The sequence below is a fragment of the Columba livia genome, chromosome 1, assembly GCF_036013475.1.
Source record: "Columba livia isolate bColLiv1 breed racing homer chromosome 1, bColLiv1.pat.W.v2, whole genome shotgun sequence".
Lineage (NCBI taxonomy): Eukaryota > Metazoa > Chordata > Aves > Columbiformes > Columbidae > Columba > Columba livia.
In genome coordinates, this window is record NC_088602.1 from 16,178,898 (window position 1) to 16,305,414 (window position 126,517).

General features: G+C 40.9%; 4 protein-coding genes across 7 annotated transcripts; 1 reads left to right on the forward strand and 3 right to left on the reverse strand.

The window, feature by feature from the left end:
- Positions 1 to 6,975: 6,975 nt before the first annotated feature.
- Positions 6,976 to 17,498, forward strand: LOC102090342 (inhibitor of apoptosis protein). The gene is made up of 9 exons (XM_065046091.1): positions 6,976 to 7,119; positions 8,670 to 10,762; positions 10,871 to 10,970; positions 12,181 to 12,259; positions 12,849 to 12,897; positions 13,913 to 14,155; positions 15,355 to 15,609; positions 15,754 to 15,795; positions 16,638 to 17,498. Exons 2-9 carry the CDS (start codon positions 9,889 to 9,891, stop codon positions 16,829 to 16,831), a joined length of 1,836 nt encoding a protein of 611 aa, XP_064902163.1. The 5' UTR covers positions 6,976 to 7,119; positions 8,670 to 9,888; the 3' UTR covers positions 16,832 to 17,498.
- A 6,921-nt stretch (positions 17,499 to 24,419) lies between these two features.
- Positions 24,420 to 43,055, reverse strand: TMEM123 (transmembrane protein 123). 3 transcript variants are annotated; one of them, XM_065046438.1, is made up of 7 exons: positions 42,883 to 43,008; positions 41,874 to 42,016; positions 36,822 to 36,878; positions 34,693 to 34,758; positions 30,191 to 30,376; positions 28,594 to 28,747; positions 24,420 to 26,631 (listed from the first exon to the last, which is right to left on the reverse strand). In XM_065046438.1, exons 3-7 carry the CDS (start codon positions 36,841 to 36,843, stop codon positions 26,607 to 26,609), a joined length of 453 nt encoding a protein of 150 aa, XP_064902510.1. In that variant the 5' UTR covers positions 36,844 to 36,878; positions 41,874 to 42,016; positions 42,883 to 43,008; the 3' UTR covers positions 24,420 to 26,606. The 3 variants fall into 3 exon arrangements, with proteins under 3 accessions (XP_064902510.1, XP_064902440.1, XP_064902367.1); XM_065046368.1 differs by having other exon boundaries at positions 41,874 to 42,019; positions 42,883 to 43,003; XM_065046295.1 differs by lacking the exon at positions 41,874 to 42,016 and having other exon boundaries at positions 42,883 to 43,055.
- Positions 43,056 to 60,414: 17,359 nt separating this feature from the next.
- On the reverse strand, positions 60,415 to 65,576 carry MMP7 (matrix metallopeptidase 7). The gene is made up of 6 exons (XM_005501527.4): positions 65,332 to 65,576; positions 64,578 to 64,801; positions 64,323 to 64,471; positions 62,587 to 62,712; positions 61,899 to 62,060; positions 60,415 to 60,626 (listed from the first exon to the last, which is right to left on the reverse strand). The coding sequence occupies exons 1-6, from the start codon at positions 65,437 to 65,439 to the stop codon at positions 60,604 to 60,606; spliced, it is 792 nt and encodes a 263-aa protein (XP_005501584.2). The 5' UTR covers positions 65,440 to 65,576; the 3' UTR covers positions 60,415 to 60,603.
- A 48,545-nt stretch (positions 65,577 to 114,121) lies between these two features.
- Positions 114,122 to 122,838, reverse strand: LOC102089985 (matrix metalloproteinase-27). Of its 2 annotated transcripts, none has more exons than XM_005501487.4 (10): positions 122,570 to 122,838; positions 121,935 to 122,173; positions 121,219 to 121,367; positions 120,993 to 121,121; positions 118,523 to 118,684; positions 118,226 to 118,349; positions 117,387 to 117,517; positions 117,025 to 117,184; positions 115,387 to 115,490; positions 114,122 to 115,178 (listed from the first exon to the last, which is right to left on the reverse strand). In XM_005501487.4, the coding sequence occupies exons 1-10, from the start codon at positions 122,672 to 122,674 to the stop codon at positions 115,078 to 115,080; spliced, it is 1,404 nt and encodes a 467-aa protein (XP_005501544.3). In that variant the 5' UTR covers positions 122,675 to 122,838; the 3' UTR covers positions 114,122 to 115,077. The 2 variants fall into 2 exon arrangements, with proteins under 2 accessions (XP_005501544.3, XP_064902679.1); XM_065046607.1 differs by having other exon boundaries at positions 121,935 to 122,139; positions 122,570 to 122,787.
- Between the last annotated feature and the right edge of the window lie 3,679 nt (positions 122,839 to 126,517).

Below are 126,517 nucleotides of genomic sequence, written 5' to 3' on the forward strand. Positions count from 1 at the left end.
TCCACTAATTACCCAGGCCTGAAGAGGGTACAGCACCTTGAATCTCAGAACTGGTGGTCTTGTCCTTTTTAAATATGTGCCTTACTTTCAGAACAGGACAAAATCTGTCTCATGACTACTTATGACATTAGTGTCTTCTAAAGTGATGAATTCTTAAAGCCTAGGAGGTTGGGGCTTCATTTTCCAGATGCTGTACAAGCATATTTTACTAGGTTTTCCTTTCTGTTGAAAACATGCTCTCATTTCTTTTGTGCATTAGCAATGCGGTGTTTCTTTAATTTCACATAATGAAGGAACAAGAGAATCTTATTTTGTCCCTTCTGTTAATATTCTTTGATCCCAATGATCTTTAGGACAGTCAGTGCCTTTCCAGCTGAAGATGGTCTCTCTTTGAGGACATTACTCAACACAGTCACAAAGGAGCCTTTGCCCCTCCAAGGCCGCCATGTCCTCTATCTCATCAGCACCGTGATGAACTCAGTGTCCAGCTCCTGCTCCCAAGCCAGCTGTGCTCACTGGCACTCTCAGTTTCTGGCCCAAGAATGTTTCCATTTGGATGCAAACACCTTTTGGATTATCACTATTACTAACACTGAACTTCAGACAGATAATAGGCCCAGATTGTTGTGTTAGAGATCCAGGTGGCTTCCATTGCACAAACAGATTATCTTCTACCTGGGCTGGCTGGTACTGGGATAGATGGATTTCAGGCCAGTGCAGACACTGGCTGATGCTGAATTAAACCAGGTCAGTATATTCTTTGTTTTCCAAGTCTGAGGTAAAGGTCCCTCTGAATGAGTGTGCCAAGAAAGGAGCAATTTTCCTTCCTACTCAACTAAAAAAAAAAGGAGTATCCAGTATGACATCTAGTGTGTGTTTCTTAGCCTGATTTTGGCATCTCCTTTATGCAATAATTTTTTTTATAGGAAAGTATCGGTCTGTCCACTCTACCCCAATAACTTTTCAATTGTTTTACTGATTTAACAGCAAATTTGTCAAAATTTGACAGTAAACTCCAGCCGCTGGAACCCCAGTCTTCTAACCTTTTTACTAAATAGCAATTCATATTCACTCAGCACTTCTTGGCCCTTCCTCCAGACTCTCTCCCTCCGCCCCTTCATTATGTGTATCCAATGGGTATGGGTGAGTGGGTTAATATTCAATTTGTAGCTGTTAGCCAAAAAATACTAGCTTAACTCCTTATCAAAGGCTCGTCACACTTCTTCCTGTTCTCACCATGTTTTTTCTTCTAATATTCTCTCATGAAAATATTCCAAATTTAACATAAAGTCTAAAGGAAACTTTTTTTTCAGTAGTGCACATTAGATTACTTTTAATTTCTTTACTCCTGTAAGTGCTAAAAAGACAAAGGATTTTCAGTACAACTACAATTCTTCTTATTTCTCAAAATATTCTTAAGAAACACAGTATTGCACAGCAGAACACTAAAAGAAAAGCCCAGCTTCTCTCAGGCTGCAGTTTTACTACCATTTGGCAGCGGGATTAACCTCAGCAGCCCCCGCTCCTGTCACTGAATCCTGTGTCTGCTACAAATGTTTGTGCCATCATTGTTGAATCAGAGTTGAATTATGGCTTTTTCAGTTTTGCTGTAAACCACAGATCGGTTCCCCATGAGCTGCACTGGGAACTCGGGCACAGAGCTCAGATTACCGGTTTTGCTTCTGCAATTAGGGCCTTGTTTTGCATTTGGCAACGTAAGACTTACTCTCCTTTTCGCACGCGGGTTTTGAAACTTAGTGAATTCCCATGTGCTTACGTGCCGTTTGAAACTGTGTTGTAGGTACTTTGGGAAACTTCACCTCATATCTAAAACCTCTGAATGGGCGATTTAATTTCTGAAGTAGTTAGCATTTTAAATGAAACGCTTTATCACGGCAATGACCAGTTCCTCGGTAAAGTGCGATAACAGTCACGTGTAGCGTAATCCACAAACAGCTTCCTAATAGTAGTCTTAGTAGTAAACCCCCAGTATAATTAATTCTCAGGAAACCAAACAGTGTCACATCTGATTCTCTTCCAATGGAACAAGTACTGACATAGAAGATCCCTCAAGAATGGGTGTAGCAACAGCTAGTTCTACTCACACTAAACACCTTAGGAAGGATCTAAAATTTGCAGAGGGATGATGAGGAATAAATGAGGGAAAGAAGATCTAGAGAAATTTTCCTACTATGACAGCAGGAAGTAACTTGGAGTCAAAGCAGACAACCTGATACTTAGAAAGACAACTCCTTTGGAATAACCAGGAATGTGGAGCTTTCAATGTACAGAATTTGATGCAGCTGAATAGCAACCTTTTGATTTCCTTGATATGTAGGTGGTCCTCTTCAAACCTAAATATGGCTTATTTTAGTCCAATCATCTCTGCTTTGGCATTCTTCACATTCCTATCTCCTGCTGATATGTTTATTATACCATCAGCAGAACAAAATTGTCTTCCTAGAAGCAGATAATAAAAAATGGAAAAGTGAGCAAATTCTCAAATCTAAAAATGGAATTGCACTCAACATTTACCAAGATCTTCCTGCAACTCATTCCAACTCTTATTTATTCTCCAAGTAAATAACAATGAGTTTCTGATTGACTTGAAAACCTCAACTTACTTAGTGTGGTTTTGATATGTTCTTGAAACTATTTATGGCTATGGGAGAATTTATCTGAGCACTAAATGTGAGAAAAGAAAACCCGCAAGTGATCTAGGTAAACTTTAACATTTGTACTTGTGATCCTTTGTGTAGGAGGGTGTGGAAAACAAAACTCTGTCTGGGTGCACAGGGAATGGAAACTTTCCAGATTGTGAATGTACTGACCTTCAGTAAAGGAGCAGCAAGATGTATGCTATGGGTTTGGTGGTTTTTTTCTTTTTCCCTATTTATTTTATTATTTTCTGTTTTTTCTTGAACATTTTGGGTTATTACAACGAGTCATACATGCCTTTTATGCCTAGATGTGGTAGTTATCCCTTGTGAGCTTTTTATCCTCTTTTTTTTTTTTTTTTTCTATATGCCCAAATGCAATTTTAAAAGTTTAATTTAAAAAAATCAGAAGAAGTAATAGTTATTGCTGGTCTAGAGGTAGGTGCCCTGTTGCTGTGTTTAGTCAAAACAAAGTGGGCAGTTTGCATCCACCTAGATTATCAAAACATAGTTTGCCTGATCTCAAGTTTACAAGATGTCAGAACTACTCTTCTCTTGGACTCAACTTCATTTATAAATTAAATAGATAGTAAAAATTTGTCTACAGTTCATATTTTCTGTCTCGAGACGGCTTTTCCTACGTTTTCCTTAGTATCTTTTTTTTTTCCCCTATTTCTCTCATTATTATCCTCCTCTTATGTCCTGAAGGAGTCAATGAGCCATATTTTCCAAATAGAATTTGGTCAGTGTTTTTTTGTGGAATGCTAATTGCCATTTTAGATCAGTTTAACAGACAAACCCTACCCCTTTACTGCTGGAAAAGGGGTTGATGCTCTCAATGAAGCTAATGCTCCTAAGTTCCAAACAAGTAGATCGTGTTCCATGGAGGCATTTGATACCTTTGGGAAGCTGAAAAATGTGGGCACTAGCCAGTGATAACCATTTTTATTTTTGAATACAGGTTTTATAGGTGGGTTTAGATTTGTAGGAGAGAGGATACAGGATTTTCCTTCCATTTCTCAGTTCACTAGCCAAGTTGCGTCGCTCCCTCACTCCCAAAAGCAGCTTGGAACTAAGATAGTTTCTATTATTTCTATATATCAACAGCCAGACAAGCTATAGATACAGCTGAAGTAACACATTTCACGTTCTACGGAATACTTTTTCTTCATCTAACTTAATCTTTGTCCCTGAAATACAACTACAGGTTATGTTCTTGGCTAGGATTAAAGACAGAGCAGTACTACTGAAACTGCAGAATATGTTGTCTCTTTTCCTTGGTAGCACTGATGTGATTAATTTGCTACTTTGAGCTGGTTTTATCTCGAAAAAACATCTAAGATAAAAGTTATGGTTAATATTTGTGCATCTCAGGTTGTTAAAGTTCTATGCACGTAATTAGTGAGGTTGAAATAAAAAGTGAGATATTCTGACAGTCACTTATGGTGGTGAGTAACTAGGTAACAGTACATTTATGTCAGAGAAGTGCAGTACCAATGGAAAGGCAAGTAACAGTGCTTTGTCTCTACCTCTATGCTTCATGGATGTTTAGGGGTGTGTTACAGAGGCACTATTAAAGCCAGATGTTTTAATTCCATGGAAGACAGTAACTGAGAGAAGGCATCAAAGAGGGATGACAGCATGGAGAGACTGACATTCACCAGGCCTCTGGGAGAAGACTTCTGGGCACGCAGTCACATCAGGTACGTGCAGGGCTGTGGATGTTGGTGTTGTTGGACCCTCACACTACAGGGTCGCTCCACCTCCAGAAATCTTCTCTATTGCTTTTGCTGTTTCAGTCAACACTGCCATTAGGTTTATTTTTGTAAGCACTGGTAATGTGGCAGCCACACTTATGAGCACTTTGACCCCCATGATTAGATGGGACTCCTTAAGAAAGCAGTTTCCCTGGGTTGAGGACAGCTTTATCTGAATGCAGCCTCTTCCCCCCTCTCCAGAGCCAGAGTCCGCAAACTAGAGTGCCTTGTTTCAGTTTATCGGTCCTACTGTTTTTTAGGTCAAGACTGTGATCCTGGAAGCTTGCTGCAGCAGGTCAAAGGGCTGGAATAAGGATCAGTCCCACCGTGGTGTGACACAGCCTGAGAACTAAAGCCAAAGCCTGTATTTAGCTAGGGTAGGACTTAAGCACCACTGCTGTCCTCTCTGTCTCTGGTGAGTTACTTTGGTCCCAGGCAGAAGCCAGGCTCAGGATGCTGATGATAATGCCTGATTCCTCAGGAATTTCCATCCTCAGGAGAAACCTTTAGTTATGTTCTTACTTCATGTCCTTTGGGGAAATGACTATCCACCATTGCAGCTAAGTAGGTGGGGAAAGTTCCCCCTTATCTTTCTCTGAAAAACAAAGGAACTGCTGGGAATGGAGAACCGGAGGAGCTGTCACTATACTTGTAGAGACAAAGCAAGCAGAAAGAGCCTGGCAGCTCAGGGCAGCTACACCTCTTTTTCTGCTATTACAAATATTTTAGCCTGCTTTTTGTTCCGTCCCCTCCCTTCCTCCTCATTGCGACATGAGCTCTTGCCAAGCAGAAAGGGAGGGCCTGAAACTGCTGCCTTGAGGCCTGGGAGGGGAGGAAAGAGCAGTTTATACAGCCAGATTGGGAGGAGAAGGGTATGGAGGGGCAAAGGGCAGATCCACGGCTGGGGGTGGAATGGCACAAGGGAGGGAGCCATGCGGGCTGTGGAGAGTTAAGGAGGAACACTGGATTAATTAGCGCTGGGAGAACACATGGTAAAAAGTCAAGAATCTGTTACAATAGATTCAATGAAACTTCAATTTGGGGAGCCCTGCTTGAAGTTTGCAAACTGGGAGCATCCCCACCTTGCTCTGTGAAAGTAAATCTTTGAGCAGTTGCAATTAAAGCAACACAAATGTACACAGACAGAGCTCAGTTCCTTATGTGACATTAAACAGTTCCCTGTATTGAATAAAACTCTAAACGCCACATCCCATTACTCTTTTGATAAGGCATTTGGAGAGCCGACTCAATTTTTGAACTTGTAGCCTTGTCTTCTTCATGTCAGCAGCTTCCAGAGATGACACATCAGTGACATGATAAGCATTTTAAACTTTTAAAAGAAGCTTTTAACCTTTTTTTTTGTGCAACTGCCGAAACAGCAAACATTTCTGTATCTATGATTGTGCCAAGTTAAATATTGTTACAGTAGTAGCTATAGTATACTAGCTGTCACAGCAGCTAGATGCTTGAGATTTGTCAGATAGTATTGTTATATATGATAAATGTCATCCCATATGACAGGAAATTGGAAACAGTTTTAGAAAAGAATGAGTATATTGCAAATTCATCTTACTGGAACTCTGTTACAGAAAATTACCCACTAGTGTCATAATGCTCTGTTCAGTTACACTTCCTTTATTTTTACTCTTCAGTTCTCAGTTGTGCACACACTCTACCACCATTCTGTCATCACAAAACGGGGCTTTTTAGTAAATCTTGTATCTGCTGTTTCCTTATAGAAAATGCCAGACCATGACTGGGAGATTTTGAGCTTGGGTCACTGCTCTGGTATCTGCTGTGGAAGTTTTTTCAGGTTTCTGTATGCAGACATACTGTCTTAAGCCCCTCCGGTGGAAATTTATATTCTATTTTACCTCCCTCCTGTTCTTCCCCTGTGACTTTAATGACTTAAGTATTTCACCAGTTATGTTTCCCCTCTTGCAGTCTGCAGAGCTGCCTATATTAGGAGATGTGGCCAAGCAACCCTGTTTTACCCGGGTATCGAGGAGAAAAGGTAGAACCGTGGGGTTTGCAGCAAGTCCCCTGCTCGCCGCCCCTCAGAACAGGCGTGCAGGAGCGGCTGCGGCCGATGGCGGGGGCCGCGCCGCCGAGCTCACACCGCCAGAGAAGGGCCGTGCTGCGGCAGCCGTGCGGCTCCTGTCCGCGCCGGGTCCCGCAGGCCCCTCCGGCCCTTCCCCGTCCCGCCGGCGCGGAGCGGGGGCTGGAAATCCCCGCCGGGCCGTTCCCCGGAGAAGCGCGCTCATCTGGCGGGTTTCCCCGGCCGGCAGGAAAGTACCGAACGTCCCCGCTGCCGCCGGGGCCGCGGCCGCGCTCACCCCGCAGCGCAGCTACTGGAACGAGCGAGGGGGCGGCCAGACCGCGCGAAGGAGCCGCGGGGGCCGAGGGGCACAGGCAGCCCACGGGAACGCTCCTCCTGCCACACGAAGGCGCTGCCTCAGGAGGGGCCGGGGCGGCCCGGCCGGCAGCCCCCCCTCCCCGCGGGACAGGCGCAGCACGACAGGCCCCGCCTCCACCGCCAGGCCGCACATGCGCCCGGGGCGCCGGGGCTTTCCCGGTGCGGCGCCTCCCCTCGGAGTTTCCAGGGCAGGCGCCATACCTTTCCCCCGCCGCCCCCCTGCCAAACACCGTATATAGGCGGGGGTGCGCACCAGGCCCGCCCGCTGCGGGGGGCCCGACCGGAGGCCGTGAGTACGGGGGTGCGGCGGGGGCCGGGCCGCGGCCTGCTGGGGCCCTGTCGGGAGGTGCTCCTGCCAGAGCCGCGTCGGGGCTCGGCGCACGGCTGAGGGGCCGGCGGGCGGGGATGCGCAGTGTCAGGCGGTAGCTGCACCTGTCACCGGCCAGTGACTGATGGGCTCGGCCGGCCGCAGGGGAGACCTGGGGGGCTGAGGGGCCTGCCCCGCCCCGGGCCTTGCCGTCCGCGCTGGAGGGGTGCGGGGCGGCCCTGCTGGGTCACGGAGCGGGGCCGGACAGCCCGCGGTGCGGTGGGGTGGAGTGAGGCCCCGCCGAGCCGGGCGGGGAGCGCGGGCGCTGCGGGGGGACGCGGGGCGGTCGCCGGGGGTGCGGGACCCGCGCCTTTCGGTGCTCGAGATCTGTAAACTTAGCGACGGGTGCTCAGAAAGTAAATTTGTTCTGCCTGGGTTGTGACACGGGAGCTTTGAGTTTGCTATACTTCAAGTACCACTGTTCTGGACTTAAAAAAAACTTAATGTCGCTGTAGGATAATAGAAGAAAAACCCATGAGATTCAGAACAGTTAGGTGACTGGAAATCAAGGATACTCAGGGCTGTAGTGGAGGATAATATTAGAAGAAGAGTGGCAGAAAACGACCACAGGATCTGAGGTTTAACTGATCCTAAATGTTTTAGGATTATCAGGATCGCGGTTTGCTCTGATATTTCTAGCATTTGCTCTGACTTTCTCCAGTATGTCAGCTGGCTTAACTTCTCAGACTGGCATGGTTCATGTATGTTGATAGCTTAGTCCCACCGTCTGTGTTAAAGGAGTGGGTTGGTGTAAGGTGTTTGTAACTCATGTCTGCACTGATTAAACTAGCAGTAGCAATAGTGTGACCAGATCAAGAACAAATCTTCTAAGAGCTGTTGAGTAGGAAATGCTCTGCTGTTTTCCAGTAGCTGACTTTTCTAATGCTGTGTCATCATGACAAGGATATCTGTTTTGAGTCTCTCCTAGAGGGACTTTTTAGGAACTGATACTGTAAAATAGAATGCTATATATGCAAGTGTGAATAAATATAAGTGTATATATTTTAAAACTTTTGAACTTTGTCTTTTCCCTTACCTGGAATTTCTGATGAAGTTCAGTTTTGCTGGTGTCCTGTACTTCAAGTATTTAAGTCAGTGTAACAAAACAGGATCTTCCTTGTTTGAAAACCTGCAGGCTTAAATCAGTTTAAATGGATGTAACTTCTTTAGTACAAGATCTTACCTTTAGTTATACAGCTTGTGGTCAAGCAGCCTGATTGATCCATCTGCCAAAAAAAGTTCTGCTTGTAGATTAAACAGTTTTGGTATGTGTCAGTAACAGGGAAATTAAGTGTGTGAAATCCAGTCCATGTGACAGTATGTAAAGTTGACTCCCAGAACTTTCTAGCTAACGTTACAAAAAGCTTACATTGAGATTTTAGTGTTTCAGTTTGTGCAGTTTCTGTTTGTATAGCCATAACACGCACCTCATTTTGTATATTTTGAAACATTCCTGTCTTTCTTCCTTACAGGTTTTGTTCTGCCCAAAAGAATTAAGTGATTGAAACTGTAGATTCTTACAATTTCTTCTTGCGAACAGTCAGTATCAACATGGAGGCGTAGGCACCTTAAAAGGGACTTCAGTCTGAACTCTGGGAGGTAGTTCTGTGCACGAATAAAGAAACTAAGGCTTCAAATTTTCTCTTTTTTTTTTTTAATCTAAGGATTTTGTTTGCTTCTGTATGCCATAAACATGGCATACAGAAAAAACTTAATTCAACAGTATAAAACATTAGAATGTCCCGACAAAAGGAAATTAGTTTATGTTAAATTTAATAACTCTATACTTGTAACTAAGGCACCAGGTTAAAATCGAAATGCTCTGTTCAGTCTGTGCTGACAATGTTATAGACAGAAAAGCCTGGGGCTATTCCAGTCTTGTTGATTAAGACAGTTCCTCCTTGTCAGAGACAGTGTATTTGTTTATAGGTCAATACTCAATATGTGTGGAGTTGAGTAGACACTAACTTCTTTAGTCTTTACAATTATTACAACAATATGTAGAAGCTGAGGGTGGTTTTGGAAGTCTAGTGGTAGCAAGTAGATCAGATCAGTTCAGTAATGTTAGTTCAGAGGCTCTTTTTTTAAAATGCCCTTTGAGCTTGATAAACCATTATTTTCAGCCTCCTACTGAGGTTTGCAAACTAAAATCTTTACATGTGTATAAGCTGCATATTTGTCAGCTGTCCAGGGTGAAATAGTTCTTAAATCACTTAACATATATTCTGGTTAAAAATGATGTGGTTTTAGTTGCCCCCCATTTTAGTTTCTTTATTGACAAAGGATTTTGATAAGCCCATTTGAGATTTTTCCCCTCTGGATCCCACCTCCACTAGCCTGTCAAATTGATGTTGCTCTCCCAGATGTACAGTACAAGGAAAAGCATGCGATGCCAATATGATTCAAGGGAAAGTCCTTTTTTACATGCTTCCTTCAATTGTAAAACTGGGATGGGGCAGCTTTTGTCCTGAAAGCAGTTGCATAAACTTAAGTACAAGAACTTCTCAAATGTTTAAAGGCTGTTGATCCTGAGGCTGATTCTATTCACATATGAATTCAAAGTTGCACATTAAAGTATTTCATTTTCAGGTTCTTAATTTTGTACAGGCAGGGGTTATTCCAAATTGCCTTTAATGCACACAACTACCTCCCAGAGGAAGACTTGTCCCATTCATCCAAAAGCAGTCCATTATGAACATAATGGAGAACAGCCCTTTCTTGGCTAGCATCATGAAGCAGAGTGCTTTCTGTGGTGAGCTGAAGTATGATTTGTCTTGTGAACTCTACAGAATGTCGACATTTTCTACTTTCCCTGTTAACGTGCCAGTGTCAGAACGGAGTCTTGCCCGGGCTGGGTTTTATTACACTGGTGTGCAAGATAAAGTGAAGTGCTTCAGTTGTGGCTTAACATTGGACACCTGGCAACCAGGAGATAATGCTATGGAAAAACATAAACAGCTGTATCCTAGCTGCAGTTTTGTTCAAAACATGCTTTCAGTTAACAACCTTGGACTGTCCTCTCATTCGGCCTTTTCACCTCTGGTCGCAAACAGTCTCTCACCATCTCTGCATTCTGTAACACTTCCTCCAAGTTTAGATCAAGTTGGTTATTTCAGTGGCTCGTATTCCAGTTTTCCTCAAGACCTAGTAACTACTAGGGCAGCTGAAGACCTTTCGTTCTTGAGACCTAAACTTCACAATCCTTCTATGAGTACAGAAGATGCTAGACTACGCACTTTTCACTCATGGCCACTGACGTTTCTGTCACCCACTGATCTGGCAAAGGCTGGACTTTATTACTTGGGGACAGCAGACAAAGTTGCTTGTTTCACCTGTGGTGGTCGGCTGAGTAACTGGGAACCAAAAGACAATGCTGTGTCAGAGCATCGGAGACACTTTCCTAACTGCCCTTTTGTGGAAAACCTTACCCGTGACCAACCATGTTTCAATGTCTCAAATGTGAGCATGCAAACCCATGAAGCACGTGTTAAAACATTCATAAATTGGCCAACTAGAATTCCAGTTCAGCCTGAACAGCTTGCAGATGCTGGCTTTTACTATGTAGGTAAGAAAAACAGACATCTCCAGTTTTATTCATAGTGCTATGTCAGCATTTACTTCAAAGTAAATTGTGTGAGTGTTTGCTAAATATTTTGCCTTGTTTTTTTTAAAGGACGCAATGATGATGTCAAGTGTTTTTGCTGTGATGGTGGGTTGAGGTGCTGGGAATCTGGAGATGATCCGTGGATTGAGCACGCAAAGTGGTTTCCAAGGTAGCTTGCAAATCTTTATCATAATTGGTATACATCCTTAAATACTTCTAATTTTGACAGATATATATTGCACTTAATGGTTTTGTTTAACTTCACCATATGATGTACAGTCTTTCATTTAGATGTATTTCATGTACCTCTATTGAAAAGCTCTGAAGAGCTCAGGTGGCTTTAATTAAAATATTCCTTCATTAAGCATGATATTTAATGCCTTCTGTTTCATACTCGAAAGCTGTATGCATCCCTGAATTGCTATTAGCGAGTGAGGCTGCATTGTTAATGAGCATACTTCCCTGAGAGAAGCAGTCAGAAAGCAGACTGAGGAGAGAAGAATCTGCTGAGGAATTAAGTAGAAGGAATATCTGGCTGCCTTGGTCTAGTTCTGTGCCCACACTGAATGCTCTTGAACCAGTTTTTCAGCAGGTGTGGTTTAGTTTCTTAGGTATGGAAAGGCTTGTGAAGAAGGTTTCAGCGGTTGTTTAACATGTCTCTTGGAAAAATGACAGAAGTAACTTCTTTAAATGTCCCCCATAATCAAATGGCAATTGCATACCTCATTGCTATCTGTGTTGGTGGAAATCTCCATCAACAACAGAAATAGCTTCACTTAGTTTCAGGAAAGCTAATAGTCATTCTTCACATCATAGATCTCCAGCTAGTCTTTTTCATGGGCAATATATTAGGTACTGTTGGACTACATGATGTGTGTTGAGTTAAATGATACCTTTTTTCTCTTTTGGTGTTATGCTTTCCAGAAAATGTACTTAAGAGAGAAAACTCTGCATTAATGAAGCAGATCTGGCTTTGACAGTGGTGTTAAATTTTGTTAACTTATTTTGAATGATTTGAGTAGAAGATGAGAATGGTGAGATGCAAGATGGAAACAGTTTATCACTGCAGTTTGTAGTGATGCTGACAGGGTATCATTTCTCATGACATGCCATTTTCATTAGAAGCGCTAGTAGAAATTACAGCTGCAGCATTTATATGTGTAAACCTCCTGACTGCTGAACATCATGGCAAAGCTTTATCAAAGTGTCTAGGCCCCTGGGCTACATCAAACTTCCATTTAAGAGAACCTTCCCTTCTGAAGGAAGAGAAATATGTATTTAAATTATGGTGTGTTATTGTAAACTGTTTCATTCTTCTGTATTTTTTTTAATTTGACAAGTAGAAGGTATGATTTAGTACACTTTTGTCAATATTTCAGGTGTGAGTATCTGCTTCGTGTAAAAGGAGGAGAGTTTGTAAGTCAGATTCAGGCCAGGTTCCCCCATCTTCTTGAACAGGTAAACTTTAGTCTTCTATAACTTTGTTTTTCCCTTGTTGCAGAGTGCTGTGTTCTTTTTGGGAGTTCAGTCCATCCTTCCGCCTCATTTCTGCATGTATTTCTGCTGCGTTTCTAACACAATAAATGCTCTTCATGACATAGAAATGAAACCAGTGCTGAACCATGGCTAATGGACTTGGACTAGTAGAGTTTAACATATACCAGTTACTTATGGAAAGTGGTATGGGGCAGTAAAATAAGCTCCTTCATGTCAGGAGAGGGAAATTCTGATTATGTATATTTCAGTGAATAATGTAGATCAGTAATTGTTATTTCAGAAATGAGTAATGGACAGCCTGAATTATTTCTGTCCATAACTTTTCTGGCAAGAGTAAGCCAAATTTTTCTCCACGGAAGTGGTCAGCACTAACTGTATATTGGTTACAGAGTTGCACAAATTTGCAGACATGTAACTGCATGTAAAATATGTAATGGGTGCCATTCAGATAAAGAGCTTAACATGGTTGGTGAGGGAAGAGTGTGTTAGAGAGGCCTGCAGGGGGAAGTGCAATACTTTGAAACTAATGTAGTTCTCTTTTGTTCCACAGCTCTTGTCAACCTCTGATATGCCTGTTGACGAAAATATGGATCCCCCAAGTATGTATATTAAGCATGTTCTTAAACTTGTATTTTGCAAACTTAATGATTTGCTATCCAAAGCTAAGTTGTTTAATAAGTCTTAGATTTTTCTTGGAAACAACAATATTTTAAGGATTTCCTAACTAATGATAGAAGTTGTGTAGTTTTGGCATCATACGGACAAACTTCAAGGAAGCACCTTTAAGAGTTCTGCTCTTTCATTTTCCCAGTTTCCATATTAGCAGATTATAGGCAGATTTTTTGGTTTTGACTATTTGGCATCTGCCGCATTTCTGGTTTCTAGTTTTGTGGTTGGGTTAAACAAAACAAGTCGATTTGGCATTTGTTAAATTGACCTATGGTATTGAACTTGGCAGAACAGTTGCTAGAGGGTGTCATGACTACGCAGTGATGCGACTCCACTTTCAGGCACATAGCTAGGTGAATGCTCTGAGTTGAGCAGTGCTGCTCAGGGAGAGGGTAGGACGAGCTGATGAAGTGAAATTTTTCCGAGCTCAGAAAGACACTTGGGGTGAGTGGTTTACACTGTTATGGTCCCTGCTGGTTGAGGACAGTGAGTCAGAATCCCACGTGACTGGTGTTTAGTAAGTTGAATGGAAAATACTGATCAAGAGCTGGAACAGAGCAATTGTTTGTACTAGAAACTGTGAATTTTGATCTTCCCTCCCCAAGACATTTTTTCAAGGCTGAAGTTAGAAATTACTAAGTGTAAAAAAAAAGCTGCTAAGACATAATGGAATTCTCTGTGGTTTCTCTAGATTATTCTAGATTTTAGTGAAGGCCTGACATGGACTGAAGTTTTTAATGGATTCATTCCAATCGAATCTAAGTAACTGGCTTCTGTTTTTAAAACTAACTACTTTTTTGAAAAGGTCTATTTAACCATTGAAACTTTTTAATGCTAGGTATTCATGTATATATATGCATGTGTAGGTAATGTTGATGTGTCCAACTTCTGAGTAGTATAGGTATTTGACTTATATTATACATGGTGATTTTCCTCTTTGATTAGTTATCCGTTTTGAGCCTGGAGAGAGTCATTCAGAAGATGCAATCATGATGAACACGCCTGTGGTTAAAGCTGCCTTGGAGATGGGATTCAGTAGAAGGCTAATAAAGCAAACAGTGCAAAGTAAAATCTTAGCCACTGGAGAAAACTACAAGACTGTTAATGATCTTGTGGCTGATCTGCTCACTGCTGAAGATGAGAAGAGGGAAGAAGAGAAAGAGAGACAATTTGAAGAAGTGGCATCAGGTATGCATAAGGCGTGAATAAAAGCAGTGGTTTGTATTATGTGTAGGTTTTATAATTGCTTTTATACACTTAGTGATTTAGTTTAATTGCTATGAGGTTCAGCTTCTGTAAAAGCATTGTCAGGATATCTCTATAGAAGTAGCAGTCTGGGAATTGTTTAGTTCCCTTTCACAAACAGGTTCATACAGGTGTCAAGGGTTCGGAATCACCTGATTCTCCCCACAGGAACAAAGCCATATTTTAAAAATCTGTGTGCCTTCATATTGCTGTTAACAAAATAGACTGAATAAAAAGACTTTATTTGGAACACTCTGTATTTTTTTCCATATTTGCCTGCTCTTTTAGCTACTTGAATCAGTGAGCCACCATATCCACTTCCCAGAAGAGGCCATAAACTTTTACAAATTTAGATTCTGTAAGATGGCCAAAGACCTGCTTTTCTGTGTCTGACTCAACCATGTAGGTCAGCTATTTAACAGTGTTTATTTGATGTGTCTTTAACATTTCTTATTGTTTTAATACTGTGTAAAATTTGAAGCCTAAAACAACCCTAGTTTTGAGTCTGTGAAGCAGTAATGAAACTTCTTGATTATAAATTGAATTAAGACTGCTTCTTCCCTACTTGTATGTTCTGTCAAAACATGGATTCAGCCATTAAATTGTAATGCAAATGGCTTTTTGTTGTTGTTTGTGGTAGACTATTTAAAAGAAAGATCTCCCAAGTCTGGTTGTGTTCTACTTCTGTTTTTCTTGCACATATTGTAATTCTGTTGGACACTTCTTAGAAAAGCTTGATTCTGTCCACATTTCAGACGTGATTTTGACCCGCGCTGACTAAAGTTAACCTGCTGGTTGTCAGCATGGGTGTTGTGCAGAGTCTGTTTTTTCTTTGCAGTTCTGCAGAGAACGTGAGCCTTGCTAGTGTAAAGTTAGACAAGATCCCCTCAGAATATTTAACCTAGAGATGGGAGCAGGAGGTTTCATTGGTGAAAAGGCTTCAGTGCAGAAGCTGTTTATATTCTGGTTTTCTTGAGTCTGTTCTTTATGTGCATACCACTAAAACTTACTGAGGTCTTTATTAATGCTGTGTAGTAAGTGAACGTTTCAAGTAGAGTTTAAAGAATGAATCAATTGTTTTTAAGCACAAAAACTTGGAGTAGTGTATTCCTAACAAACATCTAATCCTCTTTGCATTCCAGATGATTTGTCCTTAATCCGAAAGAATCGAATGGCTTTATTCCAACGTTTAACATGTGTACTTCCAATCCTGGGGAGTTTACTATCTGCTAAAGTGATAACAGAACTGGAGCATGATGTTATTAAGCAGAAGACTCAGACACCATTGCAAGCAAGGGAGCTGATAGATACAGTTTTAGTGAAGGGAAATGAAGCAGCCAGCATATTCAGAAACTGTCTACGAGATTGTGACCCTGTCCTGTACAAAGACTTATTTGGTATGTCTTTTTTTTTTTTCTTAAAGGCTATAAATTTTTAGACGTTTAACCAGTGCTGTCATAGGAACCTAAAGATTAAAAAAACTCAGATGCTATTTGAATATAGAACAGTCAAATGACTAGGATTTTTTTCTCTTATTTTAGTGGAGAAGAACATGAAGTATGTTCCCACAGAAGATGTTTCAGGTACCATAAACTCTGCCTTCTTACTTTAAAGGGTATTGTGGGACAAAAGGCTAACAACATAAAAAAGAAAATTACTTTGGTTAAGAAATAGGTTTTATGCTTTACACTCTCCCTAATTCTGCTTTGGTAAGATGGACTTACCTGAAAAAGTGAAGTGCGTGTGCAGACTTGCGAGCAAGTCTGTCACCTGTAAACTATATCCTCACATGTGCTTCACCATATGAGGCAGAGCTTTCTGGAGCTTGACAATTCAAGCACACGCTGGATTTGATCTGGCCACAAGCTCTCACTCAGGCATTTGCTGAAGACTGGACAATAAATAGTAGTTTAGCATTCCACAGCATCATGTCTACTTTTTCAGAGTGGGTTATAAGTGTCCTAAGGTCTAGCCTGACCTCATCAACAGCTGGGTAGATAAAAACTTGTCAGACATGAGATTGAGGTTGCGCTGGTTCTCAGTTCTGTAGTTTAATATGTTAATAGACTGCAGAAAAGTATACAAGCCTGACTATAGCTTATTTCCAGCAGTCAGGCTGTGCTCTGTGCTTCCAATATCCAAGCAAGAAAAGTGCAGTATTTGCTAAAATGTAAACATTGGTTTGTCTTGAGGAACTGCAGTTGGCCTCCAATCTCTGGGCTGTTTGTCATCTCACAGAAGTGGAAAGTACAGACTAGTGCCTTGCATGCCACTTTCTGAGCTCTGGAAAATGTACTTATTTTCTCACTGCCGTCTATATTTAGTGAATACAGATAGGGACATACAGGGTGAAATGGAACATGCCTGTTTTCTAATTAGAGTGCATGCATTCAGGCATCTTTAAAAGTTAAATATTGTTTTCCAGGTTTACCTATGGAAGAACAATTAAGAAGACTGCAAGAGGAAAGAACATGTAAAGTTTGCATGGACAAAGAAGTTTCTATTGTTTTTATTCCGTGTGGTCACTTAGTGGTATGCAAAGAATGTGCACCCTCCCTCAGAAAGTGCCCGATTTGCAGGGGGACAATAAAGGGCACAGTTCGTACATTTCTTTCGTAAAGAGGGAAACTTGCAAAATGTCTTTGTTTCTGTCATCATCTGACTGCTGAGGCTTAAGCCGGCAGTGTCTTAAGAATGGAAAATTGTGATGCAGAAGATGATTAATCCACTACCTAACACCATATGATAGATTTTCCTTGCCAAAGACTATTTCTGTTGATAAAACTAACTCAATACTATGTTGAGGTTTTTGTAGCTTTCTAAGTAAGGAAAGCAGTTTCACTAGTATGCCCTTGTGTCACTTTGAATAAAAAACTTTCTGGCCAAGTTCCCAAAATGGAGCTTGGCATAACTCTTCTCATGAGTTTCCTCCATGTGGAAGTGAGGAAATACATTGAGATTGCTGTTTATTTATATTTAATATTAATTACCTTCAGCTACTATTTTGGTTTTGTTTTGGCTTTTTTGTGGAATTGAGAAGAGGCCAACTGTTGCAGGAACAGGAGGACTTTTTAAAAAGTTTTGTTTGTGTCTAGATACTTGTGTAGTGTGTATTAATAATAGTCTATATGAAGACTGAATTAAAATATTTCTGTTTCTCAAGTGAGTGCTTGTTTACTCTGTTGCCATTGTTGCCTTTTCTCTGCAGACTGCAGTGACTGGAATTCTGTCTTCTGACAAAAGTTTCAGGTTGGTTGGTTGCCTATAAAAGTACAATAAAACTTAATTCTGTGTTTCTCTCATTCATTTTTTTGAACAGGGAAGTGAGCTTCTGTGCTGGTTCATGATTGCCTCTGTTAAAGTAGGGAACATTAACATTATTTTAAAAACAAACCTCCAAAAAACCTCTAATAGCATCTGATGCTTCCTTCTGTTTTGATTTTCTCAAAGGATAGAAATCCTGGCCAGGAATGATCCTCATGACCTTAGATGGGGCAGAGGGAAGCCATACAGCAATACAGCTTTTATGCTAGGGTTTAAAATGTAAAAGCTACTTTTCTCTTTGGGACTTGTAGTGATTGGGCAATTGAATAGTAGGATCTTGCAGCTCCCTCTTGAGTCTTGTTTTGTAAACAGGTAGTCTAGAGACTCCTGTTTCCTTACTGGTTGACTCTCAGTTTATTCCTTTCAGCTCTGGATCCCTTGCATAGTAGATCCCTCTCAGTCTTAAGACCTGCCAACAAAAAGATGGTTTTGTGGTGAGAATACCATTTCTTGAAGTTTTAGGTTGCAAATATTTGCAAGTTGTGTGCATTTAACTGACTTTCATCACTTTACATGTGACTGTAGCTATACTACATGAGTTATCTCTTCTAAAAAGAGAGCACCCTATGTGTATTGGAGTGGTGAAGTGTATACATGAAAAAGAATAGCTTGTGACTTACCCTGTATAATGGTTGCCCAGTGTTTAGAGCAAAGCTTGTATTAAGTGAGGGAAATGTTCCTAGCAAGTAAATAGTCAGTTATACTTACAGGTGCTGTATGTTCCCTCTAAGTCTGTGAAGAAGCCTGTGGGTCTCCTGCTACAATCACCTGCCATCTTGGGAAATCTGTCCACTGAGTTTGGAATTTAGACGGTGTAGAATGAACAGCATGTTATACTTCCAGCAGAATTGCGGTTGCAACATTGGATCAAAGTTTTGACTAGCTAAAAAGGGCCAAAACATGTACTTTTATTTGTTATTTGTGTGATTGAGGTTGATTGGACATGGCACTTAGTGCCATGATCTAGTAAACGGACTAGAGTTGGACCAAGGGTTGGACTCGATGATCTCTGAGGTCTCTTCCAACCCAGTCGATTCTGTGATTCTGTGATTCTGTGATTTGTTTGCAGATTCAGGATGTTTCCAGTAGTAGTACTGATGGCTAAATTCAGTGAGCACAACTGTGCAAAAGAAGGTACATTCTAGTTAACCATCTGTTTCTCTTTGCCCTGTATCTGCGCAGCACCTCCTCGGCTGGAATCCCTTTTGAAATAACTCTGGATATACTAATTTGCAGAAGTCTTGCTTTGCTGTCGGGGGGGGTGGTGAGGGGGTCAAGGGAGGGGTGTCAGAATCTGGATTGGTTTGTCAGTAAACATTGATAGTGTGAATTCAGCAGCACTGATGTTTGGTTTCATCCATTCTTTCATAATTCCTGCAACACTGTTCAATCACGGCACCATAATTGCATTAATGCTTTGGTATACGTTCCTTGCAGTACATAGGATTATTTAACTGTAGATTGGCTTGCTGTAATTCTTTTAAATGTGGACTTTTGTCCACCTTTATTACATATACATCTATTCCCTTTAATTTTGTTTAAAATGTGGATGTTTCACACTTGGCATGTAGTTTTAACGGCTTTGATTAACATACTTCTGCTTTTATGGTTATGAAAGGCTCTTTTTTGTAACAACTCAAGAAGTTGTCAAAGATTATGAAAGCTGCTTAAGGAACAAAGTACATGACTTGAAATTTGATGTTCAGACCCAGAAATTAGCAGTATTAGAACCAAGTGTATTTTCTATAGATTAAGATCGATCTGCAGAGGAAGCTGGAGAGGTCAGGCTCACCTGTAAAGAATGGCAGGGTAATGTGTAAGCCCTATTTCAGAACAGGGAAGAGGAGAGGGAAAACACAGTAGTGGGCAGGCTTTTTAAGCAATTATGTATTTTTCTTTAGAACCATAGGGGGTTAGGGGTTTTTTAACATAGCAGTTAGATCGGATGACAGGTTATACGGGGCTTCAGTGTCATTTGTGATGCCTGGGGGTATCTTGAGACCTGCAACACACCTGTCAGCCCTGGTTGGTGTTTTGAATGTCCTGGGCAACTTCAGGCAACACTGGCTGCCTCCAGCTGGGCAACGCAACTCAGCTGCTTTCTGATCTTTCAGAGTCCTCTCCAATCCCTAACATTCTGTGATTCTGTGAATTGGAAGAACTTGGTCTAGAAGCTACTGGGTAGAATCTCTGACCTAGTTCTGGCAGGAAGTCTTGTCTCAGTTAGAGATTTCCACTATGCCCCACTATAGTGGTTGTGGTTGCCCTGATCTGTAATGCTGCACATGCGCGCAGTTACGCTCTCCTCAGTGCTAGTCCAAGAAAGCTGTAATATAACAAAACTAGTTGTCTGCAGCATGTGGCAAACAGAACCCTTGCAAAATGTTAAACCATGGACAACGTTGCCTGCAAAGTGTTGTATTTGGAGATCAAGTGACTTCTGTTACTTGTGAACCAGCTGACTGTGTTCACACTTTGTTCTGTGTCCACTTCCTTCTTTGAACGCATTTTCCAGAGCTTTGAGTGGGTTAAAGGGCATAAACAGCCTCCCCACCCCCAGCTTCCTGCGCAGCGCTGCTGATGCAGCAGCTCGGGTTCCCAGACGTCAGCGCTGCCCGGCTGCAGCTCGTCCAGACCCGGCACAGTGGGTGTGCGCGGCCTCGGGGCGTAGATCATGGCAGCTTTGGTATCACTGCAGTTCAGTGTCAGCCTTGCTGTAAGATGACAACAGGAGGCAATACTCCCAGCTTCTATAAATGAGCAATTTCTCCACTTGAAGGAAGTTTATCTCATCTGCAAAGGATCTCACCTGGAGCAGTTGCAGTTTCTGATACTGGTTTGAGATACTGCAAGATACTGATGGGTTCCCAAGTAGCAGCTGTATGTTTACTGCAGCAAGTGCCATGAAGCTTTATTGTAATTATTTAGCAGTTTCCTGCATGTTTTTTTTTAATGCGTATTCCTTTTTTAACTGAATGCATATCTTCTGTTTGCTTTTGAGCACTGACCAAGAACCCCAGTGCTCTTCAAACTGAAGACAGCATGCAGTCCTGGCATCCACAAGTGATCACACTGCCACCAGTCCTTGTAACAGAGCAGTGTTCTTCTGGGAGTGGCCACTCCATTAGCATGATATACAAGAAAAATCTTTATGTTACTGGTTTTTGTGACTGAGAGTTAGTGGTTGCTCAGTAACAGCATAGTGCCACCCTGTCAGAACTTGGTTCTTCACTGTAATCCTCACAAGACACCAGAAGAAGAGAAGCAAATGAAATTGTAAACCGTGAATTCATCTGCCTTTAATTCTGGGCTGTGGCAACCGTCATGTAGTGAGGCTGGGGTATGTGGTTTTGTGTTTAATGTTGCAGGTGGACTGAATTTGCAAATTTCAGCTTTCTTGCTGTTAGTTATTCCTAAGGTGACCTGCCTCAGGTGTGTGAGGCCAGGCAGGAGGTGAATTCAGAACACAAAAGGTATTCTCTGTTCTATTGAACTACTTAACATGCAACTGTTTGCTCTGGAGATTACTAGTGCAGGGAGTAAACTAAACTTAAACACTAAATCACCAGTCCTTTGTTTCTTTTATTTTAACTGAGAGAGTGTTCACAAGGATTACTGATGCCTCAGCCCAGCTTTCTCACTGATGGCTGCTGGCAGGGGGCCCTCTAAGCCTGAGAGTTTGGGGTCTCACATACACCCTGTGTAAGGAAGGGGAGAACTCCAGGCAGCGGATCCTGCTGTGCTATTTTCAAAAAACAAACAGGTGAGGGTTTTTTTTCCCTCTTTGAAGAGATCAAAATATGCTGGAACACAGCAGGAAATTGTTTGCACAATGAGCAATGTCCTAGCAGTGGCCTTCACGTTAGTGTTGGCCTGCTGAAACCTTTTAGGGAAAAGCTGGAGAACTTGCCAAAGGTTTCTAAGCTCACGTGTTAGAGGGTGTAGACTTGATCAGAACAAAAATATCTTTCGTTTGGATCCATATAGCTTGACTTACTGATGCCCTATTATTTTGGTAACTAGAGAAATTAAATATTCAATACTTAGGGATTATAGGATACTGAGTTGTGACTTGCCCAATGGAGAGCTTCAATTGTAAGGGAAGAATAAAGTCTGTGAAAAGATGGTCTTAAATGCAACAATCCAAAGAAGAGAGCACCCCATCTGCACAGACACTCGTTGCTTTTCTTTATGAACCCTGTCAAGGGAACAGTTACATGTTTTTTCTTCCAGCACTTTAAAGCACCCATCACCTCAGTGCTGGCCAGGTTTAACAACCGTGGTTTCCAAACTGCTTTAAACTTTTGGAGAAGGTCAGAACAACTAACAGACAAAATTTTGATTTTTTTCAGAGTGAAAATGTATCTCCTTGTGGTATTCTAAAAGGACACTTAAGAGTCTCCAGAATTTGAAGTCCCTTTTATTCTTTCTGTTTTCAGAGTTTCTAAAGTGGAGATTGTGAAGTATAGGGGTGAAAAAATTCATCATTCACCCTGTCTTCAAAGTGGTGTGTTTATAGTGAAGCCAACATGAAATTCTAATTCAAGCCAAAGCTTAGACACTGCAGGATCAACACTGGGAACTGGCAGTCTCTGTGTCTGTGTTGTGTGCGAGAGCTGTCAAAGGCAGATTCCTAAATTCATTTAACTTTCCTGTCAGTCATGCACCCATCAGGATTCCTTCAGCGTTGTCTAGAGAACATGTTTACATTCTGCACAGGTCTGTTCTCATTCTGTCTGCTTCCGTATCACAGCTAAATTCTTAACCCCTTGAGTTATCCAGGCAATTTGCAGTCTCTGATGCCATTCCACTTTGCTTTTGGCAATATTGTCTTTTTTTTTTTTTTTTTTTTAGTGGAACAGCAGCACTTCTGGACTGCTTTGAAGCCTTTGATGCAGGGCCCCATCAAACCAATTAAACTGGAAGGGCTGTACTTTTGTACTAGAATACAGGCTAAACGGCAGTTGCGTACAAGTCATGTGAGGAGCAGCTGAGGGAACTGGGGCTGTTCAGCCTGGAGAAAAGGAGGCTGAGGGGAGACCTTATCACTGTCTACAACTGCCTGAAAGGAGGTTGTAGCACGGAGGGTGTTGGTCACTTATCCCAAGTAACAAGTGATAGGATGAGAGGAAATGGCCTCAGGTTGTGCCAGAAGATGTTCAGATTGGATATTAGGAAACATTTCTTCACAGGAGAGGTTGTCAGGCATTGGAACAGGCTGCCCAGGGAAGTGGTGGAGTCACCATCCCTGGAGGTGTTTAAAAGATGCATAGATGAGGATCTTAAGGATGTGGTTTAGCACTAGATTTAGGTTATGGTCGGACTTGATGACCTTCAGGGTCTCTTCAAACCAAAATGACCCTATAAAAATGAAAGGCCTTTGAGGCGGGAGGAAGGCAGAGTGCTGCAGTCCTGATGTGTGGTCTTATGTTTGATCTTGATGTGTTTGAAGGGCAAAACTAACATTAATGGTATCTGACCTAAGGTACTGCTGTGCTGTAGCCACTGGGTGACGTCCCAGGCCTGCAGTACTAATGAAATAAATTTTAATATGAAGCACAAACCTATTTATTTTGTGGATTAATATTAAGTATAGGGGTTGTGTGAAAGAGCTGTAATAATCACTCAAATGCTGATGATGGGCTTAAAACATGATGCTATAAGTGCAGTTCTGTGATGTGTCACCAGAGGGGTTCCTAAGCAAGACAGAACTATGGACTGCATTGCTCAGCCAACAGTAAGAAAATATATGCAGTCCTGTTGAGTGGGTGCAAACAGTTGAATCATCTTTATAATGTTAATAAATTCAGTCAAGGAACAGCTGAATGACTGTCACATAAGCATACCTATAGAAGGGAAGGAGATATTTATGCTAAAAATTTATTGCATAAAATGAATATAAACAGATAATAAAATTATGACTGAATTTAGAATAACTAGTCACCAAATAAGTGAGTGGGAAGAGAAATTTGTAAGGAAAGGATTATGTTTAGGAAGCACTTCTTTACAGAGAGGGTGGTCAAATGCTGCAACAGGCTGCTTAGAGAGGTGGTCAGTGCGACAAGCCTGTTAACAGGCACTCGGACAATGCCTGTAACAACACGTTTTAGCTTTTGGTCAGCCCTGAATCAGTCAGGCAGTTGGACTAGATGAGCATTGTAGGTCCTTTCCAACTCCTCTAGTCTACATTCTATTCCCCAGAATTCAGTCTATGAGACAAAAGACCTGTTTCTGTCTTTTGCTCCTACTTCAGCTTTATACCTCATATTGGTATAAAATTGGGTAGATTCCTGTGGCAAACTCTCCAATACTCTTTCCTTACAGAAACTAGAAGTGCCAGTTGTTAGTTAACATAATTTTTGAACGCTAAATTACTACTTCAGTTATTAATATAGCCAACTCCTCTTCATGTGCAGAACATAGCTAAATTCAGGTTCACTGCTTGTTCCAATACTGTACAGTGACCTCCAGGAATGAAGCCTAAATATGTATTTAGTAGTGGTACGATACACTGAAAAGCTGTCATGTTCATCCCTCTTCATATATGTGTAACTTAAAGCTGGGATTTTCACTTACTGTTGGAAAGCAAATGTAAAGGTAAAGGTACAATTTATCAATTACACCTCACTTTTTCTAGTATCCAAACACCTGAAAGGAGGTCAGGTTTGCACTGACATCTCCAAAAACTTAAGCACATAATGTTGCTTTATGGTAGTAATGACATTAGAAAATACATTACAACTGATTACAAATGCACTAGGTCTGGTATTCTAGCATTGAAAAGTAGATATAGTGAACACTTTTTATTCAATGGTTATGAATGTGTAAAAGGGTTGAGGGAATTACAAAACCTAATAAAATAAAAATCCATCTGAAATTGATATAGTAACTCCAAAGATTGAATTTTATTTATTCATCTGTACAACAGAGGTGAGACAATCCCAATAACCGAGTTGCACTTAACTGTCTTAGAAATTAAGGAAGTAAGGAATTAACAAAGTAAGGAATTGCAATTCTATGAAAGTATCATTTCCAAAGTTTTCAAGTCAAAACCAGAAGTTTTCTACAAAACAATGCATTTAAGAAAAATCACAAAAGTTACTTCAAATCATTCCCCACCCTGTACCTCAGTCTTAGCAAAACCAAAACAGCCCTGCTACCGCATTTCAGGTGCATGGCTGGTACTATTAAGGACTGTGCATTTGCCATAGTTTGCTGGAGTTGGCTGTGCCTCAGACACAACAGTTTTACTACTCCATGTGAAAAAGGAAAAATCATCCACGTGGGCATTTTAACATTGCATGGCAGAACAAACTATTGCTCAACAAAACAATTAACCCATGCCAGAGCTGCAGTCATTACCCCGATGCGTTGTTTCCCAGCCCTGACAGACCTGCCCTACATGTAGTTCCCATTGTGACCTTCCTCAGCTGTCTCCACCTCCTGTGTGTGCCCTGAGTGACAGAATCGTGCCAGCAGCAACCAAGACAGTCAAGTCCCACCACCTTGACCCTCTTCACCATGGAGAGATCTACAAGTGGAGCCTGAGCAGGACTGAACGACTGTTCAGTGACATAAGAAGATATGGGCCTGTATTTCTTGACCTTGATCCTTGCTATAGTTTTCCTTGCACCAGTGTAAATCAGGAGCCCATCTACAGAAGTCAGCAGGTTTACCTCAATGTAAACGCAGAAGTGATATGGGACCAGCATCAACCATCTTGCATGAGACCCCCAGTGTATTTGGGCTTTAATCATGAACTTGTTTTTGTTGGATGGGACCTTAAAGTTCCAACCCGCCTGCCATGGGCAGGGACACCTTCCACTAGACCAGGTTGCCCAAAGCCCCATCCAGCCTGGCCTTGAACACTTCAGGGATGGGGCATCCACAACCTCTCTGGGCAGCCTGTTCCAGTGCCTCACCACCCTCATGGGGAAGAATTTCTTCCTTATATCTAATCTAAATCTACCCTCTTTCAGTTTAATCAAAAGGCCTTCTGAGAGATGCCCTTTTGCCTCCAGTGGGCTTTTGACCAGACCTCTGTATACATGTCCAGCAGTACCAATTCTGAAAATAGCTGCAAAAATGCAGATTGTGTTCTTCTAAATGCTGTCTTGCAAATTTTCCCCTTCTCTATGTAACTTTCAATGTTTATTAAATGCTGCTAAAACATTGCATACAGCTTCATAGTAATAAAAACTAAGAGTGAAGTGATTGCTACATTCAACTTTAAAAGCCAATTTTCAGAAGAAATGTTCCTATCTTATCACATTTATGATGACACATTCAATTCACATGCTTCATAAGGCATGCTAGAAAAAAGCAACTATGGATTGCATAGTCTGTTTTCTTCTAAGGACCCATTTATAGAAAAGGGTTGTGGATGGGTATCTCCTGTCTGTCCATGCAGCTCATCTTATGGTACAGCCTGTTTAGGGAAGTCTGTGCAGGTCACTGGTGAGCTAGTGACTGAAGTTAAAAGTACTCATTATCACCTTCTATACAGTTAGCAAACCATGTCTCTTTACAGCCTAAAAAAATTAACTGAACGGTTCAAAATCCAAAATTTCTAAACTAAAGTTCACAGCAAATTTCAAAATAAATACAATTTAATACAAAATATTAGGGAAAAAATTACTTGAAAAAACCTATGCCTGGTCTCAAAGACATCCTGTTTAACCTACTATATCCATTATGGAACACAATGGATTTATGCAATATGTGAGAAATAATTGAACTTAGACTTGCAATGATGCTACTCACCGTGCTAGTAATCAGTTATTTCAGAGACTTCTGTGTGTACCTTAAAATGACTCAATAGGTGTATTTCTTTAAATTTGATTACAAATACTGGAAAAAGAAAATACTGTCTCTGCAAAGTGCTGGGTTCCTCTTCTGATGAAAGCCAATGCAAAAAAACCCAGGCTGTTAAAAGAGCTTCTCAACATTTTGCAGCATCATACCCAAGACAGGTTTAGAGACTGTGATCATCTTTATGAAAGGAATTCTTTCAGAAGTTACAAAAGTTGCGATAGGATGGGTTTCCAACACTGTCTTCTCTGAAGTCTCTTTAAATGATAGCATCATGTTCATCGCTGTAACAGAAACACAGTCATTAATGTTCTGCAGTACAAGCAACAGTCAACATGACAAACCCAGCTGCTGCCAAGCAGGTTATTTTGTGAACCAAGTCCATCTTGGTGGGCAGGGTGAGGGCACATTGAACTGGGTATTGCAGTCTTCTCAGCTGAGCCTGAAGTTAGCAGAACAATTTCATTTTGTCAACACTCCTCCAGCCTCATCAGCCTTATTAACATTTTGGCTTTCACATTTTATTCAAGTACATATTTTTAGATTGGCTATTGCTTAGGCATTTTTATCCTATCTATCTTACCTATATCCAGTAGTTACAGTGAATCAAAGCCAGTTTACAAGCTCAGCAACAGATTTCCTTTGTTTTAAAGATACTGTTGACCAGAATTCTAGAATATCCATTCAGACACCACTGTGAGTAAACATGTGCAAGCAGGGACTGGTTGAATTTCATTAACAGCAAGCAGGAGTCAGAGAGAAAACATAATGCTAAACACTAACATTCCAGCAAGTTTAAGAACATCAGCTCACTTAAAACAAGCTTAGAATCATTCTATGATTCTATGAAGCTCCGCAACTGAGATGGATGATATGGAATGAAAGAAATGAATGCTGCAAAGGAGAGGAAAAGAGTAGCTCCACCAAGAAGAACCATACCCATGACAAGACTGGACTTACTACCTCCTGTCCCCCAGTCCAGTATCATAAAGGATGGAGATCAGTTGCCTGGAAAAAGCTGGTGGCAAAGAATCTGTTTCAATCAGTGGTTTTGAACTGGTAGTTTACAGACAGTCTGAAGTCCACAGAAAACTTCTAAAGGGTCTTAAAACGAAGAAAAGCAACTTTACTCTCAATAGGCTTGTATTTACTGTACAGCACCTACACTCCACAGGGAAAATATCAGCAGCCTGCAGCTCCAAGGTCACTGGTGTACACAGAGTAAACAAGTAACCTGAGGTGGGAACCAGCCTGTACCTTTCAATATCCACAGCACAGACTTCTTTATCTAGGATTCTTAGCTGCCCTCACAGTGAATATAAAAATGCATGGATAGGCTCATTCTTCTGACAGATTTACCCTACTTCAAGGTAATATGAATGAGATGAGTAGTTCAGATGCAGATGCCAGCATTTGGTTAAATGAATTCTACTTCTCATTTCCTGGACTTGTGAAAGGTACTTACAGCAGGTTAAGCACATACAATTTTATAGACACATTTCAGGAGTTGAGACAAGATAACGCGCAGAAAATTAAATATTAGAACTCAGCCAGTTGGCCTGCCCGTATTGCAAGGTAGGGCAAAAGTCTGAGTTCATAGATTGACACCAGTCAAACACTATGCTTTGAAAAATGTGAATCACGGCCATTTTGCCTTTGAATGTTTTCTCTGACAAGAAATAAACGAATCAATTCAATAGTGCTGACTTAAGAATGTGGAATATTAGATGTCTGGATTTAAAACTGGCTGCTCAAACTAGACTTGAAGGTACATAAAAGGTGATACAAAACAGACATGTTAACAGAGTTCCAGCAAGACATCATATAGGTAATGGAAAATAGAGCTACTACAAAAAGTTAATGGTAAAGGGGAGGAAAATGCCAAAGAGTGAATAACCAAATAGAGCCTAGGAGAAAGTGCCAGGAAAAAACAGAATTTTTGCAAATTGCAGCAAACATTTCAAGGAAATGTTTTCAAGGAAACATTAGCTATTCACAGAATAGCTAAAGGACAATGATCCTTTAAAAAAACCACAATAATTTTATATAATATATCAGAGAAAAGCCCACACAGAAGACAGCCATAATAAGGAATAGCTGAAGTGGTGAAAGACAAAATATCACAGTTAAATAATATTAATATAATGCACATTAAAAAAATCAGAGTTAATTTTCCTTGTTTTGTTTGTCCTTGCTTCCCTCAAGAAAATAATACACCGTCAAGAGACAATCCCTTGGGAACTTACATGGTTCTGTACTGAATGCCTCTTCTGGAGTGATAGGTTTTGCATCCGAAGTAGAGAATAACTAGGAGTCCAAGTGTCAGCACAATGCCACCTACAAAACTGCCCAGATCGAACCTGGAGGTTTTGGTTATGACAGCCTCAGATTTTGATGCGGCTGAAAAGAAAACAAAAGGCACTTCTTATAGAGCTCGCAAATTGTGTTCTGAGGGACCCCCCTTTATCCTGCCCTCCCCATCGACATGTCATCTAAAGACACAGCTGGACAAATTTAACATAGATCATCTCAGAAGATATCGGCCAAGCACACTGAAACCTAAAGCTCCACTCTTAGGTGCCAGATTCTGGCGGTGCAGGAGCAGCTGATCCAGCTGCTTGCTGCCTCTGAAAGACTGACTGTCCCTTCTCCTCCCCAGCTCCCTCTTTCCCCACCTTTTCCCCTGGCTCTCCCCTCCTTCCACACATGCAGCTCCTGCCCTTCTTAGGCCAGTTCTAGTGTTTTTCATACCCTCCATGATCCAATTTAACTCACTAAGCTGGCATGAAAGTAATCCAGCCAAAAAGGAGGTGGTTTTCGGCCAGATGAGCACAGAGTCATCCTGCACAGGAGTCCAACAACCACCAGATCACTCAGTATAGTTACGTGGCAGGAGTAAAATACTTTTGGTGATGAAGAGCTGGTAAATTGCTTTACTTTGTCTCATGGAATTGTATGCTCACCCTCCAAGCTGAGAACAGCTCTGCAGCCCAACACAAAGACCGTCAGAGATAACATGACCTCAAATAAGCCAGAGCAGTTTCCCTGTGAAAACTGGTTTTATCTGCTGTAAGCTCCCACCAAAAGACCCATCTCTGTGCCCATCTCTATTTGTACTTGCCACAGGGAGTATTATGTGGTCAACTAAAAGTTCTGCTGATGTCAGGTTCACCTACTTCACTGACATGTGAGCAACCCGGATACGTTTACAAGTGCAAGCATGAAGTGGTGTCAACAAGCAGCTAACCACAAAGACATAATGATTCTACACTTGCTGGTTTTGTATTAAAGGGTACTAAGGGTACTGTCAAACTGTATTTGACAACTGTTACATAAAGTGTGACTCATTCATAACCATATTCTATCCTTCATTAGTGATAAAATTCATTACATTGCTACAAATGTAGTTAACAGAACTCAGTCTTTCTGTGAAGCCAGTAGACATATTCTGAGCCACGGGTCAGCTGTCAAAAAGTAGGGATGAGCTCAAGTTCAGCTGCAGAAGGAGAGCTGAACAAATACAGAAGCTGTATTCAATAGTCTGGCTTTCTCCTAACATTGCTGATTTCCTTGCTGGTGGCTGCTGGTTCAGACCACTTGCTTTTTTTTTTTTGTCCTAAATATGCCAGGTCTCTCAGGTTAAGTGAAGTCAGCGGAGCGCTCAGAGCAACATTATTGTAGCCAACTTAATAATAAAGCCCCACCTTACTTTCGTTTCAGTACGCAGACATCTTCTTTCTTTGTTGTACTACCGTACTACAGTAAAACTAACAATTCTACAATCGTACGACACATATCACCACCTATACAAGCCTTTATAACCTTATTGAAAGGTGAACTCACCTGTAACGGAAGTGAAAGAAGTCTTGGAAGTGGTCACCACTGTAATATTGCGTTGTGATGATGTGACTGAGGAAGCTGTGGTGGATCTTGTTGTCTGGCTTGTTTTGGTGGGCTGAGTCGTGACACGCATAGTGGTGTTGGTGGGCTGGTTGGGACTGGTCAGATGAGTAGTACTGGTGGACACAGCTGGGAAATATTTATTTGTGATATCACACAGAAAAAGAACATAAAAATAATAAACTGTATACTCACTGAATGCGATAGCATTTATCATGGCCAAACAGAATGACAGATTAACAATGAAAATGCCACTTGCACACAGATCCTTCTCCTATGCATTTCCTTCGGAAAGGCTCAACTTCTGATGTCTGAGGCTCATAATCAGGAATGGTTTTAATAAAAGGCTATACAGAAAACCTGGATAATATCTAATAACTTTTAGAAAGAGCATAGAATCACGCCTAACTTACAGTATTTTAAAATGTGATAAAATTCTGGATCAAGAGTGACTTTCCATTTGAAGCACACAACTTGTCAGATAACCAAGCTTTTCTGATAATAACAGATTTTGCATGAAAATGCCCTCCCCATTTTAGTAATGATTTAATCTTTAATTTGCTTTTGAATGCTTTACTAAGGTTGCATGTATGTTAAACTTAACAGAGAGAATTCTGTATATATGTTAAAATTAAGGTTCAAAAAGTTTTCCACATGTAATAGAAGTTCAACTAAGTAAGTCTACTGGCTTGTATCATTTAGTGGTGAGCTGTCTTGCCAAGGTTAAAACAAAGACTGGAATGCTGTTTCACAAGTTTAATTGACACCTAATATCTTTAACTTTTACTCTGCTTTTACCTAACACTTCCCCTTCTCTCTTCAGAAAGCATTAATGAACTGTTTAGAATAAAAATACCATGAAGCAAAATTCAAGAATAATAGAGATTGATATTTATAGCAAAACCCTTAGAACCTTAGAAGGCAGCCAGCTAGAATGATCTTAAAAATAATTACTTATTTTTGCAAGAAGGAACTAAGAAGAAAGCAGCCTGTCATGCAGCTACACATTTCTCTAAGACAACGTGAGGCAAATATCTTTTATGTATGAAGGAATTTCAGGGAGAAAAATATCTCCCTTTGCAGCTGTCTACTTCTGTATTATTTCTAGAACCTCCCACAAGGTGGGTTCATATTAAACACGACAAAAGCTTTTCATTATGGACATTCCACTGTCTAATGTTTTCTTGAAAACTGTCTAAAACTAGAACAACTGAAGAATAGGTAGTTTCATTTTAATTCCACAGAAAACTTGATATTCAATTCCTGCTGCTTTTATACAGCATGTAAAATGCTTCTATAAAATAAACTTCCTGTAAGTGGGTTTAAAATGTGAGTAGCTACACAGAGAATGGTGTCTTTGCTAAGCCTTAAGTATCATTGCTTCCCGTACAAGTGTTAATAACAAAAACCTTAAAAACCCAACAGTACAACAATGTAAGCATCCCAAAAGGAACTGCCTTACACAATACTTTTAAGAGACATTTAAAACTACTGAAACAGCCCAATACAGTCCCCATAGTAAATGTTATTTAGTTTCCTGTTCTTTGATGTTATAATTGTATTGTGCTGTAACCCTCGGAAACACTTTGAAATGAGCATTCATCGAGATGGAACAGCTGGAGTACTATATTAATGTACTTACCTTGTTACAACTAGGAAATTCAGTTCCTCTATGAAGCATGTGTAAAATACATCAGATAAAATTCAGGGCACATTTTAATACTGACAGGTAAACTCCCCAAAGGCACAATGATCTATAAATATCAAATGGTTCCTCATTGTAGGAAATGTCTATATGAAAACCATCTACAGTTATGTGACATGAGACCACACCTGGTAACTGCATTCCTAATATAAAAGATACCAGAAGAAAGACAAATCTAATGCAAATGTCAACCAGTGAGTTTTCCATGTTTTTTTTTTTTGGTTTGGTTGGTTTTTAGCCATGATTTCTGAGCGTCAGACTGGCTTGTGTTTCTGAGCAAAATAATGGCTAATTGTTCCATGTGTAAAATTATTAAACAATGTTACACAAAGATGGCAGTTATTCCATGTGCATTACATTAACCTGCAGAAAACCTGAGTCAGCACAAAAAATATCTGAGCAGCCATCATGAGGAATTTCAGCAAACTTGTACATTAGTTTTCCCCCTCTCTTTCCTACTAGTGATCCTTTTTTCTTACTTTATCAAGATTACAGCACTTGGTGATGTAATATTAGGAGTAAAATCTGGTTAATCTCCTACACATTTATCTTTCATGATGTATTTAGCATCGGTCATTTCAAACCATCAGTGGGAGGCTGAGGCAGTTGGAGAATACGGGAAGCTGACAGCAAATGGGCACCAATCTGTTCTGCTGTGTCTGTGAAAAATCCTACCTGTACTATTTTACCAACAGAGTTAAGATGAAAGAACAGTTGCTAGCAACATCTGTCCTTTTATCTTTTATTTGCCTAATTACTTTCCCCCTAAAAGACCAGCTGGGCTTCTCAGACATTATGCTAAACAAACCCAAACTGTCTGAGTTAATTTTTATTATTTAAAAGGGATGCATGGCAGTAATACAGTTCAAATTCATGATGTTTTATTTTTAAAAGAAACATGAATTTTATTTTGTATGCTATGTGTGTTTAAACATTAAATAGCTATGCTATATCCACCAATCAAATTACAACAACTGAAATTGCGTAAGCACCCTACTAACATACAAAATAATTATTATTGAATGTTCTTCCTAAAATAAATAAATACTCTCCTTTGCATGGAAAATGGCTTAATGAAACAGACTTTTGCTTCTGCCATTAAAAGCTTCAAAGAAAAGAAAACAAAAAAAGGCAGAGACTTAAAGGAATATTAAGTACCTATACCCAGTAGTCACTATTCTGAAAAAGCTGAGACAGATAATCAAAATGGACAAATATTGTATTAAAATCTAAGAAGTTTCTAACAGGGGAATTAAAAAAAAAAAAAAAAGAGGAAAAAAAGAGAAGGATGTAAATAATAAACTGTGTGAAGCACGGCAGAGCTGCCTGTTAGGTTGGTGCTGTGCCTAACAGCAAAGGGCTCAGACCTCTGCAAGAAACCCATGGGCAGGGCTGGAGGAACACCTGTGCTTAAAACCCCGCAAAGGCCCTAAGGCAACACGGGGATTACAAAAACCTCTCCACTTTCCAGGCTAGACATGCTTAAACTGGTACACTGCAAGCAATGGAATGAGAAGCTGCACCAAAGGCAGCTTTACAGCCTCTTTACAATGATTTTTTTTTTTTCCTGCTGAGTATTTTATTCTTAAATGAATAACAAGCAACTTCTGAGCATGGTAGATTACAGAGACACAAAGTGAGAGTTGCACTGGAAATGGAACAACATAGCTGGGACCTTATGATCAGCACAAAACTCCACGAATATACAAAATATCTTAAGGTGGGAACAATCTCTCTGCCCTGCTTTCACTTGGCTCTCAGCACATAGGGGACACAGTTGATGGATGGAACCAGCTTTTCTTCTCTCAGATACAACCCCCTATCTGTCCATCGCAGACTGAACAACTGCATGACATTAATTCTTACCCAGTCTTTATGGATGTGGTGAAATATGGCTGCGCAAGTTCTTCCAGAAAATATTTTTTAAAATTTCTTTTTAAAAATTATCTCACATGGACATAGCCAATGGTTCAAGCACTGCAAATCCAAGCGGACAAACTGTTTGTTTCTGTCCCAGGTTAAATAGCTGCTTTCAAACTCTACCAGTTGGTCTAATACAGCTATTTCTTCTTTCTACAAAGCTGTGTTTTGTAAACATGTTACTTCTGTTGGAGCATCACAACTGCAACAGTGCTACCTTGGGAAATCATTCTTACCTACAGTTCTTCTTCCAAGTTGTGAAGGAAAGACAATAGTGCTAGAAAAATGCAAGAGTACCCGCAACAGATTGTCCCAGATCTGCCAGTCATGTCTTGCTTGAATGCCACTCTTTTGTGCTATAAGCTCTACAAGGACTATTTTCTATGGTATAAGGTGCCATGATTCTTATCTAAAAGGAAGTAGAGTCTCACTCTTGAAACTCAAGCACCCAGGACTTCATTATACCCTAAATCTGTTTACCATGAAATAACATTAAGGAGAGATGCATTGTTTGCACAACAACCTATAAACCTTTACTCCATGAAAATGGGATAAGTTTGCTTAGAGACAAAGAAAGAACACTAAAAACACCAGCTTATTTCAATTCTCCCTTCAAGTTTTATTCCTGCTTTTCAATGGCACAGCAAATGCTTCTACTGATGAAGCATGCTACTTACAAAAAAGTATAGCTTCATTTCAGAGTTGTTTTACATGTTGCCTCCTGGACTAATATTATAATGCCTCTCTCAAATATCCACTTTTGATGGATATTTATCTGGAATTTGGTATGATCTGGGGTAGGTTTGGAGCAGATACATACCTGCTGTAGATGTTGTCGTAGATTGTGTGGATGATGTAACAGTAGAAGCAGGCGAACTGCTATTTTCTTAGTGGAAAAAAGAAAACAGGAAAAGAAATATTATTCATTTTCATGTTAACATACTACAATTACAGTACCCACAACACAATACTCTCCTCAGAGTATCTATGTTTTCAGGCTAAAGGTGGGAATAGAGCAGAGAGTATTCCATCCCAAAGCAGATGGTTTTACCGCTCTGCAAAATGCTTCCAGATCTCAGTGCAGCAAGAACACAGACTGTAAGCACAGCAGTGCCCAAATGGTCTGAGTCTGAATTCTTTACATCTTTTTTTGCTATCTTCTACCTCTATGTCACCCTTATATTTCAGTTTCTGTATCAGCCATACTGTCACTGACCTTCTTGGCCGACTTAGCGCTGGGTGGGTTCTTTCTAGCTTTTATTTATCTATTTCAGTTCTATTTCCTATCCCTCAATCTTTAATTTTGCTGCTTGTGTTGCAAACTGGGCTCATGCCTGGAGCATACTGTAGTCATGTCAAGTAGACCAATACCCCATGAAACATCCTTCTGTGGGCTTATGCTCTCTTTACACAAAAAGGGTCCTAAGAATGCACCTGTTTCCAAAAACTTAAACTAGAAACTACGTTTCAGTCTTAATGTCCTTCCCTCCTTCCTTTCACTTCTCTTTTCCAGCTCTCTTGTTACTTTTAGCTTCTCAAGCACCCTCCTGCTCTCACTTCTGTCCTCACTGCTGCATCCCTCCTCAATGTTTCTTACAGGTTAATGGTCTTTTCCTCCTGTCAAAGATCTCCTGGGCTGTTCAGTAACTCCGGTTCCTGGAAACCAACATACTTCCCTCCCTTCATTCTGCACTGTTCTCTATGCCCATTCTGTGATCATTCTTTTCTCAGAAGTAACTGATCTTTCACAGCATCCTCCCACATTGCTAGGGCTATGCGCCTTGCAGCAGCTCTATCACTTTTCAGCATGGCTTGAAAACAAAGTGCACAACCTCAGAGATAACAAGAACAGCAACACAGCTACCAGAATCAAGGAGTAGGCTTATTTTCTTTGAACAGATCTGCTGTTCTTACCAGTGGAAAAGTCTAGTCTAGAACAGTTTTGCCAACCTTCTTTGCAATTGCCTACATGTTACAAGCGAGCCCTAATTTAAGAACAAAGGTAACAAATTTACACCTTCATATCATCTACCAAAAAGGGAGAAAAAAAATTACAAAGGGAATTACTTTGCCTTTTCCTTGGTATAATCATAGCAAACTAGCCCCACCACTGAGTACTGCACACACAACCCTTACACTGACATACCTGTGATATTAAGTGGCAGATTTAATTGCCTTTGAGAAACAGCCTGTGATTGTACAATTACAAACACATTCATTCTTGGATAAGTTGACTTTGATACCAGTGTAAGCCATAGATATGCCTGGGGCTAAACCTTTCCCACACTGGCCCAACACTGTAACCAGAACACAGCTCCGGGTTTCCCCCAAGTTCTGAGTGCTCGTATCTGCAGCCCTGGGAACACATCTGGGTATGGACTGCATGCTCATACAGGTGAGAAAAAGCCACGTACGCTGCCTGGAATTTGGGTGTGAGTCAGTGATGCAACCAACACAAGACAGAGTGAGCCAGTGAGGAGAGTACTAGCTATACATCCCACTTGTTGGACAACAGCAAATTATATGAGTGAAGTAGTACAGTTCAAAAAGGACTCCAGGCATGGCACATGCTTAAAGGTATATAGATTGACACAGTCAAAATGGGATTATATCATGAAATAAACATGTACTTTAGCAATGAGCTGAAGCGTGGTGGACCTAGAATCCATTTTGACATTAAAAATCAAATTAAAAAGTGCCTTGTCTTTTTCTCAAGAGCACTGAATTTTAGTCTAGCAGACTTATTGAGCTGGTGGTTCTCTTTGTAACTGTAAATGCATGTTGGCAGGAATTTCTAGATATTTCAGAGTACCTCCTGCCCTACAGCTGTTCATAATTCAATAAAATAAAACAAAGAGCAAACTATTAGAGATTTTAAGGCATACAATAATACATGTTACTCTTCTCGATGCTACTGAGGAACAGCAACAGAAATGCTGAGAGTATTACCTTGGTTTAGGCCTGGAGTCATAGTAAAGGGTGCAGGACTGCTGAAGTTGTTTGTCTCTTCATTTCCCACATAAAAAACAAGAAGAATAAGATAGTTTTAGGTGCTTGATTACTAAGAAGCAAAAAAAAAATAAATTAGTGCAGCATCCATCACTTGCTTTGGGCATCTAAATGACTGAACTACCATGGACAGGAGTTAGGTATAATGACGATATAAAAGCACGGTGCCACAACAGCCTGCTCTTAGCACATTAAAAATGACGTTTGCACTACCCAACTATCAAATGAACTGGAACTCCGTCCCCATCCTCAGTTTTATCTTCCCCATCATCACCTCCCCAAGTTCTCTTCTTCCTTGAGATGAAAGGAGACTGAAAAAAAAGAGGCAGAAAATCAGGCACCTTCCTTCAGTAGTAACATATGACCTACACCATGTACAGCAGAAAGAAAAGAACTTCTCACATAAATCTTTTCCTCTGAAGTCTGCAAGGCCCTTGAAGGCAGATGAACACTTATTCTGCCCCTGCATGGACAGCATGGTTAAGGCAATAAGCTGCACTGAGAAGATACATTGCTCAGTTTGGAACTATCAGCATGTTAATGCATCCAGTGAGCATTTGGTAGGTGGGGAGTGGGACAGAAAAGGATCACACCACTGCTAAATAATCATCACATCTTAAAGACTAATTGAGGCCTGAATACTCTGTCCTCAGGCCTGGCCTACAAAAAAGTAGTAAAATGGACAGATAAACCACACAGACTGAAAAGTCTGGCATTCACATACATGCAAAAGGGTCAGTTGTGGAATCTGCCTTTGCCAAGGACAGTTTAGTTTTGATCACTTGTAACAATATTCTGCTAAAGGCAAGTGAGTAACCTGAACTAAGTGTAACAGAAATAGGGTATTTCCCTAGTAGTTACAAAACCTTAGTGAAGATCTCTGAATGGTAAAGTTTCCAAATACAAATGACCAAACCACTCATTGTATCTTACCCCTGCAATATCAAGATTGAGGGCAGCAGGCAAGATATGTTAAGACTGTTTTATTAGGAAACTGAGGGAAAACAAACAAAAAATGGAGGATGGGACACAGCTAAACTAAGCTTCCCCAGGAAGGACCCAATCCTGCAGAGAGTGGTCAACACCAGAGCTAGTCCCCCCACATTTAACAATGATCCAGTTGTGGAAGCAAAGCCAACAGAAAACTTTCATTACCCACTTCCCCAACAGCACATGATGCTTTTGCTGCCTCAACCAGCAGAAAGGACTCCCTGTGGGATGAGAGGAAAGAAAGGGGCAGGAACCAGAGGTGGAAGGAAAGACAGGACTCTATTAGTCCTAGTTCAGATCAGCTTGGGCTGCACACCTTCGAAGATGTCAAGGACCTCATCCAGCTTAAAAGGTACAAGTTTATTTCCCCCCCCTCAAAAAAGACCCCCAAAACCCCAAATATTGATAAGTTTCTTAATTTAGATCACAAGCAATGGCTCCAAAATACAAATACATCCTAATATGGGGTACTTCATAAACGTAAGCCACATGGAAATGGGGCAGGTGAGAAAAAGAAAAGCTTAAAATGATACTATTCTCAATCTGTTCTGTCATCAGCCTGCAGCTCTGGATCTGAAGCCACGTGGATCACTGCAGGGACCGCAAGATACTTCAGTCAGGGAGGCAGGAGGGACTCCTGGCTTAAGCCAAAGGGAAAAGCAGCAGGTGTTTTTATGCAGCGATGAGACTCTCATTCGAGACCACGGACCACACAGAGAAACTGGCCCAAAGCAAACAGGGAGGGGTTCAGGGGTTCCCCAGGGAGCAGCTATGCAAGGGGCACACGTGCAGGCAGCAAGGTGGGGAGCAGCAGCCAGCTGCAGCGTGGAAGGGTCAGTGCAACAGCAGAAGTAAAGCAACTCGGGCCACGGGATTAGTTGCAGTGTTGGGCCTTAAAATTTTGAGTGGACAAACTCTGCCGATGCTTGTTCCCACCGTGACCCAGAGAAGGTGGTGTGGGGGGAAGTGTCTCCACCTTCATTTTTCACTACGATACAGAACTCAACCAAGGAAATACCCAACTCAAAACAATGCACTGAAGAACCAAATACTGGTAAAGGGCAAGGAAAGGGGATCAACAATATTTTTGTCAGCTGACTCTGTTTTCCCCTGCTTAAGGTCAGGTGCGGATGCAGCTAAAACCAGCGCTGCCTGTGGCTGGTGGGTGGCTGGAGGCAGCCGAGCATCCTGCGGAACACCACGGCGCCGCCCGGTACCCCCTGCGCTTCCGGGGCCTCTCGCGGTTTTGTTGCTACAGTGTGTAAGAAGTCATGAGTTGGAGACAATTTGGATAAGCAAACTTTCAAAACGGCAAAATCAGGCCAGTTCCTCCAGCTTTACAGCTGGAATTCTGCTTCCAGAAGTGCCGTTCAGCCACAGGAGGTGAGTATCAGTGTTTGTGCTAAATACAGAGGTAGATGCAGGGTAGGTGACGGGGGTAGCTCTGCTACTTGCTGAAAACGAACAGGACCAGATTTTTAAATGGACCTGATTTTGTCAGATGCTGCAAAAATCAACACAGTGGATAAGACCCATGAACCTTAACATTAGGAATCTGTAGTCTCCAGCTCAGGCATGCACCAAATTACTATTCTCTGTAGAAGAAGTCTGGTAGAAGAATGATATACGGGTGACTGGCACTGCTCATTCAGTTCCCTGCGTGTGACAAAGGTCAACCTGCCCACTCCCACAATCATGTATAAGATGAACTAAGGACTCAGAGGTTTTATGCCTAGTCTAACTAAACCTTATGCTGCAGAAAGATGTTGGTACATAAACTCACATTTACACATCCATTTTGGGGACATTTCAAAAGTTATATAAAAATTATGTCTGGCATCTTCTCCTTTCAAGTTTGAGGCATAGCAGGAAAGCAGGAGAGTTTTATGTCCCCATTCTACTTTTGCTGGTTTAAAAAGCAAAAAGTACAGATGCACTGACAATGCACAGTCCATCAAAATATCAAAATGACCTCTGACTTGCACAGTAACCTCTAAGCAACCCAACTGAGCTGACAGTTGAGGTGCTGGAATAGTTACAACAGAGATGTTAGAAAAGCAACATGAATACAACCATTCCCTAAATAGTCTCCACCATCAGGATACTTGTTCTTCTCAATTGAAATGCATGAAACTCAAATTCTGGAAAACTAAAACAAAAACCACATGATCCCAAATATTTTGTAATATTTGCCAGGCAATTTTGACAAACTATAAATTCAAACCCCTGCTATCTATAAACATTATATTTCTTCTCCCTTTGGTACAATGATTCATTTGGGGGCCTATTTTTCAAGTGACATTCTTGAGCTACCAAGAAGGCTATTGCTTCATCCTGACAGAGGTCAGGCAGGATTATCTCAGCAACCTTTTGGACAGGTCCTCATGCCTTAGTATTGTGAAATTACCTCACAATCTTGCAAAGGAAAGCATAACCACTGTTGCATATATGCTTAAGGAAATAACATGGACCCAAGTAACTGATTTTCACAGACTCACAGAATGTTAGGGATTGGAAGGGACCTCGAAAGATCATCCAGTCCAATCCCCCTGCCGGAGCAGGAACACCCAGATGAGGTTACACAGGAAGGCGTCCCGGCGGGTTTTGAATGTCTCCAGAGAAGGAGACTCCACAAACCCCCTGGGCAGCCTGTTCCAGTGCTCTGTCACCCTCACTGGGAAGAAGTTTCTTCTCAAATTTAAGTGGAACCTCTTGTGTTCCAGATTGAACCCATTAGCCCTTGTCCTACCATTGGTTGTCACCAAGAAGAGCCTGGCTCCATCCTCATGACACTCACCCTTTATATATCTGTAAACATTAATGAGGTCACCCCTCAGTCTCCTCTTCTCCAAACTAAAGAGCCCCAGCTCCCTCAGCCCTTCCTCATAAGGGAGATGCTCCACTCCCTTAATCATCTTCGTTGCCCAATCCTTGTCAGCTGGAGATTGAAAATACACTACACCTTTTGCCATCATCCAAGAATCTAAGAGAAGGAGATACACTGAAATCACAACACCATGCCCATTTTCAGGTCTGGAGGCTGCTGCTGCTCACTTTTTGTACTGTGAGTAGTTTACAGCCAGGTGAGCTCCTGGCAGATGCTGGTAGCTGTCTTAACAGAGCAGGAAGGGCTGGGAGCAGCATCCTGCCAGGGACCGTGGATTCTCCTTACTCGCTTGGGTATCAGGAAGGCAGATGGATTTTACACTGGAGTTTTCCTAAACAATAACATTTTGGTGATGTTTCTGCCACTGATTTGACCAACACATAGAAACTAATCCTCCAGCAGAGTAAAAGAACAGCATTATATTGAAATAACCAGCCTGCCCCAAAATCATGGCTGGAGTGAGGACAAAGCTACTGCCACTTTCTCTTTTTGCAAATCATTGTATTTGATGTGTTTCACACTTTCTCCTGTAGTGTACATTAGTGAACCACAAACTTTTGCTGAAACCAACACAAATCTCAATAGTAGTTTCTGGAATTTTCCGAGTTAGCGGGCAGAAAAAAAAAAGATACTTCAATAGATACATTAGACTGAGCCTTAAAAGGGCAGAACTGCTCTCAACATATTATAAATGGGGTCTAGACAATAAATTAATATATAAAGCAAGATCTATATTTGACTGTCAAAAGTTAGATGAGATCATGCCTGCCCCAGGAGGCAGCGCTGACTGGAGACTGAGTTAAACCAGCATGTACACTCAGGAAGTAGCACGATAAAAGACAGATCAGGCCAATCTTATATCAAATGAAATGGCAGCCTATCGTTGTAAAATGGAGGCCATAAAGCAGTAAACAGGTTATATGTAAACTTCTTCAGAAAAAGCTTGTGTTTTTTGGAAGGGCAATTATAAAGCTGTTTACATTCCTAATTTTACTTTTTTTTTTTTTTTTTGTATCAATGTATATATAGTTTTACCAGATTAAACAATAGCATATTAACACTGCTAGATTGACTGATATTCCTCAATGTTATTCATGACGGATTAATTTTGGTACCTGTCTTTTGGCTTCTTTATTTTGGAAAACTGCGGGATGTTGTATGGGTCAGTTCGCTCTTCTGAAAAGGCAACTCTGGCATCTGAGACTTTTGTATTTCTCATTTGAGTGCATGTTGATGACTATCCCCTCAATATGCTCTTCTACTATCAAGAGTTAAAGCACAAGAAAACAGGAGGCTGTGTATCAGTCACTAGAAAGAGACATTGCTGCAAATCCCTGACAGAACTGTGACAAAACACGCCATCTGTCCCAACAGCAAAACCACGATGACCCCAAAGCTATTAAAAGCCACACGCCACAATTACAGCACGCCTCGGAGAACGGCATCAAGAAAGGTAAGGAAAGCATTTCCATCCAGTCTGACCCTGTCTGGGGTCCCGTGGCTTCCCCGGCTTCTCCGTGACCTGCTCGTCCGGACACCGACGGGGTCGGTCCCCGCTCCGCGACACTCGGGGGGCTCGGGGCACATCTGCGGGCCCGCACCACTGGGACACGGCACAGGGGCCACGGGTGAACTTCGGGGTGTGCGGGGCGGCCACGGGGCATGTCTGTGCATCCCTCCGTTGTGTGCGAGCATTCACATGCACACTCCAAAACTTTTTTTTTTTTTTCACAAGTATTATTGTTTCTACGTCAAAAACATCCTGAATATTAAGCTTCTCACCGCGTTTCGGTCACAGGTCCGCTCTAGAGAAACCGGCCATGTGCACGGCGCAACCTCAGCTCTTGTTTCAAAGAGGGAAAGAAAGAAACCCAACGAACCTCCCAACTTCCTCGCAGCTGGAAACCCAAGCGAAGGGGCATCCGGCGGGGCAGCGAGGCCGCAGCCCGCACCCCCGACCCCGCTCCCAGACCCACGGCGAGTCCCAGGTCCGCCCGGCCGGGATGCCGCAGCAGCCAGCGGACCGACCGCCTGCGGTCCCCGTGCCGGCGGAGAGGAGCAGCGGCAGCGCCGCCGCCCGCTGTGCCCGTCCCGCCCGCCCGTCCCCCCGCGGCCGCTACTCACGGGAGCCGGGGACAAACAGCAGCAGCAGCAGCGCTGCCGCCTGCAGCGCGCAGGGAGCACCGGAGAGGAGCCGCATGGCCGCGGAGAAGCCGCCGGGCTCGGAGCACACGCTCGGCGCTGCTGCCCGGGCCGGCGCGGCGGGGCGGGACGGGGGCGCGTCCTGCACGGAGGCGGCCGCTGCCGGTCCCGCCTGCGGGCGCAGCCGTGATCCCCGCCCCGCGGTGCCGCCCCCTCAGCGCACGCCGGGGCCCGCCCGGGCACCCGCGATCGGGCCTCAGTGCGGTTGTCCGCGGCGTGTCCCTCCGGGGTCCCCTCTCTCGCGGCGGTGTTGCAGCAGGCCAGGCGGCACCGTGTCGCGGTGTCCGTGCGGAGGGACCGGTAAGCAGAGAAGTCCCCGCTTCACGACGCGCGGACGGGGGTGGTGCCCCAGTGGCGACCCGGTGGGTTCGTGAGCACCCGCGGAGACGGGACCGAGCCCCGGGAGCGCTGCCCGCAAACAACGCTCATGGTCATTAGTGTGAGACAGCACGTTTCCCGAAGAGCCTTTTGATATCTTCCACCAGAGCCTCAACAGCGCGGGATTATCCCCCTCGTTAACACCTGAACAACGCCGGGTTACCGGTGCGCTGCCTGTGGCTGCAGCTCGCCCTGCACGTCTGTGTTACATGATGCTGGAGGCTTTTGACTTTCTTGATGTTCACTTTCTGCTTAAGTGTTGCTGATTATCATACAGTCTGGTTGTGTTTTATGCTAAATCACCAGAGCTAACGCTGTAGAGGTATTCTGAAATTTTCCTGTGTGCTTAGAAGAGTTTTATATTTCGTTAATTGTGAAATAAACTACAAAGCTAGTAGGGAAAAGTGAAAGGTAACAACCATGTTCAAGTCTTTCAAATTTTTCTTGGGTACTTCTGGTATAAAGTTGATGTTCGAAATTTATTTTTCAAAGGGAATTTATTAATATTTTCTTAAGCATGAAAACAACTAGAAAATTATTTATCAAAGGAAGGGAAAATAAGCACTGCTTTCTAATAAGTTAGAAAAAAATACTTGTAATGTGGATAACTGTGGGATCCTCATCAAAGCCACAGCAGAATATTTAACATGTATCACTGCATTTAAGTTGCTGCAGGGCACTGATGTTTCCACATCAAGCGATGCGTCTGAGCCAGAGGGAACATGGTTGGCCCAGGCACGCATGGGCAGCCTGGGAAACTGTGCTTGGGTACTGTGTGAAACCTGGTTCCCTGCCCTCATGACAGAATTGTCCGTTTACATGCATTTGCTCTGTAAGTCTCAGCAAGCGAGTGATAAACTAAAATGCTGAATAAAGATTTTGTTGTTGTTGTTCTAGCCTAATTAGGCCCCATAGTTTGCATTTGCTGAAATTAGGTTATTGCGTTATACTTCTGACATTTTCTTATGCCTTTGTTCTGCGTTGTTTCTTGTGTAGTTCTTGTAACTAAGGTACCTGAAAACCAACGTGCATCTTTTTCCTGTGAATTTTCTGATATGATCCTTCAAAGCTTTTCTTTCTTGATGGCAGTGGGAGTAATATCTGCAGCAAGCCTAACTCCCGTGAAGCTTAGAAATACTAATAATCCATATGTTACTAAGTATAAGGGCCTCCATTTGGTTATAGAGGCAAAGCTTATAGGGAGAAAGAATATTTTTTATTAAGCTAACATGTATTTAGAAGATAAAGATATTAATTATGTAAGTCCTTCAGCTTTTGCACAACTTCAGTGGACATCAGGCTTAGAACAGACTGAAAGCAATTTATTTTGGAATAGCCTATTTAACATTGCTCAACTTGGGTGTCTGCCAGAAAAGAGTAGTTAAGTTACATGGAACAAGGAGAAGACCAAGACTTGTGGGCATTAGCTACGTCACTCCCGTAGAAGTAATGAGTTAGTAGGAATTGAGACGTGTTGCAAAATAGTACAGGCTCTTATACTGCATAAAGGGAACGGTGTTGTAAGGTCTTGTGTTGATTGCTTTGCCGTGATCTTGTTCCATTTGCTGTTTCTAGTTCTGTGGGAGGAGAATTTCTGGCAATGTGTCTGGAGGTCGCTGGGAGTTGTTTGTATGCTGAGAAGGAAACAATCTGGGAAAATTCAGTGAAAGTTATAATCTTCTTTTGATATATGATGTAATTAATTATTTCCTGTATGGATTTCTACATAAAAATAAATTTGGAGAGGTTTTTTTTTTTTTTTTTGTTCTTTTTTTACCTATTTTGTATGGGAGCAGCAAGAATGTAGCTGCTCCACAGTGCAGATGAGCTGGGTGCTGAGGGTGACCACAGGAGCTCGCCCACCGGGGCACAGTCCCACAGGACCTGAGCAGCATGGAGTGGTGATGGTGGCAGAGTCCACCAGCAGTCTCAGACAAGTCAAGGTGGTGAGCCTGATGCAGGGAGTCCAGCTGGGAACAGTGAGAAATGGCTCCGAAACAGCTCCAGAGCAGAGTTAATTCCCAAGGATGATCAATAAACAACAGAAACACCCAGTGGGAACAAGGAAATGTCTTATTCAACAGCTCCAGGGCAGGGTTAACTCACAAAGATGATCAACAAAAAACAGAAACACCCAACTGGAATAAGAAGACTTCTCTTTATTCACATGTGGAACCTGATCCTCAGGAAGGACCTGTAAAGGCAGCCCTGGGAAACAGAAATACCAGTTGCACTCTGTATTGAAAACAGACTCAGTATTTACTCAGTGAAAGTTCTATGACCGCTGTAGTTTTCCATACAGCTCATCAAATACTAACCCATTGTTCCACAGATGTTCACTTCTGTAAGCTGTGATCTCTTCTAGTGGACATACTTGGATCAGCTGTCTTCCTCTCTTAAGGCGTCTGAGGCACATTAATTTGGGTTACACCCAGAACAGTCATTCCTGCCTGTACCTAGCTTGTTGTCTGCCATGTATGGATCCAACTTGAAAAAAGTTTTTATTCCCCACCTCAGCATGTCTTATACCAAAAATTATAGATGACACCTTGCTTTACAAATCATGTCATTTTTATATTCTTAGACATCAGAGTTAAAGCAACACTGTTAGCTAAGAGCAAAGTATTTCTCATCAGAAAAAGACAGGAACATGCAATATGTTTTGCTGAAATACTGGCAAGGGTAGCTTTAATTCATGCTTCTTCACAATGCAAAGTTAACACTTGAGCTCTGTAGAAGGACAGATAAGAACCAAGGTTCACCAAACTGGCAATCTACTTCATCAGGCGCATTAGCAAATCTGCATTTGTTTGTATTTCTTCATGCATACTTTTTAAAGAGTAAGGAATTAAGTTTTAAATTATGTTGGCACTACCAGGATTAGCCGTATTTTTGTTAAGCAACAGCACCCTGTGAATGAATACTGGCATTTCTTTGGCCCAGAATGAAAATCCACCATAATTCAAGTATTTCAGTCAGAAAGATCTGTTGTTTGAAAAGCTTTTAACTCTATGAACTTTCTATTCCTGAACAGCTTTAAATTTTCCAATCCATGCACCATATTTTTAATCACTGTATTGTACTCTCTGTGTGAACATCCTGATGACTTTTCTGTTCTACAAGCTGTACGAGACTAGCTCCTATAGTGAATTCTATACTCTAACTCCATAGTGGTGTATTTCTGCGGCTGCTGTGCCTGGCACATGGTTTCGCATGCAGGTCCTGAGGAGAGCACGTGTTCAGCCAGGGACCTAGTGGAAGATCAGGCCTGCTATGGAGTGTGCTCAGGAGTCTGGGCTATGTATGGTCAGGAACATGGGAAGCGTACCTGCCTAGTCCTTAGCTGCCTTTCCCTGTTGCCTTGAGTACGAAACTGACTGCAACAACTACCTGCTTCTCACATAGTGTAGTGGTTATCAGAAGTAAAAAAAAACTTCCAGTCATAATTGACCTGATTTGAATGGGTAATTTTAATTGTAAACATAGAATGCTTTCCTTTTATACAGCAGTTTTTCCACATACATGAAGACACTTCATGAAAATTAAGTGAATTAAGTGTAGTGGACTTTTTGACTACTCAGTTTCCAGTGAAAGTGCACAGGTACTTTAGTGAGTGGGAGTTTAGGATGCTCAGCGAGACAGCTAATGTCTTGCTGTTGTGCTGTGACAAAAAGAGGAGGTTGTTGGCTTAGTGCCATACAGCTGCCTTACAGAAGTGACACTAAATTGTTCGTAATGGTGTAAACTAGGAAAAAATAAAATCAAGCAAACAAAACAAGCCAAAAAACAAAATAACCTAACTGGGACTTCAGGTGAATTTCAGTGATCCAGAAGTGATTTTGGAGCCTGGCCAGTTTGATGGGATAAAGAAACAACTCTTCTGACAAAATCCATTACAGGACCTTAATGGCAAAGCCCTTGGTGAAGTTGTCTGTCCGTTTTACACTGTCCTAGACAGGGATATTTATATATTTGGCATGGACAATGTTGCTTCCTCCAGCATTTGGCAGGTAGCACTTGGACACGTCTGTCCTAGTTTCAATGAAGGCTGACCCCAGCTGGCTCCTGTGATTTGATTCAGACTTGTATGTCTATGCAGAGAGAAAGAGAGGGAGCTCATAGCAATAGATATGAACCCCACCGCAGTCTGGTATATTAGAACTGTAGAATCATAGAATCATTTTGATTGGAAGAGACCCTTAAGATCATCAAGTCCAACCATAACCTAACTCTGGCACTAAACCATGTCCCTAAGAACATAATCTATACATCTTTTAAACATCTCCAGGGATGGTGACTCCACCACTTCCCTGGGCAGCCTGTTCCAATGCCTGACAACCCTTTCCATGCAGACTTTTTAAGTAAATCAAATCTAAACCTCCCCTGGCACAACTTGAGGACATTTCCTCTTGTCCTATCACTTGCTACTTGGAAGAAGAGACCAACCCTCTCCATGCTACAACCTCCTTTCAGGTAGGTGTAGACAGCGATAAGGTCTCCCCTCAGACTCCTTTTCTCCAGGCTGAACAGCCCCCGTTCCCTCAGCTGCTCCTCATCAGACTTGTGCTCGAGACCCCTCACCAGCTTCATCACCCTGCTCTGCACTCTTTCCAGCACCTCAATGTCCTTCTTGTGATGAGGGGCCCAAAACTGAACACAGGATTCAAGGTGGGGCCTCATCGGCACCGAGTACAGTGTGAATAATCACTGCCCTGGTCCTGCTGGCAACACTATTCCTGATACAAACCAGGATGCTGTTGGCCTTTTTGGCCACCTGGGCGCACTGCTGGCTCATGTTCAGCTGCTGTCAATCAACATCCCCAGATCGTTTTCCACCAGGCACTTTCCAGCCACTCTTCCCTGGGGTTGTTGTGACCCAAGTGCAGGACCTGGCACTTGGCCTTGTTAAACCTCAGACAGCTGGCCTCAGCCCAGTGATCCAGCTGGTTCAGATCCCTCTGTATGGCCTTCTTACCCTCCAGCAGATCAACACTCCCACCTGACTAGGTGTCATCTGCACACTTACTGAGGGTATAAAAAGCTCAAGGAGCTTCTTTCTGTTTTTTCCTAAGATGGCTTTGAAATGGAACTGAAATCAACATTGAAAGTGCTTATCGCTACATTTTCATGGAAGGAGGTTTGATCATCAACGACCCCAGTGACATGGAGGATTCTGGACAGTATCAGTGTTTAACCACCAACACATTTGTTGATACATTAAGCAGAGAGTGTTCTTCAGTGGTGGTGTTGTTCTTGCATGTGTGTAACATTTTTTTATAAGTGCAGATGAGACCATTTAATTGCTTGATAAGGCTCTGAGTTGTAATTTGAATATGTTACACAAAAGTGACACTGTCTACTGACTTTATTGTGTGAGGATCTCAGGATCAGAAATAAAATGCTTAGTGGGAAAGAGTGGTTTTCTGTGGACTTTGACTTTGAAAAGAAATTGAAGCAACTAATAGGGAAAGTGACTCCAGTATATGATCCCAGATGCTGTCCTTTAATTATGTACTTGGATACTCTTCAGTCATATATTCACTCATTGCTAGTTTCCTGTAACAGATACCATTTTGCCACATTGAGCAGGACACAAAGAATTTCAGACTTAGGCACAGAATGGGATAAACTGCTTCTATATCTGCAGGATGTTCTGCATCTGTTACACAACTAGGTGTGTGTAAGCAGGGTTCGGTATTTGTATATATGTTTTATGTCCATGTTTATGCATATCTGTGTTCATACATTATGAGACCGAGATGTTTTTGGTAGCTGTTAGTGGGCAGGATAGAAACTGAAAATCTAATAGCTTTTGAAATCCTTCACTACAACACACTCCCCAGAAGTTATCAACAGTTCATGATCCTGAGTAAATGTATGTGATCTACATGTCGAATGCTCTTTTCCAGACATACTAACATGAGAGACAGGCCCAGAATTTAAGATATTCTACCTCCAACCTTGACTTCCCTTCAGCACTGTACAGGAAGGCAATCAACCCGTTTTTAGTGCTTTATGTATGTAAACCTCACCATAAGGGAAGCAATACTGAGATTTATCAAAATTTCCTCATCCTGGGGTAGTATGTTTGACCTCTAAACGTTGCAGCAGTGGTCTTGTTGCTGCATGTTAGTGACACACTGAAAACAATTATTTAGCTCAGAGAAAATGATTTAGCTCTGACAAAATTCTGCTACAGACAAGACAAATACCCTGAGAGAAATACTTGGTTAGAGAATGTGACAACTGGTATCACAGATTGTTTTAGGGCTCTGAACATCAGATTTCTTTTCCCTTTTCAGCAGCGTGGCTAACAGGTGGCCACTTGACCTCCAGCTGAAAGAAATGACAAGAAAAGTGAGAGCCTGGGGTATATCATTGGCTTTACTCCATAATTTTCTAATAAAAATTAATTTGTAAATAGTTGATTAAATTACAGCCCTCTATACATGAGAAAAACCTTGATTTCTCATGTTAGTTCCAGAATATACAGTGTATCAAAACATGCAATCGCATTACAGTAGCCACGTTTCCTTCTAAACCACACAAAGCTAAACAGTGTTAAAAACTATAAAAGAAAGATTAGAACAAGCTGAAGTGGGAAAAAAAATCAGAATGAAACCAGTCATACTCTCATTTTAAAAAATGTCCCTGATAATCCTGTAAAACTGCGTAAATTGGGCTTTGCTTTGCTCTGAAACCATCACAGCTGTTACTACATTGGTCAAAAATAGCTACACTAGCAATTAGCACTGTAACAGTTTTGGATAATTTTCTGCATAATTCCAAGTTGCTGTTTGGGGGAAATACCTGCTTAAGATACACCCACAAGCCAAGTGTATATGGCAGGGAAAGTTCATTGTATATAGGACAGGTTGTATTTTATTCACAAATAGTTTATTAATTGAGGAATATAATTCAGTGAACCCGAGGTGAATATGGATTAGTGTCACACTCCATGAATAGTTTCAGGTAAATGAAGGTTGAGGCTGTTGTGTTATCTTACGTTTGGAAGGGATCTAACTTCTAGTGTGGATGTGGAGACTCTACCTCCCATCTCGTCGACTACATATTTGTGCAAGATGGGACAGTTCCACAAGGAAAGGTGGTGACATCTTTCTTAGCATTAGATCCTGTCTTTAGTGAATGTAGGACTTGGATTAAACCCCCGGGCCACAGTTTTCCACATAAAGTTTCCAACCACTTGCACATATCTATTTCTGCAAATCTAGTCCTTTCTTATATTAAGAGATTCAGGAAGATTTTTAAACTGCAAAATGTGCATTTTTAAACTTGAAAATGGTGAAAAAATGAAACTGTGAGACAAATTGTAACTTTTTGTTTAATTTTAGCTTTGAAAAAAACCAAGTTATTTAAATTTTAGCTGTTTTGATAATTATTTTGTTGTTTATGGAATCATTAATCTTATACAACTAAGTTCAATGATGCAAAATACTAAGAGCTTTGGCCCTAGTCTGACAAAACATTCCATCTTAAAATATTTGCATGATCCTTTTGAAGTTTTATAGGGATGATGTAAGTGCTTAAAATTAAGTACATGCTTGAACTCTTTTTGTTAGACATGAGAATATGTAAAGCGAGAGTTCAGACAGTGTTTGTGGATATCTTTCCATGGTATTATCATGACAGACACATAATAGGTTAAATTAAGCCTTGTGCCATGCACTTCTGAATCCTTTCTTTCTTAAAGTGAGTAAATAGAATAAAATAATGAGCTTTAAAGACCAACTGTCTTGCCCCTGTATTAGATCACTTAAATTGCAGAGAAAACCCAGTTCTTTCCTGTCTACAAAAGCAAATGTTTTCTTTCACTGAAGAGAAAACTTCCTGCTCTGCTATGACTCTCAGATTATTATCCCTATTGATTTTTCAGATAGGCAGCGATGAAGTTGTAGCAGGAAGCCCGAGGGTGATCGAGAGGGACTTCAGGGCCTTGGAAGGACTGGTTAAGGGATCAGGAGCACAAGCTGTGTTCTCCTCTATCCCTCAAATTGCAGGGTATGATGAGGGAAGATACAGGAAGACCCAGCAGGTCAATATCTGGCTCTGAGCCTGGTGTCACCATCAGAATGTTGGGTTTTTTGATCATGGGTCCATTTATACAACATCAGGCCTGCTGGTGATGAAGAGGGTACACCTTCAAAGGGGGAAAAGCATCTTTGTGCAGGAGCTAGCAGGGCTCATTCAAAGAGCTTCCAGGATATCCACAATGAACTTCATGCTAGATGATTTTTTAGGCTGTTAAATAAACTAGTGCCAAGGTACTACCTAGGACAGCTGCCTGGCTGACATCTGAGCTGCTAGTGATTGTTGCTCGTGGTGCTTTGATTAAGACATCTAAGGTCTGTAGCATTTGTATCTGAGATAAAAACAGAAATCTGATTACCACTTATATAAGTGTTCGCAAGTTCTAGCATGTGGTTAATTCGGGGAAAGGGGAGAATTTTATTTTATATTGCTGCCTCTTCTGTAGTAACCAATAGGCTGAACAAACAGAACTGAGGGCCAGTCATTTGAGATATTGTATAAGCATGATGAAAACACAGTTAACAACTGAAAGTTTTACAACAGAAATTAAAGCTAAGAGATAACAGGGCAATAAAAATCTGAAGAAGACAGCATGCAAAGGTTAGGATTAGTGCTTTAAGTGACAGGTATGCAGGATTCCTAAGCACTGCAGAGTGTTTTTGCCAAAATCCAACATTAGGCCAAAATATGAAGATGGGCAATGTAATGGGGGGTGGAATTTGTGGGGACTTTTTCTAATGCTTGAGGGTCAGAGAGGACATGGAAAAATGATTGAACTGACCTAGCAGGCAGCAAAGATGCACACAGTTGGCAGAGGCTTCTAAATAAGTGGCCACGTTCCTCAGCTTACATACACATATACAGAGGATGTGCAAGGTGTTCCACATGCAAAGTGTTTCTATGCTGTAGAAATTGTGCTGTGGGAGCAAATAGCCCAATTGAAATTACTGACCAACATTTACCTATCATCTTGAACATGTTTTGCAATGTGTGTGAACTCTGAGCTGTTTGAACTAGCCCAATAGTGATATGATAGCAGCATTTTGCTTTGTAGCCATAGCAAACACAAGTAAGAGAAGTGATTTTGTTCTTGATTATTCTGGCTTCTTATAAAAACTGGTATCTTCCTTATTATTATAAGATATTTTACTCACTGCTAAATAAAAGTGGGATCTTTTTACATCAGGACTAGATAATCATCTAATGGTTTGGAAAATTATTTCAAAGAGAAGTCTAGGTGGTTGAGTTTTATTTGCAAAGCTAAGGCATATTTAAAAGAGTATCGTGCTGATACTAGTGCTATTCCAGCATTTTGACTTCTGCTCAAATTATTACCTAAATTCTCATTCCCAGGAGGTAAAATCTTAAATCTTTTTATGCAAAGAAGCAATCCTGATTCCCATTTCTGGCCCTGAAAGTAGGATTGAAGAAAACAATATGACTTGAGAAAAAAAAGTTACACCATTTCTTTACCATGTTTCTTTCTCACCTCTTCTATTGCTCTTTCCATTCATATTCAGAGCCGTTTGGAGATATTAAAGGAAGCTTGAATCAAAAATGTTTCTGATAAGCCAAATTAACAATAAGGTACCATTCTAATATAGTTTTCCACTGTTGATTTTTTTAAGCACTGTCAGTTCATACCGCATTTTTCCACAAGTATTAAAAAATACAATCTCATTGGGAGTGTTAAAGCAACACCTGGCAGTGTTTTAATATATTTTGCCATAATTTTCCGTTTTGTCCTTAACTGCTCTGAGTTGTTGTTGTAACCATCATGCCAAAGAAAGGCTCTGCTAGATATAGATTATTATTATAATGAGAACATTCTTAATGTACGTTTTCAACAGCAGCTTATTTTCTTTTTTTCTGTCTAACTGTAGGATTTCCCATCTCACACTTAGCAGGACCAGGATTTCTGAGATTCCTTGTCTAATATGATGAAAGAGATCTTGTATTACTGGCACTCATTAGCTTTAGGATGTGGAGAAGGTTTCCTGGGGCGATGTTCTTTGTTGCTGCTTGGTGGCTCACATTCCCCTATGGATCAGCCCCAGGTGACAGTCTGTCTCTTCATGACACTTCTTATCTAAGGGAATGACTATTTTGAGTTATTCTAGGCTCCATTTTATTGGAGTGCTTGATTATAAATCTAGGTTATTCGTTCCGTACTGACAGTATGAAGATTCTTGATCTTCCTTTCTGCCCTGTCACTTCTCATCCCTACTTAGATTCCAGCAGTTTCTATCTCCATTTTTTGACCATTGGTAGCTCTATGGAAAAGGTTCTGGGGAGGCTGTGGAGTTGTTTCTATCATTTCCAAAGGGGAAGATGGAAATGTTACCATCTTACCGTGTTCTTATGTTACTATGCACTGATATATCCCAACTCAACTCAGCTGTAAATTATTTTCAGTTTACTGTATAAATGCTGAATATTGCAAATTTTGTAAAGGATGTGAGACTACACTTGGAGTAAGTCTAAGAGTGTTAGTTCAGTCAAGCAGACAAGGAGGACTGCAGTGCCACAGCAAAACAACTCAGTGTGAGAAACACTTAGGAACAACCTAAACCCAGTCTTTTTTTCAGTATAAGAAAGGAATTTTAGTGATGACCTGAAGATAACAATGCGGAGTGTGTTCAACTCAAGAATCCACCTAAAGTTATGGGACTGGAGGGGTAGAATTCATTTCAACTATTTCTAGACATTGGTAAACAGTGAATATATGATTTCTGCTGGAAGTCTGCATTAGGATGAAATTAACTTCTCCAGAAAGTACCAAATAGAGAAAGAGTGCATCCTTGGTTTCATTCTTTAAATGCACTCTTTATTTATTCTATTTATTATTTTTGTGTTAGAGTTTACCTCTACTGATTTCTAGCTTTTTGTGTCATTTGGCTGATTCCCTTCAAGGGAAGATGGAAAAGTCCTGGTTTGGGCTCTGACTCCACATCCAATCACAAATGACAAGAACATTGTGATTGATCTTTTGCAAAGCTCATTTTCGTAAAGAATAAATTGTTTTTTTGTCAGGTAACCATTGATTTCAGATTAATGGTTGAACTCTGAGTGATTATTTGTGAGAAGTAGTACGTAATCAGGAATGCCACCACAACACTGTCATGTAATTGAAAATAAAAGATACTTAACATTAGAGACTCCAATTTATCTTTAGAATTTTTGCACAAACAGCAGTTAATGAAATGGGCAAATGCTTTTAGCAATACGCTGTATTCTGTAATTCATGTCTGAACTGTCTAGATTGGCACTGAATGCAAAGTGTTTTTTTGGCACCATGTCACTTTGCTCCTGGATATCTCTGCTTTGAGTGCAAAGCTCCATCTAGAGAAAGCCCATCATAATACCACAGATCACTTTTGCCCTTTAGAGCAGGATGGTGTCCCTAGGTAGTGGGACAGTGATTCTGAAAAGGACTTAGAATTCTTGGTAGATAATTAGTTACACGTGATCTTGCAGTATGAGGTTTAGCGCAATCCGTATGTAAATATATAAGGATGTCTGAGAAAGGAGCAGGAGGGGTTGATGAGGGTTCTCTGTTTTTTTTTTCACCTTTTTATTTGACATTATAAATGACTGCTGGAATATATCTGTTCTACAAATTAAAAAGGTTGTTGATGAGCTCGTATATCAGCTTGTATATGAGCTTGTATATCAGCTTGGTCAGATCCATTCTTGTGGCCAAGCTGAAGGCCTCTGCTGTTTTCTGTTTTCTAATGTGGATGTGCTTCCCTGTCCTATATCCCTGAGCAGCCTGCTGCTTTTCTCTATTCTTCTTGTTTTATTGTCTGTGAACATCATTTTTAGGGCTGACAGAAAACAGTAACAATTTCTACCCCCAGATAATTTTCCTTAGTCTTTTCCAACAAACAGTGATTATCTGTGGTTCTCTGGCTTGTGGTGGTTCCTGCTGTAACAATAATCAAAACAGAAAATATTTTCTCTAGTCCTTTGCTAACATTTTTAGTCTTACAGATAAATCCAAAATAACTCCATTGACGTCAGTGGAGCTACTTCAGATTGACATTGCTGAAACTGAAAACATAATTATGATACTATTAAGAACATCCTGTTTGAGGTGGGTTTTGTTGAAGATATAATTTTATAAAAAACAGAAGAAAAAGCATCTTCAAATTGGATGAAATTTCCAGTTAACACCATCAAGGAGGAGCCAAGAGGAAGGTACCGTGACAGGCCATACTTCATACTTTTGCAGCTCATCAGCTCTTTCCCATGATATATCTGTGAGTTTTTTTCCTGTGACAGCTTTAATATACATTGCTAAGGCTGGAATTGCTGCTGATGTCATTAAATTTATTCGCCAGAGATCTTATTCCCCTGTTAACACCACGTATCGCTGGCTCTCCTCTAGACTATTAACAATTAAGCCCCATTATGGAATTAAAAGCTGAAACCACAGGAGCCTTTGTGTGCAGCCAAGTTGCTGTGCAGAGCTGGGGTGAGAGCTCAGCTGCCACATGGCTGAGTTTTCATTACAGGCCACAGGGTGCTAAGGGCAGTACCCTTGTTTCTCGTAGGAACAGCAGCCATTAAAGCCAAATACATGTTTTTATTATTCATCTGAGATGGAAAATGGGCCCTGGATGGAACTGTATACAAATGAGAAAGAGAAATATTCAGAAAGTGGTGAGATAGTCATTAAATAGCCAGGTGAAGATGTGGTTGGCAGAATAACCTTGTAAAAGAAGTGTAAGAGAGAGCACTTGGGCAGATTGCAAAGATTGTAAAAGTGGGTTGGATTTAAGAATATATCCAAAGAAGGGAAAAAAAAAAAGTCAAACATAAGGATGGCTATACTGGATCAAAAAAATGCATGTGTAGCTCAGTGTTTGGTCTCCCATAAGGACCACCTGGACAAGAACATGATAATAGGATAAACATGCGGTAGTAATTCCGAAGAAAAACGTGCTAGCTTTTAGTGATTTTTAGGTCAGGAAGTCCAAGAGGAACCATTCAATAGCTTTTATTTATTTTTTGCCATGAATTTGTCCGACAGTATTTGAACTATAGAAACTTTAAGTACCCAAACCGTAAAATAAAAGGAATTTCCTCAAGAGTGATGGCCCCTTTGGAAGTGAAAGGTTACAACTATTACAGCACCAGGAGTGGATTCTCACGTGGTGAAATCAAACATGCTCCACCAAATGTCACTGTTAACACAGAACGTGCAGAAATACCTCCTTGCAAAACAAAACAATTTCTAGGAGCATGTACTGTTCATGGCATGACCTCTATTTTTAATGCCTTTGATCTCAGACACGGAGATACAGAACATGAAGAGTTACAGGCTGCTGTATAAACTTCAGAGCAGACTTACTGTCTCTTCATGTGTTGAAGGACCATTTTCCTGTAGCTGAAAACTCAGAACGAAGGTGTATTTCTTACCTTGTCCATCCTTGCAGTGTCAAAATGGCCATCTCACTTCATTCCTGATGCACTGTCTTTGTATGCTTTTACTATTGTTTCTTTTTTTGGTGAGCTGTTTGTTGGGTAAATGAATAAATTAAAATATAAGTTAAAGCATCTTTATGCCCAGTATAACCTTCTTCTTGGCTTTATCTGTATAATTTAATGTTTTCATTTCCAGGATTCTAGAAGAAATTAATCCCAAAGACATCATGCCACGCATTTCACTGAGAAGCTCTGGATTAAAGATGGTTCTTCTGAGTTGGGCAGCAGAAATGGGAGACTGAAAAAAAGGACTGAGATCATGTTGGAATGTGCATTACCCCAGCATAGACAAATGCTGTTATAGTCACCAAGGAGAACAGGAGACAATGTGGACACAGTAATTTACAAAATATCAAAAAATATGGCCAAAGGACCCACCAGAAATGTTGATGCATTTGGGAGTTTGTTTGCTGCTTGCTGTACTATCTGGAACAGCAAAGTGGCATTTAAATATATTTTTGTTGAAAAGAGCAGTAGTACAAGCAAGCAAGAATTCAAAGCCCTACCAAAACAAAATACTATGTGATTACCAATTTCTTCTGGATGAAAGAGGAGAGAGCTGATGTTATTTAAGTGACATGATGCACTTAGATGTCCTCAGGTGTCTCCCAGAGACAGCATGTAAAAACTTACACAGAATGCAATAGAATAAAGTGAAGAAGGAAGAGGCAGCACCGCACTTGCTAGACTTGCTCATGTCCCTCCCTAATGATGGGAGGTACAGTAATAACTGCTGTGGGCTTGTGGACAGGTGAGATGTGCTTTACAACAGGGTGTAAAGCCAGCGCGGTTTGCCGAGCCGTACCACTAGGTGGAGGCAGATATTGCATAGTTCACATATATTATAGTAAGCAGGGGAGGTGTGCCACTGGCAAGCGGCTTTCCCCAAGCGAGCGGTCCTGTACGCGAGGGGGAGCCCAACAGGAGCTTGGCAGGATGTAAGATGCTGCTGACAGCCTGTCAGCGGTACCATTGCCCTGTCTGAGGACAAAAGGCCTGCTCCTACTTTATTTCATATGCTGTGGAGATGCCAGCTGAGTGCTGCTGCCTCTTGGAGATGCCTCTTTCAATACACGAGGCTGCCTCACTCCCTCCTTGTGCTGGCCTCGCTGCAGACCAGTCATCTCCTGTGCTCACTGAAAGCTGTCTCCTAGTTGTGCCCCATCGTCAGGACAGTCTTCCAAGGAATACACCTCTGCAGTTTTTATCCCATTTGTCCCAGTTCATCACTAGAAAATAGATCTGCTATTTCCAGTCATTTGTTCTCATGCTTTCCTCAGTTGTCCTCCAGCATGGTAAATGGATTGTCCCATGCATTCCTAGAAATGGTTCTTTTTGCACAGTCTTTCCTCTGATGATATTTTCTGTGTCTGTTTTCTCTTTAAGAAGTACCAGTGAGTGACTTGAGCTCCATAAAGAGTGTGATATGTCTCTCTTTTGTGCGGTGTTCCCTGTGGGGACTTTGGCCAAGAGCACAGGTGCTTTTTGTCAACACTGCATCTTTCCAGGATGCTCCAGGTTGACTCAAGCTGGTTGAGCATCCACATAGGCCATGGAGCTCAGTAATCCCATTCTTTGTAGTCTTCAATGCAGTCTGGGATCTGACCCTTTATTCTGGGACTTTCTGTTTTTCTTATACCTCAAGACACCTGTGCCATCAGAGCAATATCCGCTTGGCACTAGCTGCTTCATCTTTGAGCCTTATGTGGAAGAAATGGCTAGTAACTGATGGGAGTGTTTCAAACTTCTGTCTTACCAGAGGTGAGAAACCTTTCTGAGGGGGAAGCACTGGAAGGAACCATGCTTCATATCCTATCCCTATCTTTGGCACTCTGGGTGTCTCACTCAGGGACTTATTTCAGCCATCCAACCATCTGGTTGCTGCTTTTTGCAGCAGATATTAAGTTAGATGGACTGGACTAACAGGAATTCTTTATTATGGAATAAACTGCTGTCTGTCTGGGAGGTCAGAAGCTCTAATTCTCTCTCCTCCACCCTTCAGCTGGTTGCACCCTCTCTTTCTAGAGGAGGTAGCTGTAGGGTTGCTGTCAGCAATTCCAAGGCAGTCACAGAGCAGTGGCAATCCCATGGATGATGAAGATCCCTTTTCTGCTGCAGTACCTTGAAGATAGTGCCAGCTAGGAAGGAAGTGACCAGAAGAGACCAGAAGGAAAGCATGAAAAGGTAGTTTCCCAGCGTGACAGAGAGGGATTGACCTTCATTCCTTACAACTTGTTTCACATCCCTTCCAGCTCCAGGAAGCCAGGAGCAGCAAACCCCAGAGGTCAGCTGATGCCTAGAAACTTGACCAGAAATTAGGCCTGCCATGGGAAGGGTATTAGTGTTTAGACACTGTCCTAGGAAATGTGTCTATTTGGTGGCTGAGAGAACAGGACACAATTTTTCTGAGTACAGGTAGATTAAAATCTCCTCTGTTCCTTCCCAGCCCTTGAATTGCAGAAGATGCCACCAGTTCCTTTTGTCTCACATTAGCGATCATCAGATTTCCTTTTCTCAGATGTCCTGCACCAAACCTGGGACTGGGCAAAACTTTTCCCCAGTTGTCTGTAGACTCAGAGTCCTTGCATCACCAGGCAGCAGTTCTGGAACTGGAAAAGGCTTTTGGGTAAAGACTGGGAAATGCCGTCAAGCTTTTGAGAGACTAGACCTTTGTGTACATTTGGCAAATGTGTTGAGGTAGAAGAAGCCTTCTCTTCTCATCAGGCAACATAAAAACCTCCTAATGGAGAAATCACTGATCCCATAAGAGCTTATCCTGTTAAATATGCAAAAAAGCTCCACTGTTTGTAAACCACTGCCTGTGTGCAAAATAAGCTATGCTCATCACATCCTTCCCAGCCTCTCAAAGGTCTAAGCCCAGTGGAGGCTTTGAAATTTCTCAGGTGATGTTTTGCTCAGGGAGCCAGGGAGGCAAGGCCATTTTCTCCTGGAACCGAGTGACATGGATGTGTTTTCCTGTGTCAGCTCCTTGGTTATGGCAGGCAGACAGGCATCCTTCATCCCACACTGCAGCAGGGAGCAGCGCAGGCCCCCAGGACAACTGACCAGCTCCAGCAGCCCAGATGTCATCCTAGCTTTTCTGGGATTATGCCTGTCTGTGGTTGTTTTCTGGTAATGTGGGATAAGTCTTCCAAAGGAGGAATCCAAGTCTGCTACTTAAACCTGCCTCTCTGGCAAGCCAGGTAGGACACTAACTTGACAAGCTGTTCTCTTTGGGAAAACATCCCAGCCCGTGCTGAAGGAAGAACTGTCAGACTTTCTCCTCCACGTGTGAGCTGTGTGGGGAGCAGACTGATTCTGAGGAGGCAGCAGTAAGTACTGTGAAGGGCCAGGACATTCGCAGGAACTGATAATGAGACAGGAACAGAGTTTGTATCTCCAGTGGGAAATGCACATAGGTTCTTTAGGTACATATGCCTCTATTTGGAAAAATATTTGTCTGTCTGTCTATCACTCACGCAGGAGTTATTTAATCCCCCAGTGAAATACCAGAAGAAAAAAAGCACATTAGAGAAGTTTGGTGATTTTTTTTTTTTTTTTTTTAATTGTTTAGTGAAATTGTATAAAGTGCAAATAAATCAATATAAAATTTCAGGGAGAGAAAGTGCAGTTCAGGAGTTTACCACTATAGTTAGAGGATTAAAATTGTTTTGGAACACCAAAACAGCCAGATGTGAATTCTTTGGTCTTTCTCAAGGACTTCCTTCAAGAGTTTGATGGCTTTTTCCCTGTGGGAAAGAAGCACAAAACATAAGGGTCTGTACTGGAAATGGACAATGCAGATAACTGTGTTTTATTCCTAGCATTCCTCTAGCATGCCTGAAGAAAAGCAAACCTAGCAAAGTTTACCCCGTGGGGTCGGTTCTGGTTATGCTCCACTCCTCCTGCTGAGTAGTTTCTGTTTTTACTGACCTGTCCCATTGACTCGGTCAGTGGCAGAGTATCTCTCATGTCCCTGCCGGTAGCCCCACTCACTGAAACAGCTCAATTGCAGAGCAAGGTCCGTGGGTTTGGTTTGGCCCTATGTAGGTGTGCAGGAAGACCATGTGCCAGAGCACTGCACTGCTGCTCTGTCACCTCTTGGTTGCAGTGGGGACACGCTAGAGAAGGAATGTAGTGGACAAACTATGCAGGAATGTGTTTTTCCCAAGTTTGTCTCCCTTCTTTCTTTGCAGTAATATAGAATCATAGAATAGAATCATAGAATAATTTTGGTTTGAAGAAACCCTCAGGATCATCGAGTCCAACCATAATCTAACTCTAGCACTAAACCATGTCCCTAAGAACCTCATCTAAATGCCTTTTAAACACCTCCAGGGATGGTGACTCCACCACTTCCCTGGGCAGCCTGTTCCAATGCCTGTCAATCCTTTTTGTGAAGAAATTTTTCCTAATATCCAACCTAAACCTCCCCTGGCACAACTTGAGGCCATTTCCTCTTGTCCTGTCACTTGCTACTTGGGAGAAGACACCAACACCCTCCATGCTACACCCTCCTTTCAGGTAGTTGTAGACAGTGATAAGGTCTCCCCTCAGCCTCCTTTTCTCCAGGCTGAACAGCCCCAGTTCCCTCAGCTGCTCCTCATCACACTTGTGCTCCAGACCCCTCACCAGCTTCATCCCCTCCTCTGCACTCTCTCCAGCACCTCAATGTCCTTCTTGTGATGAGGGGCCCAAAACTGAACACAGGATTCAAGGTGGGGCCTCATTGGCACCTAGTACAGTGTGACTAATCACTGCCCTGATCCTGCTGGCCACACTATTCCTGATACAAGCCAGGATGCTGTTGGCCTTTTTGGCCACCTGGGCACACTGCTGGCTCATGTTCAGCTGCTGTCAATCAACACCCCATATCCTTTTCTGCTAGGCACTTTCCAGCCCCGAGCCTGTAGCGCTGCCTGGGGTTGTTGTGACCCAAGTGCCCTTGCAATCAGGGAGAGCAGTAAAACCTGTACCCCAGTAGGTTTTATCTTGAAAATCAAATCTCATAATGAATTTACCGTATAACTTCTGAATTCCTCGTTTATCATCCTCTGAAAGTTTGAAGGTTGCTGGGTTCACATATGAATAGATGGGGTACATCAGAGCTCCATGGACGTTTGAATGATCAAGTCCCAAGGAATGGCCAAATTCATGAGCAGCAACAAGGAACAAATTAACTTCTGCAGAACAGAAGTATCGAAATTTATGTTAAAGATGTAGCATTCATTTTTAGAAGCAAAGAATCAAAGTATCAGGAGAATTTATATCTTTCATTCCCTTAGAATAAACCTCAGAGTTTTGATTGGTTATTACTGAACTTTCTTATGTAACTATAATGTTTTAATAAAAACATTACTGAACCCTTGCATATGCATCCGGAGGTCCTGAGTCTTTCCAGCTTTGCCTTTAGTCAACTTTATTCCTGCAAGCAAGTCATTTTACCTTTTCACAATTTATGTAGAAAACTGAAGCTCATAATCCTTGTTTAGCTTCTGAAAAGTGCTTTAAAATATGGATAGAAAAGGCATCATGTAGCTGCTAATGATAATGAAGCACAACTACTTAGAAAGGTAGTTGAAAATAACAGAAATGTTGGTACTGAAATGGTACTGAAGCATGAAAAGTTATGGAAAGCATTTCCTATGGCTGTGATCTTCTCATGTACAATATTTGCGTTTCCCCTTCATACAAACATGTGGGTTTTACCTCGATTGGTCTCTGACCATATTTCATCATCATCAAAATGGGTATCTCCACCAAGCCCTTCTCCAGGTGCAAACGCATGAGCTAGTGTGTTACCTCTTCCATCAAAAGGATATCCATCACCATGTGCTGTATTTGGAAAGAAATAACTGTCATCAGATGGCATTAGTTTAATGTTTAAATTCAGCAAATTGAAGCATTTTGCTTGTTTGTGTTAATTTTGTTCATTAGCAGAAAAATCCACCTATGATAGCAGCAAGGCAGTAAAAACAAGGAGCGAGGTTTATGAAGCACTTTCCAAATTAATGACCTAAGTTCAAAACTTCTATTTGATAATTCAGGCTGCTGCATGGTTTAGAAAGAGCTGAACATTTTTTCTGGGCCTTTGTCAGAAATGTGTTTCTGAGGAAGTAATCAGGCATTATTTCAGAATCATTCGTGCTTGACAACATTATAAGCACCTGAATGTTTTCAGTGTTGGAAAGTGCTGGGCAACATTAGTTGTAGACAGTTTCATTTGTACTGATTTTGGTGAAAGACAGTGATTTGGGATGGATAACGATGTTCCTGAAGAGCTGAGTTCATTTGTCCCCAGCCTTGGGGTACAGTCTATTACCTACTTCTGTCACAGTGCACCTGGAATGTTAATGTTTCTTACCTCAAGTGCAAGAGCTGTAGGATGGTGTATTTGTACCACCTCTGAAAATTTCCCCGTACCCCTTAGTGAGCCTCTGACTTAATAGAGGAGTATTTGGGGACTCAGATGCCATTCTGTGTCCTTTCCTTCAGACCATGTGGAAGGACCTTGGGGCAGGACTAACAGAGGCAGAAGAGACCTAGTCCTGGTGCAAGATGGAGGATTAAAATCCATTCCAGCTTGCAGAATCCTCACTTTGGCCTGCACATTAGTCGACTCTTCATGGCAACATAATATGCTTCCCACCAGTGAAGCATGAGCTTGGAACATTTTGATTTTCATATGCAGTCATCTACTTGTAAGCCAGGTGTCTGATCTTCACTTAGAGTCAGTGGAGATCTAGCAAATATTGTAAATGGATCGAGAGAACAAGTCAGCTAACTTTGAAGCAGGCATTTAGTTTGGCCAAGTTGAATGAGTTTAGGTTCCAGGCACAAGGAAAAGCTATGTCTAACATTTATGTTATTAGTCTGGATCACAAGAGAGCTTCTAAAGTGACTCTACTGGTCGTCTGCATTTACCGTGCTGTGATTTCAACTTTGATGCAATCTTGGAGTGCACTACTGGGCCACCTTCTAGAAGAAAATCAACCAGAAGATGTTTTCTATGGCCAAACCTAATGCATCCCAGCTGCCAAAGACTGTTCAGTCCAGGGAACCAGACTAGACCTAGACCAAAGTAAACCTGCCTGAATCTGTGGATCTTCAGAACCAGCTGTGTTGCTCTACAGATCTGTTCCTATTAGTTTGTACTGTTTGTCAAGGCAGACGGAGCCCTGAACATCTAAATTTAGGTGTCTCATTCTGGAACTAAATTCTCCCTCCATTTCAGAGCTGTAACTCTGAAGGGATTTTCTTACAGTTTCACAGGAGTAAAACCGGATCATAATATATAAATCCGGTGTAATGATAAAGAGATGAAATTTATGCAGACTTCAGAATAATTCCAAATTCTGTGTTCTTTCTTAAACTGATGTCTATAAAAATGTGTGCTTTAAGTCAAATATGGAAAATTGCATTTTAAAAATGGCAGGTATTCTCACCACGACGTGCAAATCCAATCACAATGTCTGCGTGTCCATAGAATACTTTTTTGAACCGCAATGGAGTCACATCACTCCAGACCATAAAAGCCCTTCTAATTGCATCATCCACTTTCTTTTGGGATAGATCAGGTGTATAATTGACAATCCTGACAGCAAAAGGAAACAGATTATTGTCATTTAGGTTGTGAAGGAAACCCACAAAGTTAAATACAAAGCAACCCCTTTCCCCGTAAAAGTTTAAATATCACTTACTTGTAAGTCAAAAGTGTCTTTTTCCATCTTGGACTTCCAGAAAATGTTGCATATTCTGCTATATCGGGCATTCCACATCTGGGCCGTTTTATTGTTGCTTCTGTTTCCGCATCTAATTTTCCAGTTACAGTCAGGTGGAAAAACCTCTGCATTTCTTTAATCCTCTCTTCTAAGCTGAGATGTTTTGTTTTTGTAAAAAGAGGAAAGAATTTGTCAAGGTATGCCTGGAAGAAGAAAAGGAAAATAAAAATTAATATGTATAACTGTGATGTTTAGTCGTTGCATTTTTCATTTGATTGAATTGTTTCATCATCCTGCAGTCATGGCTAGCTTTAGATGTATTTTTTCTTCCCATTTCAGTTTACCAAATGCTATTCTCTCTGTAGTATAGATTAGCATATATATAAAAAGAATTGCAATAGCAATGAAGCATTGTAAGCAAGCAATCCTTTTAAGTAAGCACAATTTAATGAGCCTTGGAATCCACAGTCTTCCAATGCAGTATAAATAATGTTTATGATGTTTTAAAAATGACATGCTCTCCTTTATTTACCACTTGTAACTTTGTCTCTTTTGTAAGAGGGTGTCTAAGCTAATCAGCAAGTTTAAATTGTTTTATGCCCCCTCTGCAAAAACTATTGTGCTAATGTAAGATAAGAAGATAATATAAACAGATGATAGAAAAGGAATGTGGCAGCCAAATAAAAAATCAGGTTATTCATAATGCAGTTATGCTGTCCACCTGGTAACATACCTTTACATTCTCGAAGCCTGTGCTGCTCGGTGTTTCTGACTTTCGTGGTGTTGGAAATGCAAGGCTCTCAGGTAGGAGGATGGCAGCACAAAGTAGGAGGTATTGCATAGTGCCCAGCTTGCCAAGGAGCTTTACTACAGCAGAAAGTGTTTGACCTTCTGTCTCCCAAGATCACAGCTTAGATGCTTTTATAGATCCTGATAGCTCCAGGCGGCAGTTACGTACGTGACTCACTTTTTGGTGGTGTTAATGTAATGTCATCATGATTCTAAGAAGTAAATGAAAGCACATTAAACAAATCTTTCCTTTGACTTCCCTGTTGATGTCATGTCACAGCTAGCAACCAGCTTTGGCTCTCTTTTTTTTTCATATTATTCCAGTAGAGAAACCACAGGGTCATAGGGAAGTTCACTTTCTGTAATTTCATCAGTACAGTTACTGTATAATCACTTCTTAGTGCAGTTCCCCCAGTTTCCTTATACACAAAGACATTTTGCAACAGCCTTTTGGTCAGCCAGCCTGCCTGTATTAGTTGACGTGGAGGCAGAGATGAGACGGATGGGAGCTCTGTCTCACTGAATCTACTGGCATTTCCCAGGAAGCATGCACAACACTGTCTAGGTAATATTTCTAATTCAAATTATCTTGTGAGGTACCCTATGCTGCAAGAAATCCAGTTCAATGAAGTTAGAGAGGTTTCTGCTGTTTTTACAGAGATCAGAAGAGAGCTCTTTCAATGTGCTCTCCACAAATAGGAGGCTGTGGGAAGACTTTGTACCTTCCCTCCCAAATGCGATGGCCTTTCAGGAGAGTCTCTGTACATTGGAGAACCAAATATAAAATATAATTTACAAGAATAGGTGGAAGCCTTCCAGAAAAAAGAGAGGAGCTTACCCTAACAAATGTGGAGGTATCTTCTACTTCTGTCTGTACCAGTGCAATGTAGTGGAGTCCCTGAAGCACTGGCAGAGAAAACCAGAGTTGAGCAGGGCAACCACAGCCTCCCGTGTCCACTGAGACCAACATTGGTTTCAGGTCACTCCACCAAATCCCACTGGAAGTTGAAGACTGGAAACACCAGTCCACAGGCTGGCTTGTGTTTTTTTTCAGCTTTTGCAGTTTTGTGACTGTGTTGCCTCCAATCCAAAAGGAAAGGCACATAATAGGAAATGACCACTACTGTTTCTCACAGTAGGACAGCTGGTATGGGTACAGATGAGTATGTATGGAAGAATTTGTGGGTTACTGGCTGAAGTCCAGTGTACTTCTGACTGATGTGAGGAGAAAGACTTTCATTTCAGAAAAAGACAATGTATACCAAAACACTGCTGAATTATTCAGGAGAGGACTACATTACACAATGATGCCTGAAATGGTTGCTAAAGGAATGAGGCTTCCACCTGATACTGAAAACAGCCCAGGTACCCCTCATGTGATAATTTCTGTACATTTTGGCAGGCTTACAGGAAATCTACCCATTTACAAAGCTGTTTTATTATTAGGAGCAGGTTCATCTTTTTCTTCCTCAAGAACTGACTTAATGTCTGACTGTGTCAGTCAAGTAGGATCTGGAGCAGGGTCTGGGTAGCAGGAGATTAGGATATGTTTGAACCACTTTGAACTCCATGACTCTAGCATGTGGTACTGATTATTTCCTCATGCACACAAGAGGAATGTGAAAGCCTCCAGAGCCCCATTCCAGTTGACAAACTATTGAGCAATTCACATGTATGACCAGTCTATGGGCAAAACTGAAAAGGAGAATTTAAACATGAGAGCTTGCTGAGAAAGAGCAGGCATCCTTTTCCAAAAAAGACAGAGGGTTTTGAGAAATGTCGGGCTTGAATTGAAATAGAAAACTGTCAGTGAAAAGACTTTTCATTTCTTTGGGCTCAAAATCATCAGGAGTCAATCTAATGCTAGTAAGATCCATAGCAAAAAGAAACAGATGCTGATTTTTAGATTTAGCTGCGTGAATTTTGAAAACTTTGTCTTTTGATCTGGAGTGACAAAACTGTTCTGAGTCGGAATAAATAATTTCTTGATAGTCATATCATTTACATTCAGCAGAGAACCTGTGCTAAAGTATGGCCTGTATAGAGAATGTTCAAAGAGGTCAGAAGAAAGTGCTCCATGGTGTAAAATTCTGTTAAGAAGACTCACAATGCTGACACTGTGACATTTACTGAGGTAAGTAACCCTGTTGTGAACAAGGATGCTTCACGAAACTGTCCTATGTGGAATTCATTGATGGGCATCCGAACTTTTGTGGTCTAGAGGAAAATACATATATAGAAACTAAAACCTGAGCCTCTTTTGGACTTGAGTGGGATGAAAAAGTGAAGTAGAACTGAATGATTCAATGGTGAAAGATCACAGTTTCGTGGTCATTTAACTTAGACAGAAGGCTCAGCTGGATTCTGCTTAACCTGGATGCAGCCAACAGTGAAGCTGCTCAAATGTCTTTGTGAATGTACTGGGTCTAGCTGGGATGGGACTTAACTTTCTTCATAGCAACCCCTATGGTGCTGTGTTTGGATTTGTGACTGAACCAGTGCTGATAACACACCAGTGTTTTGGGTATTGATGAACAGTGTTTGCACAGCATCAAGGCTTTCTCTGTTTCACGCTCTGCTTCCACTGGGCATGGAAGCAGATGGGTGGGCAGGAGGCTGGGAGGAGACACAGCTGGGACAGGTGACCCAAATTCTCTAAAGGAATATTCCATATGATATAATGTCATGCCTGGCAATAAAACTGGGCTAGCAGCAGAAGAAGGTGGAGTGAGGGTTTTCTTCCAAGGTAGTCATTGCCTGGAGACTGGCTGGATATCAATCTGCTTGCAGGAGGTGGTGAGCTTTTGCATCACTTCCCTCCCGCCTGCCTCCTTTCACTCATCAAACTGTCTGTATCTCAGTCCATGAGTCTGTTTTGCGCTTCCTAATGTCTCAACCCATCCCACTGTGGATGGAGACTGTGCGAGCAGCTATGTGGGTGATTAGCTGCTGGCTGTGGTCTACTCACGACAGTAAATATCAAGCAAAAAGAACAGCCAAATATTCCTGTGAAATGTTTTGTTTGGGTCGCTTGTGAATTATGCAATATTGTATTTAAGGTCCTACAAAACCGGATAGACGTGGATTCTTATGGGCATGGAGGTCCTGCCAGGGCCCTGCGGTGCTGCATCTGCCCATCCCTGGAGAGATGCAGTGCAGTCCAGTCCCCCCTGTTCAGCTGGATCGTGGCTCATTGAGATATTTCCAAGCAGGATCTACCTCAGGTCCCACACCTTATTAGAGAAAAGGCCCGCGGAAGGAATTAGATATTCAGGTTCAGCACAAACAATGTGACAAGAACTAACACCTCTAAGTTACTAATAATTAAGCAATCAAACTTAACATATCTCAACTTGTGGATCTACCATCTTCTTATGGTATCTAAAGTTGCTTTGCATTTAATGACTTTATATTTGCAACAGTTTAATTGGGACATCATGGGGGAAAAGTATGTAAATATAGAGATAAGTTTTTACAATAATAATATTGAGCAATAAGCCACAAGGGAAATGGCATTCCTGTAAATGTTACCTACCTGTGTTAGTTCTGACATCATCCATTTTTTAATTTGTTTGCTCCTTTGGTCAATGATCAGGAGTCTCCTCCCACTAACAAACACATATGGATCTGTCAACTTTTTCCATATAATAATTTGCTTTATTCAGTTTAAGTTGAAGTAATAAGATATAACCTTCAGGTGCATGCAGTCTTTCCTCCCTCCAGAAGCTCCTTTACAGGAGGTGGCGAAGAGCACAGGAGGTCAGTCGGCTGCATGTCACTGCAGTGAGGATCCAAACCTTGCTGGGCAGGAGCATCACCTCCTATAGTCACTTTTCCTTTGTGAATTCCCTTTTTGCAGCTGGCTGTCCCCGTAATTTCTAAGTCTGACTCAATGCTGTCTTTAAAGGACTGAGTCAAGATGCAATCTAAAGCCCTGTGTACATCTTACCTTGACAAAACTGTATCCCTTTGTATAGGAAACCTTTAAATTAGTACTTGGACTAAGGCAACCTCAGACTGCCTGTTATCCTGCAGCAAAGCTCTGTGATAAGCAGCAGAGTCCCATCTAAACCAGACTGGTCGTGTCATGGTGCTGCCAGGGCAGGCAGGGTACACAGGTAGCATGGGAAGGCACGCTGCGCTTGATCTGTCCACACTAAATGTAGCCCAAACTAAGGAGCAGTCAATGTCTGAAGGTTTTCCTGACTCGTCCTGAGGATCGGCACATGTCTGTACATGCTGGAACAGCACAGTGAGTTTGGACTTCAGTGGTGATGGAGGGAGGGTTTGAAAGGCAGGGCAGACACAGCAAGGCTTTGCCTGGTACCTTTACCCATGCTGAGTCTCATGGGCTTGTATAGGTCTTTGGAAAAAGTGCTGGGAGTATAAATAACTTTCACCAAACTTTTGCATTTAGTCTGATTTGCAAAATCCCATTTCTGTCAAAAAAGTAAACAGCCCTGAAACACCAGAGAGCTGGTAGACATTGTAAACTGAGATGCAGTAAAGCAATTCCAGAGGAATTAAAAACTTACCACCAGGGTTTTATGCTCTAGTATAAAAGGTGTGAGGTTACATTTGAATGCAGTCAATGTAAGACCAGTGCAGAAGCTTGGTTTACCTCATGCGTATTAGAGAGATCTGAGATACAGCTAGGAAGACTGCAAAAAACTGAAATTAGTAATATGTGAAAACATAGGTAAATTGTTTTTTACACCATTATTTCCCTACAAGTTGTCAGATATGGTCATGTTCTTTTCTCTATTCAAATTATTCCTGATTCACAGCACTGATTCACGGCTGGAAGCTGATAGCCTGCTGGTCAGACAGGTCCTCTGGGTGTGGGATGGGTCATTTTCTACTCCTCTTTCTGATTTCCAGTAACTGAGTAGAAAGACAATTACATCACCTTGTTGGTAAACTTGGTTATACTACTGAGATGTTATTTCACCAAACGTTTCCCTCCTAGAGCAGAGTTGCAGCCCGTTTCACACGAAACAAGTTATGCTGAGTTTTCCAACATGGTGGGTTTTAACTTGGGCACCATTAAAAAGCAGCACAACCATTAAAAAGCTGCACAACCACAAAAAGACCATTTGCATTCGGGTGGCAGGGAGTGAGTCACAGAGCACCCTCACTGACTTTAGAACATTCATTCACTCAGCTGCTCACCAACCTGAGGGGTTGCTTAACCAAACCTTATGTGAGTAACTGTTTTTCACTCAGTTTCTCTGAAACCGAAGGATAGCACTGGGCTTTGTTGCATGTAACTAGGTTCCTAAAGTCACCTGGGTTAGTTGTGGCTTGTAACTGCCTATTGATCGCTCTCTGCCATGGGGAGCACTTAGCTGAGCAGTTCAGATGTTGGTATTTATGTGACAGACACCTGAAGTGTGCTATTTTCCACCCCACAGACCATCACCCTTAGTTATAAAGAAACATTGTTACCGCATGTTTTAATAGTACTCCTGACTCCCATCTGCGATGCATTTATGTCAGATTTTTCCACAAAACTGCAAAAAGAAATGCAATCGGATATAGCCACAAGGCCTCTTAACTGTTCCCTTTACTCTGTTATGATGAATATATAATTTAAAGATAGTAAATTTGCCATTAAAAATGTTCATGTCATGAAAACAATATAGAAATTCTTCCTTGAAGAGATTCATAAGAGCATGGGAACATCCTCTTACCTTTTTTTTTTATTTTTATTTTTCATTTTTTTAATGATCTAATATTTTACTTCTCCATCCTGTCTGCTTTTTTACATTTAAATTTGGCTTTTTTTTTTTTTCTCAGAAGGTCTCTTCTCTAAATTACATCCATTTTACCAAAGCATTATTCAAACTAAGTTCTGTCTTTGTTCCTCTCTCCTCCTTCTCATTTTCCTTTGTTCCAAGAAATTAATTTTCTTTTGTTCTTACCCTCCTGAGGAGGCCACAGGCCACAACCAGGAAGCATGCAAGACATCTAAACCAGGAGGGAGGCAGATGTTAGTGTATTGGGTTTATGTGGCAAGGTTTTGGTACTGGGGGAGCTGCAAAGGTGGCCTCTGTGAAAAGACACCAGGAGCTTCCCCCATGTCAGATGCAGCTGGTTCCAGCGGGCTCCAGTAGACCTGCCACTGCCCAAAGCTGAGCCCATCAGCAATGCTGGTGGCGCATATTTAGGAAAGGGTAAAGAACACTGCACAACATCTGGGAGAAAGGAGTGAGAAATTGTGAGAGAAACAGCTCTGCAGACACCAGGGTCAGTGAAGGAGGGCAGGAGCAGGTGCCGGAGCAGAGATTCCCCTGCAGCCTGTGGTGCGGACCATGATGATGAAGGTCCCTGCAGCCCATGGACCATGGTGGAGCACATATCCACTCTGCAACCCATGAAGGACCCCACACCGAAGCAGGTGGACATGCCCTGAATGAAGCTGTGTCCCCATGAAGAACCCATGCAGGAGCAGGCTCCTGGCAGAAGCTGCATCGTGGGGAGAGGAGCCCACACTGGAGCAGGTTTTCTGGCAGGACTTGTGACCCTGCAGGGGACCCACACTGGAGCAGTCTTTTCCTGGAGGACTGCACCCTGTGGAAAGGACCTATGCTGGAGCAGTTTGTGAAGAACTGCAGCCTGTGGGAAGGACCCACATTGGAGAAGTTCATGAAGGACTCTATCCCATGAGAGAGACCCCATGCTGCAGCAAGAGAAGTGCACAAGGAGGAAGGAGCGGCAGAGACGAAGTGTTGTGAACTCAGTCCAGCCTCCATCCCCTCAGTGCCACTTGGGGGCTGGCAGGAAGGGAGTAGAGGAGTTGGAAATGAGAGAGTGAAATTCAGCCTGAGAGGAAAAAGGAATAAGGAGAAGGTGGTTTTAGTTTTGTTCTTATTTCTTACTATCCTTACTATCCTACTCTGTTGTTAACTGGCAATATATATTATTAAGGAGTAAAGTGGATGTGGAGAGTGAAGGCCCATGTGGGAAAGGGCTCTCCAGACAAATCCAGGTCTGTCCCAGATGACTGAGCATCTTTCCATGAGGTGCTGTGCTTTTTGGCTATGTACTGCCTGAAAGGGACACAGTTTGCTCATGCCCAGCTGATCCCAGTGTGAACCCAAGTGCAATGAGTGCAGATAGTGGGGCGACTGGTTTTGGAAGCATGCACCTGGTCTGGAGTGAAACACTGCCCGAGGCGCACCCAGTGTCCTGGCCCTTCAAAACCAGCTTGATGTCATTACGTTTTCTCCAGAGGCAATTGTCACTGCCAGGTGATTATTACTGATCACAGGTCAGGAACAATAGGCTTTTGTATATTTTAATCCTTTATGATCCGTTACACTAATGTGTAACAAAAGAAGGTTACACATTAAAGAAAGACTCTCCCCAATCCTGGCTCTGTGTCTCATTTTTACATAATGCATGTTTAAATTTTTATGGAAACTACGGAGGGAACTAGCCTAGGGTGTTTTTTTGCTATAAATAGGCTGCCCTTTACAGATAGAATTAATTTGTCACAGCATCCTGTCTGAGCATGACCTGCCCCAGCCTGCTATTACTCTGACTTGCTCTGGAGGTAGTTGTCATTTATTGCTTTGCAAAGGCAAGAAGGAGTTTGACTTCATTGCACTAGTAACAGATCAGCAACCACACCATGACAAAGAGAAAAAAAAGTAAGCCCAGCATATCTTACATTACTCCAATCCAGCTGTTTTTCTGTAGTTTACAATTAGTTTAATTTCATCACTTGTGTACAGCAACACCAGAGGTGTTGCACCGGGGATGTGTTCTCTGTGTATGTCACAGCAGGACATTGGCCTGTATTGGCTGTTACAGCTGTTGCACTGTGGATTACAAGAGCTTCCCAAATCCTGAGGAAAAAAGTAGTTATTTCAATAATGTGAATGTTCTTATCAAGCAAGGATGGCTTTTCCTGAGGTTAATACAGACAATAGTGCCACATATTAAAAGAGCAAACACATCACGCTTTCATTGACACCAGTATTTGTAGAATAAGCAGTCTTCATTCCTTGCCTTATTATCATGGCTTCTTGTAAAGAAATAAAAACTTCATATTGCTCTACTTTCACTCAGGCCGTGAGCAGGAGGCAGCGTCTGGGAAATTCTGCCCTGGTTTGCCATACCCGTCCCCAGGTTTCAGAAAACCCAGCCCATACCTGGCCAATCAAAAACTTCAGCAGATCATAAAACAGCTCTATAGGTGTCCACCAAGCCAAATTTGTAGGTGTTGCATAAAAAGCAAAGTTTGCATGCTTGCACACTAAGAATGAGTATTTGGATGAATGTTTAATCAACTGTTTTTATGCTGATTGACAGCTTATAGTATCTTTTATACCTCTATAGAATTTGACTCTGTTGCAGTAAGAATTTCCCATGATTCTTTTACTTCTACATATTATTTTTATCAATTTATGTCGCCTAATTTCTTTGTAGCTTTGTCTTAAACTGGAGAGAAACAGATGTCAAATCAGAAGACATGATTATTGACTTATTTTTTATAGAGTGCATACATGCTAGCAGGCTGTTCACTCCATGTAGTATTTATAGTAGCATAACATTAACTTGCAAAGTAAGTATAAAGGAAGAACATAGAAGAATGTTCTATAATTAGGGACCCTATACATACAGATAAGTGAAATGGGTAAACTAATGCTATGAATGGAACAAAGTGTGACATGAATGTATTTCAGGATGGCAATGCACTTTTTCAGATGGTGAACAAGCAGTAAATGAATACACTAAGGAGCCAAGGGAATGCTGCATGAATAGCGACACTTTCATGGTTGGAGATACATAGGAGCAGAAATTGTTGAGAGAAAATATTTGAACATACCTGCACTTAATTTCATGGTTAATTGTGGAAAGAAAAACTTCCCTAATGATGATGAATCTGCTTGAAACATGCCAGTTTCCGTTTTAGGGATGCAATCTCATGCAACTTTACTGACTTAGCAATTTAATTGTGTGGAGGCCTCATGTGATGTTCAATCTCTTGCAGAGATTGGGAAGCTCTATGCCCACTTCCCCAGTGAAGTGAGAAGCCAACCCACTTGAATATGAGTGTATCTTTTTCAGCAATTTTCTAGCCAACATCATACAATGAGACTACAGTGTATCTTCTTCATGGGGGAGGAGAGGTTTGCTTACTTTATCTGTACCAGCCAAAGCCACATTGTGGCCAATAATGTCTTTTGAACAGTACCAAAGAAAATAAAATTCAGCTTTCATTTCACTGTTACAGATAGTTGAAATTTCAGACCAAGGTTAGTAACTAGTGTCAGATGAATCTCTCAGACAGCTAAAACTGCTCTCAAATGCATGACTGAGATAGCTGGATATTCAGAAAAAGTCTCTGGATTCATAGAAACAGGATTTGAGAGACCTGCTTTCTCAAAACCACATATCTACTTTAGTTTCACAAGGAGCACAACTGCTGTCTTGTGGTAAGGTGGTACCTGGTGCATTTTGCTAGAATTCTTAGGTTTATGTTTTTAAATACAACATTCTGAATATTTATAACTATTTATTCTCAATTTATGCTTACCTTGAAAACAGAGCACAGTTATAGCGTCATTACTATGCTCTAGAGTGGATGAGGATGGGCAAATGGTCCACATCACTCAGCTGGGCTAGATCTGCTAAATCTGCAGACTGTGGTGTACTGAGAGGTGATGTGGTGTGAAACTAGAACTTTAGTCAGCTACTTTACAGCTCCCAGCCTCTTCTCCCAACATCTGGATTTCTTTTATGTAACATGGAAAAAACAAGTGAAGTTATATTAGCTATTAATGATTAGAAAGTACAACCCTGTGAGACTGAAAAAAAAAAATCCTACATTAGCAGATAGCTGGTATGAAATCACTGTGACAGAAAATAAGAGATCCAAGGCATTACTGTTCTGACAAAAGTGGCATGCAAGAATTTTATAACAAGTAGAAGAGAGAGTGCAGTAGAAAGCAGGAGAGAAAGCAAACATGAGATAAGAATATATACATGTATAACCCAAACTCTAGCTTTGCCTAAGATGCTATCATATCTGGCCCTTTTCTGTGACCCCTTTTTCCAAAAGAAAGACACACTGGTCTGTGGCACTTCTCCTGAGCCTCCCTTGAACAGGAGAACTAGCACAAAGCATAGAGAACTAAACAAACCTAATATTTTTTATTAGCTGGTACTGATACACCACCCTTTGCCATAAACACCGCCCGTTCAGCTCAAGGTGGTATCAGATCTAGAGAGCACAATGGAATATGGCAATTTGGATTAGGACTTCTGCTGACAAAGTTGTCAAACTGCACTGGTCCCAATACCAACCCCTGAGGAACACCACTCACCTCTGGTTTCCACTTGGACATTGAGCTGTTGACCACAACTCTTCCAGTGCAACCATCCAGCCAATTCCTTATTCTCTGAGTGGTCCATCCATCAAATTTCTCCACATTTCTCCAATTGGGACATAAGGATGTCACGTGGGACATTGTCAAATGCTTTGTACAATTCCAGGTAGATGACACCAGTTGCTCTTTCGTTATCCACCAACCCCATAGCCCCTTTTGTAGCAGGCCACCAAATTTGTCACTGGATAATAAAATGTGTAATAAATAAAATCCTCCTCTGCGGGGATTACATTCTTCTGTAAAAGTCCAGCCCTGCTGTGTGCCTTCGTTGCCAATGACCAGAGCACAGGCACAGTTCCCAGCTGAGGAGCAGTTCAGCGTCTGGCCCAGGGGGTACGTGTGGCTCCATAGGAGGCTGGTGAAGAGATGCGGGATGACTGACCACCAGCAGCTTGTGCCCACAAAGTGCTGGGCTTGCAAACCTGCTGCTTCTCCAGACCTGAGCCTGGTCTTGAGGAGAACTCTCCAAAAGGCAACATTGATGTAGCTGATGGCTACTGCTGGTCTAGCTACTTCTGCAGATTCTGGTGGCTGCATGTGGGTTGTCTTCTCCTCCTGGGCTGTAAAAGACATGAACATCCCTCTGTAAAGATGTTCTGTGGTGTCTTGTGCTGACTTGAGCAAAGGAGACCCCTGAAAGTTTTCAAAGAAAATAAGCAGAGTTTATAATGAGTTTTGTTAAGGCTTATTAAGTCCAGCACCAGAAGGTATAATGTTTGGGCCAGCGCAACAAATAATAATTGTATTTAGGAGTAAGGAAAAGATACCACTCACAGGTGCCCTGCGTGAAGGCATTTGCCTGAATAGACATTGTCTTCTACCAGCAAAAGCACATTACTTTGTCTCTAGAAACCATTAATAGTTTAATTAGGGTTATGTTATGAGTTATGTTTAATTATTGTTATGTTTAATTATGATTATATTACTAGCTATTGTTAACAAGTAGTGCCATTCATTCCCTCTCGCAGTACTTTGGCTTAGTTTAATGTTGTGAATTTAAATGCTGCTCTTATCTGATGCTGATGTCCTGTTGTGAGAATTACGGAAAATGCTTAATATGAACAAATGTGATACTAGACCTACCTATACTATCAAATTTTAAGACAATAAACCTAGCCAAGTTCCATCTGGCCACATTTTAAAAATTGGAATGATTTATATTAGTATCTCATTCATTTTATTAGAAGAAAACTTGATGTCCCTAACTTCTATATTGAGTGGAGAACAGGGTTTTCATATGAGCATCCTGCACAGAATAATCCAAAGGAAGCTAGAAACTATGGAGGGCAGTAACTGGTTTGTAGAAGTTTTGCCTAGTAAGTTATTGTTTAGTAAGTCCTTATTTGGAATAAACACAAAGACATACATCTTCCAAAGGACTAGGAAAATTATTAATATTAAAAATAATGATTAACAGACACAAAAAATAATTAAATACTGTGAGTTAGGAAACTAAATCAACTATAGACTTTATTAACAAAGCATTTCATGTGAAGTACAGGTATCACAGAAAGAAACAGTGAGGCCTTCTGGAATTTGCAAGTGCACATTAAACCAGACTGTGATATACATTCAAGTTGGAAACATATCATTTGACCTCCAAGACACAGCAAAACAGGGTACAGTTTAAAAGGAATCAAAGTCATGTGCTGTGGTTGTGGCTGAACGTTGCACATTACCATGTAAGACAAGGAACTAGTTAATTGTTGGTCACAAGCTGAATGGGAGTGAAAAAAAATATGTTTTGTTCTTTTGAAAAAGTAAACGAAATGAAATTATCATTCAGTTCCAACAGGTGCTGATACATCCCTGAAGGGAGTTTCACATCCAGTTTCGTGAACCACGCTTCTGGGAAGGTGTGAACCAACTGAATGGAGCACAGAATTGAGCCACAGGATTTTTATTTAAAACATAAGTTCTGCAGAAGTTCAAGGCAATGTGGTTGCTGAGTCTGGAGAACAGAGGGTGGAAGAAAGATGTGATACCACCCCGCAGCTACATGGGTCATAGTGGCAAAGGGGAAGGAAGTGTCTGCTGTGAACAGATTTAGCTTTGCAGGTAGGAAAAACGCTCCAACACCAGGGTAGCTGAAGCTACAGAACATTGTTTGGTGAGGCTTCAGAATCTGCATTGCAGTAAACTTCTAAGAACAGGAGATTAAAAAGTCATCACTCATTTGTCTACCACCCTCCTCGGAGAACTGGAGCTGCATTTCGAAGTGTTGTGTGGTTTTTAAGAAGACAGGAGCAGAATTCCAGTATCTGAGTTTTAGACCTGTGGTACAAAAGCAAGTGAAGGTCTTTTCTGGTACTGTCTTGTTTGACCCAATACACATTATATTCATCATTTTTCTGCAGCGCAGCAGGTGCTAGTATACCAAAAATCCTAGATAAAATACACACATGCTCAAAGCAACATGCATGCAAAGGAGTGCTCAGTATTCAGATCAACAGCTGCAGGCTGACAGTGTACTTTTGATACCTCTGGACTTTAACATCCAGGCAGGACTTTTTCATATTTATAGTTATTTGCATGTTCTTGAGAGTCACAAAAAAGGTAAATGAAATGTAGAAAAAAACCCAATCTTTATTTAATTTTGTTCCCTTATAGTTCCTGTGAACTATGTGTAAGACTATGAACATTGTTGAGGTTAAGAACATAATGAGTGTGCTGGGCCATGGCCAGCATTGAATGTCTGGACCACAGACCAACATGAAGGCAATGGAAGTGGCTGAGGAACATCTGTTTTTCCTTGCTCTGTAGTAACGACTGCAGCACGTTAGTGGTCTCAGCAGGCTTTGCATGTCATTTTATGACTCTACAGCTGTTGTAAAGTAACCATGATTTTGGTTCAAGCATAATGGAAGTAATTTACAGGCAGTGTTGACAGCTGGCTCATAAAGTCAGTATATTGTGCAAAGTGAAGTGTATATGTGAAAAAATGCTACATTTAAACCTTTTCCTTTGGCTCAGCATTACATTCTCCACCTACCTCTTCTTTAAAATCCTGCATTTTCTGCATTTTTAATCACAGAGAAAACCTTTTGTATTTTTTTACTTTACAATACTTCGTGATTTTCATCAAAACTGAAATTAAATATGTATATCTATTTTTACTTGAAAGAACCAGACCAAAATCTCATGGAAACATCTGGTTCAAGCAAGCAATCTGTAACTATTCCCACACTATTACTTATTAGCAAATCACTAAAGGGATATTAATATAATTAATTTCATTTTTGTTTTAAAACTCCTGTCTAAAACTAAATGGACTCTTTAGTTTAGATACTTCATTCACGTATTGCTGAGAACTCTCCTGCTGTGTTAAAGAGAGCCCTGAAGTGCTGGGGGGTCCCAGGACAGGTGGCCTCCAGAGTCAGATCCCAGAGGTGTGAAAACCTTTGAAAGACGAATGAAAACCCACTGACAAAACACTGGTTTGTCTTAAAAATTAAAAAAGAATAGGCCAGAGCTCACGTATTTTTGTAAGCCTGAGGCACTTGGACCAAATGCAGAATATGGTTTTATTCTTGTAGATCTTTTTAAATTTCAGTACTTTCAGCTTGTAGAGAAGCCACATTGCTTATCATGCGGTTTATTGAACATACAGTTTATTGAACTATCCATTTCCAACAGTACATAGTAACCATTCTCAACTAAAGGGAAGGCAGCAGGAAGTATTATTATTATAAAGTTGAGTATGAACTTAACTGAAAGGATTTCAGTAAGGTCACTGTGCAAGCAGTCATAACAACAGGACTTTTTTTTTTTGGCTGGAGCAAAAATAGCTATATATAAGTTCTTCATTCTTCTGCATTATGGATTTTGGTTCAATATGTTAAATATATTCCAAAATACTTGGATTTCTTCCGGAATGTTATGCAATGAAAGATACTCTTCTTGAGCTAATTTTCCAAAGGACATATATGTTTTTCTCTCTAGTTAAGCATACTTCTATGTTTTGTTTTGTTTTGTTTTAAATGAGGACTAATATTGTTAAAGGACACTCATATATTCCATTTAACTATAATTATACTATTCCCTTCAGGGCTTAGCAAATAGTTCATCCAGTTTTAGACTAAAATTAATATTATTATGTTATAATATATTACAGGGGAGGACTGAAGTTTAGCCATTCACATGGGGACTGTTTCAGTGGAACCTGCACAAGGGCTAGATGGCTTTCAGGCATCACGGGGAAGGCAGAATTCTTTTGAGCTAAAAAGTGTCTATATTGTGAACATGCGAGAGTCTGCACCCTTGGAGTGCCATTGTCCAACAGAATGGTCAGATTCATGAGCCAGCCTACCCTGCTGAACAGATCACACCCTAATAAAAGAAAAATAAACTCATTAAGCCTAATGATAGATTTTAAAGTGTAGTTTGGTTTTCATAAGACATATTGTATGACAGCTGACTAATTTCTGCCTTCTGTGATAGCTTGTAACACACAGAATAAGTGGAACCTAGGAGTCTAAGACTATAAGGTATAGTTATATTAGCCTATTCTGAATTTCTTTATAGCACAAAGAATTTCTTTAACTTCTGTCCTTGAATTCTTTTATGTTTTTGACTGCAGTTTCCTGGGGTACCAGCCCTGCAGTAATTTCATTGGGGAAAGTCAGATTTGGCCTGAAATTTGGAACACGTCTGGAAAAGGATTTGAGAGGAAAATGTTTCCATGGCGAGCACTCCAAAGGAAATATATATTTTTTGGACAGATGTAGCAGCACTATAGATGGGGAGCTGAGAGGGACTAATGAATGACTAGGGAGAAAATGTGCAATAATCCTAAACCTTTAAACGTCCCATGCAGATAAATCTGTTCCTGGCCTGAGTATAAAATGGAAGGATGTGGTAAAAAAATCCTTCTTAAAAGGATTATTCTAAACTGATTGTTCTTCAACGCTTTGACATATATCAAAATACAAAATCCTTGGTGGAAAAAAATCAGTTTTGACTGAAGGTCAATGTGAACGTGCCTGCTGAGCGGCACGTTTGTAGCTACTGCACACAAGCAGGTTTGGATTTTCATGCTTCCTGGTTTGCCACATCATTGCTTTGGGCAGTATCCAAAACTCGTGGAAATCAGCAGAAAGATTTCACTGCTAGGAGGTAGAGGATGGAGCTGTGGAACATAGTCCATTGTCCAAAATTCCTCTTCATTTCTGTGAGCATCACCTCTTATTTCGTCTCCTCCACATCCTTATACATGACCTTGCACAAAATGACATCCATCAAATGGGAAAAAGTTCCTGTGTTGTAGCAAAATGCATATTGGATTTTAGCTTGTAGTTGTTGTGCTCAGGTAAACAGTTTGACCAGAAGCTACTGTATTTTGAACTCAGACGACAACAGCCTTTGGCCTTTGGATTTTCCTTCTCTGTTAAATTTTCTTTTTTCCAAATCCCTTGTATGTGTTAACATGTGCTATATTTCCAGCTGTGGTTTGAGCAACATCTAGCAACATCTAGAGAATTAAAATTATATGGGCTAATTAAAGACTTATTTCCCCCAACACAGAGAGTGAACAGGGGTTAATTTCTAAGGGCAGTGGCAAATAGATCCTCCTAAGGTGTCTGTCTCCTAGCAAATAGTGCAAGAATGCACCATGATTTAGCATGCTCATGTCATGTCCCTCTCTCATTCTCACCCCTTTATGCCAAATCATATTTGCAAAAGGAATTTCTTCTTTTTTTCCTTAATGTGCATTTTGATTACCTCATGCCATTCAAGCCAATGCAATTGGTTCAAGAGAAGGGAACCTACTGGAAGTGCCACAAACATGTAATTGAAATATCTTGGTCATTAGACTTCAGCCATCTGAAATCCATCATATCTCATTCATCAGGTTCTTTGTATGGTCAAATATAAATGGACAGTAATTTCCAAGAAACAAATAATCCTGTCACATGATAGGAGCCACAACAGGTGGGATAAAGGACCCTCTGAATCCAGTGGCCATTGATGAAGTCTAGACTAGACACCAAACTCTTACACAACTACAATGGAGTGAGATGACTAAGACTGAGGTTAGGTAAGAATTTAATCCTTTAAAAGGTTTTATTTCATAGGTATTGTGTGTATGTATTTCTAAATATTGAAAACCATCTGTGTGAGTTCCAAGACTTAGGTAACATATTTAAATGTCTTTCCATTAATCTACTCCTTTGTGTGAGGATTTCTTTCTATCCTAGTAGAATTGCACTTTTAAGGTCATGATATCACACAAAGGCTGAATTGTCCTCTTCCCCCGTTGTGGGTGGAAGATGAGCTGTGTATCTGAAGGACTTAGGGCAGAGCATCGCCTGCCTGGTTCTGCAGACCTCCCTGCTCTGCAGGACGCAGCAGGAGAGATGCCAGCAGCTGGAGGCAGAAGAGAGGCAGTGTCCAAGCTGGAGTGCTGGGGACACTGCTTGGGGAGTGGGAATTGCTTGGTTCAATGGAATGCCCATTTACTGTGCATTGAAGACTCACAGATGAAATTCGTGCTGAATGCCAGGCACCTTCAGGTACCTGTGTAATGGAAACATACCATGTACATTTAAGGGCTTTTGTGCACTGCTTTTTCTTAGATCACTTAGATTTGGGCTCTGGTATTTTGTTGCAGATGCCACTTAAACTTCTTTTGGAGTTTATGCCCTGTCTGACTGAAACAAAATGTCCTTCCTCAGCAGTGCTTGCATCAGAAGGTAACACAGCATGAAGATTCTTATCACTTAGAAGGAAACCTCTCACTTCAAAATGTCTTTTGAACAGTTGATTTACAAAAACACACAGGGAAAGTAAACACCTTTAGAAACAGTGGTTATTCTGATATCAGCCTCTCCACTTCGCAGTTGCGCAGAGTTCAGAGGTGCCTTGTCAGCTGCATTCCTTAGAGATGTTTTGGCTATTTGATTCCCCTCTTCCTGGTGCAGGTCTGCATCATTGCATATAAGGAAAGTTAAAATAAATCAGTATTGATATACAAATATTTTATTCTCTGGTCTAGCAAGTTCTACTTTGTTTATAACCTCATACCAATAGCACTGAGTACATCCAAACCAGTTAGAAATCAACACTGGAAATTCCCTTTTGGGGAGGAAATTGTCTGTAGACATAAGGAAGCTGCAAGTATTTTCCCTCCTTCATTAGATCCTGAAGAGAAACTGTAATCTATCTTGAGATATTGTTTAAATAGAATTACACAAAATGTCTTCTTTACCTTTTCCCTTAATATGAATTAATTGCAGTCTGAAGGTAACGGTGCATCTGTAGAAGCAAAAGAGGCAGATTTATTTCATTTACTTTGGATTATAATAATATTAATGCACTAACTGAGCAAAAGTGTCCTTGCCTTTGAATTGCAACCTATGCTGTTTTATTCTTCAGTTCATTCTGATAAAATAAAAGTCTAACTGCAACTTCTGTCACACCATGAATGTTTTAAATGATGTTTTCATGTTAAGTCTTCACAATGACAAAGTAAACAGAGACCTCATTAGAGCTTAATCATCTCTCTTCTGACCAGCACTTCTGAAAGTCAAAACATATATTCAAATATTATGTGTTAAAAGGAACTTGTGTGCCTTCACAGTACAGGACCAGGAAGTGATGCTCAGGTTGATTCCTGAGAAAATAGTTCAAGTAGAACCAAATGCACTGGGGAATGAGAGAGGCCTGAGCAGAGAGCTGTGCTGGCTGTACCAGCACGGTGGTGGCCCGACAGCATCAAACTGCTGTCAGGCTAGAATAGGTACACGCTATCTAGTGATCATCTGTATGCCATGGTTATTTCTTTTTTCACACTTCATTAATGTGCAGGTATATTTTGAACATGTATTTGTCAATGTTTCTTTAAGATTTTGAAAGATGTTAGGTTATGTGAATATGACTATGGCAAACATAGTAACAGTGCAGAAGTACAATACCATATTCAATTTGCTGAATAGATTCTCTATTTCTTAAATATTTTCTTCAGTGAAGTTAGGTACTCTAGGTATTATCAAAGAGAAGACACCTTTCTGTTGTGTCACCATTCTACATCTCTAAAGCAATGGAGTCAGTATTAGTTGTGCAGCCAGTGTGTAAGGACACCAAACAGCAAACCCTCACATTCATGTGAAACCAAGAGGAAAGAGAGAACTGCGATGTCTTTGCCTTAGGGATTCCACATTGAGACTGTTCATCTTCGTCACTTTCTGAGCATCCAGCCCCGTCCAGTACCACTCCAGCCCTTGCTGAAAGACACAGTGCTGCTTCTGGATATGAGTCCTTGCTCAATACGAGCGTTGGAGGGAGCTGGAGGACACTGCAAGTAGAGGAGGGAACCAGCAGGACTTGGCCTGCCCCTAAGCAGGCATGTATTGGTGTCAGAAGACACAGAAGCCAGTCTGGTAGAGATTAAGAGAATATTTTATCTCCAACCTGTGTTAATAAGGCCCAGCTACTTATAGGCTACTATAGTATCTAAGGTTAATCCTGAAAATAATGATTAAAAAGATTGCATACTATTTATCAATAGATATTCCAAAATCAGACCGTGGCATTTAAAAGGATGATTAGAAATACTCATCATACAGTCACAGTGGTTCAGACTGAAGCTGATACATTTGTTACTTGTTCTGCTTTTTCATTTCTGTAACCCAACCATAGCCTCTGGCTTATGTGGGTTTCAACTATATTTTTAGTCAAGCAAAGTGACCTGCTGGAGTCAGACTGATTCCTGGCAGCTAGTTCAGGCCCCTGCACCTGCTGTAGGCAAATTCTCCTTCCATCTCGTTTGTCTGAGTAAGGACTACAGGCATTGCTTCACAACTATGATAGACTCTTACCGATAATAAACAGCTTCTTACTCCACCCTTTCCCACTAACTTGACTTGGGCTATCTGGAGAGTCCTGCAGCTTAAACAAGGCACTGAGATCAGGATTTGGCCCACAAAATCTTCAGCATTTTTTGGAAATCCACATAACTCTTGTTGGACCTGGAGTTTCTGCCACTTTTACTTTGGTGCCTCCCAGGCTGTGAAAAGGTTTGCATCTACTTTCACTGAGGGAAAATCATGGTTTGTTTAGACTTGTGTTGCAACACTAAGCAAAATACAGTCCAGAGTTTAACAAAAAGAAGCAAAGTGACCTGCTAACTTTGTATCTTCTAAAAGAAATTCCCTCTTACAACCAGTTTCCCCCACTGCCTTTCTCTGGCTGTATGGATGTGACTCTCTCTTCCTCTAAGCAATTTATACCAACTTATATTTTGTATAAGCTTGAGTCTACTCCTGAGACCAAGATTATTAGGGAGATGACACCATGATAATGGATGGAACAAATATTTTAGGAAGAATATTATTGTGAATGTACTTTAAGGTTGATGAAAAAAGCACTTGCACATAACTGGCAGTACTTAAGTCATAAGACTGAGTCTGCCCAGTCAAATCTCCCCCTTTTGTCTCCTGCCACTCAAAACTGGTGATGTGTGAATACACCCTGTGCAAATGTATATGTAATGCAGAAACAGAAAAAAAGTGTGTTTTGCTAACACATTGCAAAAAGCTACAGAAATAGAGTGGAGTGAACTTTCCCAGGGAAATAATTAATCTGTTAAAATAATGCAGTTTCATGTTGAATTGAACAATTCTTAAGCTTGGCCTTAATTAATTAATTAAATAATCTCAGCCCTTCCCAAAGGGCTTTTGATAGTTTTACAGCTTTTAGATAAAATCTTCTATGCTTTGTTACAAAGTGATGTTTCAAAGCCACATATAACCAAAGTTTTTTAAAAAGTAAGTTGAACATTTCAGGTCAGACACAATATTTTTTTTTACTAAAACACCAGGACACTTACAGAACTGTTTGCTTAATTTGAGTTTTGAAGCAAATCTGTTTATTAATAACCTGATGTCCAAATGTAATTTTCTATTACTGAGAGACTTTAGGTGAGGTATATTGCTACGAACACATAGTGCTTATCGCCTTATGTGGTAATCTTACCACATGGCAACTCCACTTATAATATTTGTGCGATTTGATTATTAGGTATTTGGACATTTTTCTTGGAAAAAGCTGTACCTTCAAATATGTTATTTTTGCTTTGAAAAGAAAGGCACCTCATTTTTCTAAAGGGATGCAACTGGGAAAACAATCCTGAGACTTTGGATATTTTGACTGGGACACTGAGGTTTGTATAACCAGTTCCTTGTGAGATAACATAAATGTCAAAACTTTAAGAGGCTATGTCAACACACGGTTTGAATGCTTAACTCCTTGTGGTGTTACAGGCTCATCCCTGTGCATTGACTTGAACCAACGCAGGAAGGACAGTGTATGCAAGACTAACAGCACACAGAAGGACAACTTTAAGGTGTACCTGGACAGTTTGCCCTAACTGTAGTCTCTGAAGTTCAGTGTATTGGATGTATTGACCCACTTTCTCTGGTAAAGCAATTTCTGTTAAAACACTTGTATTTACCATTTGTGCTGGATTAAATTTCTGTGGCAGAATGTGTTTCATGGTAAGCCAACTGTTTTTGTTTGACTGTCCCCCTACTCCCAGAATAAGCATACACCCTGCTTTCTGGATTGTCTTCAGAGGAATGTAATCTACAGAAATTAGGACACATAGTGGGTTTTAAAGGAAATTTAGCAGGAGAAGAATAACAAACTTTTTTTTCTTCTTCCTTCTTTAAAAACCCAGCAAGGAGAAAACAAAAAAGAAATCATATGCAAATGAACTGTTCATTAAAATCCAGTCCAGAAAATTCAATAGATGTGCAGCTGTGTTATATGAAACAGTGAAGTAAGCACTTCCTCCAATTAGGACCTAATCATGCAAAGACCCAGTTTCCTCATGAGAAATCACAGGGCTTCTTAAGTTAACTGGTATTTAGTGAGGATACCAGCCTCCTGTGGTCAAAAGAAAACATTTTTGCATTTATTTTCCCACTGTGAATCTTAGCCATGTTCTCAAATCAAATTTTCCAACCTAGTTCCTCAACTCTAGATTTGGCAAGAGTTACACAATTATGTCCAGACTAGAGATTTCTAAAGGACCTTGTTGTGGAAATGATGTGTACCGACCTGCAGTGTACTTGGATTTGACCATTAGATTGCTAATGAATGTGTTCATTCTTCATAGACTTATTGAAGACACAGTTACAAACTATGTTTGCTTCCAAACTGTTTACTTTGTCTAATCTCAGTTTGTGTGATTTGTCACACCGCCCATGGTGCATGAGTTGTGCTTCCTGACTTGGCAGTGAAACTTTTGAATGACACAGTGACCAAATTATGTTGAGTTTTGTGTTAAAAGACGCACAAGCATAATTATGTGGAGCATCTGATAAGAACTTTGCTGAACTCAAAGTTAATGATGACAGATATTCTTTTTTTTTCTCTGCTTCGCGGAACATGTAATAAAGAAATCATGTTTTATTAGTTTTATTCCTCAGATATGCATGCTTGTTTGCATGCAAATTTGGGCAATCTTTTTGCACAATGAACAGCAATTAAACAGTCATTGAGTAAGTATTGATTTGCATTAAACAAAAGGAGGAATCAAGCAGCTATTTAGGAGTGCTAATTATAATTAAAAGCTATATCTTTTGTCAAACTATAGCAACGAACTGAAAATGACAATTTTCTCTTTAAACATGTAGTTGCTCATGTATGACAAATTATCATGACCTCCACTCAGATCTACAGGACCTCTAATCTTCAGATTCTCTTTTACTTGAGCTTGCTGGTGAAGCAATATGGAAATTTCTTTCTTCCCAAACTTTATGCTATTCAGTGAAATGAGCAACTGAGAGTAATCCCTTGACCCTTTGTGGTTTGATGTCACACCTCTGTTGTTAGCAGCTCATCTTCACCCTGTTCTCTTAGAACCTTATTTCAGTTGTTCATGGACAGTAGTCCGACATTCTTACATGATACAAACTCAGAATTTGCTAGAATGTTTAAATTTTTTGCAATAGTTGCTCTTGGCTATTGTAGTATTCATCCATATTTATTCTTCAAAATACATTTATATTTGGCCATTCAGCATTATGCCTGTTAAATTTAGATGCCTTCGTGAGGGTTTTTTGTTTTTCTTTGTGGATACATCAGAGGAGGAGTGGGCAGATGAGCATGAATCACTTAGATAGGGAACTTCCCCAGTGCCCAATTACTGCACCGTTGTCTACAAGATCACGAGTAAGGTACTCCTCTAATTTTAGCTGATCACGTGTCCTTTCTCTATTGGCAAGAATGACAAACAAACACCATCAGGAAATGATTTATCCTGCCCTAAAATAGGCAACAGAAAATGCTTCAGTCACCTGAAACAAAGAGTAGAAAATGTTAATTCATGAATCGGCAGTAGCAGGGATTATATCATCCATTTCTGATCCTTAGTTCAGAACTTTTTCCAAGATTGAGGCAGCTTTCAGCTGCTGCTGCTACTGAAGCCACACTTTGAGAGAGGAAAGAGGACAAGCTGGGTACAATTGTGTAGCCAAGAGATTACTTCATGTGTTAAGTGGGAGGAGACCTAGAAGAGCTAGCCAGAGAAACTGGAAGACCCTCTGGACCTACAACATGAGAGAGGCACCTAGCTGCTGGACATAGTAATCACCGAGATGCTTATGGTCACATACAGAAGCCAGCCTCTAATTGGGGTGTGGGTTTCATTTAGATACCTCTTATTGAGCTGTCCTATTTAAAATTACCAGTGGATCTCTTTTTGTAGTCAATATGAAGAGAGAGGCACCTCCTACCTGCCTGCTCAGCTCAGAGTAAGAAAAAATCTCTCTGTATCCATTCCCATAGACAGAATTAGTTTCCTACAGACTTTCTGTGCCTCCAGAAACCATCAGAAAATAAAATGTGAGGATGAAGGACAGAGGAAAGATTCCCCAATGTTCTTTACAGTAGCTGTCCCCCAAAACTGGGCAACATTTCAGCTCTGAACCAGCACATGACTTAGCAGGCCTGCACTCCTACTGCTTAGCAGGTTCTGGTCTGCATGCATGTGATGATGACAGACAGAACTCTTTGCTTGCCCATTTTGCTCCAAAATGGCCTTGCTTGACCTCCAACAAATTGTGAATTTTGCTCCAGTCCGTTTTCTTTAGAATACCCCTTACATTTTGACAATGCCAACTTCAAGATGTTTGAAGTTTGCAGCTAACTCATCTGATGGTTTTGATCCCATGCACCTTCACCTGAAGCTATTGCCAGATGCCACTTCACCAGCCTTCTTCCTTCTCACATTAAACTCTCCCCTCTTTTCAGCTCACCATCCATCCCTTCTCCTTCTCTTCCTGGGAGTCCTTTAGCAGTTGTCACACTATTCACAGGCTCCTTAGACATACATTCTCTTTGTGTTTCGCATTATCTGTATTGTGCCTATTCTGGTAGCCTAATTATTAACATTGCTGACAACCATTGGACTAAATAAGAAGGTAGAAGGCATGGTGATTTGGCATTCCTTCAGGTGCAGCACTCTGTTGTGGTTAGAAAATTTCTCCATGGAAATGAAAAATACCAGTAGTAGTTACACTATTAAATTGACCTAGCACTTGAATTTTTACATTTTTGATTCTTCTCTAATAATGGAGGAAAGCACACATGAAAATGTTAAATTATGCATTTTATTTCCATTTTTTTTTTCTCTAACATGGTGTTTTGAAAACTTTCACATGGCTTGGTATTTTCTATGATACAAGGGTTATAAAATGTGTGATAGAATCCTTGTATTTAGGAAAAAAGTACCTCATGTTGCATGAGTTTAAGTTTCTCAATATGGCACGCTGAAGGTCACTCTTAACAGACAATTGTTTATGATTCAAACAATAGAAGGATTGTCTGTTGATTTAAAGTCTCAGATAAGAAGAAACAAAATCAAATCCTTTTTCTTTTGTCTGTTTTGAAAATAGATGAATTTGAAAACCTTCGGTGGCTGCTGAAAGTCATAGAGCAAATTGTGTAAAGATCAGAGAAATGTCTGTTAGTTTGCTTTCATTCTTAAAAACCTTCATCAGCTACAAATGCACATTACTTACCATCGAAGAGGCATCCTGTAGCCTTCTACTGGCTGTAGGATTCTGGCTTCAGGGCGAAGTCCAAGGCAGAAGAAATCACTTCCCCCATAAAGCATGCTCAGGTAGAGATAACCTTTTCTTCCTTACTGCTGATAAGAATGAATCAGAAAGTCTTGTTTCTGCTGGAATAACAAAATTTGTTCTTCTTTTTCTCAGAATGAATACAATACAATATTTACTCTACCCATTTTTGAAGAATACAGTACTTTTCTCTCAAACTACTAACAAGTTCATATGTTAAGTTAGTTTTACCTGAGAACCTGGATTGGTCATTCCTAGGTGATATAAAATCAATGAAATAATGAACATATTTGACCAAACACTAAAGGTATTTGCCAGGGCAAGAACTGTTGTCTGCATGCTTTGCCTTGTACTTTCCAAGCATCTGCTGCTGGCTGTCATGGAGACCTTAAATCTCATCTAGTAAGGTGTTATCATACATCTCCTAAAGGCAGTGGCAGCTTTGCTGGAGATTTTCAACAGGCCAGGATTTTGACCCAAAATGGATTTGATTCCTTATGAGATCTATTAAGAAAAGAGGAAAGAATTTATTTATTATACATTTGCTGTTTACACAGCAGCCAGGAAGGGTAGAGAGTATCTCTCGTGCTAATGTATGCTATGCTTGCAGACCAAGGTGCTGTGCAAAGGATCTGTGGTGGTAAGGGTCTTGAGATGCAACTGCATCTGTTGAACTTTACATTTGTGTCCACTGAACATAATTTTCTTTCCTGTGGTGGGTTTTATTCTTCTGGCCTCTTCCACCTGTTTTATTTCAACTCCAGTGGGGCTGCATGAGATTTACAGCACCATAAACAAATGAAGAATCAAGAAAGCTTTTTAAAAGAAGATTCACGCTATTCACTTTCCTTCATGCTTATTTAGCTTTGCATTCTAAAGCATTTTCAGTGAAAAGCAAGACTGCTCTGGGGAAACATTTTTTCCCTGCATATTATAGAATCATAGAATGTCCCGAGTTGGAAGGGACCCACAAGGATCGTTGGGTCCAGCTCCTGTCCCTGCACAGGACAACCCCACAGTTCACACCGTGTGTCTGAGGGCGTTGTCCAGTCTCTTCTTGAACACTGTCAGGCTTGGGGCTGTGACACCTCCCTGGGGAGCCTGTTCCAGTGCTCCAGCACCCTCTGGGTGAAGAACCTTTTCCTAATATCCAACCTAAACCTCCCCTGGCACATCTTCCTGCCATTCCCTCGGGTTCTGTCACTGGTCACTAAAGAGAGGAGTTTGGTGCCTGCCCCTCCTCCTCCCCTTGTGAGGAAGCTGTAGCTGCCATGAGGTCTCCTCTCAGCCTCTTCTTCTCCAGGATGAACAAACAAAGTGAGTGTTTACAGAACTCTTTTTTAGTGTTTCCAGAACTGCAGTCTGAAAAAGAACCATCCTCTGCTTGCAAGTCCTGGTAAAAAGATATATGTATCGGGAATGATTTGCTGGGTTTGGCAGCCTTTCGTGTTTGCTTTCAGAATGAAATCCTTGGGTTCACAAACATTAGTTCTGTATTAGTGCTTCCTCCACCCCTTAACTCATCTTTTTGTTTCCGTATTAAACCTGATAATGCTGTTGGCAGCAAGGCCTGTTGGGTAACATAAAACATGCTTTGATGCACTGTATGGAACTGTAAAACAGCTCGTATCATTCAGTGTCATTCATTCACATACATTCTCAAGGGAAAGCGGTGGCCCAGTAATACTGTGTTTTTGCTATGTGAGTGATTCAGATACGCTTGTTTTTTGAATGGTGATGTCAGAGCAGATAAACTCATGAGCAGCAACAAGTGCAGGTTAACACCTTCAAAGGATGATGCAGTTAACAAAGAAGAGGAATCGCAGTTTCAAAAGCTGAAGTAAGAGCGTGTCACAGGGAAGCAGAACATGGCTATGTTTGTATTACTTCTCCAAATTTGCATCTAGGAGGTGTATTATTGAAAAAAATCAGACTCTGATTAAGATTTTGATGACATGGAGAATTAATCTGTTAAAATGGCACCTGCATTTCTTATCTTGAGAAAAGTTATCTGCCTTTATCTTAGTCAGACTTTTATGGACACTGTCGCAAAGAATTACTGTGTTTTCTCATAGCTTTGTGGCTTTGAAAAGGCCTTTTAAATTCTTGACAACTGTTTCCTTGTGTGTTCATACTGATTTTCAGGATTGCTCAATAATGTCTGTTAAATTCAATAACAGCAATAAATAGCTGTTCCCTTTAATCAGTATGTTTGGCAAATTCTGCTTGCACTCATTTGCTCAAAGAGACAGAGAGGAAAAAGGGTTCGTTTTTCACTGGTGGCAGTAGAAAATAAAGAGATGTTTATTCAGTACTGTCATGTGGAAAACTGGAGGCTATTTGTAGTACACAGGAACACAGTACACGGTATTTCCTACACAGGAACAAATCTGAGCCAGTTTTGGATCGCAGGTTTTTTTTTTTTCCCACTTGGCTTTGTTCTGAAATAGATAGAAAGTAAGTTTCATCCACATCCATCGATTGGGACAGATGACTAAAAATCATGTAATGAATTGCAGATACCTGAAATGAAATATGATAGTCTTCTGCATAAGTTCCACAGTTCTGAGGCAAGGCATAACAGATTTATGGCTCACTTACACCTTGGTGCCAGGCTCTTCTGGGGGCTAAAATGGCAACTACTGTCATAAAAGTCAATGGAACAGAGAAACTCTCACTTAAACTGCGCTGGGTACAAGTGTTTTATACATTCGCAGTTTCTCTGTAAACCTGTGCCATTGGCAAGTCTTTGGCAGCCTGGAACAGTTTCTGGGGGAGAAAATTTGTGATTGGCATACAAAGGCACAAAGTAATGAATACTAAAGGTCCATATGTTTATATACCAGTTTTATTTGGGTTAACGCAAACAACCATGTCAATAGCATGTAACATCACACATATCCATACTTTGAACTATGCTTCCCCAGTGTTTTAATGTTTTAATCCTTTGTTATCACTTTAAACTAAATAATTGTGTAGTTACTGTGTCAGGTCTCATTCATAAGATCACGCAATGAGTTCTTTCAAACTAAATGGAGAAGGGGTGATTAGCTTCTGCTCTCTCATCACCTTTTCCTTAACGATAACAGATTGTGCTGATGAAAAGTCAGACTGAAGAGGCTGTTGACTGAACTCCAGTGATTAGACACTGGATGGGTGTGAATATTTGCTGCTCTGCTCAGCTGTCTTGCACAGGACCACTTAAACCACACAAAAGGTTCTTCCTCCAGAGAGCTGGTCTCTCTGGAATATTTTTGCTGGTTCCATCAGAAAAGTGTCTGGTTAGTCATAGCTTCTGCAATGGTTTCCCATTGTGTCACCCTGTTCCCTGGAAACGCAGGTCTTTAGGAAGTGGTCAGAAAGGATTTCTCATTGAATTTCATTAGAATTGATTTTAGATAGTAGAAAAGCAACAATATTCTGGGTGCAGCAGTTTCTGAGATAAGACTGAAGCTCTTCAAATGTTGTCATTGATCTGTTTATTGGAATAGTTTTATATTGCCAGGCTGCATTATAGCATTGCTTGTGATCTGTGTTTACATAAAAGGAAAAGCTCAGGAGTCACCTTGTTTCCAGTCCTCATGGTCCAATTTTAATTTTCTTCTACTTCCATCTGATGATCTACTGAGTACTGTTATAGCAACCAATCTAGAAACTGATTTTCACATTACTAATCACGTTTTCCTTCTCTCCGACATACTTACAGGCTTTTGGACCAGAAAAGAAGTAAATAAATCCTGAAAAAATGAAAAAAATAAAGGAAAAAAAGAAAAGGGAAGCATTTATTCCAGGAACGAGTGCATTCTCTACTGCAATAGTTTGTAGCTACTTATGCATGTTACACAGTGATCACAAAATCTAAGTGACTTAATGTAAGTCCATATTTCCATGCTAGTTTTCTAGCAGCTTTTTACATTATAGAGCTGTAATAGGTCTCACAGAGTTTTAAAAATACAGATCAGAATATAATAATAAATTAGTAGTGGTAAGTCTTAGGTTTGGGCATGCTAAGTTTGGAGGGTCAAATTCAAGCATAAGTTCTCACGCACTGATTTGTTTGTTTTGTTACAACTGAGTCTAGTGTAGGATTCTGAAATTTGGAGTTGCAGTCCTGGAGGTGCAGGGGTGTTAGATGTTGAATTTTAGAGGTAAGCATTTGTCTGCCAATTGAAAGTTTTCATGAGTGGGAAAGTCTTGATTTGGGAGTTGAGGCACAATTGAGACCCATGACAGTGTAGTCTACCTTGACTTCAGTAAAGCACTTGACACAATCTCCCACAGCATCCTTGCTGCTAAATTGAGGAAGTGCGGTCTGGACGATCGGGTAATGAGGTGGACTGTGAACTGGCTGAAGGAAAGAAGCCAGAGAGTTGTGGTCAATGGGGCAGAGTCCAGTTGGAGGCCTGGATCTAGTGGAGTGCCTCAAGGGTCAGTACTGGGACCAGTACTATTCAATATATTAGTCAGCGACTTGGATGAGGGAATAGAGTGCACTGTCAGCAAGTTTGCTGATGACACAAAGCTCGGAGGAGTGGCTGACACGCCAGAAGGCTGTGCTGCCATCCAGAGACCTGGACAGGCTGGAGAACTGAGTGGGGAAAAATTTAACGAAATATAACAAGGGCAAGTGTAGAGTCTTGCATCTGGGCCGGAACAGCCCCAGGTTCCAGTATAAGTTGTGGGAATGACCTATAGAGAGCAGCGTAGGGGAAAGGGACCTGGGGCTCCTGGTGGACAACAGGATGACCATGAGCCAGCACTGTGCCCTTGTGGCCAGGAAGGCCAATGGCATCCTGGGGTGTACTAGAAGGGGGGTGGCTAGTAGGTCGAGAGAGGTTCTCCTTCCCCTCTACTCTGCCCTGGTGAGACCACACCTGGAATATTGTGTCCAGTTCTGGGCCCCTCAGTTCAAGAAGGACAGGGAACTGCTGGAGAGAGTCCAGCGTAGGGCAACAAAGATGATTAAGGGAGTGGAGCATCTCCCATATGAGGAAAGGCTGAGGGAGCTGGGGCTCTTTAGTTTGGAGAAGAGGAGACTGAGGGGCGACCTCATTAATGTTTATAAATATATAAAGGGTGAGTGTCACGAGGGTGGAGCCAGGATCTTCTTGGTGAAAACCAATGTTAGACAAGGGGCAATGGGTACAAACGGGAACACAGGAGGTTCCACTTAAATTTGAGAAGAAACTTCATCACGGTGAGGGTGCCAGAGCACTGGAACAGGATGCCCAGATGGGTTGTGGAGTCTCCTTCTCTGGAGACATTCAAAACCTGCCTGGACACCTTCCTGTGTAACCTCATCTGGGTGTTCCTGCTCCGGCAGGGTGATTGGACTGGATGAGGTCCCTTCCAATCCGTAACATTCTGTGATTCTGTGACATCAGATGACAGATAAACAAGAACAGAAACATTTGATCAGTTCTCTAGGCTCTTCCATTGTATTAATTAGATGTCCATTGACTAATTTACATGTAGACAGCTATACTAAGCTTAGATACCAAATCAGATGTCTGAACCTCAAACTCAGCTTGGGGTTGAGGTTTAATTACTTACACATAAGTACAAAAGGAAATCTGAGTTGCAGTGTTCTAGATGGCTTTCAGGCGCTTCTCCAGAAAGACATGGGCCCCCATTTGTTTTGTGTCATGTTTGCTTTTTCTGTGCAGTGCCTTGGGTACTCAAGTCTTTGGCACTAACTAGCCAGAACTAAGTTAGACAGGATGAACTTGACATTTATGATCAAAACAGTTTCTAACCTGGCTTAAGACAGCTCTATAGTATACTTTGGAAGTGGCATAGTTCAAAGACAGCCAAGTCAACTTTAAATTGAATTGCTTGGAAGCAATTAAAACTGCGAGTATCTTGAAGTTTGTCATGGCTGAGGATTTACCCTTTTCTTATAGTACACGCTGAGCTCCATGCTGTTCCTGAGGTAGTTTTTCTAAACTTAGCCAGACAGAACAGACAAATTCACGCTCGTGCTTTTTTAACTTGCTGTCATGAAGAAAAATCTTGGTGAAGAACTTCTGGGATCAAACCTCATGCTTGCCACATCCTGTCTACACTCATTAAATGCCCCTTCTGCTATCTGTAGTCTAAAATGTCTGTTGGCAAACCCATATGTATGCGTTTGTTGTCAAGTCACTGAGAACAGTTTCACAATCATCTCTGCACAGAGCTCTGAGCTCCCAGAATCAGCTCTTGCTGTTGCGGAGTGTAAGATGTGAGTGAGCTCCAGTGAGCACCAGCTTCTGTTGTCTGATACCTCTGAACATCTGCAGAACATGTTTTGTGTTGAATGCATGTCAGTAGCTATTGCTACCTGTCACAGGAAAAACTGTTTGCCTGACTGTCATCAATTCTGTTTTCAGTTTTCTCATGCTCCAGACAAGTTATTTATATTTTGGGAAAAAAAAAAAAAAAAAGTTCTTTCTGCTCTTACCTGTTTAATAGCTACATTATTTTTCTTAAAAAAAAAAAGAGTTGTTTTTTTTTTTTTTTAACAGACTTTCAGTTTGGGACTAACTGACCTATTTCTTCATCACAGTGGTGGCTGTCACCCCACTAGCATGCCTCAGAGACTCAGCTTACACTGTTAGCAAACATTGAAATCTGTGTTACCCCAACTCTGTTTCTAGCTATACCTGAGCTGCTGGCACTTAGTGTCCAAAAGTAGTACAGGCTTGACTATCCAGGCTGCCCTGGCTGCAGCACATTGATACTTTCACTGTCAACCAACTCAAATTTATTGTCAAATCAATGCTAAAATACTGGTGAGAGTACAAACTAACATCTCTAGTTGTTATTGACATTTGTGGGTTCAATGTGGACCACTTGCTTCTTCATTATGGTAGGTCTTACACCAAAATAAACATAGAATAAAGTAGATTAGAGTAGAATAGAGTAGTATAGAGTAGAACAGAACAGAACAGAACAGAACAGAATAGAATAGAATAGAATAGAATAGAATAGAATAGACCAAGTTAAAGCATGTTACTAAGGGCATTGTCCAAATGACTGTGGCTTGGGGCATCAACTACCTCTCTAGGAAGCCTGTTCTAGTGTTTCACCAACCTCTTGGTAAAGAAATGTTCCCTAATATCCAATTCGAACCTTCCCTGACACAGCTTTTAACCATTCTCATGCATCCTGCCACTTAATATCAGGGAGAAGAGCTCAGCTCCTTCCTCTCCACCTCCTCTCCTCAGGAAGCTGTAGAGAGCAATGAAGTTGTCCCTCAGACTCCTTTTCTCCAAACTAGACAAACCTAGAGTCCTCAGACACTCCTCATAGAACATACCTTCCAGCCCTTTCACCAGCTTTGTTGTTTTATTTGGACTCTTGCTTTTAACTTACTTAAAGAAGGCTTTCTAGTTGTCTAATACAACACTGGCCCTGTTCAACTCTAGTTGAGCTTTGGCTTTCCATGTCTTCTCCGCGCATATGTGAATCATGTCTCTGTAATCTTCCCACAAAGCCTGATCTCACTTCCAAAGATCATAAAATTTCTTTTTCCTTCTGAATTCAGAGAGGAGTTACCTGTTCAGCCCAGCTGGTCTTCTGCCACTCTTGATTGACTTGTCACACGATGGGACCTTCTGCTCCTGTGCTGATCAGCACTCATGGATCCTTATGCTCTCAAAAGCAGATTCCCAGGGGATGTTACTAAGCAGGTCCCTCAGCAGCTTAAAGTTTGCACTCTTGAAATCCAGGGTAGCAACTCTGCTGACTTTTTTTTTTCTCATTACAACAAAAATCTGAAACTCAACTATTTTGTCATCACTGTAGCCAACACAGCCATCTACCATCACATCTCCTTGAGTCCTTCTCTATTCACAAATAGCAAGTGTAAGAGAGTGTAATTCCTAGTTGGCTCATTCAGTACTTGTGACAAGAAATTATCTTCAACAAACTTCAAAAATTTCCCTGTTTTGCTTGTCAGAGCAGTATGGTGTTCCTATAAAGTCTAGTATTTGGGATTCAAAGCTTTACTCTTGGAGTTATAATTGTACAGCTTCAAAGCAACAGTGATTTCAAATTGGATCCATCTTTTTGAAACACCTTGTATAAGATTTCAAAGTCATTTTTCAAGATTCAAAAAGGTAATTTTTTACTTGTGCAATAAATATGTATGCAACCTTTTCCTAATTAAAACTTCATAGTTTTGGTGTGCTGTGGCTTTTTCAGCAGAAAACTGGAGAGTTTAAAACTTACATGGAGAAAAACACTAAACTAAATGCAGAATGATGTCTTAGGATTTGAAATCACCTTATGATTTCATGGCTTGGATGTGGAACTGACTCTTTGGGAAAGCAGCTGGACAGGAAATCTCATTCAGCTTCAACACAGAAATAAATAAATGAAAATGCTATTTTTAGGAACAGATGTTGTGCTTATATTAACTTCCTCACTTCCACAGAGGAGAGACTGGCAGGATCCAGCCTGTTTGCTGTGTAGTTGAATATGCATCATTCACTTCCAGTGCTGCATCTACTGTGCCGCTGATTCCTCTGAACTCTTTATGAATACCTTTTGAATGGTCTTTCCCTATCCTTCTTTTATTTTCACTTCAGCTATGGAAGAAGAAATAATTATTATAAATTGTCAAGAGTTAACACTATTTTTTTCATTCCTTTGAATTTATTTGAAATATTTGGAGTGGCAAAACTTCTTTACTACAGTCAGTAAATGATATCTAAGCAGTGCGTTTGAATATGCAATATCAGAAAGTGGGCAGAGGTGGCTCTTTTCAGTCTATTGGTGGTGTATAAGGAACAATAAGATAATAAACAACCCCTTCCTGCCTCTTTCTGCTGTCTCTTATTCAGGAAAGCATATAACCTTTATACTTGCTCACTCCCCGTAACTCTGCTATGGCTAACTAACCTTTGCTCCTTGACTATGTAGTTGTTTTCAGTCAGGTTAATAAAATGAAACATCAGATTGAAAGCTTTGATGCTATTTTTAATGTTAGTCATCGTGGAAAGTCAGAGGCCATCCATAGCAACTTTGCTAAGTACTGACTACAGTAGCACAGACATTTGCCTTAGTTCCATCCTGATCTACTTTATTATTCGTGCTTAAGCCAGAAAATACACATGCTCTGTATTTACCGAGTCAAATGAATTTAATTACTCCAATGAAGATTTTACAGCTTTTCTGAATGTGGTTTCTTTAGTATGAATCAATGTGTTTGCTCAGGAGTTTGAACAGCTGTAATAATATTGCATTCACTCCGCATCCTTATTTCATTTGCTTAGTAAGTGGGAACCCATTTTAAGATAAGTGGGTCAGAACTTTCCAGAAAACTTTTATTGGAAAAGTTGTGGATTTTTTTTTTAAACTCTTTTTTTTTTGAGTAACTGCCTCTTTCTTCAATTTTCAGTTACCATTTGTTTTTCATTAGGAGAAGTAAGGAAACCAAATTCAAATTATTTAGATAGATCAGGAAAAAAATAATATGTTTGGTAAGAGAGCTAAATAATCAAAATTGTTTAGGAATGCAAAGACATGAAAATATTTCATTTTTTTTTCACTTATCTTATAATTTTACCAATTTTAATATATTTTTATTCTTTACTTCCTTAACTATTGTAAGTATTTCAAATTAGATGAAGCTTAGATGAAGCTAGAAAATTGTAAGGATATTTGATTCTCTTTTAAGTGCAGATTTGATCAGACTGGCTTTTGGGTGGTGTGTATTTCTCCCCAGCATCTTCCTGGAGAAAGAACGAGGAGTAGTGAGGGTGGCAAAGGTGCTCACGGTGAGAAGGGATTTACTACACGCATCTAACACATTCAGCTGATTAAGGACCTGGGACTTCGGATAGCTCTGTGATGTTCTTGCTCTCTTCATCTCATGTGGTTTGGTGGTTACAGAGATTGTTAGCTGAACAGTTTATTTCAGGACTATTTTGTGTGTTGTACTATTTGGAAGTATATAGGATAAGTATTTTGTGAATCTTCCAAACATTGATACCTCTGAAACTGGAGGAGCCAAGATGTGAGAAACAATGCCTTTGCTTTGTGTTTAGCCATGGAATGAGATTGTATCTTGCTATGCTTATGGAACTGGCAGCCCTGGAGAGACTGGAGAGATGGCAGAACAATTTCTGCTCTGCTTTAGCTCTGTTAATGGGGGTACCCTTCACATTTTATTCAGAGATTGGAGTAAATCACAAGTCTATATTGAGTACAATGTCTTTCAAAAAGATGGACCCAATTTCAGAGCACAGTGATTTCAAATTGGGTCCATCTTTTTGAAACACCCTGTATAATGACAATCTTTCTAGAAATACTCATATAGTCATATACATTCTAGACATCTACATTTTTTCAGACGTATCCCACCTTTCTAATGCTTTTAGTTCGTCTGCGTTCCCTTAGTGAAAAATAAAACCTTTGTTTTCCAATAGAAGTGCAGTCCAAAGGGTCAGATAGTAATGAATGCATGTGTAATATTAATCTCCCACAAAGAAAGGCATCTCCTTTTCATCCTTGAGGTAGTCCACTGCATCAAAGTCCTGCACTTTTTTGGAAAACCCTGAGTCAGAGATGGTGTAAGGGAGACTTAGGGTTTGAAATCCTTGAGTTACCCAGTAATGAAGGCCTGAAAAAGGAAAGATGTTATACAAAAATTGTTGATTTTCCAGCAGTGCAGTTGCAGATACCATTCTTGAATTTGATTTTGAAGGTAAAAGCGGCCACTGCTATGATTCAGTACAAGAGAAAATCAAACTACTACGTGATGCAACTGATAACATATTTCCATGGGATCTTGTGCCACCAGCACAGACCAGGTTGAGCACTCATTTTCCTATACAGCATTTGAATCTGGCTGATGATATCTAAAGCCCTAGAAGACCTTGAATCTGATTAAAGACATTTCACTTTTCTATGCAATTTAATGGAAATAGTTCAAATGCTAAAATATCTCATTTAATGAGCTGGAAAGTTCTTCTTCACCTGATGTCTTTAGATAAAGATTGGATTAATTTCTTTAAAAACGTACACAAATCTAAGGTCTCTTGTTTCAAAGATAAGAAATGCTGGAGAAGTTTTTGGTCTCTGTGTTATGAAATATAAAATGAAGTTATGAAATAGATCCTTTTAGATGTAAATATGCTTGTAAATGGTTCCTTCCTTAATAAGCCTTTTGGTACACTAACCTTTACTTAGTGTTAAGTAGTATTTACTTCAGTAAGTGTTCTTCTCTATAGAGGAAGTTTTCTGTACAGAGCTAGAACTTCTGAGCAAGACACAAAGTCCTACCTCATTTGTAATTCTTCCTGTGAATCTTTAGAAAACTAGTATATTGCTCTAAATTTTCAAAGTGTGGGCAATATAGCTAAAAGTAACTTAGGAGAAGGCAGAATTTGGTTTAATTTCCTGTTGTGATTGCCAAAGATAATCTTAACTGTTATATCTTTCTCCATCTTCAGCTGACTGATCCACACAAAAAGACACTGAATTGACAGTTGGCTTTAGAGATTACCATTCTCAGTGATGGATATGTACTCTAGTGACTCAAATTAATGACCTAAGTTATGGACAGTTGCATTCATCTCTCAAGAGACCAGTAGGCTTGAGAGCTTTATCTTTCCTAAACAATTATACTCTCTGTGTTTTCCCCCAAAAAATAAATGGCCTTTGAAAAAAAAAAAAAGCAACCCCCTCTCAGGAACTTCATAAGTAGCATCAGCTTTTCACACGAGCTGAGGAAAGGAAGGAATGGTCAGTGAGCCTTGCACTGTTGTAGATGGCTCTGCTGTGGTGAATGGCACAAGCGACTTGCTGCCAGCTTGAGCTTTGGGTTTCTTTCAAATGAAGAGATTCAAAAAACCTGGGCTAGCACGAGGGAGAACATTAATGCAGATTACGCATGAGTCTTTGTCACACTGTCAGAAGCAGGTTTTGATGTCAAGTATGGATTCTTCTCTCCTGACTTTAGCTGTCTGCTTTAGAATGAAACAGCTCATTCCCCAATAGTACTTATTACTCTGCACTGACATTAAGGATTAACTTTCACATAATTACCTGTATAATGGATACCTATGGTTAAATGGAAGGGATGTCACACTCTGCTGTCCTGCCTGTTCTTCACTGTCTGTTGATAGGATGATCTAGCCCAAGACTCTTCCTGACATATAGCCTGGGGCAGCAGAAAGTTCTGGTCAATAAAACATCCTCCTCCATGCTTGAATCCCAACATGTGATGCAAGTGGAACACACATAAAAGATTGATTTTGCAGGGCTTTCATCTGGTAGGTGGAAAACAGATTTACTTTGTAGAGCTTCTATCAAGAGGAGGCCACAGAAATTTTGCACCGAATTTACTGCAACCAGGACTGCTGCTTTGGCCGCAGTAAACGCACAGCTGCCTTGATGGAGGCTGTGTGAGTTGGGAGGAGGAGAAGAAGAGAGTCAAAGGGCTACATATTTGCTGAGGGCAGATTGCCTGTGTGCAGCTATGACACACACAGAGCACCTCTGCAATATGTTGGCTGGATCCTCCTCAAAGTTATAGAAATATATGCACACACATATATGCATATGCTCATGTGTGTGTGTCTAAAATGAATTTGTGCGATTTTGCTGAGACAACTATCCAAGCTAATCTTGTGTCTGTTCATCCTACTACTAGACCAACATGTTTCACATCTGTTTTGAATGAGCGGTAGGGGTCTCCAAAGGATATCCTGCTTTATAATTTCTCCCCGTTTCAGCTGTGGTGTTGTGGCTTTCTATAAGCCTCTGTTTTGTCACCTCTTGTGAAATGGTTGTAGCAGCTGCAACTGTGATTCAAAGTCTTGTCAAAGTCATCAAAATTCTCTTCAGACTGCTGGGCATAAAATTTAATGGGAACTTATTAAATGGGCATAAAATTAAAAGGAAGGAAACTGGGTGAGAAGAGCAGAAAGTGTTTTGCATTGTGGGCCTCATTGATATCTGTGAGTCTGGTGTTTGACGGAGTTTAGGAGAGACAGATGGATGCTTAAGCTATGTCTGGTATTAGTAAATATTGTGATACCAAAAAACATTATCAGATCTCAATCCTCTGTACTACTAAATCACTGAAGTGGGTCTTGAGTGGTTTCATTTTGGACCAACCAATTCCCAGGCACTATTCAAGACATGTCATGGGTCAAGGATAATTCCCAATAACCAGCTTGGATATAGCCAGCCTTTCTCAGAGATTAAGAGAGTTTAATAGCATGGGTAAAAGCTGTTTCATGCCTGTTGGCATCCAAGCCAGAGAATGGTCCCAAGACTGCTACAGATGTAGCCTTGGGTTTTAGATTCCATCTGAAATACCGTATTATATGCTTCTGTCTAGTAGCCTCATCATATCAGTCCTATGATTTCTCTTTGATCTGGTCATATTATTTGAACCTATAGCTAGAGATCCGTCCATAACCGATAAATGCATTAGTTCAGCTGCAGTCATATTACCTCTGGTCTCTCAGGTGTTTTGTCTCCTCTACAAGCCTCATAATGAGGGACTGAGTGGTAATAAAAAACTTATTTTTTTTACAGAAATTCTTCCTGCCACAGATCTAGGAGATTACTCACTGGCCACAAAGGATATGGCTACCAGTTTATGAAATCTGGGGCATTTTTCAGTTCCTTATGAAAAATTAAAATTACATAAATTACATTTTATTTTAGGAAGTTTTCTTTGTTTTCCAAAGTATTTTGCTGACAATCATTATGCTTGGCAAACTGCTATTAAGGCACAAGTTCAATGAAATCCTGCATGACTTCCTGCCAGCTCATGGTAGGCTGTGGTGAAATGTGGCTGCAGTATATGAGATTTCAGTGGACTGTTCATAGCATCATAGAACAGTTTGGGCTGGAAGTCTCTGGCCAGATTAGAAGTCTCTGGGACAGATTAGAAAAACAATGGTCCTGAGCTTTGAAGAACCTGAGGCGTGGCCGAGAGGTAAACAGAAAATGGCTTGTTAGATGCCGTGGACATGTTTAAAGTTGGTTGTTGTTTTAAGTACAGATGAGGTGACACAGCAATAGAAGATATTTCTTTTAAGTCTGCCTTGTAAATAAGAATTTTATAGAGCATGGTTGGACAACTAGCAGGTGTTGGTCAGGATCTCCCATGACAGTAGATTTCAGTGGCACTATCAAGAAAACCCACCCAAACAGGACTAAGATGAATGAGAGGATATGCTCTCAAAAGCCCATTATGAAGAAGGGGAATATCCAGAAAAAAAAAAGATTTTGCAACTTTTTACAGTGATTTAAGGTTGGACCTCTGATTTCTAACTAAGAGTTGGGTTTGTTTTCCTTATCAGTTCCCAAAAGAAAGGTTACTAAAGTCTGGCTGTGCTATCAGAGCACTCTGAAACGGAAAGGATTGGGTAAGACCCAGGTGGATGACAGGCTACCTATCAGATGGGAAGAAAATCTGATGTTATAAACAAGAAAAAAGGGTCAGGCATGTAATGCTTATCCACATGAGTGTGGCAATCCATCAAGGTGCAAAAAGCAAACACTGACTATCGCTGTACTAATAAAATAAATAGGCCTGGAACCAGTCTCCTCTTATCTAAAATTATGTTTCAAAACAGGGTAGGTACATGCAGATTACTTCTTGAGGAAGGTCTCTGAACTGTACTGAATCCTGAATCAGGTCCAAAGGCTATTTTTTCCAGGATAAAGCTGTGCCAGGGACCAAGTTAATAATTTAACAGTATAGATTGTTACTTCTCTGACACTACTTAATTTACTCTACTGAAGACAAGGAATCAGCATGTTCCATGGACATTTCAGGATTTTTCACCTCAACACTACAAGATGATAAACGTTCCAGCACTGGTCTTGCAGAACTCTTCAGGGTGGGCTCAGCATTAAACCAGCAATCACTCCTATTAGGGTCAGGGAACAGGGAAACTTATCCAGTGGCTCCTTAGCAAAGACACAACAATAAGCAACGTAATTTATTTCTATACATATGTTGATCCTCAGTGGCCAGCAGTACAGAACTGTGGACTGTTCTATTTGATTCAATTACTGTCACAGATAATGATGGATCAAATTGTGTTTTACTCCTCATGTTACAAGGATAGGTCAGAAATAACTTTCAGGATTTGTTGAGTTAGTCTGGTTTTGAAAGAGTCAGATTAGATACATCTTTCAAAGAGTTTGATTGACATTAAGGTTTATAAATATCTTCATATATTGCAGTATTCAATTTCCAAACTGACCTCAAATTTGTCTCCTAATATAGGATTTTGTATTTCCACATTTTTAAACTGTTCTGATATCCCACATTGTTATGCTGGTTCTCTTCAGTAGCTCAGGAATAGTCTGATTTCTGGTTAAAAATTTCAAGAATTGTTTCATAAGAAGTCCTTGAATCCACAAAATTAATGAGCTGTTTCCATGTACTGTTTGTTTCCATGGACCGCTCCTCTGTGCTGCCAAAATGATTGTCCTCTCCCAGTCCTTCACTGAGGCAAAAGCATGTGCCAGGATCCCATATAGACCATCAAAGGGATGAGAGTCAGGATCAAGCAGCAAATTATAGCAGGAGAAAAAGAAACCCCACCACATAATGTTTCAGAAACTATATCCTTAATGAATATTGAGGTTCTTTTTTCTTGGAAGGAAAGGTATCTTAGAATCAACCTGGGAAGCAGATAATGAGAGAAGGTGTCTTTTCACAGCTGTGACCATGAACAGCAACTGAAAGACTTTGGTGAAATGAATCATTTAGACACTTTTGGGAAGGACACTGAGAACCACATTTAGGAAAGGAGTCATATCCCCAGCAGTGCAAATACAACGATTCACGCCCACTCAGAGCACTGAGCTGAAGGGATAAAGCTGAGCAGTGCCATGTTACAAAATTGTTCTGATGCAAAGTCCCTTTCTCATCCTAAGTAATTAACTCATTATTTAAATGTTTTATGCATTCTGTCCCATGGCTTTCCTTCCATAGTTAGGAAGGGATAAGTCTGACATGTGCTTTGTTTTTAGTATCATTTGCTGTGATTAAAATTCATTTGCATAGTTTCACTTTACATAAGGTACTAGAAAAAAACGAAGTTCTCTGAAGCACTTTGTGTGCTTGTTTGTTTGTTTTGTTTCCATGTTTGGGTTGTTTGGTTGTTTGGTTTTGATTTTGTTATTTTTCTATAAACACGGATAGAGCAACCAGATTAAACTGGTGTAATCACAGAATACAGAGCTTGTCCTGTATACTGTTGTGGTCCACAGTGCAGAGTCTGGTTGGAGGCCTGCAGTTAGTGGGGTTTCCCAGGGGTCAGTATTAGGTCCAGTCCTGTTCAACCTGTTCATTAATGACCTGGATGAAGAGACTGAGTGCACCCTCAGCAAGTTTGCTGACGATACCAAACTGGGAGGAAGGGCTGACACACCAGAAGGCTGTGCTGCCTTTCAGTGTGACCTGGACAGGCTGGAGGACTGGGCAGAGAAGAACCTGATGAAATTCAACAAGGGCAAGTGTAGAGTCCTGCACCTGGGCAGGAATAACCCCAGACACCAGTACAGATCAGGGGTTGACCTGCTGGGAAGCAGCACTGCAGAGAAGGACTTGAGAGTTCTGGTTGGCAACAGGTTGACCATGAGCCAGCAATGTGTCCTTGTGGCCAAGAAGGCCTGGGGTGCATTAAGAAAAGTGTGACCAGCAGGTCAAGGGAGGCTATCCTCCCCCTCTACTCTGCCCTGCTGAGGCTGCATCTGGAGTAGTGTGTCCAGTTCTGGGCTCCCCAGTTTAAGAAGGACAAAGAACTACTCAACCGAGTCCAGCAGCCGGCTACAATGATTAGGGGCCTAGAGCATCTCTTTTATGAGACTGAGACCACTGGGTCTGTTCAGCCTGGAGAAGAGAAGGCTGAGAGGGGATGTCATCAGTGTTTATAAATATCTCAATGGTAGATGTGAAAAGGATGGGACCAGACTGCTTTCAGTGGTGCCCAATGATGGGGGGCAATGGGCACAGACTGAAGCACAGGAGGTTCCGTCTGAATATGAAGAAAAAATTCTTTACTTTGAGAGTACCAGAGCCCTGGAACAGGCTGCCCAGAGATGTTGTGGAGTCTCCTTCTCTGGAGACGTTCAAAACCACACATTCACACATTCCTGTGTGATCTGCTCTGGTGAACCTTCTTTAACAGGTGGGTTGGACTAGATGATCTCCAGAGGTCACTGCCAACCCCAAGCATTCTGTGATTTGGTGATTCTGTGAAAGAGACAAGTTTTCTTCTCCTGTATTTCTACGTCTATGTCTTGTCCTGGGAAGTTCTGACCATGATTACAGAGCAGCAGGACTCACAGTCCAAGGCTGGTCCTTCTGTTGGGTACCATAATGTGGTTCAGGGCTGTCTCACTAGCTCTGATCTTTGCACAAGGTCCCCCTTACCTTGCTATGGAGACTGTTCATCAACTCCATGACATGACACAGAGGATGTACCAAGTCTCCTTTTCTTTACAGCATCCAGTTTGCCACCTTCCTTGAATGTAAATATAGCATGGTATTTCATCACCAAGCTCCAAAGTAAGTGTAACCTAGCTGTGAACACAGGGCTGAAGGGCAAGGCTATTGAGCTAGCTGAGTTGTAAATATAGATGATGATATCATGACTGAAGGAACTAGACCTGATCATTTACTTTTTCTTTATATTATCTTAATTTTCATTGGGTAAGCTTTGTGTCTCAGTTTTCTATTGTTATTTAATGTTAGCATTGTGGTAATGCTTAAAAGTTCCTGTAATGAATCAGGTTTCGTTTTGAAAGATGCTGTAAAAAGAGCGTAAAAGCCCAAAGGAAGAAGCTGGATTCAGGAGCTTTCTTGATGTATGCCACAACATAAAAGAACAGTAATTTAATACTGCAAAAAGCTAAAGACCAATGAAGTTACTTTTTTTTTTTTTTTCTTTTCTTTTCTTTTCTTGGCCATTCACCTGACCCTGTGTAATACTTTCCTCTAACTCATCCATTAACCAGATTCACTAATCTGTGGGCACTAGCAGGGCCCTTTCATAATCTGACATCTAGTGGCAGCGTTGTGTAATAGTAACGAGAAAAAGCCAAGGAAGGTCAGAAATGGCATACCATGGGAAAAATTTCATTTAATTTCATTTTGTTATATCCAACCTATGTTTTTAAATGTATAGTCTTCTTAATGTAAGGCAATACAGTTACCAGTGCGTGCTTTTCACTAAAACAGACAAAGAATTGTGCATTTGAACTGTCATTGTGCCCATTTTTAATACAGCCTTCCCTTAATAATAAGTACTAGTAATTTCTGGTAAAATCATAAAGACCTACTACAAAGTCCTTTCTGAATTTATAACAGAGATAAAAGATTTTAAATACAAATAGGAGACAACATTGACAAAAATTGCAAAAGCTTGGTGGTCCCTTTAAATCATCCTAGCAAAGCCTACTCATTTTCAAAGCCAGAAAACACACAACTGATCACCTGTGCATTCATGTATTCTCTTCCCATTTGGGCCTTCCTGGAAAGAGCCTGTAGTTTGCTATGTCAGGTACTGCACACTGTAATCTCTGAGTCATGTACATAGTGCTATAGTCCAGACTGCTGGTCAGAAGAACACCTAGAAATGCCTGCATGTTTCTAAGATTCCTTGTCATGCAGCTGCTGCCATCTCCACAGCTTGGTGCCTTTCTTGTTGACATACTCCTTAAAATGCAGAAAACTTAAAGCAAATATTGCTTATTGACATGTCAATGGTTTGATAAACATAAATGGAATACTTTCCACAATTTGTCATGTACGAAATCCTGATAAAGAAAAGAATTTAACTGAACATCTGGCTAATAGAAAAGTCTACCAATGAAAACTGGGCAGATACTAGCATGAAGAGAGTATAGCTCATTTATACTAAAATTAGGTCATGCTGATTTGAGCTTTAATTGAAAATGAAAGGAAATTGTAATCTTGGAATTTTCTGTGATATCTAACATTCAGGTTTTGACAAGTTTAGTTTATTTGCATGAGCTTTCTCTAAGACAAATAGAAATTCAGCAAAGAAATCTAAACAAAACTTCAGTCTGTAGAGGGATTACTGTTTTGTAGATGATTACTGTTCAACTTTTCCTTTTCAAATACACAAATCTGAAGAGAGAGGAGAACTGATGTGTATCTGTAGAACTACTTAAGAAAAAGACAAGGATATAGCAAAGACATTACATGGAAAAAAAAACATGTGATGTATTTCAAAGTAGCTGGACCACAACACTAGTACATCCCTGATGATGAGTAGTCCTGTAGATGTCTTTCTTTAGACGTCGAAGTCTGATCTAAAGACTGAGGGAGGGAACCCACAAAAATAATTCACCTTATCCTAATACAGATATTCTGTGTAAAGCATCTTCATCTAGGATGATCAGGTGAATCATCATCTGGAGGAATGGCCAGATGATGTTTGTGTACATCTCTGTAAACAAAACTCAGTAAACTCTGTAAACAAAACTTGCAGAATTTTGCTCCAGAACATACCTGTAGTAGTTTGTTATACTCCTAAGATCAGTGTAGCCTTTTCTTGCATACTTAAACAAAGTGTATTTCTTTTGCACTAAGAGCCTGGTTTGTTCACAGCAACCCTGTTTGCAATAGAATGAAGTGGTAAATATACTGCTCAGCTGCTTGGAAAAATGTAAACACCTAAGCTAAATTAGACCATGATTTGAAGAGAAGAGTTTGTATCTTTATTATATAAATAACTTCCTCTATAATCATGGGTGAAAATAAAAAGCAGTGCTTATAAAAATAATGATGACAGTCTGAAGCATAGCTAGAGGTAAATATGCATATATATTTGCATTATATACATACATACGTCTGAAAAATGTTTTCCAGCACTAGTTGTGAGCTATGCATTTTTCATCTTAGTTACCAAGTTCTTCTGTTTAATAATGAAATTTACCATATGTCTGTACGCTCTTTTCTTTAAATACCTTCATTTTTAAATACTGATTTTTCATCTTAACCAGTATAACCTTCTCAATCTAAGGTAAAGCTGCTTTTACCAGTTCTCAGAATAGTTGCTGACAATGTGGGGGGACTCAGTCCTTCAGGACATAGTTTCTAGTACTCTATCAAGGTTTTTCTATATATTTTCTCTTTGATTATTTTGAATCACCAGCAATGTGGTAAACACACCACTCAGTTTATTTAATTTAAAATACACTATTAATAGATTTAACCAAGTGTTTTTAATTTTCAAATCTAAGTGCTTTCCCTGGCATATATTTCTCTCTTTCAAATGCTTTTATGCAAACCATTATTTTAAAAATTGTGAGCTGCATAACCACACAACCAAAATTGAGCATCTGAGGAGCTGAGCCGTTGGGAGCCAACTCAGAGCAAATGCCAGGGCAGCTGTGACTCCCAGGTGGCAGCTGTGACCCTGCGTGGCTGCTATAACCGCTGGGTGGCAGCTGTAACCACTGGGTTGCAGCTGTGAGCCCTGCGTGGCAGCTGTGACTCCGGGTGACAGCTGGGTGGCCTCTGTGACCCTGTGCTCCCCATCCTGGAGGACTCTGATGCATGGAGTGGTGGGGAGAACCGGCCGGTCCCTGCGGACCGTCACCGTGGGATGTGTATGCTGTGCTCTGCAGTGTAAGGTTCATAAATCCTGCCTGTTGGAAAAAACAGCATTTTCTTTGCTGGCTTGTGCTAATCTTCTGTATCCTCAGCAAGTGCTTCAAAAGTAGAATCATAGAATGTCCTGAGTTGGAAGGGCCTGCAAGGATCATTGAGTCCAGCTCCTGTCCCTGCATATGACAACCCCACAGTTCACACCGTGTGTCTGAGGGCGTTGTCCAGTCTCTTCTTGAACACTGTCAGGCTTGGGGCTGTGACACCTCCCTGGGGAGCCTGTTCCAGTGCTCCAGCACCCTCTGGGTGAAGAACCTTTTCCTAATGTCCAACCTAAACCTCCCCTGGCACATCTTTCTGCCATTCCCTCAGGTTCTGTCACTGCTCACTAAAGAGAGGAGTTTGGTGCCTGCCCCTCCTCCTCCCCTTGTGAGGAAGCTGTAGCCGTCATGAGGTCTCCCTTCAGTCTCCTCTTCTCCAGGCTGAACAAACCAAGTGGCTTCAGCTGCTTCCCATACAGCTTCCCCTTCAAACCCTTTACCAACTTTATAGCCCTCTTATGGGCACTCTCCAGTAGCTTAATAATTTTTTTCATCCTGTGGCACCCAGACCTGCCCACAGTGCTCCAGGTGAGGCCGCGCCAGTGCAGAGCAGAGCGGGACAATCACCTCCCTGCCCGGCTGGCAATGCTGTGCTGGATGCACCCAGGACGTGGTTGGTCCTCTTGCCTGCCAGGGACGCTGTTGGCTCATATTCAACTTGCCAGAACCCCCAGATCCCTCTCTGCAGAGCTAAGTAAACACCAATCTCATCAGTCCAAGCTCAAACTGACACCCCACAGTCAATATATCAAATCCTGACCTAACCACCCTATCGCTAGCCTTTAAGAGCTTATGATGGCTTTCTATCTGATGGTTTAAAACCTTGCATTGCTCAGCTATGGGGAGGTTGTCTTGCCCTCAGTCCTATGAGCAGCATTTGTACGTGAAACACACAAAAAGTATTTCCACGCTGCTGGTGAGATCCACTGCTCCTCCAGTCCCTGAAGGGCTGCAGAGTCCACAGAGGCCACACAGACCCACAGGCACCCATGGGCCAGGCTCTTTTGTGAGAGCACACAAACATACACACCCATCTAGGTCTGTTCACTTAATGAAAGGCAGTAAGACACAAAAGCACATGAAGCACATGATGCTTGAGGAAAAAACCCCACATACACCCCCCTCAAGCTGATTTAATTAGTGAACGCAGGCAGACCATTAAAAACCCTGATTCACAGCTAGAAGTCACATCTCAAATCTTTAGATCCTGTCTACAAAGTATGTGTACAGGACACAGTCTAGTGTAACTGAGATGGCTGTCCCGGGGTCTCTGCCTGTGCTTGTAGCCCTCAGAGACGCGCTCTCCCATTGCTTTAGCCAGGCACATTGTGCAGCTCATCCGCACGTCGTGCTGGTGTCCTCTCTTGGTACCTGCAGTGGCTGTACTGAGTTTCAGTTCTCTGCCAATACTCTGCCTTGATTATGGTTTTGTCGTGTCTGAAGGCTCAGTGTTTGAAAAGGTTGGACTTTACTAAGCTGGTCAAAGAGTGTGTTGGCTATCTCAGATACTACCCTTGCAGCTTCCTTTTCTGTTATCAGGATCTGGGCAATTAGCAGCAAGAGGCATGAATTTATGACCAAGTACAGGGAAGAGCAGCCATGCACATCCAGGCAACGACAAGTTCTTTCTCCATATGCAAGCTCCAATGCTTGTTTTTCCCCCTTCTTTTATGGTACCAAATCCTTAGAAAGATTCAGTATGAGTTTTGTCAAGGGTTTTGGGGTATCTGTTTGTCACCCAAGAGCACAGGAGGTAAGTTGGCCACCCGAAAGGGGAAGAGGAAGTGGGTTTTAAGCCTTGCTCTAGCAAGCATCTACACAAGCATACACAGGTCCTGCCCCACTTTGGTAGCCAAAGCACTCCCATGCCAGTGCTGGGAGACAAGGTCCTTGTGGGCAGAGAAGAGAGCAGGACTTTTCAGAACAGCCTACAAGGGATGCTGTACCGTGCGTGTCTCAGCAACACATTACATTAGGATGCATAATCTCCTCATTTCCCAATCCAGTGTCATCATAATGATCTTATGATCCATTTGAAAAACAGTTGTTTAAAAAAATAATTGGCTGAGAAAAAAGCAACTGTTTTTCCTCTGCGTCATGAAACAACTGGAAAGACAAGTGTGGATTAGCTTTGTCCTTATTTTTATGTCTTTTCTGCCTTGCTTTGCCTGTCTTTCCAAACTCCTCTGGCCAAGAGTAGGAATCTATATCACAAAAACAAATGGAAATGTGCAATGGGAAGCAAGAAGGATGTTTAGTAAAAACACTGAGAAAATTCTTTTAGCTTGACTACATGGGATCCTGTTTTCTCTGTATCTGTTCATGTGTCCCTTTGGTCCCACAGTAACTATTGAAGGTGCTGGCCAACTTCAGCCAAGGTGAAATGACATGTTGTAGTTCCTACAGGTTTGGTGGAAAATAGTAGCTGGCTAGAGGAGAAAAAACCTTATTAATTGGAAGATGGTCAAGTAATCCCTTGGCTAAGCTGTGGGGGCAGTGGCTGGCCAGCCCACAGGTAACGACATAGCATTACTCAGCTGATAACCTAAATACAATATGAGGACGTGCATTATGAGGAGCTATAGGTGGCACAAGATGGTGCTGGGGACATGGTATTGGGAACTCTCTGGGGCTGTGGGAGGACATGGAGAGGTGCAAGACATGACTGCATGCCAGCCAGGCTCCTGGCAGAGAGGGACAGAAAGAACCACCACTAAGCACACATCACTGGCTGGGTTTCTGCTGTGATGATCCTATTGTGTGCTTCCTATTCCTCCAAAGAAATAAAGAGTAAAGAGGGAAAAATGAGTGACCAAGCTGTTATCATTAACTGAAAAGTGAAGTCTTGTGTTGAGTGTGACTTTTCAGGCCTTCTTCTCAAATAAAGGAAAAGTGGTACTCGTTTTTTTAAATTATTTTTGCAGGTGACCTGTGAAGCTGCACCCTACGCTGGTTTAACAGAATGCCAAAGCTGCCAGTCAGAAAACTTAATTATCAGCACTCCTCTGTTAAAGATTAACTTTCCTCAAGACAAGGGATTTGTAGAAGCTGTGAAACAGTGTTTCACCTGAGAAAAGAAGGAGCACACAGTTGTTGTTTGTTTATGTATTTGAAGATAAAGGCACTTGCCCATGTTTTACAACGAACTGAATAATCTTGATGACTCAATGATTAGACTTTCCTTGCAGCTAAAATTACAGTTGTATTACACACTGTACAGAGTGTGTGTGAGAGCAATCTTGCCTCTGAGTATAAACACTTGGGAATAACTTGGCAGCTTCTGTCATTAAGCTGTTAAACTGTGCTTTCTACAAAGCAACCAGTTGAACTGAATGCTGGAGAATAAACAGGCTGGAAATACAGAAATAGGTAAGGCATGGTCTCCATCCCACCCGCCTCCAGAAGATTCTGCTCTTGTCTCATGGGAAATCATAGTCATCTCATGGGCACTGTTGGTCCAAGCCGGTGTATTCGGACAACTTCATCATTGGCTTGTGATAAAAAGCTGCTGGTGTAAGTTGCCAAAAAGCAAACATAAAGAGGATAAAAGTAGGATATCATTTTATTTTGGATCACATAAAAACCGAAAAACTGAAAAACACCCAGAAAGGACATTATACATTTCACAAAATTTTAGCTGTCTGAAAATTAACTACTCTAAGCAAGCTGGCTAGTCTGGGACTTTACAGGTTTTGCCTGATTTTGTGAGGCAGTTGCTTTGTGTGCAGTGGCAGCATGTAGTAAATCTCAGATATATCTGCACTTGAAGCACACGCTTTGTAGTAGCAGAGTAAATGTTGTGCTCCATGACATCGCAAGTGGTGAATTTCTTGAATAAGATGGGGCTGCTTTGTGAAGGATGTCATTCATAGATTCTCAAAAAATGACTGCTGATGAAATAATCTAACTGTTGTGTTGGAAAGACAGAGCTGAGTGAGATAATCTGTTTAGACACTGGCGCAGGAGGGTGATTTTTATGGCAAAATAATGGTATGATGTGAAAGGGACAAGACTGTGAAAGTCAAAGAAGAGCAGGATAAGGTGGTAGGAGAGAGGACAGAAAAACAAGTGATTAAGGAAAAGCCTGGCTCTTGAAGATGTTTGGAGAGAAAAGCAAAATACAAACATGTATTGGAAGGTTATTAACACAGTAATGTGAAGTCTTTCACACCTCAGAAACATAAAATGCCTTCAACAGATGAAGCAGAAAATAGTTAACATCCAACTAAACCCATTTATTGCCAAAATATTTGAAAATTTACTTGGAGTATAAAACAGTAAATTGGACATTTTGCACTTAATCAGGGGAAAAAACACAGTTTTGTTCTATCTTTTGGAGATACAACTAGCGCTGACATGCTGGTTTCTTAAAATAGTAGAGAAATAAGAAAACTAATCATGTAGCCTCTTCTGTATTAGTAGCATGTATATGAACAACGTTTGAGAAATCTAGAATGACTTTTTATTCTCAATTGCTGTGTGTAAGAAAGTTAAATGCTATTAACAGTTAAACCAACTGTTACTCTCTATTTCACGGATAACTTTTTTAGTGATAGGGTCAAATTCCCATTGCTTCGATCCATGGAAGAAGTAGAATAATCCTGGAAATAAAAAAGTAAAGCATTATTTTGTGGATACAAGAACTAGCTTCATTTTGACAAAGCAGGGAACATCATCTTTGTATACACAGGAGAGCATCTCTTCACTTCTGTCTTTTGCAGGATACAGCAATAATGATGTTCATCATAACTCCAGAAGTTATGTTCTTTACAAGGAAGCTGATTTTACTTAAAAGCTCATTTAATTTACCTTTCTGTTGGAAAACAGCATCAACCTTCTGGCTAATTCCTGGAAAGTCATCAACTGTCTGCCTAGGATAACTCTTCTCCATCGACTGGCTGTTTTCATCATACCTATGAAGGGAGACGTCATTTTACAGAGTTTAGACATCAATTCTGCAATGAATTAAGCAGTTGATGAATGCTATCCACCATCTGTAGTTTGATTTCACTGGGATTATGGAGAGTGAAGTTATCAACTTGCACAAATATGTGCAGGATACTGGCCATTGCATTTTCAATAAGGTGGCTACTTCTTTGCTGATATAGCAGATGCAGCTCCAAAGAAGCATCTGGAGTGAGACAAATAGAAGGAAGACCGACATTTTTGACAGCAGTACAGGATTTACCTCCTCTAACTACAACAGTATGACAGTCGATGCATGGAAACTCTCCAGGTTGATTCCCACTACAGTGACGGTAGAAATTATTGCATTAATTTTAAACTCCTTTCAGACTTTTATATGATATTGTACATAGTCCTCTACTAGATGAGAGATTTAGATGGAGGAAAGGAAGCCGATTGGTTTCTTATACAATCAAGTTGTTCCTAACTGAACCAGGACAATATGTATGAGATGGAACAGAATTTGGGGGCTGAAAGGAGGACCCAAAGTGTTCTTCAAGATTTGAGGAAACATTTCAGGAAAGCAAAACAAAACAAAACAAAATAAGCAAACAAACAAGCCTTTGTTTTACTTCTTCTTGGATACAAGGAATACTTTTCACAGGGACATGAGACTGAGAAAATGAGTTGTTAGGTAAAAAATCCATGCTGTGGTTTCCTTGCATGCCTTTGTCTTGTGACCAAGGCAGTAAAATAGCAATGCAAGATGTTGTAAATAATCTTTCCAAAACTATCAGAAACAAAGGACAGGAAACAACATGCAGCTCAAAATCCAGCTGACCCTGTATGTCTCACTGAGGAACCCCACAATTAGTCATGATAAAATAAGTTTCACCCACACATGCTCCTGGCTGACTGCAGAAGGTCTTTGTAGCAGCTGTCCTTGCACACAGGAGGAACCTATCTGCTTCCCAAAGCTGACTTTTTGCTTCCATTTTTCTGGTATTTGGGTATCAGGAATCACTTATGCCAGTTTGGGAGCAGGATTTAGAAGAAGCTTGTTGCAAATCCAATGCTAAGCAGGCAAAGGAAGGAAAATGAACTATCACTTCCATCTCTCTAAAAGAGGCAAAATAATCCAGGATTTTTCAGAAATCAGAGAAATCCTGCCCAATTCATTTTAGCCAGCCTTCTGCTGAAGTAGATTAGCTTTCAGATCTTTATTTTCTGGAGATGCTTTTGTCAATTTTTTTGGTAAAAATTCTCTATATGCTGGAATCTTCTTCAGCTTCCAGGCATAATGCATCAAATTGGGTCCATATCTTGAACGCCCATTTCAGGACACCCTTAAGCTCTCAAAAGTCAAAACTATATTATTCTCCTTGTGCAGGAGTCAAAGAAACATTTCTATGAAAAGTAGGATTGCTGTAGTTACCTAGTTACATATAGTTAGCTAAAAGTCTTTTGTCACATGGACAATTGTAATTGCATTCAGATTATTTTGGAGTCAATCATAAGAAAACGTTTGTCAATTTTTCTTACCTCCAGTACTTGTCACCTATGAAAAAGTCTGTCTTCCCTGTATTTTTATTACAAACAGCTGCATCAATTTTCTTGACACCTTTAGGGAAGCCCAGTGTGTAGATATTCTTCGGATAACCATGCAATACTTGATACCCGCTGATAACCCAGAATTTATTGCCTGTTTAAACAACAAAAAAATAATATTTAATTTCACCAGTGATTTTCAGACAGTAAAAGAAAAAAAATCACTCCCTTAGTGTGGGTTATAGGAAAACTAGATGAAATGTGTTAAGTTTATTTTTAATCTATTTGAAAAGAATTTTATGCACATAGCTACCCTTCCTTCCTTTCTGCCATTTAAATAAAATCTCATACTTCACCTTTGAAAAACAGGATCTGATCTTTCATGTTCTCATACGCAGCTTCAATACCAGGTGGCAGAGTTGGCCAGAAGGTAGAAATTAATTCTTGTTCAACTTCTGAGTTATCAGGATAGACTCGCCATAAGTGCCTGATTTAAAAAAGAAACAGTTTTCATAGTAAACAATAAACCACAAGCAATTCTTTGTGTGCCCAAGAATGTGAACAGCATTGTGACTTACAAGCTCTTTCTTGTCAATGGAGATACCTGAGTCAATGTGCCAGAAATTAAAACACTCCCCTTGGTGGGAAGTGAGATTTTTTTAATTCTGGCTTCTTTCTGGAATTACCTTTCTCATTGGTACTGGTTGATTGATGCGATCAGCTACAAGTAGGTGAAAAGTCTGAGTTGTTTCTATACTATATAGTAAGAGAGTTACAGAGTCAGAGATGAGCCTGACTGTAAACTATTCCCTGGACAACTTACTTGGGTGACTTTGGGCTTGTATATGTGACTGGAGGAGAGATTAGCCCAACTATATGGTAGAACACACTAATTTCTTAGGAAAGGATTACAGCATTAAGTCATGTAATTAACTCGTATAACCACCTATAGATTTGGGATTAAAGCTATATTGGGACTGAGATATTTTCTGGAAAAAAAATGAAGCAAGCTTTTTTCAGAGGATCCTGTAAAAATATTAATACAACTCATTTCTGCTAAAAGTTTTCAATGAATTTCCATTTGTCTCATTATAAATCACATGATCATAATAATGTGAAACACCAAAGCATTCGGCCTTTGTAGAAATCAAGAAAAAATAAGCCTCACAGAGACAAATGTCCTATCAATATTTACCTGCCCTTTAGAAAAATGACTTCTCGTCGGAGAGTAGTTATAGCATTGAAAGTCATCTGGGAGCCACAGGTTTTAGGTGAGGTAGGGTTGGCTGGCCTTTTATCTGGGGCATTTGGTGGAGAACCTAAGGGAGACATTTCATAAAGAATACACCAAATTTGTAGAAACGCTATGATTTTAACAGATACATGCATTTTTTTTGCATTATTAGAATACAATTATTTTCATGGTGAAACAGTGAGAGAGATTATTTCTCTACCGCTTACTTCTTTTTTTTAAGCCATGGATTTTACTCACCATAAATAGACTGAATGCCACTTATGTCATCTGGAGAGAGGGGAAATTCACTGAGGCTGACATAGGCGTAATTGGGGAACATCAAAGCCCTCTGATCATTAGAATGGGAGAGACCCAGGGCATGGCCAATCTCATGAGCAGCAACGAGGAACAAGTTGAACCCTTAAAAAATTGATAGAGATAAGAGATAAGTCTAATTTTGATGTGTAAATGATTGATAGGAACATAGCAGGGATATTACTCAGTGACAGTTCTCATACAATATAAAAAATTAACTAGGGTATGCATATATGTAAGTACATTTTTTGTACAGAACAAGGTTGTGTTCTTCCACTAGAAGGGAGTGACTTTTGGCCCTCTTCCCTCCTGTTCTTTCTGTTAGCTACTGACAGTACATGTGTGGCATGAGTAGATGTCTGGGGGCGAGTGTGGGTGCAGCTCTGAGGAATGTCCTGGCAGGGTTTCCCGGCTGAGCTAGAATGGATTAGGTACTGAGTCAGATCAACCTAACAGACATCTCCAGGGCAAGGACAGGACGAGGCACTCTGTGCTCCCTTGAGCTACCGAAGCGCCACTGTGTGTCACCCTCCCACCCACAAACCTGAGAAAGAAAGGTGAGATCACGAATATACAAGGAAAAATATAATGATTCAATGTTAGCAGAACAACTTACTTTTGTATCACTAGGACTTAAAGCATATGGTTCCTCATAGCCTTGTCAAATAAAATATCTTTTAAAAATACTGCACTAATGCATGCTTATTCCCAGTGAAATAAGTTAGCACGGTAAACAGATAAAAATGGAATTTCCTTCAACAAGAATCCCTCCAAATAACACACTTTCTGAATTAGGGAAGAATGATCATCTGCCCTGAAGACCGAGAGCCAGAAATATCAACAGACTTAGTGAAGCTCGCAAGTCTGTGGCAGAGTGGAGGACTGGTCACCGATTGCCCAAGAAAGGCTGACTGAAGCCAAGATACGCATTTCTCAAAAAAACAAACAAAGCCTCAGTTTTTCCACGTGTATTTCCAGTCCTCCCCTCTCACGAGTCCTCTAGACTCTCCAACGAGTTCTGCAATGCCTGGCTGCTGGAGCTGTGCTGTTGAGGAACAGCAGCAAAACTGAGATTGACCCATTCGGTCCCATTGCAGAGAAAACATTACATTCCACATGACATTACAAAATATTACATATTACGTTAGGATGAGAGGAAATGGCCTCAAATTGCACCAGAGGAAGTTTAGATTGGATATTAGGAAAAATGTCTTCATGGAAAGGGCTGTGAAGCATTGGAACAGGCTGCCCAGGGAAGTGGCCGATTCACCATCCCTGGAGGTGTTTAAAAGGTTTGGTTCTCAGGGACATGGTTTAGTGATAGTGTTAAGTTAATGACTGGACTACAGTCCAATCTTAAGGGTCTTTTCCAAACAAAATAATTCTGTGATTTTATCAGCATGACATGTGCACCCCTCATCCTTCTTTTTTTCTTTCCCACCACAATAAGCCCACACCTCTCCTCCTCACGCAATGCTCCTACAGCACCTTCCTGTTTGTTACGTCCTCACTTTTCCTGCAGTGTGACCTCGATTCTCCTACTGCAATTATCCTCTGCAGTTTTCCATCCCAAAAAATGGATGAGAAAAGGGTCTAAAGTAAAACAGCATGATGTGCCTGTGTACTGCCAGATCTATCAGAGGTCATATATACTGTATGCCCAGCCTGGAGGGAAGGGGGTTGAGAGGAACAGATGAGTCCCAGCCAGATGGTTGAGGACCTGGTGTTCCCTTCTATTCTGGCCCAGTGGCACACATCTGTCATCAGCTCTGCATGCTGCATCTCAGTCCGTGGGTGGCCTGAACAGCATGTTCAAACTCCTGGCTGCTGGCAGGCAGCTGAAACTGCTTGGAGAACACTTTCATGTATAAGCCCATCCTAGCTTGGATGCAAAGTAAAGCTGTTACAGCCTATAGTTGGGCCTGTTTTATTACTATTAGAGAAGACTCCATTATCACTGGTGACTGTGATGTTTTTTAGGTGATGGGGATCTCTGAGGGCTGCTGCAAAGTACAGTGTGCTTCCTCTGCAGTGTGTGGCAGTGCCAGGCGTGGTGCCAGCGTTTGCACCAGGAAGGGAAAAAGTCAGAAAGCTTTTACCATGGTTTGCGAAACTCTGGTGTGTATGAGCCCTACCAGCCCCCAGGTAATAGTGGCCTGTGTCTGTAGTGTTCGTGTGTGAAAAGGGTTGTCTTGATAGTATATTTACCAGTGTTAATTGAGAACAAGTTTAGATCTGGCTGGTTTTACATCAGCGTAATAGTAATTATCCTAGTTGGAGGATGGCCTGTGATAACCTCAAACTGCTCTTACAGTTAATGATGTGTTTCATCTCAGTCTATTCCTTCACCTAAATAAAATCAGAAATTAATTTACCCATCTGCATTGCACTTCAGAAAACCTTTTTTACCTACCAGCTGAGCCTGTGGTCCAATCTTCATCTTCATCGAAGTGGACATCACCACCAAAACCATTGCCAGGTGGAAAGGCATGAGCGAGAATGCCAAGGGGGCCATCAAAATAACGAGGGCAATGTCCATGAGCTAAATAATACAATGTTGAAACAACATTAGGCTTATGTCATGACTACTGGAAAATCTTTAAATTAAACTTACCATTGGTATGCAGTCAGCTTATTACCTTTGGTCCCAAAAGCAATCATTATATCTGCTACTCCCTCATGAATACGAGTGAAAATCAGTGGGGTGACAGTGCTCCACACTTTAAATGCCTGCTGGATTGCTTTATCCACATCTTCTTTGCTCATATCTGGTGTGTAGTTCACAATTCTACAGTTATGAGGGTTCAAGTAATAATGCTTAGTGTTTGCAGAGAAATATTACAGAGATGTATAAACAGCAGTTTAACTTGTAATCCAATAGCTCTCAAGGTTCCTCTTGGACTGAGTTTGGGGAATGTGATAACTGTCCAACATGTCTTTTTCATAATAATAATTGTGTACAAGGTATCAATTTTTCTCAAAATGGCCCTTAGCCAGGAGGTCGTCTCTTGAGCATGAGGAAAATCATCTCCTCAGGTTTTTGTGACTACTAAGCTGTCAGTCTTGTGAAATTTTGAAGATAAGGGAGTTTGTACAGGGTGCAATTTATATTACTGTTTGGCTCCCAGAATATTTTTCAGGAGTGATACATGACGGGCAAAACACTGTGGTTGACTCAGAAAATGTGAGAAACCCAGCTTGAGTCTCAGGAATATGCATGGCTAGTAGCTGGGGAAAGAGAAATACTTTTCTCCTAACTGGCAACAATTGCTACAGAAGTTACATTTAAATATCACAAACATGGATGCCCACAACCCCAAAATTCAAACACAGAAAGTAATTATCTAAATAGTACCTGTATGTCAGCTTGTTTTTTTTCCATCCTGGCAGAGTAACACCATAGAGACCCACATCGGGAACTCCACACCTGGGTTTCTTCATCATTTCCAATGTCTCAGTGTCTGGTTTTCCAGTCACTTTCAGACCAAAAAATTGTTGCATTTTCTGAAGTTTTTCAGCTGTAGATTCATCACTGATTTTCCACCCAAGCTGATTTGGATCTGTCTCAACAGCATAGAATTTACTTAAATAGTCCTAGCAAAAAAAAAAAAAAAACAAAAAACAAACAAACAAAAAAAAAAAACAAAAAAAACAACAAAGTATACACATTTCATGTTTTGATCTGTTTCTAAATAAGTGCCCTAGGACTGATATTGTTTGTGTAGTTTGCTGGCATCTGCCTGTGATTTTGGAGCACAATAGATGTTTTCCGGAGGATCATAGCTAAACAGAAACAGACAACATTGTCCCTGACTTGTATTGCCTTGACATGTTTGTACAGATTTATCTTACTTGAGTAAAGTTTGGGCAACAGAGTTCTATGGAATAACACGGTCTCAGAAAGATGGCAAATGCTATGTAGCTGGAACATGCAGATTACATATGAAAAGAGAGGACTCAATAGATCTGAGATGTGAACAATGTAATTACCTGTACAAGCTTTGCATCTTCTTCTTTGTTGTCTTTCTCTGGGTGGACGGGAAGAGTGTTAGAAGCAGCTGCACACATTAAAAGAAGAAGTGAAAGTTCCTTCATTCTTGCTCTCCTCTCTGTCCGGTGGGACAGCAGTCTGCTTTCTGCTCTGTGTGCATCCCCTCTCGCTGCCCAGTTTGTACAGGATGGGCTGCTGTGGGAGTCAGCCGTAGACTGACTCAGAGTTTATCATGCTCCGATTACCTCCACACGTCCTATAACTCTGTGCTGGCTGACACAATGAAACTTAATTAAACCCGTCCAGTTTCACAGACATCTGAAGTCAGTTAGTGTTTGAATACTCCTAAGCTGCTTGGCTACCATTTCAAAACTGGCACTCAATTTCAGATATTTTACACTGAATTTTAGCGAATCTGAACAATTTCACAGCAGATGAAATGGAAGACAAATGCAAAACCTTTTAAGTTGTACCAAATCAGCTGTATGAAATGTGGTCACCAAATTTAGAGGAACTCTTAACCATTCTCAGCCTGAAAAATGAGAGTCATGCACCAGATGTGAATCTCATGCAAAAAAATTAAAACTGTGGGAGAAATTACTGTCAGCAGAAAATTTGCTTTTTAAATTGATCCATAAAGTGAGACTGGCTATTTTGGAAATAGATGAAAACCACAAATCACTCCCTGCAACTCAGAAAAGGTGTGTTTCTTTTAAATTATACTGGTGGAATCCAGGTTATACATAAACAAAAAACATTTTATCCTATAAATCCTGCCTGCATTTATCTAATCTATCTATCTATCTATCTATCTGCTATCTGCCATTTCATTACAAAAGGTTTCTTCAGTTAAACCACATTAACCGCAGGGGATATGATTATTTCCTGTCTCAAGTAATTCAGAATAAAGGAAGTTTCAAGAGTGACACAGGCTGTGACAAATTACGGGATTTCATCCTGCGTTGGACAATCACCTTCATCTTCCTCTGGCAGCAACTGGAGCTGAAGGTGTTTGGCACCTCAAAGGAGCTATGACAGCATGGATTCAACTTTTACAAAACAGTAATACCCTCATGTTGGACAGTGGCTTTGTCAGGAAATCCTTGCTTCTGTGTTTTTGGCTTTTTTGCTGTCACTTGTGGTCAACCTCTCTCCAGCTGGAGGTGTTAATGACGGATTTTCTATCCCAAATTTCACAATGTAGCCTTGTTAGTGAAACTTGTTTTTTAATGGCATTTCTCAGCTATGATAAAAAACCCACAAACCTTTCCATTAATTTCTGCTTATTATCCTTGTATTAAGTAAGAGATCTGTGAGGCCTGGATCCCATCCAGTTCTGTAACTGAGGTACAAACTGTGACAAACTGAGAGCTCAACTGAACTGCTACTGGAAATGATGTGTGTTTATCCAGAAGTACAGACATTTGAGATCTGTCTTATGTTTTCAAATGAACGCATTTGTTTGCCTCAGAGGTTTTAAAGCTAGAAGTGATGACCATGGTGGTATCATCCAACTATATATATGGTGTAGGTCACAAAAGACAGACCCCTGTTCAGTGGCTTTTGCACCAAGTGTATTTTCCAATGGCACTAGAACATATTTTTGGAAAACATGTTTTGGCTGATATGAATTTGATTTTGTAAAAGATCGGGGCAGTACTATGATTTGGTAAGAACTGGGAGAAGCGGTCCTTTTTCCCACTGTGGTTGGCCATCAGATCCCCACAGCTGTCTGCTGCATAGCAGTGGAAGGATAGAGATGAGAGCAGCTAGGTTAAGACTGGTTACACCTAACTATACACATTTATTAGTTAAGCATTCTCCTATAGCAAATGGAGAAATACATAACACTGTATGCAACTCTGTAGAGTGATTCAACCAGCTTAGAATAGGATGAACTGACTTCTATAGGTGCTCTCTGTCTTTATTGAATATAAAGAAGCTTTAAACAAGTGGTTTAAACTACAATTCTAGTTTCTGTGAACAGCTCAAGCTACATTAGTGTTTGCTCAGAAGACATTTGAGTGACAGATGGTGGAGGTTTATGTCACTCAAAGCGCTTTTTCGCAACTTGACCACCTACACAACATAGCAGCCAGTTCCCATGGCCCATGGGAGAGAGGCCCGAAGATGTTTTTTCGCAAGTGCTGTTTCACCAATACACTTATAGCTGGCCTTGAGGCCTGGGAAAAGAAGAAGCTGTATAAGCAGCTGCTGGTTTCCTTATGCTTATCTTTGACATTGGTTAGAGTTGGTGGGTGTTCATCTACATCGTGACTTTTTTACTCATCCTGTTTTTATCCAGACTGCAGTAAAGTGACCTGTTTTAACCCAAAAAGGTCACCGCCTATCCTCATCATGTCAGTAGTACCAAGTAACACTACACAAAGAATCACATGAATCATCAACACTGCTGCATCACGGTGACCTTGGCACAACACCAGCAAGGATCCACCTTTCCTAAGTGTCAGCCATGTGAGGGTCTGCACCTGAGTTACTGTCTAAGCTCGAATTATAACAACAGAAATCTAATCAATATAGTCACATAGCATCTAGAGAACATTTCATCTGACCACATGTAGAAGGTGAACTTAGGATGATCTATGCAGCTCTTATGAGCTCACCGAATGCTTTGACCAACACCATTGATTACAATGAGAGTCTAAGCCTGAGATCACATGAAACCATTTAGGCTGCAACTAAGCTGCCTGAACAGTGATTTGTTGTGCTTTTGAGACAGTCGTGACCCTGGTACATTTGCGCAGGCCTGATGGCTGTGACCCAGGACTCAGAGGGAACATGTGCACTCTATACTGGCAGCTGGAGGCCAACTCAGTCACCCTGGTGGCACCAGGTACCTGGTCAGGCAGCTGAGTTGAGCCACTACTTTGCAGACTTAATCCTACGGTAGAATCAACAAAGCTGAATCATTACTCAGCTTGAGTGTAAAATATGGGACAATGGCAAATGATTCAAATAATATGTTTGACCCCTGGCAAACCTTTAACAAAGACCGCTGCCTGTGAAGGCAGGATCCAACCACCCGAACATAGGTCCCTGGAGACAGCGTAGGCTCTGTGGGGCTCTGGGGAACATTGGTCTCCCACAGTCCTGTTTCACACTGGCATGGGTGACCTAGATACCCCACATTGCGCCTCAAATGCACTAAACATATGTTTAGGCAATTGTATTCCTGCCTGGGTAAATCTGTGTCAGTTAATAAAAATATGGGCTACAACTACACACAAAAACAGTAACCAGACACTAGGGAGTGGTATGGTATTCCATCATAGTACAATAATTAGAAAATGGGACTGTAAACTTATTAAAAGGGAGTAAGAAAAACATCAGGTGATTGTGTAGACTAAACTGGAAACAACACCCAGATTCCAAATTGCTGAAAGCGGTGCTTGTGCCCGCAGCCGGGCGAGAGCTGCTGGCACCAGCTGTGCCCTCCTCCTAATGGTGTGGCTGGGATGGAGCAATTGCCACGGCCATGTAGGCAAAGGAAATGTTCACTCACATAAGCAGGGGGAATATTTCTCACAAATAAATAAATTCATTTTGAGCTCTCAGTCTTCCTGCTCAAGGGAAATCCACAAAAGAATTTTTTTTAAAAAAGTGGCTGGCAACTAAAATCAGAACTCCACAGGATACCAAAAGGAATGGCCTAAAAATATGCCCTCATAAACTTCATCCTCTCTTTAGCTTCTTCTTCATCTTCCATGGTTTGAAAAGGACTTTTTATCTCTCTCTTTTCTTCAAAACATAACAACCTCCTTACCCCTCATCATTTTCTCTGTCCTTTGAGTACCCGCTACTTTTTTCTTCCACGGGGGGGTTAGTGTTCTCAGCTTCTCTGTCATTTCCTTGGGATCTTCTGCTTCTACTTTATATCTGAAGGCAACATGTGCCCCCAATTTTTGTTTTTTAATACATAATTGGTC

Coding starts and splice junctions, on each gene's coding strand:
- LOC102089985 (XM_005501487.4), bottom strand. CDS start 122,674: ATGAAGGAACTTTCACTTCTTCTTTTAATGTGTGCAGCTGCTTCTAAC. Junction 118,685..120,992: donor TTGGACCACAGGCTCAGCTG/GTAGGTAAAAAA, acceptor CAATTTTTTAAG/GGTTCAACTTGTTCCTCGTT. Junction 118,350..118,522: donor TGGCATTCAGTCTATTTATG/GTGAGTAAAATC, acceptor TGTCTCCCTTAG/GTTCTCCACCAAATGCCCCA.
- LOC102090342 (XM_065046091.1), top strand. CDS start 9,889: ATGAACATAATGGAGAACAGCCCTTTCTTGGCTAGCATCATGAAGCAG. Junction 12,260..12,848: donor TCCCCCATCTTCTTGAACAG/GTAAACTTTAGT, acceptor TTTGTTCCACAG/CTCTTGTCAACCTCTGATAT. Junction 14,156..15,354: donor ATTTGAAGAAGTGGCATCAG/GTATGCATAAGG, acceptor TTTGCATTCCAG/ATGATTTGTCCTTAATCCGA.
- TMEM123 (XM_065046295.1), bottom strand. CDS start 42,958: ATGCGGCTCCTCTCCGGTGCTCCCTGCGCGCTGCAGGCGGCAGCGCTG. Junction 30,377..34,692: donor TACGACAACATCTACAGCAG/GTATGTATCTGC, acceptor AATATTTCCCAG/CTGTGTCCACCAGTACTACT. Junction 26,632..28,593: donor GGCATTCAGTACAGAACCAT/GTAAGTTCCCAA, acceptor TTTCTGTTACAG/CGATGAACATGATGCTATCA.
- MMP7 (XM_005501527.4), bottom strand. CDS start 65,439: ATGCAATACCTCCTACTTTGTGCTGCCATCCTCCTACCTGAGAGCCTT. Junction 64,802..65,331: donor CAGGCTTCGAGAATGTAAAG/GTATGTTACCAG, acceptor TTCTTCTTCCAG/GCATACCTTGACAAATTCTT. Junction 62,061..62,586: donor ATGGTCAGAGACCAATCGAG/GTAAAACCCACA, acceptor TCTGTTCTGCAG/AAGTTAATTTGTTCCTTGTT.